Genomic DNA, 142,998 nt, shown 5'->3' with positions numbered 1-142,998 from the left:
CACACACAAGCGCAGCTTGTCGATGTATCCTTAAGGCAATCTGCTCGTTCCACATATCAACCTAGTAATTCTCCCTCTGAACTACCTCTAACTTGTTTACATCACCTTGAAATTAGGTGACCAACACAGCGCACTATTCCAAATGTGATCTCACCAATACCCTATATACTGAAGCATAACATCCTTATTTTTTATATCCAATTCCTCTCAATAATGGTTAGCAAGCCATTTCACTGTGTATTCACTTGCTGTACTTGCAGTACATCTTTTAGTGACTCATGCACTAGATTCAAATTCTGCAGTTCTCTCCTTAAATGAATCAACTTTTTTTCTATGTAGTGTTTGGTGTTGCATTCTTCCAACTTGGTGTGAATAATGTCAGACAGGGTCTGCTAATTTCATATATGATTGTTTATTTTAAAGGTCTCATCAATTTGGCTTTGTTGCACTTCCTGGGCTGCGTTTTCTTGTTGGTCATTAAAGACAAATCAAAGAGCATATGAGTAAATGCTGATCAAATGGAAAATGATTGCTCCATGTGTTCAAACAAGTGTTTAAAAGAAAAACTAACTGGAGCGTCTTTTATGACTTTAGGACACTCTAAACTGCTTAATAGCTAATTACAGCAGTGAACAAATTTCAGAAATACTTGATGCAGGCAAGATGGCTGTTAGTTTGGCAAGACAAGGTCCCATAAGCACCAGTACGATCAACGAGCAGGTAATTTGTTTTTAGCAATATTGACTTAAGGATAAATGTCAATCAGGACATTTGAAAAAAATTTCCAAGATCGCTCTTTCAAAAATGCTGTAAGAGTTTTAACATATATCTGGTTGGCATGGATGGGTTGGACCGAAGGGTCTGTTTCCATGCTGTATATCTCTAAGACTATTTATTTTTAACTTATTTCACTCATGGGATGTAGGCATCACTAGTTGGGCCAACATTTATTACCCATCCCAAATTGCTTCTTGAGAAGATGGTGGTGAGCTTCCACCTTGAGCAGTTGCACTCCGTGTGGTGTTGGTGATGTTAGAGGGTGTATGTACCAGGGGTGTAAACCAGCAATGATGAAGGAACAAGACTTCCAAGTCACAATAGAGTGTGACCTGTATTCCATTCTCACACTGAAGATGACAGCTTTGAAAGTGTAAATTTTCAAAAAAACATTCATGGGATGTGATTGCTGTTGCTAAGGCTAGCCTCTACTGTCCACCCTTTATTGCCCTGGAACACCATCATCTTGAACCACTTTAGGCCAAAGTTGCACTGGAAAATAACTTGGTTTTTGTTGCATATAAGTTCTCACTTAATGTCGATGTTTTTGAAATTTGTTTTTCTGTATACCCACATCAATTGCAGCAGTAACTGGTAGATTGCCTAATTTTTTAATAACTTGTGTCTCAATTTGTGGGGGAGTGGCACGGTGGCTCAGTGCTTAGCATGCTGCCTCAGCACCAGGGACCCGGGTTTGATTCCAGCTTCGGGCGACTGTCTGTGTGGAGTTTGTACATTCTCCCTGTTTCTGAGTGGGTTTCCTCCGGATGCTCCGGTTTCCTCCCACAGTCCAAAGATGTGCAGGTCAGGTGAATTGACCATGCTAAATTGTCCATAGTGTTAGGTGCATTAGTCAGGGGGTAAATATAGGTTAGGGGAATGGGTCTGGGTGGGTTACTTCTCGGAGGGTTGAAGGGCCTATTTCCATACTGTGGGTAATCTAGTCTAATCATTTAGATCTTACTGTAACTTCATGTCCCATGCTAAAAGTTATGTTTAATGCCTTCTTCAAAGTATCAGAATGCATTGCAATGGAAGACCAAAATTGAGCAGCCTTGCACTACTTCTGCAGTCTGATTTTAAGCATTTTTTCCCTGTTTGCAGGCTAGGCATTCCTGATGACAATGCTGATTTAATAACAAGCCTTAACTGGGATTAGATTGTTCCACTGACGCTTCACTAACTCTCGTGAATAAACTAAAATTCTCATTGTCTGTAAATTGTTACATCTGATAAATCTGACAGCTGATGAGAGAAAAATGCTGTGTTTATTTCTAATAGTCTGGCACTCCTATTTTGTATATAGTCCTAGTGCCTGTACGGGTAGGCCAGTTTTCCCCAGCTAGATGTTTATGATCCTCATGTTTGGACCTGTCAGTAGCAACCAGCCGGAGAAAAATCTGCAGCCTCTGTACAAGTATTGGTTTGATTACATGGGCAATTTAAAAACCTGTAAAAGGCCAATCTGGGATTTATTTTATTTGTTCCTTCATCATGGCGCTGACTTTCCAAAGCATCTTGTAGGATAAGTTGACAAATGCTCTTTAGAGCAGTGACCAAATGTACAAGGCCAAGTAATACAGACAGAAATGGAACATCTGTCACACAAGAATAGGCTATTCTCTGCATGCTGCTTCTCCCACAGTCTCATTCATCAGCATTCCATTCCTTTCTTCTTCTAATCCATCTTTCTCCCTGTCCTTGTTTTTGAGGGTTGGGGCCATGGACTTCTATAGTCCATTTTTTATAAGCAAAGTTTGTCATTGCTGTTCAGGAAATTGTTCTCATCATCTACCATCAGGAGTATTGGAAGGATTTTCAGGCTGGTGATCTTCCCATGTGGCCATGTTGTGAACATAGCTTCTACAGCCAACAAATCCCCCCTAGTGTGGGCCTCAAACCCAGCTTTTGGTCCAGAGGTAAGGATGCTACCCCTCCTCCATGTACTTATCTAATTTCCTATTTAATACATCTATGGTGTGGGGCATGCACTTCATTTATGATCACATATTGCTTCAGTTGTTACAGGGGTTTACTGGTTTGGCTCTTCTGTAGCCTTCTAATGGATTAGTCATATTAGCTTTGACAAATTCAGAGTCGGTCTGTGATCTCTGCATCTTGTTATTCATGTTTAATTTGAGTTATGGAACATTATCTGGTACCATTCAAGTCAGAACTGTAACATTTTTTGTATGATATAGAGGCTGATTGAGCTATTCTTTGCTATCTGCTAGGGTCATATTAATTCTTTGTGTCATCCTCTCATCAAAACACACTACTCCAGTGGTTTCACTTGGGTTTGTTCAACATGTTTAATGTTTCAGGTTAAAATTAATTGAACATGGCTGAAGCTTTTTGTCAGCATATCCATGGCCAAATCTCTAATGCCTTAGCCAGTCAGAGTTGACCTGCCAACTAACCAGAGCCCATTTTTCCCCACAGTATAAGTTGTGATTATTTGAAATTTGGCATTCTTGCATTTATCCTGATGAATGGAAAAGAAAACTTCAGCAATATCATCTCTCTTCAGCAAGATTCAACCTCTTATACTTCAAAGCAAGTGTTTAAAATTAACTGTTGTGAGCTATTTGTTATCTATCAACTGGGTTATGTAATTAATTGGATTATTGTCAAAACGCAATGTATTGAATAAAGATGCAATAACAGGTGAATACAAACAGTAATATAGACTTAAATGTCACAAGGAGACATAAGGAGAAAAGGGAAAAAAAATTCTCTGCAGAGATTGGCTTTCTGAAGAACAAAAGATTGGCTAATGGGTTATTCTTGAAGGCAAAATGATAGAGCAAAGGATGTCCTGGAGACTATTCTTCTGATGTTCTGCAACTTGTGGTCAAGTCCCTAATCATACATCGTTGTTTCTGAAGACTTGCAGGCACAGCTTGCTCAGCAAATGCAAACTGGAGATGTTATTCAATCACTTTCAAAAGACCAACTAGATTTCACCCTGAACTCCATAGAAGGATGGTCTGCTCAGAAATGAGAGAGAGAAAAACTGGGTAGCTTGTTCTGAACAAGTTTCTCTGAAACTAGGCCAGATAAATCAAGCCATTCACTTTAAGAAAGTCCAACAGGTGGCTACAGGAAAGCAAGGAGTTATCAGTAGTCATGTAATTTGCAGGAAGTCTTTTTAAAATATCACTGAAAATATCTACTGTGAACTTTCAGTGACCTAGTTGAGAGAAACTACTCCAGGTATTTTTAATATTAACGTTAATACTTCAAATGAATCGGTTTTCCACAATCCTTAAGTCCTTCAAGCAATATTAAACTCCTGAGGCAGCTTGCCACCTTGGTGGGTTGGGAGGAGGTGGCATTCCCTTGATTACAATCACTGCCTGACTAAGGAACTAGACATCAGACAAGAGGAAGTTACTTCCCTTCTCTTCCAACTCTTCTGTTTAGGGTTCAGTGCAGGAATATATACTAAAAAGGCAATTTGCCTGGCCACGCTATCTCCTTCCCAAATGCCAGTCATGCAGTAAGGAGTTCCAAGTTGTAAGAGATTGTAGAGTAAGAAGGTTGTATCTTGGACTGTTGGGCAAAATGCAGAGCAATTTTGATTTTGAGCAAAGTAAGCTGGCCCACCTAATAATGAATCAAAGTTGCATAGAACATTACAGCGCAGTACAGGCCCTTCAGCCCTTGATGTTGCACCGACCTGTGGAACCAATCTGAAGCCCATCCAACCTACCCTATTCCATTATCATCCATATGTTTATCCAATGACTATTTAAATGCCCTTAAAGTTGGTGAGTTCCATGCCCCTACTACTCTGAGTAAAGAAACTACCTCTGACATCTGTCCTATATCTGTCACCCCTCCATTTAAAACTATGTCCCCTCGTGCGAGCTATCACCAGCCAAGGAAGAAGGCTCTCACTATCCATCCTATCTAATCCTCTGATCTTGTATGTCTCTATTAAGTCACCTCTCAACCTCCTCCTCTCTAACAAAAACAGCCTCAAGTCTCCCAGCCTTTCACCATAAGACCTTCCCTCCATACCAGACAACATCCTGGTAAATCTCCTCTGCACCCTTTCCAAATCTTCCTCATCCTTCCTATAATGCAGCAACCAGAACTGTATGCAATACTCCAAGTGTGGCCGCACCAGAGATTTGTACAGCTGCAGCATGACCTCATGGCTCTGAAACTCAATCCCTGCACCAATAAAAGCTAACACGGTGTATGCCGCCTTAACCACCCTATCAACCTGGGTGGCAACTTTCAGGGATCTGTGTACGTGGGCACCGAGATCTCGCTGCTCATCCACACTACAAAGAATCTTAGCATGAGCCCAGTATTCTGTATTCCTGTTACTTCTTCCAAAGTTAATCACCTCTCACTTTTCTGCATTAAACTCCATTTGCCACCTCTCAGCCCAGCTCTGCAGCTTATCTATGTCCCTCTGTAACCTGCAAGAGTCTTCAGCACTGTCCACAACTCCACTGACTTCAGTGTCATTCACAAATTTACTAATTGCTCCTTCGCTGCCCTCATCCAGGTCATTTGTAAAAATGACAAACAGTGGTGGCCCCAAAACAGATCCTTGTGGTACCCCACTAGTAACTGAACTCCAGGATGAGCATTTCCCATCAACCATCACCCTGTCTTCTTTCAGCTAGCCAATTTCTGATCTGAACTGTGAAATGATCTTCAATCCCATGCCTCTGTATTTTCTGCAATAGCCTACCATGGGGAACCTTATCAAGTGCCTTACTGAAATCCATATACGCCACATCAACCGCTTTACCCTCATCCACCTGTTTGGTCAACTTCTCAAAGAACTCAATAAGGTTTGTGAGGCACGACTTACCTTTCACAAAACTGTGTTGACTATCCCTAATCAAATTATTCCTTACTGGGAACGAAAATCACTTTAATGATTCAGACAAGACTTGCCTTATCTGGTGTTAACTGTGTTTGAAGAGTGTCCAGACCAGCTCATTACCGTTTCAATTGTACTCTTTCAATTGCAAGGAGAGAAAGAGCTGTTTGAGGTAACTCAGTAAAATTAAGGCACTTGGGCACTTAGGGCAGTGACTAACATGGCTAAATCTGAGAATGTACCTGCAGCAGACTTGTACAGTTATGCACAAGTTTACAGGTTCAGAATGACATGCTTGGAACACTAGTTACAATGTGATGAGATTTTTATCTACATACTCAGCACATTTTCCACAGGACCCCTCAAAAATAACTATACTCTCAGGGTGTGGAAGATACAATTCATTGGAAGAGAAAAGCTGACTCTCACAGACATAATCCATTATTTGATATTGCATAAATGAACATTTTGACAGTTTAACGTTGCTCTGTTTAGTGAGAATTAATACTGTTGTGGAATTAATCCTTGTCTTGGGCTGATCGACCTGCCAGCTCACTTTGTGCTGAGCTGGTGTCTGCTAATCTCTGTAAAATCCCACTCAGCCTCAGTGCAGTTTTTGGACAGCCTGTAAGGAAAAAAAAGAATTGTTTGTCTGTCTCATCATTAATGCTGCATTCAGGAATTTTATTTTGCCTCCGGCTGGTTTCAGCATCTCTGGTACCAAGAGGTTCTGCCTGCAGTTCAAGTGAATGTGCTCACTTTCTAAAATAAAATGTTTTGTAAGAATAATAAAATTCAGCAGGCTTAGCTTTTGTTTTCACAGGGAACATATTGTATGTAGTCATTTACTTTCTGGTCAAAGCTAACCATTAAGAGTTGGGGAAACTAATCACGCTGTGCTATAACTTTTATGTAGAGGCAAACATGGCCATGATTCTAAAATTGAATGAAGTTCCAGGTCAGAGTCATAAAGTTGAAAAGAATGTAAGGTGAGTTGTTGCTAGTTCTGACTAGGATTTTGGAACTCACCAACAATCATGGCCAAATTTAAAGGAATAAAAGACTTGTATTTTGTGTACAGTCATAGAGGTGTACAGCACATAAACAGACCCTTCTGTCTAACTTGTCCATGCAGGCCAGATATCCTAAATAATTTTAGTCCCATTGTCATGTCTTTCACAACTCCCAGGTGTTCTATACTTCATTGCTAAAGAAGTTTGTTTCTTGAAGTTGTCACTGTTATAATGTAGAAATCTTGGCAGTTAATTTGTGCAAGATCTCACAAATATAAATACGTTAAATGGTCAGATCATGGTTTTTTAAAAAGTTTTGACGACTGTTCCTATTTTTATTACTTACACTGTCTTTGCTCTGGATATATTTTGCTTTATTTTTAATAATTCCTTTTTCTTTTAAGGTTTATGGATTTTAGTCCAACTGTTCTGAAGTTTACATAAGCAGTGAAAGGTCTCCCTGCGTAGGACAAATCTAGGTGCAAATGAGAGCGATCAAGTCGAAGGATGCGAAACAGTTTTGACAAATATGTTGTTGTATGTAATTCTACAGCACAACACTGGTCTTCCAATTAAGACAAATTAAGCAATAATGACCCTTCCTTTACAGTCCTGAGAGGGGTCAGCTCTGCTATCAAACTCTCTACCTTCCAAACATGCATGCTTTGCATTTTCATAGAATCCCTACAGGGTAGATAGAGGCCATTTGATCCATCAAGTCTGCACCAACTCTCCAAGCATTTCCACCCATATCCACCCCCACCCCCCAAATTCTTGTAACTTTGTATTTCCTGTGGCTAATCCACCTAGCCTACACGTCCCTCGACACTACTGGGCAATGTAGTGTGACCAATCCACCTAACCTGCATATCTTTGGACTGTGGGATTGTGATAATACTATGACATTTAAGAGGTGCGTTTTGGAATAATAAAAGCAGCCTGAATGGGTAGGGTCAGGCTCCCACAGAACTAGGGTTTTTAGTTTTAGCTTTCTGCAGGTGCTAGGGTCTTGAAGCTGGGTGTGAAAGCTCGTATTCCTCTCTCTGTTACAGCTAAAATCTGGCATTCTCTTCCTGCTGCTCGAATTGCAAGTGAGACAACCTGTTTTACTGAATTTGCCTTTGCCAAGTGAGTGTTTATGTGATGTTATTATACTGGAACAGTTAAATAGCAGTAGTTAATAGATATATGAATTTGTTAAGCATTTTGACAGTTACAATTAAGCCAGTTGTTTTCTTTTATTTCTGTTTTGTCTGTATTTTAACTGTAGTGTAAAAATAAAGTGTGTTTTGTTTCAAATCCGGTAGTTTCATCAATCAAATTGCACTCTGAACACAACGCTTTTACACTTGTAAAATAAGAAAAAGGTGGAGTCTAGACTACCTTTGGAATGTATTTTGAGTAGGTTTGGTCTGGTCCATAACGGGATAAACTGAAGCAATTTGCAAAAACCCACGCAGACCCAGGGAGAACATGCAACTCTACAGAGATAGTCACCTGAGGCTGGAATCAAACCCATGCAGTTGGCACTGTGAGGCAATAGTACTAACCATTGATTCTGTTGATTGAAACTCCCTTTAGGCCTTCCTCTTCTGGATTTCAGAGAAGCCTCATCCACCTAAAATACAGTCTGTCAACGCAAAGATTGCCCTGCTCCAAATTGGGCATAACCCGAAATGGGGTAAGCAGTGAGAATTGCCATTGCTGTTGTGGGCATTGATAGAGGCTCAGCTCCTCAGTGACATCACTCAAACTATACACTAGCAATTGTGTCTCTCCAGTGGAGTGAGATGTCTGGTCCTTTGTGGATATTTTCTAATCAACCTGTTTAGAAATGTTATTACATATCTTTGGAACAGGTGGGACTTGAACCCTGGCCTTCAGGTAAGAACATGACCAACAGAGCTTGTGGTGCAGTGGTATTTTGTAGAGTATGACTAATTATTTATGTAAGAGTGTGGTGCTGGAAGAGCACAGCAGGTCAGGCAGCATCCAAGGAGCAGGAAAATCGCCGTTTCGGGCAAAAGGCCTTCATCAGGAATTCCTGGTGCAGGGTTTTTGTCCAAAACAACATCAATTTTCCTGCTCCTTGGATGCTGCCTGACCTGCTGTGCTCTTCCAGCACCACACTCTCAATTCTAATCTCCAGCATCTGCAGTCCTCACTTTCGCCCAATTATTTACTTACCTGAGTGAACCACAAATTTGGAGATAGGGAGGAACTAGTGGTTTTAATTTCAAGTTTTCGCATGCATGTTTGAAACTGCAGCAGAGATTCCCAGCAACAGCAGGATAATATCTCAATTGAATGACCCCATCAGTTAGACTTGTATATGTGGTATAGAAAGTGATTTATAAGCAGTGCATCATCAACACTACACAGAGTAGATTAATGCCATAAAGATGTAACATCACTAACAAAATGGTTTATGTTTAATTGGCATCCTAGGATCCTTGTGCAGTAGCAATGTCCCTATCTCTGAGCCAGGAGGCCCAGATTCAACCCCCACCTACTCCAGAGGTATGTAATCACATCCCTGAAGCACTTGATTATAAAATATATTAACTAGCAGTCCTGTGTATCACAACCCTTGTTTATGTAATACAGTTTGCAACAGCCTTAATATATCTCTTTATTTTTGCATTGAGTTGAGAGTCAAGGCCACTAGAAACCATAACGTTGAATTTCAGAAATGGCATTGTTGGTTTCTGGAGTGTCATTATTGGTGGTGTGAGCTATATTACAGTAAAAAGGGTGTTGAGACTTTGCGGTAATTAAACACAAATCCCAACAGTATGTTGTGTGAACATGGGTTTTATTTCCTCGGTGTACTATTGTTGGGCACCAGTTGAAGTACTTGCAAAATTGCTGCATGAGCATGATGGAATTTTTGGCTCCCCGGAGTTGCAGAAAGGATACCTTTCTCTTTAATCTCAATTTTACAGTGTAATCAGCAATCAGGCTCAGTTGGTTTGCAATGCAGAGTGACACCAGCAATATGAGTTCAAATCCTGCACTGGCTGAGGTTACCACGAATGACTGTCCTTCTCAATCTCACCCCTCACCTGAGGTGTGGTGACCCTCATGTTATACCATCACCAGTTGTCTCTTTAATGGGAGAGCAGCCCTATGGTCTGGTAAGACTAAAGTCACTTTACCTGCAGATGCAGAGACATATCTGACTTTGATCTTGCTGCACAAAAATGTCTTATGTGGGAGAGTGAGTCAGAGAACCTGTAGAAATTAAAATATTTGAGAATAAAACACAGTGACAGTCTCAACAAGAGAGAACCTGGGTCCAGGGCTTTTGTTCAAGGGAGGATGTGAGTATAAAGTACAGTTAGTAAGTTTGCAGATGACACCAAAATTGGAGGTGTAGTGGACAGCGAAGAAGGTTGCCTCGGATTACAATGGGAGATTGATCAGATGGGCCAATGAGCTGAGGAGTGGCCGATGGAGTTTAATTTAGATAAATGTAAGGTGCTGCATTTTGGGAAAGCAAATCAGGGCAGGTTCAGAAAAGATTTACAAGCATGTTGCCAGGGTTGGAGGATTTGAGCTATAGAGTGGGGTTGAACAGGCTGGGGCTGTTTTTCCTGGAGGTCGGAGGCTGAGGGGTGACCTTATAGCGGTTTACAAAATCATAAGGGGCATGGATAGGATAAATAGACAAGGTCTTTTCCCCAGAGTAGGGTAGTCCAAAACTAGAGGGCATAGGTTTAGGGTGAGAGGGGAAAGATATAAAAGGGACCTAAGGGGCAACTTTTTCACACAGAGGGTGGTACATTTATGGAATGAGCTGTCAGAGGATGTGGTGGAGGCTGGTACAATTACATCATTTAAAAGGCATCTGGATGGGTATATGAATAGGAAAGGTTTGGAGGGATATGGGCTGGGTGCTAGCAGGTGGGACTAGATTGGGTTGGGATATCTGGTCAGCATGGACATGTTGGACCGAAGGGTCTGTTTCCATGCTGTACATCTCTATGACTCTATAAGCAGATGTTCACTTCCAGAGGGAAGTCTAGTTATTTTGTTAAAGTCATATTTGATTGATTGCAGTCAGCAATCTCCCAGCATGGCTCTTAGGCCAATGTAGTAGCTTGAAATTGCTTGCAATGAGCTTCAATCAGAGAGATGGCTAGTTCGCAGTCAGGCTGTGACCTTAACTAAGGTGGGACTAATTCTTCGTCGAAGAGTGTGGTGCTGGAAAAGCACAGCCGGTCACGCAGCATCCGAGGAGCAGGAGAATTAAAGTTTTGAGCGTAAGCCCTTCAAGAACCATTCCTAATAAAGGGCTTATGCCCAAAACATCGATTCTCCAGCTCCTTGGATGCTGCCTGACTGGCTGTGCTTTTCCAGCACCACACTCTTTGACTCTGATCTCCAGCATCTGCGGTCCATACTTTCTCCTGGGACTAATTCTTGTCTCACTCGGAGCAAGCTCACTGAAACACATCTGAATTTCGGCTGAAAAAAACTGAGAATGCTGGAGAAGTCGGGCATAACCGCATATGTGGTGAGAGAAGTGGTTAATGTTTCATTCAAAGATTTGGTTCAGTTCGAACGAAAAGTCATATTGAACTTGAGACATCAGTTATGATTTCTCTCTCCATAGACCTACTGAGTTTCTCCAGCATTCCCTGAGTTTGTTTCAAATTTCCAGTAACCACCGTATTTTGCTTTTATCAACATTTCAGTTCCTCTATGTTCCAAAACGTTGTGTCCCTACTTTGAGAGAGAGAGAGAGAAAGAGAAACAGTGGCCATCACTGTTTTTGCTGTCAACACAAAACGTTGATGAAGTGCTGATGTTAGCAAGCTGCTTTCACCTCATTATTTCCACATGAGGAGGAATTTGTGCAGAATTTGGTGGGAGTGTCGGTGCTGGAGAGTCCTTTGACATTAATCTGTATAGTTTACGGCAATTGAGGTTTAGCAATAAATTACAAATATTGTCAATCGCATTCAGGGAGTTGAATTCTACATCACACGAGGAGCAGAACAAACACAGGACTTTATTAGAGTATCCTTTCAAAAACAAACTGTCATTTAAAAACCAGCCAGGCAGCAAGGTGAAGATTAAGCTGAGACAGAGTGTGGGAAGGTGATAAAGCAAGGGAGTTGGGGAAGACAGCACCATACGTTGAACAGTTGGTGAGTAAGTTTTTATATATAATGTCTTGGTTTTCAAGTGTGTTAATCAATGTCCCCATTGTCATGCATGACGGTATAAACCTTGTTTACTCTAGAGCAACTCTGTGAACATTGTGTCAAATTTATGCTCCCTCACTTTTAGTGGAAGTCTTAGACAAGGGATGAACTTCATTTTTATGGTGACAGTTTTGGTAAATTCCCTTCTCTCACTTCTTTACTCCTGGACATCCCTCAGAGTTTCAAACCTTCTCCATATCAAGTAAGTTAGCACTTGGTAGAAGCAAGACTTGCATTTCTATAGCGCCTTTCAGTGCTTCAGAACATTCCACTGCATTTTATAGCACAAGGACTGCTTTCTGAAGCAATGTCGCTGTTGTAAAGCAGGAAACGTGTCAACCAATTTGTGCACAGCAAGATTCCACAAACTCTACTGTGATCAAGTGGCTGGTCCATTTTCTTTTAAAGTGGTGTGGAGTGAGGGATATCATTCAGCACACCAGGCAGGATATCTTGCTCTTCTTTGAAACACCGGCCATGGAATCTTTATTATGTCCATGTGAGGGTGGCTGGGGCCTCTGTTTAATGGCTCCTCCAAAAGCAACCCCCGTCCTGGGGGTTGCTTTTGCACTGGGAGTGTAAGCCTCGTTTATGTGTTCATGTCTCTGAGGTGAAGCTAGAACCATGAACTTCTGACTCCAGTGGGAGTGCTCCCCACTCTGTCACAGCTGTCATGTGTTGTACAAATCTGGAATTTAGCTCATGCTTTCTGCTTCCACTCCTGAATCCTGTCCATTGTATTTGGAGAACCCACTCCTCTGAAGCTTTGAGGATTGGAATTGCTGTTGGATAAAAATGAACTTCAGTAAATGTGGAGTAAATGTAGAAAGCAATGTGCTATTAGGCAAATGTTTCTCTCTTTGCTATTGATGCATTTTTCTTCCCTTTGAAGGTGAAAATTAAAAGAGTAAATGAACTCTGAAATGAGGAATTACGGCAACTATGACTCTCTGGGTAAATATGGAACCTTTCATGGGAGATCCACGTAAGCACCAATTAATCATTTTGTCCATCTTGTAAAGGATGAGCACAAGGGATATGCCTGATTGATGTTGTTTCTCTAATCAGTGCCATTTCCTTAAAGTTAGCATTTAAGTTCCAGTTCTGTCATGAGGCTGAAACAATAATTTTAGAAGGGAGATTTGCATTAACGTGTCGGAGACAGCTCCATATATCATGCAAGTGGCATATTTTTAGTTCTGACTGAATCTGAACCTGCGTCATCTGTCCTTGGTTCGCCAACCTTCATGCTAGCTATATATAGGACTCTTGGAGGTCACACAATAGTCATTCACCTGGCAGACCCAGCTAAAGCTGTCCTTGTTGTATGTACCCACTATATAAATAGCAAATTCATTTGCTCCCTGAATGGTTTACATACGTACCATGAAGATAAACGGAAAATTAGATTGGATATGAAGCCATGACTGTCAAAATAAAGGGGCAAATTAAACAACTAATTAATTTGATGTGGTGTGGCATCAATCAAATTGAAATTTGAACGCCTGAGCAATGCAGACCAGTCTGTCTTTCTCAGCCACAGAATGCTCTGTGGAGTTACATGTCACAACATTAATAATAGAAATCCAGTATCAAAGTTTAATTTGCACAGAATATGCAGCAACAGCATCTTACAAAGCAGAGATTCTCCTCGTGACCTAGATATTGTGATAGAAATGGCCAGCATTCACTGCCATTGCTCCACTTGAGCTGATGGCAACTTGTGGAATCCACACACACAAATCTAAAGTTGCTGTTGGTCAGATGACCACAGTCTCCATTGCAAACATGATTTGACAACAAGATCAGTGGTATTCACTTCAGTGTAAGAACCTGTTTCAAAGTTTCAGTTTATTGATCAAGAATGAACTGATTTTTTAAAGGATACATATAATTTACTACAAAATACCGTCACTAGCCCTAAAAAAAGCTGATTTTACATTTTTTGAGGAATGTCAAATTTATACATCATATAAAGATCCATCCATTTAAAGATAGCTTGTCTTTATTTTAGCCTCCATTTGTTCCAATCATCATTTATTTTATGCAAAAATTTAAATTAAGTGTGAAGGAATTCGGAGCAAATATATAAGTCTGAGTGGCTCCCTGCTGCTAGCTGGCATCACTGTTGCGGTACACCAAGAAGGAAATATTTTTCCTCCGCTTTTCTCCCTTCTCTTTCCCAGGAGCTCTTCAAGTGGGACTTTGAGTAATAAAGGGCAGGGTTATCTGGTACCTGCTGTCAGTGTGCTGCTCTTGTCAGCAATAGAATCCATTCTTAGCAAGCTCCTCTCACAGGGGAAGGCAGAATCCCAACTTCCCAAAAGAGGGAATTACATGGGTGTTATGTGTCTCCTGGTAAATGGAGCCACTGAGGCCATTTTACACATAGAAACATGGAAAATAGGAGCAGGAGTAGGCCATTCGGCCCTTTAACTCTGCTCCCCCATTCGATATGATCATAGCTGATCATCCAACTCAGTCCCCTGTTCCTGCTTGCTTCCCCACAGCTCACCACTCTCTGGGTAAAAATATTTCTCCTCATAGAATCCCGACAGTGTGGAAGCAGGCCATTTGGCCCATCAAATCCACACCAACCCTCTGGAGAGCATCCCACCCAGACCCACCCCCTCCCCTGTTTTCCCATGGCTAATCCACCTAACCTGCACATCCCTGGACACTATGGTCAATTTAGCATGGCCAAACCATCCTAACCTGTGCATCTTTGGACTGTGGGACGTAACCAGAGCACCCAGCAGAAACCCATGCAGACATGAGGAGAATGTGCAAACTGCACACAGACAGTCGCCCAAGGCTGGAATTGAACCCGGGTCCCGGTGCTGTGAGGCAGCAGTGCTAACCACTGAGCCCCATCTTAATCCTAAATGATCTATTCTGTATCCTTACACTGTGGCCCCTTGTTCTGGACTCTCCAGTCATGAGGAACCTCCTTCTTGTGTTCACTCTGTCTAGTCCTGTTAGAATATTATAGATTTCTATGAGATTCCCACTGTGCAATTTTTCTAAATGCCAGCAAATATAATCCTAACTGATCCAGTCTTTCTTCATACATCAGTCCTGCCATCCCAGGAATCACTCTGGTAAAACCTTTTTTTTTTACAGGCGTGGTCTCACCAAGGCCCTGTACAATTGCAGCAAGACACCCCTACTCCTCTTGCTATGAAGGCCAACATACACTTGCCTTCTTCACCACCTGTTGTACTTACATGTTTACCTTCAGCGACTGGTGTACAAGGATATTTAGGTCTTGACCCATCTCCTCCTTTCCCAATCTATCACCATTTGGATAATAATCTGCCTTCCTGATATTGCAACCAAAGTGGATAACCTCATATTTACCCACATTTCACTTTGTCTACCTTGCATTTACCCACTCAACTTATCCAAGTCACACTGAAGCATCTCTGCATCCTCCTCACAGCTCACCCTCCCACTCAACTTTGTGTCATCTGCAAACTTGCAGATATTACATTTAATTCCTTCATCTAAATCATGAATGTATGCTATAACTAGCTGGAGTCCCAGCACTGAACCCTGCGGTACCCCATTAGTCACTGGCTGCCACTCAGAACAACATCTGTTTATTCCTATTCTTTGTTTCTGACTGCCAACCAGTTCCCTATCCACGTCAGTAGACGACCCCCAATTCCATGTACTTTAATTTTACACGCTGACCTCCGATGTAGGACCACATCGAAAGCCTTCTGAAACTCTAAGTAAAACACATCCATTGGTTCCCCTTATCAACTTCACTAGATACACCCTTAAAAAACAAATTCTGCAGATTTGTCAAGTATGATTTCCCTTTCATAATTCTATGTTGACTCTGTCTGATCCTGTCATTATTTTCCAAGTGCTCTGCTATTGTTATGAAGTTGAAGGCGTGTACTGTACCTTTAAGAGAGAGTGAAACCTGGCAAACACCTGTCATGCCAATCGGTTTAAATTATGCCTCATGATACTAAAACCCAACTGAATTTGAATCTTACTGTTTTGACATCGAACTGATGAGACGATCCTATGTTTGGGGTATAAAAGGCAGACATTTTGGACAGTTAGCCAGAAAAGAGCACCACCTGCCAAAGGTGGATCCATGCAGACTGTGGTCCTTCTCTCCATTTATCAGAGCAACAGTACACATGTACAATGTGTAAAAACCCATCGCAAAACTCAGGCCTTTCACCTTCTGAGCATGTTGTTGAGAGGCAATTGAAGCTTGGGTCAGTGGAATCAGAGAAAGTAAAAGAAACTGAATAGTCTGAAAAGCAGAGAAAGGATGTTGAACCAGAAAAACAATGGAATGAAAGTGTCACTGGAGACCCATTTCAGAAACAGGATTGTTCCATTGAAACTACTAGTAGTAGTGTGGAAACAGCAATTCAAAGACAACAAACGTCTGATGTTGGCACGAAGGAGCAGGTGGAATCTCAATCTCTTGTTTCTTCAGAGGAAGGTGGGGTTGAAGACTTAACTACAGTGAAAGAGTTTGAAAGTGAGAAACCTGATGAAGGATTCCATTCTTCTCCAAATAGAGAGCTTTGTCAGACTTCTGAAACTGGAGTAGGTGCTCCACATTCTGAGAGTATTAAAAGTGGAGTAATCACTTCAGTGGAACCTTTGTCTGCAGGAAAAGAATTGCCAGAACATCTCAGTTTGGATCCAGCACACCAGTTGGAAGATTTTATACAGGAGAAGGAAGTAAAAATGGAGAGCTCGGTTTCTCTGTTAGACCAGGTAGAGCCAGTTCTTCCTGCAGAGATGGGTGTCAGTCCCACTGGTTCCATCTCAGAAGAATTGAAACCCCACTGCCTTGTCTCACGCCCTGACCTGATGGACTCCGCTAGTAACTCTGCCGAAGCACAATTAGACTCTGCCACCTCTGTTTCGATCAAGCAGGAGACTAACCAAATCCAAACAGACAAAACTGAGCTCTGTGACATTCCTGCTGATTCAAGCTGTAGCTTCGTGGAGAGGGGTGAAGTTTCTGATATAGTCTCGGATGAAATGGAGACCAGGGATAATCCTATTGAAATGGAAGTTAATGATATTGTGACCCCAATGGATGCAGTAGAGTAATAGAGATGTACAGCATGGAAACAGACTCTTCGGTCCAACCTGTCCATGCCGACCAGATATCCCAACCCAATCTAGTCCCATCTTCCAGTACCCGGCCCATATCCCTTCCTATTCATATACCCATCCAACTGCCTCTTAAATGTTGCAATTGTACCAGCCTCCACCACTTCCTCTGGTAGCTCATTCCATACACGTACCACCCTCTGCGTGAAAAAGTTGCCCTTTAGGTCTCTTTTATGTCTTTCCCGAGCAAGATGCTCAAATGGAGGTGCAGGATATTGGGAGCACAGACCCTGTCAGTAACATGTTCATTAAATCCGAGATAGTTGAGGAAATATCGAATCAAAGTCAAACTGACTCGAACAGCACCTGCTTAGAACCAGATTATCCAGTTACTTTGGACCGTGATCCCAGTCTGGCTACTCTGGATGTTTGCATGACCGTAGCAGATGATGTTTCTCCAAAGGTGGAAGAAGAAGCTGAAAAGTCCAATTCAGACCTCCGGTTAACAGAAACTGAAGATTCCCTCCCAGCTGACTCTGGAATGATGAAGAGTGAATCTGGCAAGCCTGCTATAATGAAGAGGCGCATTTCACCAGGTCGCCCTTGAGTCAAACAGATAAACAAGGAAGAAAGGCGTATTTCTTTTTTGTTTTTGGATGAGGGCAATCACATTTGAAGTCTATGTCTGGCATCTTGGAGTCGCTGGAATCTACAGGAGTGGATACATCTCCAAGTAGAGATGATGATGACAAAACACAATGGTTCTCTTCTCTTCACTGAAGACAAATTTATTCTCCGACAGGATATGTGTGTGGTCTGTGGGAGGTTTGGACGAGGGGTAGGGGGACAGCTGTTGGCTGTTCAATGTGGGGAGTGCTACCATCTATACTGTGTCAATTGTAAAATGACAAAAGTTATGTTGAGCAAAGGGTAGCGTTGCTTGGAATGTATCGTATGTGATGCATGTGGAAAAGCTTCTGATCCTGCTCATTTATTGTTATGAGATGACTGTGAAGTAAGTTACCACACATATTACCTGGATGCACCATTGCAAACTGTTCCAAAGGGTGGGCGGAAATGCAGGTGGTGTGTTTGCAGTGTGGTGCCACAACATCTGGTTTTCACTGTGAGCGACAGAATAACTACACTCACTGTGCACCTTGTGACAGCCTTGTTACTTGTCCTAGCAGCAATGAAGATTATGAAGAAGATCTTCTCATATAGTGTCACGACTGTGACCGGTGGGTCCACACCATCTGTGAAAATCTCTTCACAGAAGATGAAGTGAAACAAGCGGCAGATGAGGGCTTTGATTGTACTACATATGAGCCCTTTATTCATCCAGTTGTTCGAAGTGAGTCCTCCGTCATTGCACCTGTCTTCAAAGTCAAAGATCCAGAGCCACGGTTTTATAATCACGACGGCGTATGGCTGACAGAGTCGGGCATGTCACAGTTCCGAAGTCTTATACTTTCTCCTCTGCACAAAAAAGGACCAAAGCCCAAACTAAAGAACAAACCTCCGACACCATGCAGTGAGCCAATGATGGTTAGTGTAAATGGCTCATCTGTAGAAATAAAGAAAGGAGGAGGTGAAGGGGACGAGGAAAAGGTTGCCATGGAACCAGGGGAATGTGATGTAAAATTCGATGCACCTGTCAGCCAGGAGCAAGAGGTGTGCCCAGTGAATGATCCTGTAAAAGCAAGTGAAGAAACTGAGGAAGGGAAGAGGAAGCCATACAGACTTGGAATAGGTGGATTTATGGTCCATCGGAGGCAATCCCGGACGAGCCCCCGAACTGAACCCTTCTGCTAATTAAATCAAACACACAGGCTCACCTTGCCTTGTAATCTGTTAAAGTATGAGTGTCAGAGAACTACCTAAATTCCACTATTTAACAAAAAAAAACAATTTTATTCCTTAACTCTAAAAGTGAACATTAAACAACAACTACTTACAACTCTAAGCCTTCTTTCTCTTAAAGGTTCGTTATCTACCTCCCACTCTATAATAATATTATGAACCAATAAAGCCCTTATTAAATTTACAGCAACTCAATTTTCAAAAGCCAGACAGCGGCTGTCATCTCTGGTGTTGATCTTCCTCTGTTTGTACATCTCCCTGGGACAGCTTCAAGGATAAAGATTTTTCATACGAAAAAGGTATCTTTGACAGAGTGTGTTTTCGGGCAGTCTATCTGACAATGGCAAGTGCTGCTCATTTCTGGCTAACTGTCCAAAATGCCTGCTTTTTATACCCGAAACATCAGATCATCTCATCATTATGTCATCAAAACAGTAAAATTCAAATTTGATTGGGTTTTAGTATCCTGAGGCATAATTTAAACTGATTGGTTAAATTTAAACTGCTGTGAAAACAACTGGTATCTAAAATGTTACATCTTTCAATTTTCCAGCACACTCTGTGACATGACAGGTGTTTGCCAGCTTTCTCTCTCTCTTAAAGGTACAGTACACATCTTCAACTTCATAACACCTTTAATTTTTTTATAATTGACTCTAGCATTTTCCTCACTACCAATATCAGGGCAACCAATGTATAATTGTGTTTTCTTTCCACCTCCTTTTTGAAATAGTGAGTTTTCATGAACTACCCTCCAATCATATGAACTAATTCAGAGTCTATAGAATCTTGAGAGGTGACCACCAATACATTCACTATTTCTAGAGTCTTTCAGTGCACTGGATGTAGATTATCAAATCCTGCGGATTCATCAGCCTTTAATCCCATTGATTTCCTCAACACCATTTCCCAACTAGTACTGATTTCCTTCACTTCCTCTCTCACTAGACCCTGTGTTCCCCAACACTTTTTAGGATGTTATTTGTGTCTTCCTTTGTGAAGACAGAGCCAAATTATGTATTTAATTGGTCTGTTATCTCTTTGTTCTCCACTCTAAACCTTCCCCTGTTTCTGACTGGAAGGGACCGATATTTGTTTTAACTAATCTCTTGCTTTACACATACCTTTAGAAACTTTTACAATGAGTTCTTATATTCCCCACAAGCTTACTGTCACACTCCATTTCCCCCCTCTTAATCAATTCTTTTCTCCTCCTTTGCTGAAATCTGTACTGCTCAGGTCTGTTACTTTATTGGCCAATTCATATACCATTTCCTTGGATTCAATACAATTCCCTAATTTCCCTTGTTAACTATGTTTGGACCACCTTTCCCACTTTATTTTTGTGCCAGGCAGGAATGAACAATTGTTGCAGTTCCTCCATGCGCTCTTTAAGTGTTTGCCATTGCATATCCAGCTTGTCTCTAATTTCCTCTTTAACGTCTTCCCTACCATTGCCAATACAGTTTGTGCACCTAAATACAGCCCCTTTTATTTTCTGCCCCTTGGCGTTTCTAAGCTCTACCTATACAGTTTCCATTTCACTGGAGCTAACATCTAGGGATATTCAGTTGTCAAGATGGACAGACAAAAGGAAAAGGAGATGGGGTAACATCGCTGGTTAAAGAGGAAAGTAACGCAATAGTGAGGAAGGATGTTAGCTACACCAAGGAGCACAAAATAACAGGGGTTGTATATAGACACACAAACTGTATTGGCAATGTTAGGGAAGACATTAAAGAGGAAATTAGAGACTAGCAATAAAAGTACAGCTGTAATTATGGGTAACTTTAATTTGCATGTAGTTTGGGCAAATCAAGTCTGTAACAATGCCGTAGAGGATGATTTTCTGCACTGTGTATGAGATGGTTTACTGGATTAATATGCTGCAAACCCAGTAAGAAAACAGGCCATCATAGACAGGGTATTGTGTGATGAGAAAAAACTAATTGGCAATCTTCCCTTGGGGAAGAGTGATCATTACACGATAAATTTCTTCATTAAGATGCAGAGTGATGTAGTTAACTCTGAGACTCAGGCCCTGAATTGAAATAAAGGAGACTGCAATGGCTTGATGCATTAGCTGGCTCTAAAAACAATGGGAAATGTTACTTAAAGGGATGATGGTAAAAATGCAATCGCAAACACTTAAAGTGCGCACGGAGGAACTGCAACAATTATTCATGTATTCATCCTTTTGTTCAAGGCAAAGGTGGCTTATTCTTTACATGTATTTAAGGCTGAGATTGATAATTTTTTTTGATTTTCATCAATGTCAAGAGATTATGGAGGCAGACAGAAAAGTGGAGCTGAGACTACAGCCATGATTTTAGTAAGTGATGGAGCAGGTTCAAATGGCTGAATGATCCAAGGTCCTCTGTTCCTTGGCCCCATCACATGTAGAGACTTGTGATAAACAATGAAGACACTGTCAGCCTTAGGAATCTTTTGTCTTGAAGCATCTATTTAATAAATTTGCATTTTATTTACTTCACCAAAAGGAAAAATGTTGATTTATTCTCACTTACAGTTATCGGGGGAATCCTGTGATACCACCTGCGGCCTCAGCGAGAGACGTCAACTCCAGGAAACCGAAGGAGCCGAGGCCACATATTTTGCAGGATTCCACCAACCGTGGGGCAGTGCAGCCCAGAGGTGAATATGGGGAGGCATGGACTCACTGGTGGGAAGCAGCACCAGTCAGAGAGACAAAGGCTTCCAAGCAAGAGGGGCACTGGGACAGAGAAGACTGGGAAATGTGGGAGTCAAAGGATCATCTGGAGATGCACCATAAGAGGAAGCAAGAATGTAGAAACCTGGGCAGAGAGTGGAACTCCCCAGAGCAAGTCAAAAGGTCACCGGGAAATCAGCCAAAACCATCCAGATGTCCTCTGCCTCTGCTCTATGACCCAATCTATGAGGAATGGGAGCACCTCTATAGAAGGGGTTTGCCACAATGGCCTTCTGTCAACCAACCCGCTGATGACAGACAAGTCGAAATATATCAATTTTATAAAGAGCAGTCTACAAGAGACCTCTCGTCACACAAAGAGGCTTTCAAAGTATCGAACCACAAACTGAGAGATCCATCAGAAATGGCAATGTCACTTGCCCCCAGTAGATTGGGAGAGAAAGGTTACAAAGACCGTCCCCTGAAACCTCCAAGTTATGAGATGTACTTGCAGATGAAAATACAAGCACAACAAGAAAGGAAGACTGCAGAGTTTGAGAAGAGCCAGAGAGGCCAGGTGATTGATCGACAGGTAAACAGCTTTGCAGAGCAGAAAGAGCTGCCTCCCTCTATCTGCCAGCAGCTGTTCAGCAGAGAGAGAAGACATCAGGGCATAGGTAATGTTTGTGGGTCTAATGTGCCACCAACCTTTCAAGCCAGTAATTATCAGGAGTTAGATGGGGAAAAAGACAGAAGATATCCTCCAGTTTCAGAAGTTGGATTTAATCTCCCATTGGATTGCTTTTGGAGAGCAATTCCTGATGGACAGAATTGGTTGGAAGTTGGTAGAAATGAGAAAATGGGCCAAGTGAATCAAAAGAGAAAATGTATTGACGCTGAATGCTTTGGAGAACAGCTGCTTGCTCGCACCAATCCTGCCAGTTGGTATGCTGCAGATAAGGATGTATGTTCTGGAGTGGTACCACACTTCAGAGAGATCGACCTCCCATTATACCCCACTCCCAGAGGAAGCACCAAAGAAAAATATAAGCAATCTAGTTTGAAACATGAAGGAATGAAAGTGCAAACTCCACAGGTTGAATTGGAAACTTGGCCCAGAGAAAAGGATGTGGGGAACAGAATGAAGGGTGAAGTTCTCAGAAGCAAAAGGGGTGAAGTAGTCTTCTGTCTCGTCTCCAGAGCCAATAGTTGTCAGTCAGCTCAAGACACTCAATCACATACACTCCCCAAAGTTGGCAAGGATTCTAATGTTCCAAGTTGGATCAATGAGCTTGAACCAACTCTCCTGACCCGGCAGGATGGGAACTTTTACAAAGGGAGGAGTGAACATGAAGTTTCAAAGTCTGCCAATGCGGAGGTAGTAAAAGCTCTGGATGCTGTGGAAGGTTATGTCAACCCAATCAGATTGCAGTCTTGCTTGGATGGGCCAAAATATACAAGCATCTACTGTGATAGTGAGAATCCCAGAGCCCTGAACATGACTTGTGATCCAAGGGATGGTCTCCATTTCACAACCAGTCACAGGCAGGGGCCTTCGTCCCCAAGGCAGCTGCTGTCTTTTGATGCTGGAGAGGAGCTTAGGAGTTACAGAAACCCTGATATCTCGTCAAGCAGAGAGGCCTGGGGGTTTCAGCACAGGGGAGCTGACAATTCCTTAAATCACCTGCAGGTGACCAGGCAAGAAGCTGGTATACAGTGGCACAGAGCGCACCTGAGAAATGAAGTGGGGCAAATTGCTCTGTCTCCCAATAAGAGGAACAGACTGGACCGCTCAACTGCCTGGCACCTCATGCAACATGTTGAGGCACCTAGAAGGAGAGTAGCCTGGGCCAATAGAGAAGATGTACAGAGAGAGAGAAAACTTCCTGAATGGAAAGAGCCAATGGACTCTGCTCTGAAGACAGGACAGCTGATCAGACAGAGAGCAGAGAGAGAGAGCCCAGATCAGAACGGGCTATTTCTTATTGATGCCAGCTCTGCGATTGTTAAGGTGCAATATATTTCTTCGCCAGAGCCAGAACGAGTGAGATTTTCATCACCCATTCAAGTTGAAGATTCATTTAAACGTGCTACACTCCCTGATAGCAGCATGGGCAGTAACTTGAATGCAGAGAGGCAAGAATTCAGTGACACTGTGAAATCCCCACTTAAAAATATCAGCACCAGTGACCATTCCTTTGGGGCTCATGTATCAGATTTTATTAGTAGCAGCGATTGGCAATATAGTAAAAAGATTCTGGAGGAAAGTGGAGCCCTGTTCCCACCTCCCAGGATGAAGGAGAGCATAAAGGAAAGGAGCATCCGCATATTGGGTCTGCCTAGGATAGAGCCAGATTCAGTGGAAGTACAGGCCAGGGAGAGTGAGCCAGAGGCCAAGGAGAACGGGGCAGTTGCCAATGAAGTGAGTGAGCAGAAAGAGCCTCAGACAGAGAGCAAACCAGAGCCACGGTCTGGTGATGACACGGTGGACCATTCCGAGATAGTACAGGATTGTATTGGATCGGAAACTGTGGAACCAGCAACTGCTGAGAGGCTGCAGCCTCCCGCTGCTGCTCACGCTTCATCGCTGCTTGAGGTTATGTGCAGTGTGCCTCAGACAGGGGCCAGTGAGGAGAAATCCAGCCAGCTCGAAATCCCACATGGACCCCCATCCCCGTTCCCTGAGGGTCACGGCTCCAGCAGCGGAATTGAGGGCGATTCCGGGCACGCAGCTCCTCGGGAGCTTGGCAAACCGAATCCAGCAGTCGAGGAGTTGCAGGGTAAGGTGCTGCGATCAATTTTAAAGCTCCGCCGCCACATGGCTCCTGACTCGGAGTCGGATGATGAAGAACAGGAACGCCTCCTAGCGTCCGCAGTAATAACTGGCGGCAGGGCAGCAACGAGCCAGCCGCTTGCAGAGGGAGGGGCTGGCGATAGTGTTGGCAGAGAGCGAACCTCTTCCGGAGTCGCGAGTCGACAGCGGAGCAGGGAGCCGCAGGGAGTGGCAAACACAGCATCAGCGACTCAGTGCTGGCGAGACGCCAATGAGGCGCTATCTCTGTCGGAGAGCGTTGTGCCGGAACGGTTGGAGGAACAAGCTGAAAGTCAAACGAGAGCTGACGATGCCACAAATACTGCCCTCCGAGAGCCGCCTCGTGGCGCGCGAAGCCCGGAACATGTGAGCACCGCAGCGTGTGGTACTCTGGTTTTAGGGTAGTTCACTGCCACCAATTCTCCTTTCTCTAGATATTTTCTACCTGTTCAGACATTTTATTACACAACTCTGGCTCAGTTGGGACTTGAACCGAGGCCTCTTGGCTCTTGGCTCAGACACTACCACTGCACCAGAAGAGCCTGTTAAATCATTAGCCTGCGTCTCTAGATTTCTAGTCCAGTGATGTTACCAGTACACCACTATCCCCCCCCCAACCTACTTTTTCTGCTCAGTCTACGGCTTGTTTAATTTTCAGTGAAAGAGGATAGACCATTAGTTATTCAAAACAGAATCGCATGATAACAATAGGCACAATTTACATTACCTTAGTAGATAGAATTACCAAGGACTCTTGAGAACTGTGGAGAAGACATCTGCTCCCTTCTGCAACTAGGCAGATCTCAGCTGTCTCCTCCTAAAGACCATATAACATTGGCTGGAGCTCAATGTAATGTGAACAATAATTCCTTCATAAGCAGTACTATATACAGCTCAAATTTGAACGAAGGGGTCTTGAAGTTACTTTTAAAAACCTACAGTTATGCGATTGAATGATGTTCATACCATGCAGGTGACAGACAATAACGACTTCCAACAGGAGATAACCTAACCTTTGCATTTTGCCCTCAATGGCATTACTTCACTTAATAGCCCCACTACCAACATTCTGGGAATTATCACTGACCAGAAATTGAACTGGAATAGCCATATAAATACTGTAGCTGCAAGAACAGGTCAGGGGTTAGGAAGCCTGCAGTGAGTAACTCACCTGGCTCCCCAAAGCCTGTCCACAATCTACAAGGCACAAGTCAGAAGTGTGATGGAATACTCCCACTTGTCTCAATGAATGCAGCTCCAACAGTACTCAAGATGCTTGACACCATCTAGGACAAAGCAGCACATTTGATTGGCACCACATCCATAAATATCAAGTTCCTCCACCATCAACACTCACTAACAGCAGTATGTACCATCTACAAGATGCACTGCAAAAATTCACCAAAGATCCTTACACAGCACCTTCCAAACCCATGATCACTTCCATCTAGAAGGACAAGGGCAGCAGGTACTTGAGAACACCACCACCTGTATGTTCCCTTCCAAGCCACTCACCACCCCAACTTAGAAATATATTGTTGGATCAAAATCGTTCCTAATGGCATTATAGATCTGCTTGCAGCACATGGACTGCAGTGATTCAAGAAGGCAGCTCAGCACCAATTTCGCAGCAGCAGGATTGACAGGCTGAGAATCTTATCTGTCCTCAGCCTAACAGGGATTTGGGTGAGCGGGAGTGTGCACATTTCTAACTCATTAATAGCAATTGTTAATGTTGTGGTTAATTGTTGAACAGGTAAAAATGATGCAAAAAGCAGTGGCTACATTCACTCAGAGATGCAGAAGAATTGGAAATTCAAGTACAGTATCAGTACCATAGCTGAAAAAAACAGGCCTTTTATTTATTGGGACAAAGGATGAGTTAAAGTACTGCAAGTGTAAGTTTTGTTTCACTGGCTGAACATGTACATTCACAGAATGAAGCTGCTCTGAAGTTAAATGTATGTCAGTCTGTACAGTGACTCCCATTGTAAATAATTCTGTACGATGCATTTTTGGGAAACATGATTCAAAGTATTGATGCACATTAATCATTTTGAGTCTCATTTGTTACATAATTTCACATACGATATATATACACATTTAGAAGCTCTCACTCACTGTACAATGATGGTCATTGAAATATATAGTTTCAGTAACAAAATAGATGTGCATTGAATATTTCAGTATGAATTGCATGAGTTCAAGTCAGTGTAAATTAAATCACAGTAATTATGGTAAGAAACACACAATGTTGCATTGTGCAGTATCTCTCTCGCTCTTTCTTTCACATATGGGAACACAATCTCATTCCCACGCACACTCACATGCACATACACACTCACCCTCTCTCCCACTCCTTCCCTCTGACACAGTCTTTCTCACTTCCACACACATACATTATGTACTGAATTACACACATTAAGTTTACATGGTATATATGGAAAAAGTAATTTTAACAGAGGCAAATTGCAACTTCTATAAGTTTAGATGAGCTGGGGCAAAACCATCTTTCCTTTTATAATGTCTAGGGGGTTGGTGTAGCACCTGTACAGAGTTTGTTGTTAATAAGTATTTCAGTTGACAAAAGTTCCTGGGCTCAAGTGAACAATAGCACACTTTTAAAAAAGAGAAATTGTAAGATTTAAACTTTATGACAACTGAAATTAAGGTACATTTTCCCCCAATAAAGCACATTATTCTGAAGTGCCTGCTACATTCCTGCAGTCTGGTGATCGTTTGAGATCCTGCATGCTCAGAGTTAATCTAGTGAGTAAAATAGGCCAAGTGCAATGTAAAGGCAGCTACTGGTTTTGGTTCCTGTGCTGAGTACATACTGCTAAAAACAAGGGATGTAACAAAATAAAGATATTAATATAACATTTGCAGAAGCATGATTAACCAATTTATCCAATTGCAGTTTTGCTTTTTAAACTTTTGGTAACAATGACTCCAGCACAGAGTATGTGAGAAGCCTCTGTTTTTTAATGATCATGTTTTCTAAGTCCCATCACTGATACCCAAGAAGATTGAAACTAGTCGGCTATGATTCTTGGTATGCACATCTGAAGACAACATTTGAATCGGTTTTTGCCAGCAACCTAAACTCAGAGTTTAGATTCACTATTTTTAAGCCCTCTCTCTTTCTGAATTTTGATACATTGTTGGAAAGTTGCTAAGACTGAGAATGCACCAGAAAAACAGTTTTAGGAGAAAGTAAACAGAACTTGCTTAATTTAAAACATTGAAAATTAGGCATGATCTCTTCAAAACGTTCCAAGTAATATTTCAGAAAGAAAGATACATTAAAAGACATTACTTACATGTGACAATGTAAGCTTTAAACAATCTCAAACTTCCAATGTTATCTTTATAGTTTGTAACATATTATAAATGCTTACATCTCTTTTAGCTTCTGCTTGCTCAAGTCCTGTTCTAGAGTACAGGTTTGGAGTGCAAGTCTGGCACTTAGCATAGTTAAGCAGAGCTGTCAGGTAAGTACAGTTGGCAAAGAGGCAGACAAGAAAATACTAACTGGAATGTAAAGTCACATACTAAACAAGTGGACATTAAAGGTGAAAAAAAAGCTGTACTCCATTTTACATGCAGAGATTTATTTAAGTGAGGAGCATCATTTTATGTATCTATTAAGCTGTCATTAGTAAGGACCACTGACAAATATATCTCCAGATTCTTGGTAACAGTAACAGCCATTCTGATAACGAACAGTTTGCGAAGCATTTGCTGTGAGGAATCTGTATGAAGCAATTCAAACCACTTGAGCTTTGAGCTCCATTTGAAGATACTAGCTGAAACCTCGAAATAATTAAAACTGATGAGGATAGAGAGACTGCATATTCTTGTTATTGTCAATCAATTATTTTTGAGGCTATAGTAGTAATGTGAGATTTTGCATGCTGTAAAGCTAAGTCTGAAATTGACTTGTGTCTTAAATTTGCTTGATTATTAACACAATCTTTCCTGAAGCATTTCAAATTCATGTAGACTAAATTTCTGGATTATCACACTGATGTGATATTTCAGTATATGTAAAGCAGAGCAAGTTAAGGGGCTGTATAGATTTAAATGGTGCTGAGTGTTTGTGTTGATAAAATGGTTCACTCACGCCTGATGAGGAAGGTGAAAGAGACAACTAGTGTTTTTCCCATGACTCAATGGATAAATGCTTCACTTGGTACAATATCTGAAGATGCTGGGGTTTCATTCTCTATCCGTATCACATTAGTTGCCCTTGTTAGGGACCAGGCCAGACCCCCTCAAAACCGTTCAAGAAAGTAGCCCAGATTCTAACTTGGCTACTTATTTTAAGCAGGTATAATGTGGACATTCCAGGAGGGATGCAGCTGGTCAAACCACTTAGCTTTAAACAAAACAGGATTTATTTATAAGATTACCGAATGAAACAAACAAAAGACAACAGAATACCGAATAACTTAACCTGTCTGAAAAACCAACAGATTATCCCAACTTAGTGATGCTGTTCCAAATACTTGCAACAATCCCCATAAATCCCTTGGCACAAAAGGTAACATCAAACACAGGGACTTACAGGAGAAAGGTCAGAGAGAGAGGGAGGGTCAGCCTGGACATGCTTTTCATGGGTCCAGCAGCTTCACATCTGCCTGACTGCTTTCAGTGAATAGCCAGACCAAACCAAACCAGTGAAAAGCTGAGTGGGAGAGCCGGCCACTCTCCTTTCATTGTAGAAGTGTTTTTTAAAATTTAAAAGCCTTTTGTCTGAGGCAGTATCTATTAGCTATAATCAAACTGGCCCTAAAACCCTTCAAACTTAGACTTTTTGGAGACTGTGTCTTTTATGACCTATAAGACCATAAGACATAGGAGTGGAAGTAAGGCCATTCGGCCCATCGAGTCCACTCCGCCATTCAATCATGGCTGATGCGCATTTCAGCTCCACTTGCCAGCGTTCTCCCCGTAGCCCTTAATTCCTCTAGACAACAAGAACCTATCAATCTCGGCCTTGAAGACATTTAGCGTCCCGGCTTCCACTGCACTCCGTGGCAATGAATTCCACAGGCCCACCACTCTCTGGCTGAAGAAATGTCTCCGCATTTCCGTTCTGAAATGACCCCCTCTAATTCTAAGGCTGTGTCCACGGGTCCTAGTCTCCTCGCCTAACAGAAACAATTTTCTAGCATCCACCTTTTCAAAGCCATGTATTATTTTGTACGTCTCTATTAGATCTCCCCTTAATCTTCTAAACTCCAACGAATACAATCCCAGTATCCTCAGCCGTTCCTCATATGCTAGACCTGTCATTCCAGGGATCATCCGTGTGAATCTCCGCTGGACACGTTCCAGTGCCAGTATGTCCTTCCTGAGGTGTGGGGACCAAAACTGGACACAGTACTCCAAATGGGGCCTAACCAGAGCTTTATAAAGTCTTAGTAGTACATCTCTGCTTTTATATTCCAACCCTCTTGAGATAAGAGACAACATTGCATTCGCTTTCTTAATCACAGACTCAACCTGCATGTTTACCTTTAGAGAATCCTCGACTAGCACTCCCAGATCCCTTTGTGCTTTGGCTTTATTAAGTTTCTCACCATTTAGAAAGTAGTCCATTCCTATATTCTTTTTGCCAAAGTGCAAGACCTCGCACTTGCTCACGTTAAATTCCATCAGCCATTTCCTGGACCACTCTCCCAACCTGTCTAGATCCTTCTGTAGCCTCCCCATTTCCTCAGTACTACCTGCCTGTCTACCTAACTTTGTATCATCGGCAAACTTCGCTAGAATGCCCCCGGTTCCCTCATCCAAATCATTAATATATAATGCGAACAGCTGTGGCCCCAGCACCGAACCCTGCGGGACACCGCTCGTCACCGGCTGCCATTCTGAAAAAGAACCTTTTATCCCAACTCTCTGCCTTCTGTTAGATAGCCAATCCTCAATCCATCCCAGCAGCTCACCTCGAACACCATGGGCCCTCACCTTGCTCAGACCTCTTGAATAAAAAACCAAGAACAACATAACCTTGTTAAAGGAGCAACAACATCACACCGCCCCCCTTTAAAAAAACTCCATCAGTATCCAAAGATGGTTTCATTTTAAAATGCCTTAATCTTAAATTGTTAGTACCCTACAACACACATATACATTACATTAGCTATAAACATGCAATCTACATTCTGTTTCAGTCTGTTTTACTCCTGCCACTGAACACCTCCGTTTCTCATTCACATCTCGACAATGTATTGATAATCACGTTTTCACATCCTGCCACGTTCACAATTTTCAAATTGAATGGCTGTAACAACAAGCTCCATTTAAAGACTGTGGAATTTTTGTCGTTAAATTTCTCCACAAACCTCGATGGGTTATGCTTAATGTATATGATTGTCTCAGATACGTTACAGGTAACATAAACATCGAAATGTAAATGCCAACACCAAGCTCAAAGTCTCCTCAACTGTCAAATATTTCCACTGATGAGTGTTCTATTTCCTGGAGAAATACCCAATCGGTCTTTCAATCTTCTCGTCATTTCCCTGTAAGAGCACAGCACCGACACTCACATCACTTGCATCGATAGCCACCTTGAGTGGCTTTGTGTAATTAGGTGTGGCTAATACTGGGGCAGTGGTGAACACAGCTTTCAGTCTGTCAAATGCCTTCTGACAGTCCGCTGTCCACTGAAATCTCTTGCCTTTCTTTAGCAATGCAGTGAGTGGAGCAGCCACACTGCTAAAATTTGGTACCAAATTCTGATAAAATCCACTCAATCCCAGGAACCGTATACGGCTCTTTTTGTAGATGGTACAGGAAACTCCCCAATTGCCTTTGTTTTTACATCCCCTGGGGCCATTTGTCCATGTCCAATAACATGGCCCGCAAAGGGGACTTGGGCTTTGGCAAATTCACTTTTAGCCAGGTTTATCACCAAGCCTGCATTCCAAAGTTGATCAAACATGTGTTGGACATTTTGAACAACTTGAGGATAGACAAGTCCCCCGGGCCTGACGGGATATATCCTAGGATTATGTGGGAAGCAAGAGAGGAAATTGCAGTACCGTTGGCAATGATCTTCTCGTCTTCACTGGCAACTGGGGTGGTACCAGGGGACTGGAGAGTAGCGAATGTTGTGCCCCTGTTCAAAAAAGGGAATAGGGATAACCCCGGGAATTACAGGCCAGTTAGTCTTAATTCTGTGGTAGGCAAAGTAATGGAAAGGGTACTGAGGGATAGGATTTACGAGTATCTGGAAAGACACTGCTTGATTAGGGACAGCCAGCACGGATTTGTGAAGGGTAGGTCTTGCCTTACAAGTCTTATTGAATTCTTCGAGAAGGTGACCAAGCATGTGGATGAGGGTAGAGCAGTGGATGTAGTGTACATGGATTTTAGTAAGGCATTTGATAAGGTTCCCCATGGTAGGCTTATGCGGAAAGTCAGGAGGCATGGGATAGAGGGAAATTTGGCCAATTGGATAGAAAACTGACTAACCGGTCGAAGTCAGAGAGTGGTGCTAGATGGTAAATATTCAGCATGGAGTCCAGTTACAAGTGGAGTTCCGCAGGGATCAGTTCTGGGTCCTCTGCTGTTTGTAATTTTTATTAATGACTTAGAGGAGGGAGTCGAAGGGTGGGTCAGTAAATTTGCAGATGATACAAAGATAGGTGGAGTTGTGGACAGTGAGGAGGGCTGTTGTCGGCTGCAGAGGGACTTAGATAGGATGCAGAGCTGGGCTGAGGAGTGGCAGATGGAGTTCAACCCTGCCAAGTGTGAGGTTGTCCATTTTGGAAGAACAAATAAGAATGCGGAATACAGGGTTAATGGTAGGGTTCTTGGTCAGGTGGAGGAACAGAGGGATCTTGGGGTCTATGTACATAGATCTTTGAAGGTTGCCACTCAGGTGGATAGAGTTTGTAAGAAGGCCTATGGAGTATTATCGTTCATTAGCAGAGGGATTGAATTCAAGAGTCGTGAGGTGATGTTGCAGCTGTACAGGACTTTGGTTAGGCCACATTTGGAGTACTGTGTGCAGTTCTGGTCGCCTCACTTTAGGAAAGATGTGGAAGCTTTGGAGAGGGTGCAGAGAAGATTTACCAGGATGTTGCCTGGAATGGAGAGTAGGTCGTACGAGGATAGGTTGAGAGTTCTCGGCCTTTTCTCGTTGGAACGGCGAAGGATGAGGGGTGACTTGATAGAGGTTTATAAGATGATCAGAGGAATAGATAGAGTAGACAGTCAGAAACTTTTTCCCCGGGTACAACAGAGTGTTACAAGGGGACATAAATTTAAGGTGAAGGGTGGAAGGTATAGGGGAGATGTCAGGGGTGGGTTCTTTACCCAGAGAGTGGTGGGGGCATGGAATGCGCTGCCCGAGGGAGTGGTAGAGTCAGATTCATTGGCGACCTTTAAGCGGCATTTGGATAGGTACATGGATGGGTGCTTAATCTAGGATAGAAGTTCGGCACAACATCATGGGCCGAAGGGCCTGTTCTGTGCTGTATTGTTCTATGTTCTATGTTCTAAGTCTGATAACTGTTGCAAATGTTCTTTCCACGTGTGACCAAAAATCACCAGGTTGTTTATATTTACATACACGACATGATTGGATAATCCAGTTGGTCTCTGTTATGTCACTGGTGCATTTTTCATACAAAATAGCATGACTTTAAACTGATACAGTCCATTAGGTGTTACAAAAGCCAAACTGGCTTTGCTCTTTTGGACAAAGGTACCTGCCAGTATCCTTCGAGCAAGTCCAAATTAGAAATATAAGTTTCTTGTCCCACCTTCTCAACACAATCTTCCAAAGGCAGAATCAGATATACATCAGTCTTTGTAACTGCATTGACTTTGCAATTGTCCACACATAACCATTGGGTACCATTTGGTGGAAGTGGTCAGCACGTAGTGTCCTTGAGACCCTTCGGGAAAAGGAGAGGGTGGATCCTGTCGAGCGGTTCCCTGAGCAGACTGTCAAAGCCATTTGGCAGAATGCCTCATCGCCAGAACTTTCCAACAAGCACAAAGACATGGCTTGGCTGGTGGTGAGAAGGGCTCTGCCTGTGAGATCCTTCATGCACGCCCGGACTCTCTGCCGCACCGCACGCTGCCCTCGAAGTGGCTGCGGGGGGGAACGAGACTGTCACACACCTCCTTCTGGAATGTGCCTATGCAGAGGAAGTCTGGAGAGGAATGCAGTGGTGCTTGTCGAGGTTCATCCCGAGCAGCGCCGTGACGCGGGACTCCGTGCTCTACGGCCTGTTCCCCGCGACGAACATCAACTGTGCCTGGAGGATCATCAACTCTGTGAAGGACGCTCTCTGGTCTGTCCGAAACCTGTTGATCTTCCAGCTGAAGGAGTTGACCCTGACTGAGTGTTGCAGACTGGCACATTCCAAGGTCCAAGACTACGTGTTGAGGGACGCGCTGAAGCTTGGGGCAGCTGCCGCCAAGGCGCGGTGGGGAAAGACCACCGTGTAAGATCGGCCTGCCTAAAGAAGAACAGGGGGCCCATGCGGACGTTTTCTGGGCTCTGCTGATGCCTCAGCCAAATATATGCATAAGATTGAGAAATGCACAGACCTGTATATAGCAATGATAAATTCTGATCTGTGTTTGTAAATGTTGACATATGTATGGCATGACCAAATGTACAGACCATCAAATCATTTTATGAATAAAGTATATTTTTGAAAAAAAAATTTGGCACCATTACTATGGGCAAGCTCCAGTCACCATAATTTGCTTGGATTATGTTGTCTTGGAGCATGCGTTCAATCTCCTTGTGAACCTGTGCCAACATTAGAGTGTTATACCTATAAGGATGTTGCTTAATCGGAACAGCATCTCCTATTTCTACACCGTCCATAATTAGGTTAGTACTTCACAGCTTATTTCCACATATCTCCCCTTGTGATAGTAATTACTCTGTCAGGTAATTTTGACTTTCCTCCAGAAGGTAACTCAATAATTTATCCCAATTTTTGACAACTTCCTCATTGTCCAATTTAATTTGAGGAATGTCCAATTCAGAATCCTCTGAATTTGGTTCTTCCCTCTGTGTTGTAACGAACAACACAATCTCCTTTGGCTTTCATTCCCTGTCAAAATACCTTTTGAGCATATTCTGTGAGACACACTCTGTGAGATTTCTTTCTGTCTGGAGTCCTTATCAAATAGTTCGCCTCACTCAATTTCCTTTCAACTTGATAAGGTCCACTAAACCTTGCTTTTAAATGTTCACCTGTGACTGGAAGTAACACTAACGCCTTATCCTTGATAGCAAAATTGCGAGTTTTTGATTTCTTGTCTGTTCCTGTTTCATTGTATACTGTGATACTTTTAAATGCTGTCTAGCCAACTCCCTCATGCTATGTAATCGTTCCTTCAAATTTGATATCTAGTCCAAATATGTGGTCTCTGAATTCTGACTGACCAATTTCTCCTTAATCAAGTTTAGCAGTCCTCTCACTTCATGCCCCAAAACTAATTCAAATGGGCTAAATTTGGTCGATTCATTTGGTACATCTCTGATTGCAAAAAGCACAAATAGAATTCCCTTATCCCAATCATCTGGATAGTCTTGACTATAAGCCCTCAATATGGTCTTTAATGTCTCATGTCACCTTCCTAGCACTCCTGCGACTCTAGATGGTATGCAGTAGATTTGAATTGTTTTATTTCTAAGCTACCCTTAACTTCCTTGAACAATTTCAATGTGAAGTTTGACCCTTGATCTGATTGTATCTCTATGGGTAATCCGTATCTAGTGAAAAATTTGAATAATTCCTCTGCAATGCTGTGATATTGTGTAATGGAACGGCCTCTGGAAATCTAATTGATACATCCATTACTGTTAACAAATACTGATTCCCACTTTTTGTTTTAGGAGGGGTCCTACGCAATCAATTAAGATGCTTATAAAATGTTCCTCAAATGCAGGAATAGGTATTAAAGGTGTGGGTTTTATTACTGCCTGTGTGTTTCCAATTACCTGACATGTATGACATGTCTGGCAAAATTCAACTACATCCTTGTGCAGTCCAGGCCAGGAAAAATGTTTTTGTATGTTAACTTGAGTTTTTCTCACTCTTAAATGATCTCCTAATAGTAGTTCATGCACCACCTGCAACACATTCGTTCTATAACCCACTAACAATATGACTTGATGAACTTCTCATCTGCCTGAATATGTGATGATCTCCATTTTCTCATTAAGACATCATTTTTAAGATAATAACATTCAGGGATACATTTGGATTCTTTTTCTGTGTATGCCTTTTGCTGCAATTGCTTTAAATTTTCATCTTTCTGCTGTAACTCAGTTATTTAGTTAAAGATTTCTGCTTTGTCATCTATCTGCTCCTGGTTGTGTCAACCACCTGATCAGACAGGGTCTCTGCTAATGTCACTTCAACTTTCTTATCTGTACTCTTTGATTTCTCCTGTTTCAACTGGTGACTTTGTGACCTCATTACCACACAGTCAGGAAAAATCCCAGGATATTCTTCCTGTAATACTTCATTTGCCTGAGTTTTCAACACAATAGGCAGCACTCCTACCTGTGAACCAGCTATATCATTAACAAGGACAAATTGTATTCCTGGAGCTGAGCTGAGAGTTCGTCCAGTACTTCTACCATGACTTTTCCACTCTTCCCTGGACACTCTAACCTCACTCTACATAACTGAGCGCTTCTTGTCTCACCATGAATTCCCATTACTATCACTCTTTCTGGAAATAGTCCTTCAGAGGGACATATTGTCTCATCTTTCAACATCACAGATTGAGAGGATCCTGTATTTCTTAATATTGTAACCTCTTTACCTGCTGTTCCTGGCCTATGTGAGCAAACTGTACCTTTGCAGGTATAGTGTATGGTTTAAGAAGATCCGGCACTTCCTCCTTAACCAACTCCCTGACCAGGTCATACGTTCTGGTGCAGCTTTCTAGCCTACACTGTGCTTTCTGTTACCACTCCAACAAAATTCACTGGCTTATCCTGTTTCCTATATCTGGCTTCTTGGGTTTTTCCTGATCCACCAACACTGTGATTTCATGTGGCCGACTTCATTGCTGTGAAAACACCGGAGCTTTTTAACTTCTCTTTCCCCTTCAAGGGTTTCCTTTTTACCCTGTGGTAAGTTATTCTCATGATCTTCACCGAGATCTACCTTTCCCTTTCCACGTGAGGATTTCTCTTTTCCCCAATTTCTATCCCTCACAGACTGAAATTGATTTTGGAAGCCAAACTTTGATTTATGGACCAACTCATAACCATCAGCCATTTCAGCTGCCAGTCTTGCCATTTTAACTCTCTGCTCTTCCACATGAGTTCTCACTACTTCAGAAAGTGAATTTTTGAACTCTTGTCGAAGTGCCAATTTCTGAAGTTCAAACTCCCTCTCTTTCTTCCTTTCCTCTCTCTTCTCTCTTTGTTCTGCTAAAGCAATTCATTCTTTTTCTCCGTCCTCTGCTTTTAATCATAATTCAAACTGTTTCACTTGTGTTGCCCTTTCCTTGTCTTTTGCCTGTTACCCAAGCTGCTTCATTTTCAATTGAATTTTAGCCATCTCTAATGGTGCTTCCAGCAAATTTAAATGCTGAGCTATTGTGGTAATGATCTCTCCTTTCCTCACAGAAGGAGGCAGCTCCAGCTTGTCTGCTAATTCCAGCAGCTTGGCCTTAATCACTTTTTGTAAAACCCCCAAAGTCACTTCTTCCACCCTCAGAAAACTCTTGGTGACTGAAAGAGCCACTGTTATCCCAAGCACTGTTTAAACCAACTGAATTCAACACCCGGAACAAACCACTTAGCTGCCTTCGAGTCCAACAACCCGAATCCCAATTTGGAACTACAGAACAAATCCTGCAAGGAGCTCTCAATCTGTTATGGACCAGGCCAGACCCCCTCGAAACATTTCAAGAAAGTAGCGCAGACCCTTTGCTCGATGTTTTAAGCAGGTGTAGCATGGAATCAAATTGGCCCTTAAAACCCTTCAAACTTAGACTTTTCGGAGTCTGTGTCTTTTATGACCTCTTGAATAAAAAAAACCAAGAACAACATAATCTTATTAAAGGAGCACCATCATCACACCCTGAATCAGGGTTGCAGTAAAGACTGTACAATTGATGTACTCTCTTTGAACTAGGCAGGTGACAAATCATTCTAGATCCGGGTAACTATCCATTGACTATTGTTGGGAACTGTACACATGAACATGAAGGGAATATGAGGATCCCACTGCTTTCTAGCACCCTCTCAGTGACCATTCGTTTCTTTAACTTGGTTGTGTGTAGTTGACACTCCATCCTACAAACTTTGTACTCCACTGAACTACTCCAAAAGTGGTGGTCAGTGGGGGGGGGGGGGGGGGGGGGGGGGGGGGGGGTGAGAGTGTGGCCAGCTCCATGAGAGGTTGTGAGCTAATGGTTTGGGGTTTCAGACTCCAAGGCAGCACCCTGGAGCTTTGAGTGAGTTTGATTAGATTAGATTCCCTACATAATGGAAACAGGCCCTTCTAATGCACTAATACACCATGGGCAATTTAGCATGGACAATTCACCTGACCTGCACATCTTTGGATTGTGGGAGGAAATTGGAGCACCCAGAGGAAACTCACGCAGACACGTGGAATGTGCAAACTCTAAACAGACAGTCGCCCGAGGCTGAAATCGAACCTGGGTGCCTGGTGCTGTGAGGCAGCAGTGCTAACCACTGAACAACTACATTCCCATTCTCACAGATAGACCTCAGTTCTCACACACTTCTGCCCTCACAGTTTTCACATCAAAGGTCATGACATATTTTAAGCATCAAATTAGAGTCACGGGGAAAAGTTTCTGAACTACTCATACATGTAAAGATAATTTCATATAACAATAATTTTCTCCCCAAAATATCTCGTAGTGTCCATTTGTTGACATCACCAATCAGATGGTAATAGAATTCCTGGGGCTGAAAGATTAGAAAACATTGGAAAGCAATCATTTCATATTCTAACCTAGAACTGGCAATTTATAAGCAGTCGAAGCACTTTGGAATATCCTGAGGTAATGAAAGGGGCCATCTGTATGCAAGTGTTGTTAAAAGAGTCAGGATAACTCGACAAGAAGGGGGAATGGGATATGCAATTCAACAGAATGTAGCTTCTTAAAAATAATTTTACTCAAAAGAATGATGGAGACAGGACTGGGCCGTCTAGTTAGAATTAGCTGTAACAAGTTGTTGCTGACATAATTAGTGCTAAAATTTAAATTCAATGACGTTGATTTTATTGAACAGCATTCACATAGTGTAATAAAGCACAAAAAGCCATTCAGCTTGCTGTGCAGGCTCTTTGGTGGAGCTATACAATTAGTCCTATTCTGTTCTTGCATCATAAGTCTTCAAGTACCTGTGTGTATTTCGTTCCTTTTGAGTCTCCCATTGAATTTTTTTTCCTTTCACTCAGTGCATTCCAGATCACAAAATATTGTGTTTCAAAAAAAAGGCTTTAGTCCATGTTCCCCTCTGCAACTTTTGCCAACTGACTTCAATCTGTGTTCTCTGGCTATTGATCCTTCTGGGACTGGAAACAGTTTCTCCTCATTTACACTATCCAAACCTTTCATAGTTAAAAATCACACAACACCAGGTTATAGTCCAACAGGTTTATTTGGAAGCACTAACGTTCAGACCACTGCTCCTTCATCAGGTGGTGACAAACCTTTCATGGTTTTGAACATTTCTGACATTTCTTTTTCCACTCCGAGGAGAACAGCTCCAATCTTGCAGACAGAAGGGGTGGCACAGTAATTTAGTAGTTAGCACTGCTGCCTCATAGTGCCAGGGACTTGGGTTTGATTCCACCCTCAGATGACTGTCTGTGTGGTGTTTGCATGTTCTCCCTGTGTCTGCGTGGGTTTCCTCTGGGTGCTCTGATTTCCTCCCACAGTCCAAAGATGTGTAGGTGAGGTGAATTGGCCATGCTAAATTGCCCATAGCGTTAGGTGCATTAGTCAGGGGCAAAATGTAGGGGCGGAGGGTTGGTGTGGACTTGTTGGGCCGAAGGGCCTGTTTCCATACTGTAGGGATTTTTTAAAAAGACAGCATTTGAGGTAGTCGCCATCCTGGAGGCATTTTTCTGGTTGGGAGGAGGAGGTGATTGAAAGCACTTAGGCTCCCGAATAAGTTGTCGGAAAGGGTTTAATGTTGTAAGAGTTCCAACAGATGGCGGTGTTGCACTGTTCAGCCACAAGCAGCAAAGAATTGATTTCTATTGCCATATAGTGGTAGAATGAGAACTACAGTCATTGCCAGATTTGTGGATGTGTTTTTATTGCTAATTGTGTAAAGCAGAAGGATTAATTTTGTAAATAATAAAATTACTAAAAAGTATATATTTTTTGCAGATTATTGCTCTTCTATTGAGAAGTAGACTTTTGAATTAGGCTACAGGTCTTGACTTAAATGAATGAAAACAGGCCCTTGAGGATGATCTCTGTTCTGATGATCTCTTCCTGGGATCTGATTCCTCAGGAGAGGCTTTATGCCACCGTGGTAGTATCCCTACCTCTGAGCTAGAAGGTCCAGGTTCAAGTTCTACCAAGAGGTGTGGCACAACACACAGAATCCCTACATGTGGTAGCAGGTCATTTGGCTCATCGAGTCCACTAGCAGAAAGTGAGGCCTGAAGGGCTTATGTCCAAAACGTCGACTCTCCTGCTCCTTGGATGCTGCCTGACCTGCTGTGCTTTTCCAGCACCACACTCTCGACTCGTCGATTCCACACCAACCCTCCGAAGAGCATCCCACCCAGAACCACACTCCTACTCTATTCCTGTGACTCTGCATCTCCTATGGCTAATCCACCTAGCCTACACATCCCTGGACATTATTGGCAATTTAACATGGCCAATCCACCTAAACTGCGCATCTTTGGACTGTGGGAGGAAACCCATGAAGACACAGGGAGAACGTGCAAACTCCCATCACAGTCATCCGAGGGTGGAATCAAACCTGAGTCCCTGGCATTGTGAGGCAGCAGTGCTGACCACTGAGCTACTGTGTCACTTAGTGCCTCCAGATAGAAATAGGTGATTCCTTAGGTAAGTCCTCCTGAACCTCATGCAAGAAGCTGTCCTTCCTATGTGTATTTAACCTGAAAGGTCAGATTCCAGAATTGCACTGGATTCAGAAGCTTCAATCATTGGGAGCATATTCTAGGAGTTTGGCATCATCCAATGGCAGGACTTTGATGCAGTGTGGGGCTATGGCCATACCTGCTTTGTCAAGCAGGAGGCAATATTCAGAACAATGTTTGTCTGTCTGCTTCACATCTCAGTCTCATGTCCAGAGTAATTATTGGAGCCTTGGTTCTTTGTAAATGCAAATCAACTGTTCCTGCTGGTTCGGAAGTCTGGGACAAGGGGTCAGAGTCTTTAAAACTTAGAGCCAGACCTATCAGAAGTGGAATTAGGAAACATTTCCACACTCTAATCAAAAGTGGTTGCAGTTTGGAACTCTTACACAAATAGCAATTGATGCTGGATCAATTGTCGGTTTTAAACCTGAGATTTTTGCTGACTAAATGTATGAATAGACATGGGATGAAGATGAGTTTGTGGAGTCAGGTTGCAGATCGGCCACAATCTCCCGGAACAGTGAAACAGGCCTGGGCTAAATGACTGCCTCCTGTTCCTTGGCTGTCCATTTAGTTAAAGGATGTTAGGTGATAACATTACATTAAATTATTACAAAAAAAACACAAAAAAAGCTGGAGAAACTCAGCAGGTCTGGCAGCATCTGTGCAGAGAGAGCAGAGTCAAAGTTTCAGGTCCAGTGACCTTTCTTCAGAATAGAAGAGCTTCTCTAAACTTTTCCAGCTATTTCTGTTTACATTTCAGATTTCCTGCATCTGCAGTTATTTGTTTTTGTTTTTGTTTTGCATTATTCTCTGACTTAAGCTGAGTATTCACAGCATTCAGGCTTTTGAATAGTTTGATGAGCCTGATTTAGAAGCTATTAAGGAACAGTTCTCTCAGTATTTCCTCTACAGCATTTTTAGAAAGCACACAAATACATTTAGTATAGGGCAATGGAGTACATTGGGGTGGTCATTGCCTTACATAGGTGGGTTACTTAGTAACTTTAGCTTCACTATTAATGAGCTGCCACAGCTAGCTCCTATTCATGGGATTCTTTTCAACACTCCTGCTGTTAGGGTCACTCCACTTGACTGATCTAATGAAAGTAAATTGTAGCCAGCAGTGCTCTTGGGTAGAGTTTTTAGACCCATGGTGCACACGTTAGAAGCAAATGACTCTGAAAATTGTCAGGTGCCATGTTTAAAGAGCAATGCTCAGGGAAAGGACGCAAGAAAGGAATTGACGCAGTGTTAATGAACCCATTGACATCTGTATTTTTCTTGTGTTGTGTAGAGCTTTTAACGAACACATCTTGCACAATAATAAGGATTTTAAAGCTGAGATCAGAACTATTCAGGCCACAGTAACCACAAGCATCTTCTGACCTTAAGTGATGTCCAAATAGTCTGCCAGACAGAGCCCTGTAGACTTATTGAACTGAGATGTAGCAATTGTTAGTTTGTACTTTAAAGGTAATTCATTTTCATACTTGATAAATATGTGGTCCAAATTACAGCTTTTTATACTCCGTCATCTTGGCTCTCCTTCTCCTCTTGCCTGTCAGCCCGGTCAAAATAGAGTAACAGTTTTCCAATGCACCCTTTTCCCCTCAGTGGTTAAGTGACAGATGCTGCGGAATATTTGCTCATTGCTCTATGCTTGGTCAAGCTGCCAAACCTTCATCTTCTGGAACCGGAATAGTTTCCGTCTGCAAAAGGGGCGTAGAGTGAATTATTCAGAAGAAGCAAGCAAATGACCTGGGCCAGCCACTCATTACTCTTTCAAAATGGGTTTTGCCTCGTCTGCTGGAAGTGCTGCCATCTGCTGGGATGCAGCTCATAGGCGAGCGATGAGACCAACTACTGTACACCATCCCTACCACCACAGCAAACTTGTCCAATACATGGTCAATTCTTGGGTACAGTTCACCAGTTTGACCTCTCCATTGAGAGAGAGGGCAGGTATTTTGAAAAGCAGAATTAGAATGGAAACAAGTTAATACTTCAGGAACCACTGCATCTTTCATAGAACATTCTACTCGTCATAATGTTTGAAAAGAAGTGCGAGGAAAATGAGTAGGCTATTGAGTCCCTTGCTTACATACTATTCAATATGACTGTGGCTGACCTACCTCACCTTATCCATTGAATTCTTACAGTATGGAAACAGGCCATTCAGCTGAATGAGTCCACATCGACCCTCCGAACAGCATCCCACCCAGACCCATCCTCCTACCTTTTCCCTGTAGCCCTGCAACTCCAATGGCCAACACACCCAACCGACACATCCCTGAACACTATGGATAATTTAACATGGCCAATCCACCTAACGTGCACATCTTTAGACTCTGGGAGGAAACCCACGCAGACACAGGGAGAATGTGCTCACTCCATACAGATAGTCGCCCGAGTGTGGAATTGAACCTGGTCCTTGGCAGCAATGCTAACATCATAGCTGTTTGTGGGAGCTTCCCGTGCATAGATTACTGCTGTGGTTTCTACACTATAATAGTAAATTTAAAAGTACTTCACTGGCTGTAGTGTACTTTAAGCTGGGGAAAAATATTGCAATTATAATTGCTCAGTCTGATTGCATTTACACTTGATAGACACAGAGTTGTACTTCCCACCAGCGTGGGGGAGGGGCTGACCAGATAAGCCATAAAAAGCTACATCACTTTTGTTCTTCCCCTCCTTCTAAACCTCTGAACCTCTGAGGTCAATTGATAGTCTACAATTGCCCTGGCTGAGTAACAGCTTGGTGCAGCCTTAAGTGCGTTCTAGCTAATCTGAGAAATATTGCACATGTAGGGCAGCTATAGGTCAACTAACACAAAGAGCTGTTATTGTGATGGCCTCATGGTATTATTGCTGGACTGTCAATCCAGAGATTAAAAATGTGTTGCTGGAAAAGCACAGCAGATCAGGCAGCATCAAAGGAACAGGAGAATCGACGTTTCAGCATAAGCCCTTCTTCAGGAATGTTAATCCAGAGACCCAGGTAATGTTCTGGGGATCCAGGTTCGAATCCTGCCACGGCAGATGGGTGGAGTTTGAATTCAATACAAATCTAGAATTCAAATTCTAATAATAACCGTCAATCCGTTGCCAATTGTTGGAAAAATCCATCTGGTTCACTAATGTCCTTTATGGAAGGAAACTGCATCCTTACCTGGTCTGGACTACATGTGACTCCAGACCCACAGCAATGTGGTTTACCCTTAACTGCCTTCTGGGCAATTAAGGACAGGCATTAAATGCTGGCCCAGCCAGAGAACCCTCATCCTGTGAATCAATATAAAAAAAAGACACATAACCACAAGGGTAGGCTGATCTCTTACACTGAATTCTGTGGGTTGAATGTTTACCAGAATATAAATTCCTGTGGCTGAAACTCCCTGAAATTTAAGCACCTCCCCACCCCTGCCCACTTAGTAGAAAAATTATGATTTTTTTTCCTCCCAAAAATATACTTCGCTCAAAATTTATAAATGTACATTGCATGGTCACTCAAAGTTGACTTGGACATAAGATGCAAATAACATCAGTTTCTTCCAATACTGTATGTTAATACAATGACAATTTGTATTGATAAGTTTTTATATATCAACTACACAATTCCAAGGGTTTCACTCAATTACTAGCCCCATGGTGCACTTTGGCTAAAAGGCCTTAGTCAGATTCTTTTCCCCAGTGCGCCTTTGCAGTTGCTGCCTGAGTCCTACACCTGGAACATGCCAGAAAAATGAGGAAATACCTCTTAAGAAAGCATGAGCTGAGAAATTAGAATTCTTCCCCTCTTGGACTTACTATCCTCTTTGGTCTGACAGGAATGGATGGACTGAATGGTCTTTGTCTATGCTGGATCATTCTACAATTTTTCTGTTACAAATGAAACATTCAGAGACCTGTTTGAACAAATGCTTCCAGAAGTCAGCAATAAAGGAATGGCACCATGGCTAAGTGATTGCTGCCATTAGAAGGTTGTGGGTTTAAATCCTACTCCATGCCACCAGTTGTAGTGTTACGACAAGCTGTTTTTCTTTTAACTCAAGCAAACCTCTCGTGACTTTATTTGTGGTAAGATGGATAATCTATTGTTCTCAGGTAAGGTTTAATACAGCAAGATAAGTTAATCTGCTAAACTAAAACTGTGGACACCCAGAAGGCTATGGGCTGAATTGCTGTGTCTGTCTGATGTCAATTAGAGGTAAATTGCTCTGAAATAGATCTGAGGTCAGCTAAAGACAAATTGCTCCAAAACACATCCTGAGGTCAGTCAGAGACAAATGGCTCTGAAATACATTCTGAGGTCAGTTAGAGGCAAATTGTTCTGAAACAGATATTCAGGTCAGTTAGAAGCAAATTGCTCCAAAACTGATCTGAAGACAGTTCGAGGTAAATTGCTCCAAAACATGTCATGACGTCAGAGGAGAGGCTTTATGATTTCAACTGGAACTTTAAGACAACTTTGTGGTGTTGCTCTGAAGGCACATGCAACCAATCTGTAAAGATGGCAGAATTCCTTCCCTTAAGGGATATTAGTGAAGCAAATGGGTAGTTCCAATGGTTTTTTTAAAGCTATCTTTTAATTCCAGTGTTGGGACGTAATCCCACATCCCCAGAGCACTTGCTGGGGCCTACTGGATTATCAAGCTAGTAATAATGCCACTAGTCCTTCACCTTTGGGACAGCTTCCTGATGAAGGAGCAGCGGTTTGAAAGCTAGTGCTTCCAAATAAACCTGTTGGATTATTACCTGTTGTTGTGTGATTTTTATCTAACCTATGTGGGGAAAGTTAAGATTATTTTCTTATGAACAAAGCTCCAATAACATTATTGAAGAACGACAAAGATTAATTGAGAGGAGTTCAAAACAATTTTACTTTCCAAATAGCAAATGACTTTTTGAATGCTTTTCCAGTACAGCTATATCCAAGAAGTAGTTAAATTAAAAGAAAGCTGCAGATGACAGAAGAGAATCGATTTTATACACAATGTTCCTCAATTCGTTCCCAGCAAAAATTAATGTTTATCCCTGCATCTACAAATTAATAACAAGTTTCACATTGGATGCTTTCCAGTTGCTTACAGTGGCCAATATTTGTTGTGGAAATCTGTGTTTTATTTTAATTTCTCCCTTCACCAGAGTGCATGGTTCTCTTGAAGTTCATCTTAAACCTCTTCCACTGCTTAATCTCATAAAGGAACTGTTATAACTGCACAATAACATAAAAACTGGAGTAGGGGGAAGCCATTCAGCCCTTCAAGCCTGCTCTGCCATTTAATAAGATCATAGCTGATCTTCTTCTTCAACTCCACTTTCCTTGCCTGTCTGAATATTCCTTGATTCCCTGAGAAAGAAAACATTTATTGAATATGACTATACAGCCACAATCCTGTAGTTCTGAGAATTTGAATGACTTTCATAACTCTCTAAGTGAAGAAATTTCTCATCCCAGTCCAGAATCACCATCCTGTTATCCTGAGACTGTGCCCTCGTGGTCTAGATTCCCCAGCCAGGTGGAGAACAATGTCTCATTCTTGAACTCACAAAGCTTCCTTCACTTTAAGTTTTCATGAGATCCAGAGAATATAGGCTCATTCCACTTTATCACTCCTCAAAGGGCAACTCTCTCAAAGGTGAGTCACCCTTTATTGTTTTTTGGAAATTTTAATTGAAACTCTAGTCAATTTTTGTCATTTGCCTGTGTATTTTAGCCCATGTGTGACATCTTCAATTGACTTAACAATTGGAATTCAATTATGAAAGTGCACTGTCAATTAAGTCTTAGTTTAGGACTTTTAAAGTAGGTGTTATTTGAACATGTTGCAGAATATATTCGAACATGAATGGAAGCATTGTCTCAAAGGGTAAACATACTCAGGATGATATGCTCCTAAGTCTCACAGGTAAAAAGGTCCCAAACCCAGTCTTCTGCCTGTCTTGATTTCAGCTGATGTAGTGCTTGTTGTTATACCTCAGGTGTCCTGGTTAGAGAGGGGAAAGCTGGAAAGTTGAATAGGGAAGATTTGGTTCCAGCTTTATGTTCCTGTTTGCAATGTGAGAAAGGCAGAAGTGCAGTGTTTCAACTGAGGATAGGATTGGGCTTGGCTCTCAGTTAATGCCCAATGATGAATGACCACTGGATAAGGTTGTAAAGGTCAAAGGCCACCTGACCTCAGCATCAGGAACTGCATTTGGAAGGGGGGGGGAGAGAGAAAAACCAAGGACAGTAATTAACTGAATGGGAGATAGATTTTCTTTTTGTGTGTTTAAAAAGGAGAAGAATGCCATTGTTGGAAAAGGGACCAAGTTTCAACTTTTACCAGTGAGTATTGCATGTCGCCTAAAGCTCAAATGTTGTGGCTTTCATCCTAGCTCCAAGCTTGCTTCCTCCCCTCATGCTACCAGTGAGTTATTCAATTTTTCAGACAAAGCATCTTATTAGTATCCACGTTCAAGGAGACCGTGTTTTCAGTTATTTCAGTCAGCACCATACCATCTTGGAATTGGAGATTACAATGTGTAAATAACTTAGCTGATTTGCTGCATTACCACCAGACCCTGGACGAGGTTCCCCAATTTGTTACACTTTTGGACAGCATACCCCAAACTATAAAACTCCTGGGTGAGGCACCCCTTCTTCAGTCACTCACCTCTCCCAACTTGGTTACAGTAAGGTTAATTCCAAAAGGATCCACTTCCTTGTGGATACCTTTCTTCCAGACTCAAATGAACTTGTTTTAAATGAAGCCAATTTTGGGGCTAGGTTATGGCCTAGTGGTATTATCGCTGAACTATTAACCCAGAGACCCAGATAATGTTCTGGTTTCAATCTCACCATGGCAGATAGTGGAATCTGAATTCAATATTGGAATTAAGAGTCTAATGATGACAATGAAATCATTGTCAATTATCAGGAAAAAAATCCATCTGGCTTGCTAATGTCCTCTAGGGAAAGAAGTCCAGCGTACAGGCAACTACAGATCCACAGCAATGTGGGTGACTCTTAACTGTTCTCTGGGCAATTAGGAATGAGCAATAAATGTTTGTCCAGCCAGTGACACTCACATCCCATGAATGAATTAACAAAGGAAAATAGAGTTAATTAATTACTAAATGTGAGAAGAATTGGTATTGCAATGCACATACACATGGATTACAAAGAAGAGGCCAATAAAGAAAGGTAAGTGTTTAAAAAAATGTTGATTGGTCTCAATTGTTTGTGCACAGCTAATAGTTGAACATTGCAACCACTGCAGTGGATGTTACCAATAGCATTGGCAGTTGAACAAAACATTTTTGAGATTCTTGGCTTTGTAGGCTGATTCAAGTTCCTTTATCCTGAATCCTGTTCAAATCAGTTTAAAGTATTGGAAGTGAAAGGGTCTTTATCTGCAACACAGCGGTGACTTGGGTAAAGTTAACCAACTGTAACTTTCACAGCAGGTTAACACTTGAATCTAGCCTGGTACACATGACAACATTCAGTCCCACTAGTTCACTCCAGTAGAGTTGAAACTGGCTTTTTAACCCTGATGTTTGTGTATTTTTCAAAGAGAAAAATACAAATTGTGTATGTTGTTTAGGAATAATCCACAGAGGTTGGCTTGCTATTCAACAGCAAGTCGTTAGACCCTCATTACATCTGTAGTCACAAGAGATGACAGTCCAGTCTGTTTGAAGTTTCTTTGACACCTTTGTCACATCCCATTAGTCTCAAACAGAAGATTTTTACACCTGCAGTTTTTGTCTCTGTAGCAGTCCTCTTTAAAAACAACACATTTTAGAATTAAAAGACTAAAAATATTCACACTGTACTTTGACTTTCTGACCCATGGTCAGGACAGGTGTGAAGCTAGTACAATTATAGCCATTTTCACATTGATCCAAACAACATGTTTTGATTCATTCATGGGATGTGGGCATCTCTAGCTATGCAAGTATTTGTTGTCTGTCCCTAACTTCCCCTTAAGACGGTGGTAGTGAATTGTCTTCCTGAACGGCTGCAGGCTATGTGGTGTAGATACATCCACAGTGTTAATAGGGAGATTTGATCCAGTGACAGTGAAGAAACAACAATTTATTTTCAAGTCAGGATGGACTTAGTTTGGAGGGGCGCTTGCAGATGGCATTGTTTCCATGTATTTGAAGTCACAAATTTAAAACTATCCAAACTCAGCTATAACATCACTTCAGGTGGAGAGCAGGCCTTTCTTATTTTGCTATGCTTCGTATCTGATCTATTTATTGACCTCTGCTTTCTAAAGCTGTACTTTAAAGTATCATCATCACACAAGCTCAGACAGTGCATTGGCATGACTCTTGGATCAAGGGCAGGGTAAAATAATGGTAATGTGATTGGATGAGTAATCCAGATACCTGAACTTGAGACACAACTTCAAATCCTATCATGGCAACTAGCGAATTTGAATTCAATTAATTAACCAAGACAAAAAAAAGCTTGTACCAGATTGTTGTTAAAAACTAATCTGGATCACTAATGCCTTTCTGGGGAGGAAATCTACTGTCTTTACCTGGTCTGGCCTACATGTGACTCGAGCCACAAAGCAATGTCATTAACACTTAGCTGTCTCTCCACTGCCCTAGTAAGTCATTCCATTGTATTGAACCACTACAGTAAAAATGTGTCCCTACCCTATGTGGACTGCAGTCACCCTTGAGGAAAATTCAAATGTGCAATAAAGGCTAGCCTTAACGGTGACATGATACTATGGCTTTAAGAGGTGTGTTTTGTCCTGGTTTTTTTTTGAAGAGAGGTTTTAAGACTGATGTATCAAACTGTCTATCTGAATTCGATAAAGTAAACAGCTTATGAGACCTTGGGTTTTTCTTTAAAGTTGGAACAAAAGAAGTAGCCTGAAAGGGTGGGATCAAACTCCCCCAGAGCCAGGATTTTCAGTTTTAGTTTTTCAGTGTCAGTTTCTGCTGGGGTCTTGAAGCTGGGTTTGGAAGCTTCACTATATCTCTCCCTGCTATTCTCTATCTCTCTCTGAATTTTGTCTTGATATTTTTTACTCCTCGACTGGAGAATTGCCCGTGAGACAATGTATTTTACTGAATTTGCCTTTGCCAAGGATGTGTTTATGGGATGTTACTACATTAAACAAGTTACTGTTTAATAATTAAATAATCCATAATTCTGTTAAGTTTTCCAATAGAGTTAATTATTCAAATTTCTTTCTTTTGTATATTTAACTATAGTGTATGAATAAAGTACTTTATTGCTTCATATTTGGTAGTTTGACCAATTAATTTGCACCCAGCATGCAACACCTGGCACTTTCTTTTAAAATAAGATATATTTAGGGTCATCTTAATATATTTTGAGGGTTTGGTCTGGTCCATAACACCATGAAGGAACAAAAAGGGAAGTGCTGCAACAACATTTTGAATGTCAGCACCATAGAAAATTAAACATGTTTTCTACTATGTTAAAACCACCTCTTAAACATTCAGATGGCTGATAAGGTCAGAAATTAATCTTTCTGCTCCTCAAAAACTGTTCCTTAATAAAAGACTGAACCACTGGTCAACTTGTGACAGAAATTAGCAAGCTGTACCGATTTGCCATGCAGTGAGATCATCTGTCACAGCCAGCTGCAAAACCACAGCACAAATATGAAATTCAGGAACATGTCCCTTGACTTGAAGCATGTGCTGGAACCAAACCGCGCAGTTAGACCTCAATAACTAGTTTTAACTGGTTTTAATTTGTACCCCTGTATTTTATTTCACAAAATAAATTGTTACTTTTGCTAGTTTTCAACTCTGAACAGACATAGGCCAACAAAATTTGTCTGAAAATACATAAATGTTTTACTAAATGCCATTAAATGTTGATGATTCTGGAGTGGGTTTGGCCCTTCATGCAGCAGCCATCTATTATGGTGGGGCACAGGGGATTTTCATTTTTTGCATAACTTGCACCAATGCTGAATAACTTCCAGTCCCCAGTGCGATTTGCAGTAGATGGAACATGATGCTGATACATCAGATTCAGTGAGTTTTTCATTATTAGTAGCTATTTGTGCACTTTTGTCCTGTAGTGTCCCCATACAATTTAATTTGGGCATGCAAGTACAGTATATTTAAGTCCAAAATAAACATGGAAAACTGGGACGAATGCAAAAATACTGAAACTGCACAAAGATTAATCAGTTTTTGAAAGGGAAAGATTGACTATTAGCTGAAACAGGAATTTTATTAACATTTGTTTAAATCAGTGTCCTGAATTCCTCACCCAAACTTTTAACATATCACTTTTTCACATTCTGTGTCCGCATGGGTTTTCTCTGGTTGCTCTAGTTTCTTCCCACAGTCCAAAGATGTGCAGGTTAAATGGACTGACCATGCTAAATTGCCCCGTAGTGTCCAGGGATATGCAGGCTAGGTGTATTGGCCACAGGAAATGCAGGGTTACAGGGATGGGATAGGAGGGTGGGTGTGGGTGAGATGCTGTTTGGAGACTCAGTGTGGATGTGATGGGCCAAATGGCATCAATCTTTGTGCCATGCATTTATCTGTATAATCTTGTTGACCCTGTGCTAATCTGCTCATGGCTCAGGTAATAATCCAGAGATTATTACCTTTTTTGGTTCTGCTTTTCAATTTAGCCCTTAGCTGCTCATATTCTCTCAGCAGAACCTTTTTCTTCTTTCTACCCACATTACTAGTATCTACATGGGCCACAATAACTCTTCCCCCTCCCACTCCAAGTTCCTCTGCAGCCCAGATGAGGAATCCTGAACCCAGGCTCCAGGCAGGCAACACAGCCTTTAGGACTCTTGATCCCGACCAGAGAACAGTACCTACTACCATGACCATACTATCCCCAATTACAACTATATTTCTCTTTTCTCCCCCCTCTTGAATGGCTTCCTGTACCATTGTGCTATGGTCAGATTGCTCATCCTCCCTTTGGCCTCCATTCTCATCCACACAGAGAGCAAGAATCTCAAATCTGTTAGACAGGCTCGAGGGCTGAGGCTCTTTTAGCACTACCTCCTGCATCCTTCCACCTGGATTGCTCATATTCACATCGTCCTGACTCTGATCAAATTCGCGGTAGTTAATGTAAGGGGTGTGACTGCCTCCTGAACCAAAGCATCCAGGTAACTCTCCCCCTCCCTGATGTGACACAGTATTTGAAGTTCAGACTCAAATTCATCACCTCCAGAGTTCAAGCAACCAACACTTATCACAGATGTGGTCACCATAAACCACAGTGGAGTCTACTAGCTCCCACGTCATACAGTTATAACACATTGCCTGGCCCAGCACCTCTATCTTAATTACTTAGTCCCTAACTTGATTTTTTAAAAAAGTCCTGGTCTTTCAATTTGTAACCTGTAAGTATTTCCCCTATTTACCTTTAAGCTGAAAGTAACCGAAAAATATATAATCAAATTAGTAGCTATCACCAACCAATGAACTTGATTTACCTGTGATCTCACTCTTTTGTGCTGGACCCCTGATCCTGAGCTTCAAATTATCCTATTTTAAAAAAAACCTTATTACCGATGAGCCAAAAAACAAGCAAAGAGCATCTCTTACCCTCTGCACTTAATTCCCACGCTTTCTCTCACTCTGGATGTGATCTCCTTGTTGACCTTGCGAAGCTTACCCATGTAAGTGGTTCCATGGAAGAGGAATTCTTTTACTGCTCTCTCTTCAATGCCTTTGCATCCTTCCTAAAGTGTCATGCTCAGAACTGGTCACAATACTAGATGGAAAGGAGTTCCAGGAATTTGACCCAGTGATGCTGAAGGAATAGTGATGTCATAGAGATGTACAGCATGGAAACAGCATGGTCCAACCCGTCCAGGCCGACCAGATATCCCAATCCAATCTAGCCCCACCTGCCAGCACCTGGCCCATTTCCCTCCAAACCCTTCCTATTCATATACCCATCCAAATGCCTTTTAAGTGTTGCAATTGTACCAGCCTTGTATTTCTAAGTCGGGATGGTGAGTGGCTTGGAGGGGAACTTTAAGGTAGTGGTGTTCCCATGGATCTGCTGATCTTGTCCTTCCAGATGGAAGCAGTTCTGTGTTTGTAAGGTGCTGTCTAAGGAGGCTTGGTGAATTTCTGCAGTGCATCTCGCAGATGGTTCACATTGTTGCAACTGTGCATTGCTGGTGGAGGGACTGAATGTTTGTGGATGTGGTGCCAATCAAGTGGGCTGCTATGTTCTGGATTGTGACAAGCTTCTTGAGTGTTGTTGGAGCTGCCCCCATCCAGACAAGTAACCAGTATTTCATCACACTCCTAACTTGTGCCTTGACAGACAAGCATTGGGGAGTCAGGAGGTGAGTTACAGTGTAGGATTCTGACCTGCTGTTGTGGCCACTGTGTTTATGTGGCTAGTCCAGTTCAGATTCTGTCAATGGTAACATTCAGGATGTTGATAGTGGGGAATTCAGTGATGGTAACGCCATTGAATGTCAAAGGGGTGATGATTAGATTGTCTCTTATTGAAGATAGTCATCACCTCCCATTTGTGTGGTATGAATGTTACTTGCCACTTTTCAGCACAAGCCTGGATATTGTCCCAGATCTAGTTGCGTTTGGATATGTACTGTTTCAGTATCTGAGGAGTTGCGAATTGTACTGGACATTGTGCAATCATCGGTGAACATACCACTTCTGACCTTTTTTTTAAACACTCCTGTTCTTTTTTCTTCCCCCCCACACTAACACCTAAATGTGGTAGTGCTTATATATCCCCCAGCACCCATGTTGTGTGCATGTGTGAGACGCAGTGAAAGACACAAGGTGACTTCTGACCTTATAACGGTGAGAAGGTCACTAATGGAGCAATTGAAGATGGTTGGGCTAAGTACAGTATCCTGTAGAACTCCTGTGGAGATGTTCTGGAGCCGAGATGAGGTAGACAGGGTGGTTAAGATGGCATTTGGCACACTTGCCTTCATTGCTCATTGCTCTGAGCAAAAGAGTTGGGATGTCATGTTGAGGTTGTACAGGACATTGGTAAGGCCTCTTCTGGAGTACTGTCTGCAGTTCTGGTCGTCCTGTTATAAGAAGAATATTATTAAAGTGGAAAGGGTTCAGAAAAGATTATCCAGGATGTTGTCAGGAGTGGAGGGTTTGAGTTATAAAAATAGGCTGGGACATTTTTCAGTGGAGAGTAGGAGGTTATGGGGTGACCTTATACAGGTTTATAAAATCACGAGGAACATAGATAAGGTGAATAGCAAAGGTCTTTTCCCCAAGGTGGAGGAGTTCAAAATGAGGGGGCATATTTTTAAGGCGAGAGGAGAAAAATTTAAAAGGACAGAGGGGCAACTTTTTTTTAAAACAGAGAGTGGTTAGTGTATGGAATGAGCTGCCAGAGAAAGTGCTGGATACACGTACAGTTACAATGCTTAGAAGACATATTGATACGTACATGAAGGAGGGATATGGACCAAACGCAGGCAGGTGGGACTAGTTTATTTTGAGACTATGGTCAATAGTGACTAGTTGGACTGAAGGGTCTGTTTCTATGCTGAATGGCTCTCTGACCTCCAACAGCCACAACCATCTTCCTATGTGCCAGGTAAACCTCCAATCAGCAGAGAGTTTGCCCTTGATACCCATTAATACCACATGGCTCCTTGATGCCTTTTGCATCAAGGGCTGTCACTCTCACCTCAACAGGAGAGATGTTGATAAATATTGCAAGACTCCACTGATGTAGGATTTAACATGACCTTTTTAGTTGGACAGACCGTACCTATCAAGATTTTACTTCTGCCACCAGGCTACTAACGAGAATCATTTTCTCCAAATCACATGATCTTACATCACTTCTGAATGACAATCTCTCATTCACTCTTCATGCTTCGAAAATGAGGCATGTTGTTGGGAGAAAAGAGAAAGGATTACATTTTCACTCTGGCCTGGGAATGTTTCATATTAACAATTTCAATACTGTAACTGTCCAGTGCAATCCATTCCACTAGACTACCCAGGTGTGAAGACGAAAACGTGGCTAAAATGACAGTGTTGTATTTAACACATCATTGGAGTGCAAAATCCGCATTGAAACAAATCTGAAATATTTACCATTGACTCAACTTCATGTCTAGTCCAGATACAGCACAATGGCCCCAACAGCATGGAGCGGAGCTGAGGGTTTGAGGCAAATTCAGCAGAGTAGCAGACCGTAAATGAAACAGTGATAGTAATTACTGGAATGAATTTCAACTCCATCTCCATGCATTTTAGGTGCATTAGTTTCCTACTTGGAGGGAATAGTAAGGAAATGTGGGCGGCACTGCTACCTCACAGCGCCAGAGACACCGGTTCAATTCCCGCCTCAGGCAATTATCTGTGTGGAGTTTGCACATTCGCCCAGTGTCTGCATGGGTTTCCTCCGGGTGCTCTAGTTTCCTCCCATAGTCTAAAAATGTGCAGGTTAGGTGAATTGGCCATGCTAAATTGCCCGTAGTGTTAGGTGTAGGGGAATGGGTCTGGGTGGGTTGATCTTCGGAGGGTCGGTGTGGACTTGTTGGGCCGAAGGGCCTATTTCCGCACTGTAAGTAATCTAATCTAATCTAATCTAATCTAATTTAATCATAAAGGAATCTCACTCAAAAAGAGCACAGAAGCACTTTGAAAGAATGGCATAGGCTTGGTGGCAAAAGTGAGTACTGCAGATGCTGGAGAATAGAGTCGAGAGTGTGGAGCTGGAAAAGCACGGAAGGTCAGGCAGCATCCGAGAAACAGGAAAATTGACATTTCAAGCATACGCCCTTCATCGGGAATGAGGCTTGTGGACCAAGGGGACTGAGAGATAAATGGGAGAGGGGTGGGGAAGGTAGCTGAGAGTGCAATAGGTAGATGGAGGTGGAGGTAAAGGCGATAGGTTGGAGAGGAGGGTGAAGCGAATAGGTGGGAAGGAAGATGGATAGGTAGGCCAGATCATAAGGGTAGTGCTGAGCTGGAAGGTTGGAACTGGGATAAGGTGGGGGAGAGGAAATAAGGAAACTGGTGAAGTCCACATTGATAGCATGGGGTTGGAGGGTCCCGAGGCAAAAGATGAGGCGTTCTTCCTCCAGGCTTCGGGTGGTTAGGGAGTGGTGATGGAGGCGGCCCAGGACCTGCATGTCCTTGGCGGAGTGAGAGGGGAGTTGAAGTGTTCAGCTGCGGAACGGTGGGGTTGGTTTCTGCAGGTGTCCCAGAGATTTCTCTGAAGTGCTCTGAGAGTAGGCATCCTGTCTCCACAATATAGAGGAGACCGCATCGGGAGCAACGGATACAGTAAATGACATGTGGAAGTGCAGGTGAAACTTTGATGGGTGTGGAAGGCTCCTTTGGAGCCTTGGACGGAGGTGAGGGGGAGGTGTGGGCGCAGGCCTACCCAAGCCCTCCACCAAGACTTTTGTTTCCCTGGCCCCAACACCTCATCTTCACCATGGACATCCAGTCCCTATACACCTCCATCCGCCATGACCAGGGTCTCCAAGCCCTCCGTTCCTTCCTCTCCTAACATCCCTACAAGCACCCTTCCACTGACACTAATTCATTTGGTTGAACTGGTCCTCACCCTCAATAATTTCTCTTTGAATCTTCCCACTTCCTCCAGATGAAAGGGGTAGCCATGGGCACCCGCATGGGCCCCAGCTATGTCTGTCTCTTTGTCGGCTATGTGGAATTGTCTGTCTTCCATAGTTACACCGGTACAATTCTCCACCTTTTCCTCTGCTACATTGATGACTGCATAGGCGCCATCTTGTGCTCCCAGGAGGAGGTTGAGCAGTTCATCAACTTCACCAACACATTCCACCCCGACCTTAAATTCACCTGGACCATTTCAGACACCTCCCTCCCCTTCCTGGACCTCTCCATCACGATCAATGGTGACCGACACTGACATCTTCTACAAACCCCCCGACTCCCACACCTCCTCCCACCCTGCTTCCTGTAAAAATGCTATCCCTTATTCTCAATTCCTCCACCTATACCGCATCTGCTCCCAGGAGGTCCACTTTCAACACAGAACACACCAGACGGCCTCCTTCTTTAAAGACTGCAATTTCCCTTCCCATATGGTTGATGATCCCTCCAGCGCATCTCATCAACTTTCCACACTACCGCCCTCGAACCCCACCCCTCCAACCGCAACAAGGACAGAACCCCCCGTCCTCAACTCCCACTCCACCAACCTGTAAGTACATCGCATAATTCTCCGCCATGTCTGCCACCTACAAACAGACTCCACCACCAGAGATCTATTTCCCTCCCCACTCCTATCCGCTTTCCGTAAAGACCATTCCCTCCACGACTACCTCATCAGGTCCACGACTACCTCATCAGGTCCACGCCTCCCCACCCTCCTCCCCCTGCCACCACAGGAATTGCAAAACCTGCGACCACATCTCCCCCCTTACCTCCATCCAAGGCCCCAAAGGAGCCTTCCACAACCATCAAAGTTTCACCTGCACTGTCACACATCATTTACTGTATCTGTTGCTCCTCTACATTGGGGAGACTGGACGCTTTCTAGCAGAGTGCTTTAGGGAACATTTCTGGGACACCTGCACCAACCAACCCCACCACCCTGTGGCTGAACACTTCAACTCCCCTTCCCACTCTGCCGAGGACATGGAGGTCCTGGGCCTCCTCTACTACCGCTCCCTCACCACCCGACGCCGGAGGAAGAACGCCTCATCTTCTGCTCGGGACCCTCCAACCCAGGGCATCAATGTGGACTTCACCAGTTTCCTCATTTCCCCTTCCCACACCTTACCTCAGTTCCAACCTTCCAGCTCAGCACTGTCCACATGACCTGTCCTACCTATCCATCTTCCTTCCCATCTATCCGCTCCACTCCCATCTCTGACCTATCACCTTTACGCCCACCTCCATCCACCTACTGCACTCTCAGCTATCTTCCCCCTTCCAGCCCCACCCCTATCCCATTTATTTCTCAGCCCCTCAGCTCGCAAGCCTCATTCCTGATCCTTGAATGGTGTGCTTTTTCAGCGCCACACTATCGACCCATAGACTCGGTGGGCCAAATGACCCTTTTATTTACCACAGTATAGTACTCTTAAAAGTTGGAGGACCACACTTCTGTTTTTTTTAAAAGCCAGATTCTGCCAGCGCAGTTTCTCTTTGTTCACCCTGCAATCTACCCTGTTCTCGCGCCATTTAGCTTTCTTCCCATTTTGACCATGGATTTGTCGGTTAAGGCACTTTTCTGCTATAGAATTGAGGTGGTGTACTGCTTACCAGGGTTTGTTCTCAGTCATTCCTGAGAGGTAGTTTGTTTGAGTTATCGGAAAACCTGGACCATTGAGAAACCTGCCAATTTTCCCGCCAAACAGTGAAAGAAGTGCGATCAGAAAACCGAAGTGTCACGTGAACAATCTCTGGCGGCTCGCGTGACACTTCTAGATCACAACTGGTTCCTAATCACGATTTCGTCTGCATTTTACTGTGCGTGGTAGGTTTGCAGCTTTGTTAACTCGTTGTCCTCAGTTTGCCAGCAAACTTGGAGAAAAAAAAGGGTTAGCTCCTGAACAATCAATCTTTCTCCAATAGTTCATAATTAACTTGTAGATTATTATCATATTGGTGCAACCTTTTAGATAACTTCTTATCATTTTGTTACCTCCTAATCCGTCAAATATGCGTTGTACACATGCAAACTGAGAGTGTAAATCTGAAATCGGCAAAATAGAGCTGTGAGTTTGTTCCAATTTTAGCTTGGGTGCTATGTCTTTCACTCACAAATAACTCAAATTCTCTCTGTACAACAAATACTACAACACTTGCTGTGATTTTTAAAAATTGTATGTTAAAGCTTAGTTCTTTCAGGGAAATGGGTCAATTGAATCATTTGACTGACATACAAATCTCAAGATCATAAAATAATTAAAAGATAAAGGTTATTGGTCCAGTTTTGCTAATGTATTTAAAAAGACATCACAGTCTCCTCAGACTTGCCTAATGTTCAACTATTACTTCAAAGTTTTTGATTTTACATTGCTACCAGGAATGCTATTCCACATATTTGCTATTCTTCTTATGAAGACAAATTTCATTAATTCTGACATCTCACTAATTTAGCCATTTTAAAAAATGATTTCTTCATGGGGTATGGGCATTGCTGGTAGGGCCAGGCTTTGTCCATTCCTAAACATGTTTGAGAAGGTGGTGATGAGCTGCAGTCCTCAGGGTGTATGTAGACCCACAGTGCTGTTCAGGCGGGAGTTCTGAGATTTTGACCCAGGGATACTGAAAGAACGGCGATATATTTCCAAGTTGGCATAGGGTGTGTCTTGGAGGGGAATTCACAGGTGGTTGTGTTATCATGCATCTGCTGTTCTTGTCCTTCTAGGTGGTGGCGGTCACAAGCTTGGAAAGTGCTGCCACAGGAGGCTTGCTGATGATACACATTCCTGCTAGAGTGCATTAGTGGATGGATGGGGCGTCAATCAAGTAGGCTGCTTTGTCCTGATGGTATCAAGTTTCTTGAGTGTTGTTGGAGCTGCACTCGTCCAGGCAAGTAGAGAGTATTCCATCATACCCCAGACTTGTGCCTTGTACATGGTTTTGGGGAGTCAGGACGTTATTTACTTGCTGCCTCTAGTAGTGAGTTACTAGCCTCTGACCTGGTCTTGCATCCACTACATTTGCATGGCTGTTCCAGTTGAGTTTCTGGTCAGGGGTAACCTTGGGGTGTTGATAGTGGGGGATTCAGAAATGATAATGCCATTGAATATCAAGGGGCAGTGGTTAGATTGTTTCTTATTGGAGATGGTCATTATCGAGCCACTTGTTTTTGTAGTCATTCTGACTCAGGCAGTACAAGTGCAATTTCTGTTCAGTAGTAAGTCCCAGGATGTTGATGTGAGATCATCTTTGAGTCGCCTCTTTTCGAAGTGGGAAAACTTAAGCTTCTCTTGTCTTTTCTCACAACCTACATCTTTGACTCTGAGGATCTGTCTTGTAGCAATGCCTGCTGTATTTGAGTGCTTCCCTTGTGTTTTGATGATCAGAACTGGACACAGTACTCAAAGTGCAGTCTATGCAGTGTAAACATTACTTCTCGTGGTGTATGTTCTTCTGTTTTGATGCTGTAGCTTGTTTTGTTCATTGATCACGTGGAATCTTCTGATATGCATGGATCTTTTTTTCCATTTTGGTAATATTCATGATTTGATATTGCATTGTATTTACTTCCTAAATGCTTTGTACTTGTCCATGTTCAATTTCATCCTGTTCCCCTATATATTTTATCTGAAAAATTTAGGAAGTCCCTGATTGTCTCATCTCTGCATGTATATTCTTTGGAATCATCTATGACACTCAGGCAATCTGTATTGACTTTCTGAATTTATGTTGCTAATGTAAATTAGAACTAGGACAGACCCCAACGGGAAATACAGAACAGCCCACTGACCACTCCTAACATCACATTCCCTTAAATACTTGCTGCTTCCTCCCATTCAGCCAATTTCCTTGTCCATTCCTAGCCTTTGCCAGGAATTCCCACTACTTTAAGCTGAAAACTTTTGTCAGATATTTTATCAAATTATTTTTAGGAGTCCCAGGTACTTTTCTATTTTAGTTTGCTTGCAGGATGTCGGTATCACTGGCTAGGCCATCATTTATTGCCCATCCGTAATTGACCAGAGCACAGTTCAACATCGACCACATTGCTGTGGGTCTAGAATCACAGGCTAGACCAGGTAAGGATGGTACATTTCCTTCCCACTAGGACACTAGTGAACCAGATGGATATTTAAAATGATTGACAGTTACATGGTTACCATTGACTAGCTTTTAATTCCAGAGTTTTATTCAGCTCATAGTTCATTGTGGTCTGATTCAAACTCATCCCAAGAACAGTAGCCTGGAGTTCTGGATTGCTAGTAACATTGCCACTAACCCACCACCTCCCCATATGGTACACCATATCCTATGGCTCTCCATTGTCTATTTGACATGTCATAAGTTCAAGTCAGAGATAATCGCTTTTTGGATCCATGTTGGTTGCTACTTGATAATCTGACATAGAAGCAACTCTCAAATGTGCTTCCAATAAACAGCTTTAGTTCTTCATGCAGTATTGTTGGGAAGCTATCACTGCATGGCTCCATTCTCATCTGTTTGAAAATGCTCACCACACTGGCTTCCTTGCAACTAGTAAACCACCTCCACTTTCTTTAACATCTTCACAACAATGTATCAGTACTTTGCAAGTCTGACACTATGTCCCTCTCAGTGAGTTTGAGACATCCCTTCTATCCTTCACAATTTATTTGTTTTGAGCCTTTTAGTCCATTAAACATCTTACGCCAATGTTGTTAATCCTACTTTTTCAAGTGTGGGTGATGTTTTACTCCCTACTTAGCAGAAGTGTCTAATTAATAAGTCCATCATTTTCTGCTTATCCTTGGTTTTATCCTCTTTATATCCATTAGGAATCTTTCTTGAACTACATTCGTATTGGAAATGTTTCTAGGTTTTTTTTGTACCTATACAGCATTGTCCCTATTTGACCAACCTTTAAACATGTTTCTGACTTTTTATATTCATCCCAGAACTCATTTGAACATTCCTAATCATAGGACCTGTATTTTTCCATATTTTTTTGATCTATTTCTGGTCACACTTGTTTCATTGATGCTTATTGATCTAGATGTGTGTAAGTCCTCCATGCTCAAAAACATAGTTTTATGTTTTGAGATTGGGTTTGAAATGTAGTTTGTCATAATGATGAAACATGGCACCCAGCTTGCATACAGCAAGCTTCCACAAACAGCAGTGATGATAAGATACTTTTGTTCATGTTGATTATGGGATAAATATTGGTCAGGGCACTGGGGAGAATTTACTTACTTTTCTTCAAAATAGTGCTATGCCCTCCTGAGAGGGCATACAAGGCATCAGTTTAATGTTTTGTCCCAAAAGATGACACCTCCAACAGTGCAATACATCCATCAGGATGGTATTAGAGTGCCAGTCTTGATTGTCATGCTTAAGCCCTAGAATGGGACTTGAACCCATAACCTTCTGACTCTGAGGAAAGAGCTGACATACTGGGTGAAGAACAAGGAAGCCTTTTCTTGATTCCTAATAAACTAGAAACAAATCATTAGGAGCAGGTGTAGAACATTTGGCCCACCAAGCCTGCTCCATCATTCAACTTTATCAAGGCTGATAATGGGCTTGAACTGTACCTTCCTACCTATTTCCTATATCCTTTGATTCTGTAGGAGACCAAAAGCTCTTTGTCCCAGCTTTGGGTATGTTCAATGGTGGAATATCCACAACCCTTTGCGGTAGAGAATTTCAAAGACTCTCAAACCTCTGAGTGAAAAAAATTCTTCTCATCTCAATCCCAAATGATTAGCACCTTATCCTGAGACAGTGCTTCCCCCACCCTGATTCCCCAGCCAGAAGGTTATAACCTCTTGGTATCAACTCTATCAAGACCCTTCACAACCTTGTACGTTTCAATGAAATCATCATACATTCTTCTAAACGCCACGTAACAGACCCAATTTACTCAACTTAGCAGCACAAGACAAATCTCTGATCTCAAGAATCAATCAATTGAACCCAAATCTAGGTAGGATGTGTGGATGCCAGTGCTCACAGGATTGAACTCAATTGTGATACCCTCAGCATAATTTACATAGATTTCCACATCTGAAACAGACCATTCAGTTCAACTGATTTATGTCAGTGTTTATGCTCCAATGGGACTCCTCCCACTTGCTTTATCTAAACCTGCCAAGCATAATTGTCTCTTCTTCCTCGTGTTTAACTAGCTTTCCATTAAAGATATGGGTGGGCTCACGAATGATCTTGTGGGTGATGAAACATGAAGCTGACTGTGACCTAGGTGACTGCTTTCAAGAACATGGTCAGGAGATGAGAGAAAAGTTTTAGGAAAGAATTTATACACAAATACGTTCTAACACCTGGAGTACCATAGAATGATACAACACAAAATTAGCCCATTTGGTCCACTTGTGCTGGCTTTTTGTAGGAACAATCTAAATAGTTCCATTCGATGCAGTTTTCCCACAACACTGCACAAGTTTTCTTTTTGTAGCTATAGGCTGTTCTGTTATAACGTGCGTTTCGTCAATGCAAATTTACTGTAACACAATTGACAAATTGGAGATGCTGTTTCTACAGTGTGAACTGTGTTGGTGGTGCTGGGGAAAAATAAGCACTACCGCAGTTAGGCGGTAGTGTGGGGGATTTAAAAAAAAAATGAACTGTGTTGGTTGTAATGTGATTATGACACCAGCACTTTAAGCATAGTTTCTAAAGCGCCATTTTTCGATAATGTGGGGTTGCATAAGAACGTAACTATTGTGTTATCGAAGAACTGACTGTATCTAACCCACTGTTAAGTGTTAATATTGAATTTGCTTTTAGGCAACACCTTCCAGATCATAATAACTCAGTGTAAATACAAAACTTGAAAAGAAATTTCCCTCAGCCTCCCCTCTGGTTCTTTAGCTAATCATCTGAGATACCGGTGTCCCTCAATTACTGATGTAATTGCCAGCAGTAGTTTTTGCAGAAGTTTGTAAATGAATCTGTGTTGCTGTTCACTTCCCTTGGATTTTGGCATCTGCAATGCATGTTCACCAGTGAGAGGGATGATATGTGTATAGAAATCAGGTAAAAGGTATGTAATTTAAAGAAATGAGCAAAGACAGAAGAGATTCTGAGTAGTCTGGCAGACTTAAATGCAAATAAATATCCGGGGCAGCTGAAATGCATCCCACATTGTTGAGTGAGGCAAGGGAGGAGACAGGGGCATTTGCAAAAATATTCAATTCCTGTCTGGCTGCAGGAGAGGCACCGGAGGACTGGAGGACAGCCAATATGGTACCGTTATTCAAGAACAGAGCAAGGGATAAATCAGGAAACTATAGGTCAGTTGGTCTAACCTCAGTGGTGGGAATCTATTGGAAGCAATTTGGAAGGACAGAATCTATCTGCATTTGGCAAGGCAATGATTAGGCAAGAACAGTCAGCATGATTTTGTTCAGGCAAGGTTATGTCTGACCAACTTGATTGAAATTTTTTTAAAGAGTTGACCAGGTGTGTAGATGAGGGCAATGCTTTTGATGTAGTTTACTTGGACTTCATAAAGGCTTTTGATAAGGTCCCACATGGAAGACTGGTAGCAAAGGTAAGTGCCTGTGCGATCCAAGGGAATTTGGCAAATTAGATCCACAATTGGCTGAGTGGCAGAAAGCAGTGGGTGATGGTTGAGGGGTGTTTTTCCAACTGGAAATCTGTGTTCAGTAGGGTCCCTTCGGGATCAGTGATGGGGCCCTTGCTATTTGTAGGTTATATAAATAGTTTAGACTTGAATGTAGGAGGGTTGATAAGTTCACAGATGATACAAAATTTGAGGGGTGGTAAACAGTGAGGAGGATATCCTTTACCAACAAGAGGTTAAAGACTGGCTGGTCAGATGTGCTGATCAGTGGCAAATAATATTCAATCTGATAAGTGTGAGGTAATGTGCTTGGGCAGGACAAAGAAGGTAAGGGAATGCATGATGAATAGTAAGACCCTGGGAAGCACCAAGGATCACCAGGCACAAGCAACAGTGGGGGCAGGTAGACAGTGGTTAAGAAGCCATAGAGTCAAGAGCAGGGAGGTGATGTTGCAACTGTTTTTAAAAAAATGGTTAGGCCACAGCTAAAATATTGTGTGCAGTTCTGGAATCTACATTATAGGAGGGATGTGATAGCACTGGAGAGGGTGCAGGGTGTAGATTTATCAGGATGTTGCCTGAGCTGGAGAGTTTCAGTGATGAAGAGAGTTTGGATAGACTGGGGTTATTTTCCTTCAAGTGGAGGAGATTGAGGGAAGTCATGATTTGAGATGCATAACATTATTAGGGGCATAGGTATGACAGACCAGAAGAAATGGTTCCCCATGATGGAGCAATTAGGGCGGCACGGTGACTCAATGGTTAGCACTGCTGCCTCTCAGCGCCAGGAACCCAGGTTCAATTTTTACCTCTGGCAACTGTCTGTGTGGAGTTTGCACGTTCTCCCCATGTCTGTGTGGGTTTCCTACGTGTGCTCTGGTTCCTCCCACAATCCAAAGATGTGCAGGTTAGGTGAATTGGCCATGCTAAATTGCCCATAGTGTTAGGTGCATTAGTCAGGAGTAAATATAAGGTAGGGGAATGGGTCTGGGTGGGTTACTCTTTGGAGGGTTGGTGTGGACCTGTTGGGCTGAATGGCCTGTTTCCATACTGGAGGGAATCTAACCTAATCTACTCTAACCAGGAGCATTGATTTAATGTAAGGGGCAGGAGGTTGAAAGGGAATGTGAAGAAAAACATTTTCATCCAGAGAGTGAGAAGATAGAACTCACTACTTGTAAGGGTGGTAGAAACTCTCTCAACATTTAAGAAGTACTTAGCATTGTATGCAACTAGGAGAAAGTGAGGACTGCAGATGCTAGTTGAGTGTGTGGATCCTTCTCAGGATGAAGAACAGCAGAGGTCCTTTTACCAGTCTAGGAGAGTGTGGCCCTGAGCTGGGGCAGGGCTGACAGGGAGATTAGATAGCAACACATGGCTGTGAGCGTGGAGCGGAGGATCTGGAGGGAGAACCGTTTCTGGAGACTTTTGATTTGCTGTAGGAAGTGGTAGTCCTGCTCGGTTCCAAATTGCGATGCTCTGCATGTAGTCTGGTGTCATGGGGGATGAGTCGATTGAGTAGGCAGGTGCTGAAGTCATTATTCACGCAACTATTACAGCCACCACTACCACCATAAATGATGTCACGTCTACTTCCGGCGCCGAGCTCACCGCCGTACCGCTTCTGCAAACGCTGCTGGTAGTTCCGCCTCTGCAATCGCCACCAGAGCTATGCCTCCACGATCACTGCCAGAGCTAGGGCCTCCACGAGCACCGCCAATACCTCTACCTCTACCTCCATGATCACTGCCAGAACTACGGCCTCCGCAAACATCACTGATACCTTCGCCTCTGCAATTGCTGCCTGCCACATCACCTCTGCCCCTGTGGTTGCCAATGCTCCTTCCACCCCCACTGAAATCACTGACCAGAAAACCAATGACGACCATGCCGTCCCCACTGCAACTGCCGAGAGCACCACTTCCATGACCGCCGCCAAGAGCATCACTTCCACCCCTGCAGTTGCAGCCGAACATGCTACCTCCGTCCCTGAGAGCGCCACCATTGATGTCACTTACTGAATCGCTGCTGACGATGTCCCCTTCACAGCCACTGTTGCTGAGGGTACTGCTTTCATGAACGCCATCAAAAACGTCACTTCCGCCCCTGTGGTTGCTACCGAACATACCATTTCTGTCCCCATGACCACCACTGTTCATGTCACTTCCTCCAGTGATGTCACCTATGATGTCACTAACAATCACATGATCACCTGCACTCCAAAAACTGTCTCCAGTTCTACACCAAGCCCTAGCCTTGTCGTGTTTTTACCAGACCGCCCCCTTGCTGACGATGAATGATCAGTCAACAGTAAAGGTCTCACCTTCATCCCAGTACACACCCGGATCAACGAATTCCGTACGTGTTGCGACATTTAACTTTTCTTCCATCTCCTCCACCTTTGTGATTACTCCTCCAATTGTGACTCCCATCCACCCTCCAAAGACCCCTTCTCCCATCTTCAACATACTCCATTCTCTTGGATACCCTGCTGGCCTCTTACCCCCCCTCAACCTCTTTATCTTCAACTGCTATTGTGACATTGATCACATAAACCTGTCCACCCTCCTCACCTACTCCAGTCTCTCACCCTTTCCATGCACAGCCCTCCACTCCAACCCCAACCTCACCATCAAAACAGCAGACACTGACTTCTGCCTCGCCGAAGCCAGACATCAACTCACTGACACCTCCTCCTACTGCCCCCTCAGCCACGACCCCACCTCTCATCACCAAACCATCATCTCCCAAACCATTGACAACCTCATCACCTCAGGGGATCTCCTATCCACAGCCCCCAACCTCATAGTTTCCCAACCCTGCACCACCTGATTCTACCTGTTACTCAAAGTCCACAAATCTGACTGCCCTGGTTGACTTATTGTCTCTGCCTCTTCTTCCCCATTGAATTCACCTCCTTAGACCTCAACTCCATCCTGTCCCCCTTGGTCCAGGAACTCCCCACATATGTTCAGGACACTACCCTACACCACCTCCATGACTTTCGATTCCCCGACGCCCAGCACCTCAACATCACCATGGACATCCAGTCCCTATACACATTCATCCCTCATGGGACAAGCCCTCCATTTCTTCCCCTCCCACTGAACAAACCAGTTCCCCTCTGCTGACACTCATTCGAATGGCAGAACTGGTCCTCACCCTCAATAACTTCTCCTTCAAATCCTCCCATTTCCATCAGACCAGAGGGGTAGCCATGGGCACCATCATCTGCCCCAGCTATGCCTGTCTCTTTGGGTAGTGCAACAGTCCATCTTCGGTAGTTACACTGGCACCTCCCCCCACCTTTTCCTCCACTACCTCAATGACTGTATCAGCGCTGCCTCGTGCTCCCACGAGGTGGTCAAATGATTTCTCAACTTCACCAATACCTTCCACCCTGACCTCAAGTTCACCTCCCTCCCATTCCTGGACCTTTCCATCTTCAGCGACCAACTCAACACCAATGTCTACTTCAAACTCCTGACTCCCACAGCTATCTGGACTACACTTTTTCTCACTCCTCCTCCTGTAAAAATGCTATCCCTTACTCGCAATTCCTCTGCCGTATCTGGTCCCAAAAGGACCAATTCCATTCCAGCGCATCCTAGATGGCCTACTACTTCAAGGACCGCAATTTCCCCTCCCACATGATCAACAATGCCCTCCAGCGCATCTCCTCCTCTTCCTGAACCTCTGCCCTCAAACCCCACCCCTCCAATCACAACAAGGATAGAACCCCCCTGGTCCTAACCTTCCACCCCACCCCACTAAACTCCAGATACATCACATCATCCTCCGCCACTTCTGCCACATACAGTCAGACTCCTCCACCAGGGATATATTTACCTCCCCAACCCTATCTGCATCCCGCAGAGAGTATTCCTTCCGTGACTCCCCTGTTAGGTCTGTTGCTCTACCCCCACCCCTACCTCCATCACCACCTTCCAAGGCCCCAAAGGATATTTTCACATCCGGCAGAGATTTTCCTGCACATCCACCCACCTCATCTACTGCATCCATTGCTCTCGATGTGGTTTCCTCTACATCAGGGAGACAGGACACCAACTCACAAAGCGTTTCAGGGAACATTTCTGGAACAAATGCACCAATCAACTCCACTGACCTGTGGCTGACCACTTCAACTCCCCCCTCCTATTTCTCCAAGGACATGCAAGTCTTGGGGCTCCTCCACTGCCAAATCAAAGCCACCCAACACATGGCGGAAGAATGCCTCATCTTCCGCCTTGGGACCCATTCATCCACATGGCATCAACATCGAGTTCACTAGTTTCCAAATCTCCCCTACCTCCACATCATTCCAGATCTAACCCTCCAACTCAGCACCGCTGTCTTGACCTGTCCTACCTGTCCATCTTCCTTCCCACCTATCTGCTCCACCCCACCCACCAACCTATCACAATTACTCCCTACCTGCATTCACCTTTTGCCTTTCCACCTGCCTCCCCTCCCCCCACCCTGCCTCCCCAATTTATCTCTCATCCCCCTTCCACATTACTGATGAAGAGCTTGTGTCCGAAACATTGACTCTCGTGCTCCTCGGATGCTGCCTGACTGACCTGCTGTGCTTTTCCAGTGCCACCCTTTTCGACTCTTAGCCTTATATGCCTTGGTATCACAAGTATACATCTATGGGCCAAGTGCTAGAAAATAGGATTTGGTTAATTAGGTGGTTGTTTTTGACTTGTATGGATGTGATGGACTGAATGGCCCTTCTCTGTGCTGATCTCTCTGTCTCTATTTTGAATATACCGCCAAGATGATTTTTTTTTTCTGTTGGCAAAGCTGCAGAAGTATTAGCACTGCTGCCTCACAGCGCCAGGGACCTGGGTTCGATTCCTGCCTCGGGCAACTGACTGTGTGGAGTTTGCACATTCTCCCCGTGTCTGCATGGGTTTCCTCCGGGTGCTCCGGTTTCTTCCCACAATCCAAAGATGTGCAGGTCTGGTGAATTGGCCATGCCAAATTACCCATAGTGATAGATGCGTTAGTTGGGGTAAATATAGGCTAGGGGAATGGGTCTGGCTGGTTTACTCGTCAGTGTGGACTAGTTGGGCCGAAGGGCTTGTTTCCATACTGTAGGGAATGTAATCTAAAAAATACTCCAATGGTAGTATAATTAGCACTCAATCCTGTAGGCAGTTATTATTCAGGTTTTTAAAACTATTGAGCATTGGTTCATTGTCTGTACTTTATGGGAGTGAACACACACAATACAGAGTACAGTTATAAAACAAGTTAAGGAAGTCTCCAAATGTTCACTCTGAAAGTCATTATCATCTTTATTTAGCAATTTTTAAAAAGAAATTGCAACTCCCTGTTTGTGGAATTGGGAACATTGAGATTAATTAAAATCTTCTGTGCTTTTTTGGACCTTCTAAAATTGCTCCCCAGCCACCGTTTTGCTTGTGTTGAATAGTACCATCATAACAGTGAACGCCTCGCCGTCTGGCTGAGGAATTGTCCGATGAAACACATCTGTTATGAGTTTTCCATCTCTATAAAACTCATCAGAATTGTGCAGTAAAAAAGTGAATTGTTTCGTTACCACTTCCTGTTTACAGCTGGAAATTAACTTGCTTGCTCAGCTTTGTCTTGCTGCAGAAATTCAAGGGCCCATTGGGTCACGCAAGTGTTGGATGCCCTTTTCTGAAGGTTGCCTTGAATGGCTGGTGATGAATTATCATTTTTGTCTCGGAGGTTGATTGATACTGCAACATCATACAATAAGACTGGGAGTCAAGAATGTGGTGCTGGAAAAGCACAGCAGGTCAGGCAGCATCCGAGGAGCAGGTAAATCAATATTTCAAGCATCAGCCTCTCATCAGGAATAAGGCTTGTGGCCCAAGGGGGCTGAGAGATAAATGGGAGGGGAGTGGGGCTGGAGGGAAGGTAGCTGAGAGTGCGCTAGGGTAAATAAAGGTGGGGGCGAAGGTGACAGAAGAAACCATTCCCTCTGCGACTCTCCTGTTCGGTCCATGACCCCCACCAACCCACCCTCCCGGCACCTTTATCTGCCACCGCAAGAAGTGTGAAACCTATACCCACATCTCCCCCCTCACCTCCATCCAAGGCCCCAAAGGATCCTTCCACATCTGACAGAGATTTACCTGCACTTCCACACACGTCATCTACTTGTGTCGGTTGCTCCCGATGTGGTCTCGTCTACATAGGGGAGACAGGACACAAACTTGCAGAATGTTTCAGAGGACATCTCTGGGACACACGCACTAAACAACCCCACTGCCCTGCAACCGAACACTTTAACTTCCCCTCCCACTCCACCAAGGACATGCAAGTCCTGGGCATCCTCTACTGCCAAACCCTAACCACCCAACGCCTGGAGGAGAAACATCTCATCTTCCGCCTTGGGGCCCTCCAACCACACTGGATCAATGTGGATTTCACCAGTTTCCTCATTTCCCTTCCCCTTACCTAATCCCAGATCCAACCTTCCAACTCGGTACCGCCCTCATGACCTATCCCATCTGTCCATCTTCTTTCCCGCCTATTCGTTCCACCCTCCTTTCTGACCTATCACCTTCACCCCCACCTTCATCCACCTATCGCTTTCCCAGCTACCTTCCCCCCCCCCCCCCCAGCCCCACCCCCTCTGCCATTTATCTCTCAGACCCCCTGGGCCACAAGCCTCATTCCTGGTGAATGGCATATGCTTGAAATATCGATTCTCCTGCTCCTCAGATGCTGCCTGACCTGCTGTGCTTTTCCTGCACCACACTCTTCGACTCTGATCTCCACTTTTCTGCGGTCCTCACTTTCTCCTAATAAGCCTGGGAGCACTAACACTCTGGACAGTGGGAGAGAGAAAATGCATCTGAAGTTGTCATTGTTTTTAGAAGTTTTTTCTTAGAGCATCACCGTGCAGTACAGACCCTTTGGCCCTCGATGTTGCGCCGACCTGTGAAACCAATCTGAAGCCCATCTAACTTATACTTTTTCATTATCATCCATATGTTTATCCAATGATCATTTAAATGCCCTTAAAGTTGGCAAGTCTGCTACTGTTGCAGGCAGGGCAACACACACTGTTTCATGCACTTAATACTCTCTGAGTAAAGAACCTATCTCTGACATTTGTCCTATATCTGTCACCCCTCAATTTAAAGCCATGTCCCCTCATGCTAGCCATCACCATCAGAGGAAAAAGGCTCTCACTGTCCACCCTATCTAATCCTCTGATCATCTTGTGTGTCTTTATTACGTCACCTCACAACCTTCTTCTCTCTAACAAAAACAGCCTCAAGTCCTTCAGCCTTTTGTCAGAAGACCTTCCCTCCATACCAGGCAACATCCTGGTAAAATCTCTTCTGCACCCTGTCCAATGCTTCCTCATCCTTCCTATAATGCGGTGACCAGAACTGTACACAATACTCCAAGTGTGGCCGCACTAGAGTTTTGTACAGCTGCAGCATGACCTCATGGCTCTGAAACTCAATCCCTCGACCAATAAAACCTAACACACTGTACTCCTCCTTAACAACCTTGGGTGGCAACTTTCAGGCATCTATGCATATGGACACCAAGACGTCTCTGCTCATCTACACTACCAAGAGTCTTACCATGAGCCCAATGCTGTGTATTCCTGTTACTCCTGCCACAGTGAATCACCTCACATTTTTCTGCATTAAATTCCATTTGCCACCTCTCAGCCCAGCTCTGCAGCTTATCTATGTCCCTCCGTAACTTGTAACAACCTTCTGCATTGTCCACAACTCCACCAACCTTAGTGTCATCCACAAATTTACTAACTCATCCTCCTACTCTCTCATCCAGGTCATTTATAAAATGATAAACAGCACTGGCCCCAAAACAGATCCTTGCGATACACCACTAGTAACTAAACTCCATACTTTACCCGTGTCCACCTGTTTGGTCACCTTCGCAAAGAACTCAATAAGGCTTGTGAGGCATGACCTACCCTTCACAAAACTATCCCTAAACAAATTATCCCTTTCTAGATCATTATAAATCCTATCTCTTATAACCTTTTCCAACACTTTACCCACAACCGAAGTAAGACTCACTGGTCTATAATTTCCAGGGTTGTATCTACTCCCCTTCTTGAAGATGGGGACATTAGCTATCCTCCAGTCTTCTGGCACTATTCCTATAGACAATGATGACATAAAGATCAAAGCTAAAGGCTCTGCAATCTCCAGAGAATCCTAGGATAAATCCCATCTGGCCCAGAGGACATTTCTATTTTCACACTTTCCAGAATTGCTAACACCTCCTCCTTATGAACCTCAATCCTGTCTAGTCTAGTAGCCTGTATGTTGGTATTCTCCTCAACAACATTGTGTTTTTCCTGTGTGAAATCTGACGAAAAATATTCATTTAGCACCTCTTCTATCTCCTTGGACTCCACTCACAACTTCCCACTACTGCCCTTGACCGGCCCTGATCTTACTCTAGTCATTCTTTTATTCCTGACATACCTATAGAAAGCTTTAGGGTTTTCCTTGATCCTACCTGTCAAAGACTCCTTATGTCCCCTCCTGACTCTTATTCGCTCTCTTTCGGTCCTTCCTGGCTAACCTGTATCTCTCAAGTGCCCTAGTTGAACCTTCATGTCTCATCTTTACATAAGCCTCCTCCTTCCTCTTCACAAGAGATTCAACTTCTTTAGTAAACTACAGTTCCCTCGCTCGCTCAACCACTTGCTCCCTGCCTGACCGGTACATACTTATCAGGAACATGCAGTAGTTGTTCCTTGAACAAGCTCCACATTTCAATTGTGCCCACCCCCTGCAGTTTCCTTCCCCATCCTATGCTTCCTAAATCTTGCCTAATTGCATCATAATTGCCTTTCCCCCAGCTATAACTCTTGCCCTGTGGTACACACCTGCCCCTTTCCATCGCTAAAGTAAACATAACCGAATTGTGGTCACTATCACTAAAGTGCTCACCTACTTCCAAATCTAACACCTGGCCAGGTTCATTACCAGTACTGAATCCAATGTTGCCTCGCCTCTTGTTGGCCTATCTACATACTGTGACAAGAAACTCTCCTGCACACATTGGACAAAAACGGACCCATCTAAAGTTTTCGAACTATAGCGCTTCCAGTCAATATTTGGAAAGTTAAAGTACCCCATACCAACTACCCTGTTACTTTTGTTCCTATCCATAGTCATCTTTTCCAGAGCTGTAGAGGAAAGGATTGCACTTTTCAGAGGCCTATAGAAAACTCCCATCAGGGTGACCTCTCCTTTCCTGTTTCTAACCTCAGCCCATACTACTTCAGTAGGCGAGTCCTCATCAAATGTCCTTTCTGCCACTGTAATACTGTCCTTGACTAACAATGCCACACCTCCCCCTCTTTTACCACCTTCCCTGTTCTTACTGAAACATCTAAACCCCAGAACCTGCAACAACCATTCCTGCCCCTGCTCTATTCCATGTATCCGGAATGGCCACAACATCGAAGTCCCAGGTACCAACCCATGCTGCAAGTTCACCCATCTTATTCCGGATGCTCCTGGCGATGAAGTAGGTACACTTGAAACCACCTTCCTGCCTGCCGGTATACTCTTGCGACTTTGAAACCTTATTTATGACCTCACTACTCTCAACCTCCTGTACACTGGAGCTACAATTCAGGTTCCTATCCCCCTGCTGAATTAGTTTAAACCCTCCCGAAGAGGATTAGCAAATTTCTTCCCCCCCCCCCCAAGATATTGGTACCTCTCCGGTTCTGGTGTAGACCATCCCATTTGTAGAGGTCCCACCAACCCCAAAACGAGCTCCAATTATCCAGATATCTGAATCCCTCCCTCCTGTACCATCCCTGTAGCCACATGTTCAACTGCTCTCTCTCCCTATTCCTTGCCTCACTAGCACGTGGCACTGATAACAAACAAGAGTTAGCAACTCTGTTTGTTCTAGCTCTAAGCTTCCACCTTAGCTCCCTGAATTTCAGCCTTCCATCCCCATCCCTTTTCCTACCTATGCTGTTTGTGCCTCTGTGGACCACGACTTGGGACTGCTCCCCCTTCCTCTTAAGGATCCTAAATACACGATCTGAGGCAACACACCAACCGTGAGTCTCTCGTTCCCACAGAATTCCTATCTGTCACCCTAATTATGGAGATTCCACCATACAATTCTTTAGAATATTAGCGGAATGCATGAAAGTAAAAGGGAGGACTGCTGGTAGATCTAGGATTCTAAAATTGGTGTGACAATACTATGGCTTGAAGAGATTTATTTTGCCCTTTTTGTTTTTAATAAAGAAAGATTGAGGCAGAGGTGAAGAATGGTCTGCTCAAAGTCAATACAGTAAACAGCTTGTGAGGCCTTGGTTTTTTTTTACAAGTTGGAACAATAGAAGTAGCCTGAAAGGGTGGGATCAAGCGCCCACAGAAGAAGAATTTTTAGTTTTAGTTTTCTGCAATTGCTGGGATCTTAAAGCTGGATGTGAAGCTCTTATTCCTCTCTCTGTTACAGCTAAAAACTGGAGTTCTCTTTCTGCTGCAAGAATTGCAATTGAGATAACCTGTTTTATTGAATTTGCCTTAGCCAAGGGTGTGTTTATGTGATGTTACTATATTGGAACAGTTAATTGGTAGTAATTAATATATATATAATATATATGATTTTGTTAAGCATTTTGATAGCGTTAGAGTTAAGCCAATTCTTTTCTTTGATTTTGATTGTGTCTGTATTTTAACTGTAGTGTAAAAATTATGTTTTGCTTAACACAGAGTAGTTTGACCAATTGAATTGCATCTGGAACACAACATCCTACACTTTTAAGATAAGAAAAAGTTATGGTCTAGGCTATTTTAATATATTTTGAGGGGATTTGGTCTGGTCCATAACATTGGTCCAACATCAGAGCATCAAATCAACCCCAATATTTAGTGCAGTAATGAGAGTAAGTCCTTTGCGTGTCTTATGATGTGGTTTTCCTGTACCTCACTGGGGAAGTGGTAATATGTCACTGCAGTAATGATCTAGGACCCCAGGATAGTGTTCTCGGGATGTTTGTTTGAATTACACCATGGCAAATGGTGAATTTTAGGTTGAGTACAAATCAAAACTCTAGAATTGACCTACTGGCAACTATTATTGTCAATTGTCATAAAATATCATCTGTTTCACTAATGTCATTTAGAAAATCTGTGGTCCTTACATAGTTTGGCTTACATGTGGCTCCGAACCCACAGCAATGTGGTTGACTCTAAATTGCACTTGAGCAAGTAGGAACAGGCAATATATCCTGGCCTGGCCAACAACACTCACAATCCCATAAACATAAAAGAAATAAACTTTATTTTACTATGTTCAGAGCTTATTCTTCTGTGACACCTATTTCTGTACTAATTTGGAGAGAGAATACACATGAATCGATGTAACACTTGGGAGGACTATTGAAAGCTTGTCTTTATATCCTGGTTAGCCAACTGCATCGTTTTCAATATTGAAAGGATTTGTGTCCTGAATGGCTCACATACACTTGCGCTTTGCTGCTAGGCCAACAGCAGAATAGACAATAGGTGCAGGAGTAGGCCATTCTGCCCTTTGAGCCTGCACCACCATTCAATATGATTATGGCTGATCATCCTTAATCAGTATCCTGTTCCTGCCTTATCTCCATAACCCTTGATTCCACTATCCTCGAGAGCTCTATCCAACTCTTTCTTAAATGAATCCAGAGACTGGGCCTCCACTGCCTCTGGGGCAGAGCATTCCACACAGCCACCACTCTCTGGGTGAAGAAGTTTCTCCTCATCTCTGTCCTAAATGGTCTACCCAGTATTTTTAAGCTGTGTCCTTTGGTTCGGCACTCACCCATCAGCGGAAACATGTTTCCAGCCTCCAGAGTGTCCAATCCTTTAATAATCTTATATGTCTCAATCAGATCCCCTTTCAGTCTTCTAAACTCAAGGGTGTACAAGTCCAGTCGCTCCAGTCTTTCAGCGTAAGGTAGTCCCACCATTCCAGGAATTGACCTCGTGAATTTACGCTGCACTCCCTAAATAGCCAGAATGTCTTTCCTCAAGTTTGGAAACCAGAACTGCACACAATACTCCAGGTATGGTCTCACCAGGGCCCTGTACAGCTGCAGAAGAACCTCTTTGCTTCTATACTCAATTCCTCTTGTTATAAAACCCAGCCAGCATGCTATTAGCCTTCTTCACTACCTGCTGTACCTGCATGCTTACCTTCATTGACTGGTGTACAAGAACACCCAGATCTTTTTGTACTGCCCCTTTACCTAAATTGATTCCATTTAGGTAGTAATCTGCCTTCCTGTTCTTGCCACCAAAGTGGATAACCATACATTTATCCACATTAAACTGCATCTGCCATGCATCTGACCACTCACCCAACTTGTCCAGGTCACCCTCTAATCTCCTAACATCCTCCTCGCATTTCACCCTGCCACCCAGCTTAGTATCATCAGCAAATTTGATAATGTTATTACTAATACCATCTTCTATATCATTAGTATATATTGTAAAAAGCTGCGGTCCCAGCACTGATCCCTGCAGTACCCCACTGGTCACTGCCTGCCATTCCGAAATGGAGCCGTTTATCACTACTCTTTGTTTCCTGTCAGCCAACCAACTTTCAATCCAAGTTAGTACTTTGCCCCCAATATCATGCGCCCTAATTTTGCTCACTAACCTCCTATGTGGGACTTTTATCAAAAGCTTTCTGGAAGTCCAGGTACACTACATCTACTGGATCTCCCTTGTCTATCTTCAGAGTTACATCCTCAACAAATTCCAGAAGATTAGTCAAGCATGATTCCCTCTTCATAAATCCATGCTGACTCTGTCCTATCCTGTTACTACTATCCAGATATGTCGTAATTTCATCCTTTATAATAGACTCCAGCATCTTTCTCACCACTGAGGTCAGACTAACTGGTCTATAATTTCCTGCTTTCTCTCTCCCACCTTTCTTAAAAAGTGGTACAACATTAGCCACCCTCCAATCCACAGGAACTGATCCCGAATCTATCGGACTCTGGAAAATAATCACCAACGCATCCACGATTTCTCGAGCCACCTCCTTCAGTACCCTGGGATGTAGACCATCAGGCCCCGGGGACTTATCAACCTTCAGACCTAACAGCCTCAACAACACCAATTCCTGGCAAATATAAATTCCCTTAAGTTCAGGTCCTTCAGCCACTGTTACCTCAGGGAGATTGCTTTGTGTCTTCCCCAGTGAACACAGATCTGAAGTACCAATTCAATTCTTCTGCCATTTCTTTGTTCCCCGTAATATATTCCCCTGTTTCTGTCTTCAAGGGCCCAATTTTAGTCTTAACCATTTTTTTGCCTTTCACATACCTAAATAAGCTTTACTATCCTCCTTTATATTTTTGGCCAGTTTACTTTCGTACCTCATTTTTTCTCTGCGTATTTCCTTCTTAGTAATCCTCTGTTGTTCTTTAAAAGCTTCCCAGTCCTTCGTTTTCCCACTTATCTTTGCTATGTTATACTTTTTCTCTTTTAACTTTATACGTTTCTTAACTTCCCTCGTCAGCCATGGCCACCCATGCCTCCTCCTAGGATCTTTCTTCCTTTTTGGAATGAACTGATCCTGCATCTTCTGCATTATACACAGAAATATCTGCCATTGCTCCTCCACTGTCATCCCTGCTAAGGTATTGCACCATTGAACGTTGGCCAGCTACTCCCTCATAGCTCAATAGTTCCCTTTATTCAACAGAAATATTGTCACTTCCGACTGTACCCTCTCCCTCTCAAATTGCAGATTGATGCTTATTGTATTATGGTCACTACTTCCCATGGCTCCTTCACTTCGAGGTCCCTGATCAATACCAGATCCAGAATTGCCTTTTCCCTGGTAGGCTCCAGCACCAGCTCTTCTAAGAATCCATCTCAGAGGCACTCCATAAAGTCTCTTTCTTGAGGTCCAATACCATCCTGATTCTCCCAGTCTACCTGCATGTTGAAATCTCCCATAACAACTGTAGTAACATCTTTGCGACAGGCCAATTTCAGCTCCTGATTCAACTGACATCCGACATCCAGACTACTGTTTGGGGGCCTGTAGATAACTTCCAAGAGGGTCTTTTTACCCTTAGAATTTCTCAGCTCTATCCATACTGACTCTACATCCCCTGATTCTAGGTCCCCCTGTGCAAGGGACTGAATATCATCCATTACCAACATGGCCACCTCACCTCCTCTGCCCGTCAGTCTGTCCTTACAATAGCGCGTGTAGCCTTGAATATTCATTTCCCAGGCCCTGTCCACTTGAAGCCACGTCTCAGTTATCCCCACAATATCGTATCTTCCAATTTCCAAAAGAGCCTCAAGCTCATCCATCTTATTTCTAATGCTTCATGCATTCATATATAGTATTTTTACTTTATTACTGCCCTCACCCTTCCCATCAACCCCTATTTCACTCAACCTTACAGCAAGATCCCTTTTTGAGTTTTCTGCTTCATTGATATAGTTGTCTTTCGTTTCTTCTCTTGTTCTAACTTCCCCTTCAATTTCCTCCTTAAACATCCAGTTTGTCCCCTCCCCCCCGCTACTTAGTTTAAATGTAGCTGTGTTGCAGCAGCAAACCTGCCTGCCAGAATGCTGGTCCCTAACCTATGAAGGTGCAAACCGTCTCTCTTGTATAATTTATGCTTACCACAAAACATACCCCAGTGATCCAAGAATTTAAATCCTTGCTTCCTGCACCAGTTCCCCAGCCACACGTTCAAGTCCATTATCTCCCTGTTTCTGGTCTCACCAGCCCGAGGAACTGGAAGCAAACCAGAGATAACCACCTTGGACGTCCTGCTTTTCAGCCTTCTTCCTAGTTCTCCAAAGTCCCGCTGTAGTATGCTTCCCGACATCATTTGTGCCGACATGTACCAACACCTCTGGCTCTTCACCTTCGTCCTTGAGGATTTCCTGCACTCTGTCCGTGATGTCTTTAACCCTGGCACCAGGAAGGCAACACACCATCCTTAAGTCCCGCCTGCTGCCACAAAAACCCCGGTCAGTTCCTCTCACTATGGAGTCCCCAATTACCATGGCTCTGTGTGATGTCCAACTCTTCTGCTCTGCCTCCACGCTAACTTTTGATTGACAGACCTGGCTGCCTCGTGGACTGGCAGTGTCATCTGTCTTGACTGTCTCAAAAAGATTCAACTTGTTCCTGACAGGTACTTCCCCTGGGGTCTCTTGCACCTGTCTCCTCTCTGTCTTACTCATTGTCTGCTCTCTTCTGGTATGGCTGGTGTAATAACCTCGCTGAAGGTCTTGTCCAGAAAGATCTCGTTCTCTCGGATGAGCCTAAAGTCCTCGAGTTCTTTCATCAGTGCTGCAATATGCTCTGTCAGTAGCTGAACGTGCACACACTTTCAACACTTATACGAGCCAGACACACCAGAGTCGTTGACCTCCCACATCAAGCACGTAGCACACTGAACCAGCTTGGCAGTCATGTCTTCACCCTCTTCAACTGTGGCGTAATCACTTCACTCAACCTCCTTGTCAAAGACTCCTGAGCTAAAGCCTCACTCTTCAGTCCACAGGAACTTCCTTGGACCCTCTTTTTGGAGCAAGTCTGTGGACTTTTAATTTAGGTTAGAGGAGGAGGGTGGGAGGCCCTACTTTGTAGGACCTGGAGTCTAGAACACAACCACTCAAATAACAATCACTTACCTTCCCGACCGGCTTTGCGCTCCGACTTCACTTCCGCCCAGCTCTCACCACTCTCTGCTGCAAAAAGAAGGTGTGGATGTCAGCAGAGGATCAGTGAGGGTCAAACCAACAGTCATGTTCTCAGACTGTTATCCCAGGGTCAACTCACAGGTCAAATGGGAATGGCTGGAACAAGGCAGAAAGAGAAACAGAGTGATTATGTGACAGTGCATGGACAATTTCAAACTCTTCTCTCCTTTGCCTGAATCTATAATTGTTGCCTTCTCCACATTCCTAACATCAATCTACTAATCAATAGTGAATCAGATAATTGAACTGGGGATGTGGAGCTGAGGAGTTGTTTTTAATGCAGTGAATTGTTATGATCAAGATTGCGCCTCCTGAAGGGGTGGTTGAAGCATTTTCAATCATAACTTTCAAAATGGAATCTGTTAAATAATTTTGAAGGGGTACCTTACCCTGCGATGGGGAAAAGGCAGGGGAGTGGAATGAATTAGATAGCCCTTTCAAAGAGCTGGCACAGATACAATAGGTTAAATGCCCACCTTTTATTTTTTTTAATTCAAGGGCTCGTAGAAGGATAGAACCTGGGCAGTGTTGGTGTTCCTTGTGAAATACGTCACTGTTCTCGATTGCCCAAATTGCGCACAGATCAGCAGCCATTCTTCCCAGGACAGAGTTCATCTTATCACATGTGCTGAAGAAAACTAAGGCTGCTGAAACTCAGTCCTGATAGAGTTACAAGATTAATTCTCAAGATTTTAAATTGTAAGGATGGGAATGATTTCACCATGTAACTCCAAGCTTTAATTGAACAAAAAATGCAGTAAATACCAAAGGTGTCCACCTTGTTTCTTCTAATGGTATCTTACTCAAGTTGTAATTCTTGAGTCTAGATAGAGTTACTTGACTATGTGGAGAGTCTCGCTGACACTTAAGGGAGGCTGCTGTCAAATGCAATAAACCCATCACCACCTCAGTTGTGAACTTGGAGCTTTCTTTGGTCTGGTTACCTCCATGACATGGTTAATGAGGCCATGTAACCCTGGGCCACAAGGGAAGTTGCCCCACCAAGCATTGTACAGACAGTAGGAAGAGAGTGGGGAATCTACCGAGAATAGGAGATAATGATGCTGGAGAGTCAGAGTCAATAACGTATGGCGCTGGAAAAAGCACAGCAGGTCAGGCAACATCCGAGGAGCAGGAGAGTCGACGTTTTGGGCAGGATCTGATAAAGGGTTCTGCCCAAAATGTGGATTTTCCTGCTCCTTGGATACCACCTGACCTGCTGTGCTTTTTTCAGTGCCACACCTAATCCACTGAGAATTCCAAGTTACCCTCTGAAGTGATACTTCACGGCCACCTCCGAATGTCCATCTCAGAGATTTTCAAATGGACCCATAGGAGAGTGGTGAACCTTTGGAATTCTACACTCCAGAGAGATGTGGAGGCTTAGTTGCTGAGTATTCAAGACTGAGATTAATAGATTTCCAGAGATATGGGGACATGGAGTTAAAGTAGAAAATCAACCTGATCTAACTGGTAGAATAGGCTTGAGGGGCTGAGTACCCTCCTCCTACTCCTATTATGCTCAGTTCTTCACTTGGTTTCTGTGATTGAGAATCATTACATGAGATCTTAGCCCTTGCTGGAGCCAATGAATTGCCACAGGCTGTTGTTACCTGAAACAGAGGGTGCTGGAGATACTCAGCAGCATCTGTGGAGAGACCAACACAGTTAACATTTCTTACCGGACTTGAAATATTAACTCTGTTTCACGCTGCACAGATGCTGCCAGGTCTGCTGAGTTTCTCCAGAATTCTGTTTGTTTTGGACTTCCAGTATCCACAGTATTTTACTTCTATTCAATAAACCAAAGTTTGTGAGCGTCTTTCTTTAAATATTATTAATCTATTTCAGAGCTGAGGGATATAATAGTCATTTCTTTGGCAGTGTTTTTAATTATTATAATAAAGTTAACTGATGTTACCGTAAACTCTTTTTCTGAAGTGATAGTGATCAGGGCAGCTTGCCCCTCATTTTTGCGACGGACATCTGCTAGTACGCTGCTAGTCAGTATTCATTAATCTGTGGATCTGCCTAATTTTGGAAGCTACTGCGTATCCGACTCCATGACATGTGTGACCCATGTGCTTTTTGGATGCCTCTGTGTTCATGTACACAATAGTTATCCATACACAGATCTGCTTGCATCAGCTCTCGGCCTTGGGGAGCAGAACACACAGCTCTAAAACATTGCTCTTTTCTGACCTTCGATAACTCGACCACATAGACTCCTTACCATTTTGGGGCGTCACTCCACAGCTAGTTTCAGAGTCCACAGGTCTGAAAGGACAACTGGATGACAGTCTTTCTAACAGGAGAGTTGAAATTCAGTCATTTACTTTCCCAAGACAGGGAACTCTGACCGAATCTGCATCTATGATTTGATTTCTTTCTTAAATTGTGAAGCCATCTTAGGGCTCAACGGCCACAAGACAAGAACCCCCTCAACTTCCAGAGGCTCTGATTGACATGCAGCACTTTCCTGTTCATCTGGTATTGAGGTACCAGCTGGGAGAAGTATCAGAGGTCATGTTTCAGAGAATATACTTGCACATGTTTCCCCAAAGGAAACAGCAGTAGACACAGTCCCAGAAATTTGCAGGACAAAGTTGACTCAATGAGATCACTCCCCACTTGGGGATTTAACTGGCCTGTAAAATCAAGCCGAGTTAAACCAGCATCCAATGTGATCAGTTTCGCTACCAGGCAGTTCCAATTCAAATGGTCTCCTGCATTTGGAGGAGAAATTTGAATGACTGTGTGTGCAGCCTGGGAGCAAATTTCACCAGGTGAAATAAATGGCAGATTTATAACGTTGGGCCATTAACAGAAGAGACTGAAGACATACATTGAGGTGATGGAGGACAAGACTATTAAAATGGCAGAGATAAGACGCTAGGCGAAAGTGAGGACTCGCAGATTAGAGTCTAGAGTGTGGTGCTGGAAAAGCGCAGCAGGTTAAGCAGCATCTGAGAAGTAGGACAATAGATGTTTCGGGCATAAACCCTTCATCAGGAATCAGATAGGACACTGCCTGACATGCAAACCTCTCCAACCAAGGAAAGGTTTGTGTATTATGGCTTGTTTATCATTGTTCCAGATTTTCTTGCCAACCAGGTCAGCTTTTCCCTTCTGTGGTCTTCGATGACAGCACCTTATTCTCAGACAGTGTTTTACAACAGGCAGCAGATAGTAATCATTTTCAAAGTGCTGTTTTAATGATAGTAGAGGATGTCACTTAATAGATTCAGGCCACTTCAGCGCCTGCTTGAGTTTGCTAACTCTGATGCTGACACACATATCTTGTTGCATTTTCATTCCACTGGTAGCCTGCAGAGCAATCGTGAGCTATAACTCAATAGAATAGCATTGACTTCCAAGTGCAGCACCTTGAACTGTTTGAGAGGCCTGCCTGATAGCGTCCAAACAGCACACAAACAGAGCCTTTGGTCCAATTCGTCCATTCTAACCAAACTTCCCAAACTAACTTCATCTCACTTGTTTGCGTTTGGCCTCTAAACCTTTCCTCTTCATGTACCTCCAAATGTCATAGAGTCATAGAGATGTACAGCATGGAAACAGACCCTTCGGTCCAACCCGTCTATGCTGACCAGATATCCCAACTCAATCTAGTCCCACCTGTCAGCACCCGGCCCATATCTCTCCAAACCCTTCCTATTCATATACCCATCCAAATGCCTCTTAAATGTTACAATTGTACCAGCCTCCACCACATCCTCTGGCAGCTCATTCCATACATGTACCACCCTCTGCGTGAAAAAGTTGCCCCTTAGGTCTCTTTTATATCTTTCCCCTCTCACCCTAAACCTGTGCCCTCTAGTTCTGGACTCCCCAACCCCAGGGAAAAGACTTTGCCTATTTACCCTATCCATGCCCCTCATAATTTTGTAAACCTCTATAAGGTCACCCCTCAGCCTCCGACGCTCCAGGGAAAACAGCCCCAGCCTGTTCAGCCTCTCCCTGTAGCTCGGATGCTCCAACCCTGGTAACATCCTTGTAAATCTTTTCTGAACCCTTTCAAGTTTTACAACATCTTTCCGATAGGAAGGAGACCAGAATTGCACGCAATATTCCAACAGTGGCCTTACCAATGTCCTGTACAGCCGCAACATGACCCCCCCCCAACTCCTGTACTCAATACTCTGACCAATGTCTTTTGAATGTTGTAACTGTATCTCCATCTACAACTTGCTCTGGCAGTTTATTCCACATATGATCCACCCTCTGTGTAAGAAAATTATCCCTCAGTCCTTTTTAACTCTTTCTCCTCTCACCTTAAAACTATGCCCTCTAGTTTTGAACTCCCCTACCCTGGGGAAAAGACCTTGGCTATTCACCCTATCCATGGCTCTCATGATTTTATAAACCTCTGCCAGGTCACCCCTCAGCCTACCACACCAGTGGAAAATTTCACAGCCTATGCAGCCCCCCTCATAACTTAAATCCTCCAGTCCTGGCAACATCCCTGTAAATCCTCCCCGAGCCCTCCCCAATTTAACAACATCCTTTCCACAGCAGAGCTAGCAGAACTCTACAAAGCAGCCCCACCAACACCCTGCACATCTGCTCAATGGTCTGAGCAATGACGGTAAGTATGCCAAACAACCCTGTCTACCTGTGATGGGGTTCTGCTTCAGGTTGATGACCTGTGACTGTGGGGTTCCACAGGGGTCAGTGCTGAGTTCAAAACTGTTTACAATATATATTAATGACTTGGAGGAAGGCAGAGAATGTACTGTTGCCAAATTTGCAAATGCCACTACAAGGGCAGGTTGTGAGACGCATACAAACAGTTTACAGAGAGATTTTGATAGGTAAAGTGGGCAAAAAAGTTGTCAAATGGGGTATAATGTGAGAAATCACAAAGTTGTACATTTTGGAAAGAAGAACAAAAGAACAGAATATTATTTGAATAGAGAGAAACTACAGAAAGCTGCAATACAAAGGGACGTTGGGATACTTGTGTACAAAACACAGAAAGCTAGCACACAGTTTCATCAGGTAATCAGGAAGGCAATGGAATATTGGTCCTTATTTCATAGGAGTACAAGAGTAGGGAAGCCTTACTGCAACTGCACAAGGTGCTGGGGAGACTATATCTGGAGTACCTTGAGCAGTTTTGGCCCCCCTACCTAAAGATCATTTCACTTGAGGCTGTTGAGAGAATATTCACCAGGATATGCCCTGGTATGGAGAGATTGTCTTAAGAGCAAAAGATCAACAGGTGGGGACTCCACCCACTGGACACCAGAAAAATGAGGCAATCTCACTGACACACACAGAATTCGTAAGGGGTTTGACAGGGTAAATGCTGAAAGGATGCCCACCCCCATGGGAGAGTCTAGGACCAGAGGGCATCATCTCAAAACAAAGGGGTACCAATTTAGGACTGAAATGAGGGGAAATTTCTTCTCTGAGTGTTGGGAGCCTTTGGAACTCCTTGCCACAGAGAACTGTGGGGCAGAGTCCTTGTGTAGATTTAAATCTGAGATAGATAGATTGATTCTTGGCCAGTAGGGGAATCAAGGGTTATAGGGAGGAAGAGTAGAAAAGTGAATGTGAGGCATGCCAGACCAACCATGATCCCACCGAAAGTAGAACAGACTTGATCGGCAAAACAGCCCACTCCTGCTCCTACCTTCCATTGCCAGTTGTCCTTGTTCAAAAATAAGGGGTCACCTGTTTAAAACAAACATGAGGGAATACTTTTCCTGCCAGAGGGTTGGGAATCTTTCTTCCTCAAAAGGCCAGGAGATGGAGAACCTTTAAGTATTTTTAAGGTAGAGATAGGTAGATTACTGATGACCAAGGGAATGAAAGATGATTGGGGTATGTGCAAGAATATAGAGTTGAGTTTAAAAATCAGATCAACCGTGAGCTTCTAGAATAGAATAGTAAGCTTGAAGGGGCATGTGACCTTTTGTAATGTCCCTATGTTCCAGTCTTTCCAATAAAGGGAAACATCCTCGCTGTGTTATTTAAGCGTTCACTGACTGGGCCGTCATTATTTTCCCTTGCCCTCGAGAGCATGGTGGCAAGTCGCCCTTCCCAAACTGCCACCCTATGTGGTGCAGGGACACCCTGCACTGCGCTGTGAGGGGGGAGCCCCAGGGTCCTGACACTGAAGGAACAGCCTATACACTTCCATGTCAAGATGAGTTCACAGGGGCAGCAATGATAACAGTTCTTTGGCCTCTTCAAGTAGAAAGGAAGTACAAGTGGAAAGTATTGGGAGAGTGGTGCTGAAAAAGCACAGCAGGTCAGGCAGCATCCGAGGAGCAGGAAAATCGACGTTACGAGCATAAGCCCTTCATCAGGAATGATACTACAAGTGGAAAGTATGAATGGTGATGCTAGTATGTACAAGAATGAGCTACAAATTTGGCTTCTCCATCAGTTATCTGACACAGTGACCCTGAGAAAGATCCACTTGCTGAGAAGCTTAATGCTTTGATGGCATTTGCAGCCAAGGCACAAGCTTTCTCAGCGTTAAGGTGACTTGTTCTGAAGCACTTGCTTAACTTGCACATTGCTTTTAGAGTGACAGGTCAGTACAGTCTGGCCTGTAAACCTGGTTCTCCAAACATTATTACTGTAAATAAACCCTGTGTTGCTGACACTGAGGGGTGTGCCGTTAGAAATTTACCGAAACTTCAAGAGTCTGAGTGTGCAGATTAGGACTGTATCTGTCAAGTATTTATCTTCATGGCAAAGTGTGCACTAAATATTGCTTTATTTAAATAAATTAGACTTAACTAAATCTTTGTTCTTTTAGCAATGTTGGATCCCAGAGACCTACAAGCACATGCATGTCCAGCATTCCTGGGCTACAAATGAGGGGGATGCATTCTTGTGTTATTTAGGGGCAGGTATCTCCTACACCCAAAGTCATTGAAAGTTTTGGTGAATAGAATCCAGATCCCACTCAATTCCATATTCACACTCCAAGTGTCAGCAGTAGTACTATTCTCGCTTCGAAGCCATAAGGTCCGGAATTGAAGCCACATTCCTAATACACACTTGATCTAGGCTGACACTCTTTGTGCCAGTACTGAGTTCTACTCTGAGGTGGAGTTGGTCCCACGATACCAGTGTCCTCTCTCTCGTATTAGGTTTATGTAAATCCTGTGGATCTCATTAAAGCAGAACAGGGAATATTTATTCCCCAACCAGTTAAGGGCCTCAATTGGTAGTAGAGTTAGAAACCTGACCATGGAAAATCCCACCCAGTCCTTAATTCAGTCAGAGATGGGAGGATGGCAGGGTTTGGGTGCTGTAAGTGACACAGAAACATATAAAATAGAAGCAGGAGTAAGCCATTTGGCCCTTTGAGCCTGCTGCACAATTCAGTAAAGTTGTGGCTGATCATCCAACTTAGTCCCCTGTTCCCACTTCCTCCCCATACCTTTTGATCCCTTGGCTCCAAGAACCATATCTAACCCCTTCTTAAAAACAATGTTTTGGCCTCAACCACTTTCTATGGCAGTGCATTCCACAGGCTCACCATTCTCTGGGTGAAGACATTCCTCCTCATTTCAGTCCTAAGTGGCCTACCCCTTATCCTTAAATTGTGATCCCTGGTTCTGGACTCCCTGGTCAATGGGAACATCTCATTGTGTTTACCCTATCTGATCCTGTTAGAATTTTATAGATTTCTATAAGATAATGTCCAGTTTTGGTCGGTTATAGGAAGGATGTCATTAAGCTGGAGAGGGTTCAGAAGAGATTTACCAGGATATTGTTGGGTGTGGAAGGTTTGAGTTATAAAGGCTGGATAGGCTGGGACTTTTTTTCAGTGGAGCGTAGGAGGTTGAGACGTGACCTTTATAGAAGTTTATAAAATGATGAGGGGGTGTAGATAGAGTTAATGGTAGTTGTCGTTTGCCTAGGATGGGGGATTTCAAGACTAGGGGACACGTTTTTAAGGTGAGAGGAGAGAGATTTAAAAAAGATATGAGGGGCAATTTTTTTACAGAGGGTGGTTCGCATGTGGAATGAACTTTCTGAGGAAGTGGTGGATGTGGGTACAATTGCAATGTTTAAAAGACATTTGGATAAGTACATGATTAGGAAAGGTTTGGAGAGATATAGGCCAGGAGCAGGCAGGTGGGACTAGTTTAGTTTGGGATTATGTTTGGCAAGGACTGGTTGGACCAAAAGGTCTGTTTCTATGCTGTATGACTATGAGAAACTATAATGGTGACTTTATCAATGGTGGTTGTCAATTTTAGAAACAACCTCTGGTGATTTCATAGACTGTTGGAAAAACAGCACTGGAAATCTTTTTAGCCAATGGTAAGCCAGCTCTCGTGACCTTCCTGGCTTTTTTGGATAATTACAAAGTTGTAGTGATTGTGGTAATAGAAAAATGCACATTTGCTGACTCACCAATTGAAGCCTATCATTGTTGAATTTTGTCTGCAGAAGGCATTCAAAATGAGTCCTTCAAAAATAAGCACACAAGCTATTCCCGAGTCACAAATCTTAGTGGGTGAAGAGTGCTATCAAGGTCATGGCTCCTTTCTCCCCCCAACCCCTGCAAAATTAAGTGTTTTTAACCCACCAACAAAAATGTGTTTCATTAGGTTCCTTCCTCTTCTCAAACATCAGAAAAGTCTTTGCTTTAATTTAACTTATTCATAAGATGCAGGTGTTGCTGATAAGGCCAGCATACTCATCCCTAATATTTTTGCTCTTAAAAAGTGGTGGTGAGCTGCCTCATTGAACTGCTACAGTTATATTTGCTGTAGGTACTCTGTGCTGTCACAGCAGAAGTTCCAGGATTTTGACCCAGTGACACCGAAGAAACTGCAAAATATTTCCAAGTCTGGATGGTGAGACTCTTCTCGTAGGAGAGATTGAGGAGATTGGGCCTGTATTGTCTGGCGTTTAGAAGAATGAGGCAATCTCATAGTAATTAACAACATCTTTAAAAGGGACAGACTGAGGAGATGTAGCAAGGATGTGGTGTCTAGAAACTGGAGACAGTCTCTGAGTAAAAGGCAAGCCATCTAGGACTCAGCTGAGAAGGAACATAGCTCAGACAGTGGTGAATTGTTTGAATTCTTGACTCCAAAAGGCTGTTGAACCTGAGTCATGAACTAAGCTCAAGACAGAGACCAATAGATTTCTGGAGCAGAATCTTACTTTTTTTGGCTAAATAAGAATTGCATGGGTATTTTAGAGAATTTATTATTAGATTTTACCAAACTTGCCTCATTAACTACTACACCTCCCATGGCATCTCTCACATATGACTGTCCCTGCCTTACCATGCGCTATTCATGGAACAATTTACCACTCAGCGGATACCTGCCGAAAGGCCAGCATCCCTTATGCCTGCTGCTCCTTGAAAAGTGTGCTGTGCATCCAGACACGCCTGTCAGCCTGAAGCTGCCCTGCACAGTTCCTGACATTTTTCTCCACTGTGGCAGATGGGGAAATTGGTGCTCTGCTTTATGGACAGGGACCTAAAGGTCCAGCTGGACAGAGTGGTGCAGATGCAGGATGACCTGTTCCAGGCAGTAGAGGACACCAGATCATGCCAGCCTGGTCTGAGGTTGCCACCTGGGCCAGTGCAGTCTCAGACATCTGGAGGAATCTCTAGCACTGTAGGAAGAAGGTCAAAGACCTTCCCCACTCCACCAGTTTAAGTACCACCATCTTCTCTCTGATATCTCACACTCACATGGATTGGTTGGACTGAAAGGCTTGTTCTATACGTTTATTCAAAAGTCCTATAATATCACTTTCTGTCATCATCCAATCATATGCATCTGAAATTATTCCAATTATGTTTAGCCTACCACATAGAGTCATAGAGATATACAGTACAGAAACAGACCTTTCGGTCCAACACATCCACGCTGACCAGATATCCTAAGTTCATCTAGTCCCATTTTCCAGCACTGGGCCCATATCCCTCTAAGTCATTCCTATTCATATACCCATCCAGGTGCCTTCTAAATGTTGTAACCATATCATCCTCCACCACGTCTTCTAGCAGCTCATTTCATACACGCACCACTCTCTGCATGAAAGCATTGCCCCTTACGTTCCTTTTAAATCCTCCCCCTCTCACTTTAAACTTATGCCCTCTAGTTCTGGACTCCCCACCCCAGGGAAAAGACCTTGTCTATTTACCCTATCCATGCCCCTTATGATTTTGTAAACCTCTATAAGGTCACCCCTCAGCCTCCGACGCTCCGGGGAAAACAGCTCCAGCCTGTTCAGCCTCTCCCTATAGCTCAAACCCTCCAACCCTGGCAACATCCTTGTAAATCTTATCTGAACCCTTTCAAGTTTCACAACATCCTCACCTGACTGTGTTTTATGGCTAAGCTGTTTAAATACTGTTTGCAGGCAGTTGGAATTTGTTTTATTTTTTCTCAGGAACACACTTACTGTAGCACCAGGCAGCTCAGCGTCAGTCCCCTGAACTGAGTAGATTCTAAATCCCTTGTTTATACATTTTTTTTCCTTTTTTGTTTCTTTTCTTTTTATATTTTTTCTCTCCGTACCCCTCACTACCACCTAACTGCGGTAGTGCTTCTATTTTCCCCAGCACCCATGTTGTGTGTGTGCAGGTGTGAGACGCAGTGAAAGACAACAGGTGATTAAATCTTTATTCAATTTCCACCACCAGGAAGAAAGGAAACACCCGAGTGGCCAGTGACAAGCAGTGCCCTTCACATCAAAGGGCAGTACTGTGTGATCTAACAGTGAAGGGGAGGGTAGGGATTAAATCAAAATAAAGTTGGAGAGGGAAATAAAGCACTCCACTCCCTGTGGTGCCCCACCTGTTCCTGAACAGCTCAAGGGTGTTGGTAGATACCGTGTGCTCCTTCTGCAGAGACACCCAGGCTCGGCCATAGCCTTGGAAGAGGGACAGGCAATCGGCCTTAACGACCCACTCCATGGCCCGCTGCCTGGATCGCTTTATGGCCAGTTTGGTCAGGCCCAGGAGCAGACCCACGAGGAGGTCCTCTGATCTGCCCTCCCCCCCTCCACACAGGGTGCACAAAGATCAGGAGCGTAGGACTGAAGTGCAACCAGAAACAAAGAAGAAAGTTTTTAAGAAAATCAAAGAGGGAGTGCAAGTGCCCACACCCTATATATATATATGGTCCACGGACTCCACAGCACCACAGAACAAGCAGTCAGGCTGGGAGTCCATGAACCACCGCAATCTGCGGTTGCAGGAAACTGCCACATGCAGCACCCTCCACCCCAGATCCCCGAGAGAAAGAGGGAGGACTCCCGCGTAGAGAGCCCTGGAATTTGTTTTATTTCAGTTGAAAGAAGTCTGCCGAAGAACTCCCTGTTTCTGAAACATCCTTGTGAATCTAGTGCAAAATCTGATTGTCAACTTAAAGACCAACTGGAAGAATTGTCATTGTTGTGTTTCCCAAGCAACATGCATGTGCTCAGACCTCGGAGACAACAGTCATACCTGAGCACTAGATCAATAGCCATCTGAACATACCACACCTTATCCTACCTGTTTCTTTCAAGAGCTAACCACTATTGGCCAAACGTGTTTTATTTCACAAAATGAGTATGATAAATGTGTTCATCTTCCATTACCTGCTGTACTTGTGTTCATAGTACAGAATTGTATTTTCATGTGTGTTAACCAAATCTGCATTTTGTGTGGGAATAAGTTTTGATTTATAATCGTTTTGTGCTTATTAAAGAAGTCATTTTTATTTTCGTCTAATGTAAATAAAGCATCCAGCTGGCAACATCAGGAATGGAGTAAAACAAATTTAAGTTTTGACCCAGGCCAGAAATGGCTATCACAAGGGGGCATAATTTTATGGTGAGTGCAGGAAGGTTTAGGGGACAAAAGAACTGCAGCAGATGTCGTCAAGCTGTTAAAATCGAGAAAGGTTTGATTATCATGTTTCTTTTACTCCCATTGTTATCTGCTGTAATGCATTTTCCTGTGTTTGCATCTTGCTGCTGCAGGTATGAAATGTACAACAACAACAAAAGAGGTCTGATATGTGTATACATGTATAAATTGCACAACAATTTACCAGAGAATCAAATTCACATAGTAATTTACAATTGGGTGCAATAGGGGAAGGAAGTGGTTGGTGTGTGTTGCAATGTTATATGTAAGAAAACAAATGTGTTCACACCATTGGTCACTGAAGCAAAAAAAGTTCTGTTCTCTCATTATATAACTGCTTGAGCTCAAGTAGATCACATGTTTTAAACATGATTTGAGACAGTTTGACAGTGTTGTGAAGATTGGGATGTTGCACAGTAATCATACTCCTTAGCATTTTGGAAATCAGACTTATCATGGAACAGCCTTCTTTTAATTATTAAATGAATGGTTTTTATTGTCAGATGTATTTTGCTGTGAGAAATACAATCAAATACAGTGAAAAGCTTTCATGCATCAACACAATACAGCACCATTTTGATAGCTTCAGAATGAGAAAAATGAGAATATGGTTTGAGGAGACATCCCTCTGCACCAGAGTTCTGAGCCGTTCAGAACAACTTCCATCTACGCCCGACCCAACTAACGTCGCAGTCGCTGTTCTCGGGCACCATCTTTTGCCACTGGGCCAATTCACCTCCGCCACTGCCTGCGGCCCACCTCTGTAACCATGATGCTCTTCTCACACTACCACCACCAGTGCCAGACCCAACCAACGAAGTCACCGATCCTCAGGCACTAGCTTTTGCTGCTAGGCCTACCCCACTGACATTGCCTCAAGGCTCAGTCTTCCTGGGGTAACTCGCTGTTGCAGATGCCATCTGAACTGTTTAGTGAGTGAAGTAAAAGAAAAGAAAGAGGGGAAAAAAGAAATGAAAAGTAGAAGTATGGGGATAAAATGGGAGATTATATTTGTTATTTTCTAAAAAGGGAGCACACCGTGAATCATGTACCTGGTAATACATTGAGTCGAGATAATGACCTAAACCAGAAGAGGACAAGCAGCTTGGCCATGTCCTCTTATTTCCTGCACCCCAAATCTCTTTCTTACGTAATTGTTGACATTAATCTAGTGCCACTCTTGTATCATTATTTGTTTCAGATTTCAGCCTTGAGTATATGTAGCAAGTTTTCTGCTGTTAAGTTTAAAGAATCTATGCCAAAAACAGCTAGATTAACACTTGTCGCAACTCGACCACTCAAACAAGTCCGGACTTTGAATGTAGATTTCAATGTCATGCAAATTGGTGTTAAAGACAGTTCAGAGCTTATTTTGAAAGTGCTGTTTCCGTCCAGGTACTTGTACCTCTAGTCCTTGCAAACTCTCTGTAGTAGGAAGAAAGGAAAGTTTGTCACTATTTTTAGAATAGGCTTGTATCAGGTTCGTATCAGCCCCATTTAATTCCGATTGTAGAGTTGACAGAAAATTGCATTTAGAGGAGTTTTGTCTTCAGGCTAGCAATCTTGTGCAGCCATTTAAAAAAAAATCCAAAGAAAGCACAGCAAATTCAAACATGTTTTACCAATAACACTCCCCCAGCCCCCTTTTCAGGTCTCTGAATATGTGCTGGTAATGCAGACATGCCAATGCACATGACATTGCGAAATACCGTTACAAATTCCACCTAACACACAATTTTATTTTGTGTTATCTTCAGCAGCATGAGCCATAAAAAAGACTTGCATCTTTCACAGCCACTGGATATCTCAATGCTCTTTACAGCCAATAAAGTACTCTTTGAACAAGTGTAGTCAATGTTAAAATGTAGGAAACAGCAGCTAATTTGTGGACAGCAATCTCCCAGAAACAATAATATGATAATTGTCAGGTAATTTCATTTTGTGATGTTGGTTAAGGGATAAATTTTAGTAATGACACTAGGGAGAAATTCCTTGCTCTTTTAACTTAGTGCTCCAGGATCTTATGTTCATGGAGTGGGCTGATTTGTTTAACACCTTAGCTGAAAGGCAGCACCTCCAACAGTTCCACGCCACCTCGGTACTACACTGGAGTATCAGCCCCAATCTTTGTGCTCAAGCCTTGGAGTGAGACTTAAATCAACTCCCTTCAGACTCAGAGACAATTGTTCCCAGCTGACACATCCAGATCTTGGGGTTGACCTTCGCCCACCAGACAATAGGGCTGTTGCAACGAACTGCCCACATCTTCAGCATGGGAAAAACTGGGGATAAATCAGTCAGGTGGTCGGGGGGGGGCGGGGGGAGTTGTAAATGACAGGTACATGCAAGTAAGTGTGTACACCATAGATGACATCAATTGCAATAGCCAACAGTTGCAAACTCCTGGTAAAATTCACTGCTTAACATTGAGGGTGGCACTGAGGGATTGATGGGCTTGTAACAGTTGTTGATTGATGCCAAACTCAATACGGGATCAGAAAATCAAGATGTAATTTTTTTTACTCGTAATACTGGGACATCACGCTCATGGCAGAGCATAATATTTTGTAGTTGTGTTGTGCTCTGAAGATTTCCTCTGCATAACATCAAACTCCATTTAAATTTGGCTATTTTAGCATTGCTATCCAATAGTGAGTTGGTGGCAGGCAATGGCGGTGGCATATCCATTTGAGAATGTTCCTCAGAAGCACTTTGGAACATTTTCACAGTGTTAGAAAGGTTTTTATACAAGCACAGGTTATTGTTTTGCTGCTGATTGCTTGGTCTGCTCAAAAGTTGGATTTGGTGAAAACCAAAACAGTCATTTGTTCTAGACTCAGATCAGTTCTGTAGCAAGTACTCTGATCAATGAACCTTCTCATACACAGGTGCACAGCCTGACATGGTAATGCAATGGTGGAATCCCAAACTCTAATCAGAAAAAAAACATTGGACTCTCCCTACTCAGTAACCATGGTAATGAGAATACCGGCTTTTTGTATTTTAAAAAAATACTTTCTGGTTCACTAATGCTCTTCAGGAAAGCAAATCTGCTGTCTTTACACAGTCTGGTCTGCATGTGACTCCAGACCTACAGAAGTTTGGTTGACTCTTAACTGCCCTCTTTAAAAAGAATGGCTAAGCAAGCCACCCTGTCCTATCAAACTGCAACATTTTAAGAAAAGAAAAATTCTGTTGGCATAACTACACCAAATGGACTGCAGTAGTCAAGCAAATAACTCATCACTACCTTGTCAAGGACAATAGGAATGAGTGACCCAGCCAGCAATACTCCCAACCCAACACCAAATAAGTGAAAAGAACAACAGTAAATTTGTTAGCCAATCAATAGATAAGCTATCCAATGGCTTATTGTCTGAGCTGGGTTACATTAATTCAGCCAGAGTCAACTCTTGGCCTCCGACCCCTTCAGCTTGGGAAGTGATCGACGATAGGGTCCCTGCTGTATCCTGAGTGTGCAGTTACACACAAAGCGGGAGTAAGATTCTGTGCTTGGGTGCAGTCATTCCCATTTGTTCCACATAGTTTGTTCTTCTGTCAAGATTTGTAGTGCAGCCAAAAGGGAGGGGTGCTAAAGTGAGGCCTGTGACCTCCATTTCAGTCAGCATTCTTGGGACATAAAATTTAGAGGCGAGAAGCTTGTTTTTAAAATTAGAGACTTTAAATTTTAGTGTCCAGTAACATCTAATTGAGACCTTGCTCAAGTTAAAGCAGTCCCATTTATCATTGTTATGCATTGTATTATATCGGATTAGCTGTGTTTAACAGGCTGCATCATCACTCCTCTAGGGGGAATGTTGGAGGCATGTAGTCTGATTTTGATTAATTTGACGCACAAATAACTGATTGATTGCACAACACTGTCTGAGGCAGACTCCATTAGTAGTGAATCAGGGCCTGCCTGAAATAATGTACAGATTCCACATTCTCTCAATTGTAGCACCCCACCCCCTCACCCACCAGGTTGCCTGCGGTCACCTCATGTCACAGGGGAGGATATGGGACTGTGGGAAAGATCGACATTCCCTCTTTCCAAATGCCTGACCACATTTTCACTTGCAGAGTGTCTTTTACAACCAAGCTGGAATAATCCACGGAAGCAATTTAGCCGCACTAGAGGCAAAATGTCAATGGCAACGTGGTTATTGTTTCTCTGCAAGGCCCTTTAGCCACTTGTAATTAACTCTCTCAGCCCATTTTAATGGCAAGAGAACAGCTTACCTTGTATGTCCCAGCCCCACTGCTTCCCTGCACATCACTCTGCATTCTAACGCTCCTGAGATACCCAGCCATAGCAACCATGGCAGGGCCATTGCTAATCCCCAGGCACCGCACATTTTTGAACCAGTGCGCACCTACTTTCTGTTAAAAGACTCGCAGCTTAAATGCACGACAAATAGCCAGTGGAAACAATCAAGACAATTCTGCACAGCCACGGGTGTCTAATGCAAATCTTCACGGGTAGGATGTGCGGCATTTCAGGCTTAATGAATTGTCCATCACTGCTTTCAGCTCCAGCTCAGGGCCTGAATTAATCTAGCAGGCTCAGCAGGAAGTCAGACACTAAGTCGCTATTTATTACACATCCATTGTAACTAATTGATGTAATTAACACTGATTCCAATCCTTACAAACAATAGCTTATTCAGAGAGGAGCTGCCACGCAGTGCTATCCCATCCACTCAAATGACTTCACTAGAATAGACTCCCCTCCGTGGACAAATTTATCCCAGTGTCTGATGGGATTGCCTGGAATTTCCCATCATCCTTTCTGACATGTCCTCTTTCTCCTCTTTTTGCTCTTGAATTAGATTAACCCATTGTGCCCTCTATATTCTACCCCCTACACACGCGTATATATATATATATATATTATATATACACACACACAATTAAACAATGCATTTATGGTCATGAAGTGTGATTTATGAAGAGCGACACAATTAGCCACTGTCGATGGTAGATTGATGCTGATGAGCATTCTATTTCTGAGGGAATGTGTTGTTCAAATTATGCAAGCAAATGCCCAAACACAGTTAAAATGCCTGTTCCCTAACTGTTCCTCAGTTGCTTCTGGAAGAGTATTATGAATTTTGCTCTCTTGACTTGGTGTATGAGGAATTTGTGGCACAGTGGATAGCATCCCTGTACCTCTGAGCCAGAAGTTCTGGATTAGAGCCCCACACTAGCACTTGTTGGCCTGGAAAGTGCATTTCTATTGTGGCCAAACATGTTGATTGTCAGCTCGTAAATCCTCTCAATATGCAGGCAGTAAGAGGAAGAGAGCCTCCTGGTTGGCCATCTTGCACACTGAAATGGCACACCACTGCAGTATTTGCCCATATGCTTAGATGGAAGTCTCACAAATGGAAATCCATAAAACAAGGAGGGGAGAAATGACAGACATAGTTGCTTTGTGGAAGTAGATTTTGTTTCAAATAATGTTTGGCTTCTGGAAAAGTGTAACTTGAGCTTTATTGCCAAATCAAAGATTTGAGTTTCTTCAGTGAATGAAGTAGACAGTTGAAGGGTATGATATCCACAGGTTTGCTCCTATCATCTGCCACAACCTTGGTACTTTCTTCCAAGTCAGAAGGTGGTGCTTGTATGGAATAAGCTGCTAGTGGAAGTGGTGGAGGCTAGTACAATTGCAACATTTAAAAGGTATTCAGATGGGTATATGAATAGGAAGGGTTTGGATATGGACCGGGTGCTGGCAGGTGGGACTAGATTGGGTTGTGATATCTGGTCGGCATGGACAAGTTGGACCAAAGGGTCTCTTTCCGTGCTGTACATCTCTATGACTCTAAGTCCTCTCATGTTTAAATTCTTCTTCATGTCTAGAAGAATTCCAGCAGGAGTTTGGGGATCTGTGACTGATAGGGGGTTGGAACAATAAATCCTAAAACATCCAACTTTTCCAATAAGGTCTCCCTATTTCCCGTTGATGAAGTCCCCCTGTATTTGGACTGAATGCACAGGGAGTATGGCGTCAGCATTCATTGGCTGTCAGTTGAAAGATGAAACAACCAGTCACTATTAAAAACCTGCTGCTGACTGCTAATAGAATAGAATCATAGAACAGGTACTGCACAGAAAGAAACTAATTGAACTGTTGAGCCCACACCAGAACAGTCAAGCCAGTCCTATTCCCCTGCCTTCTCTCCACAGCTCTACGGCTTTCTCTCTCCAGATGCTTATTAATTCTCTTTTGAAAGCCATTATTGAACCTGCCTCTACCATACACTCTCAGGCTATGTATTCCAGATCCTAACCTCTCACTGCATAAAACTTCTGTCACTGTTGCTTCTTTTGCCAATCACCTTAAAACAGTGTCCTCTCATTCTCTGGGCACAGTTTCTGTCTATCTATTCTGTCCAGCCCCCTCATGATTTTGAGCACCTCAATCAAGACTCCTCTCAACCTTCTCTTCTCCAAGGAGAACAGCTCCAGATCCGCCATTCCATTCCTGACATAGCCATTCTCTCAGATCTTTTCAGTGCCATCTCTAAAGCCTTCACATCCTTCCTAAAGTGCCTAGAATTAGATACAATCCTCCATTTAAGGCTAAGCCAGGAATTTATAAGCATTTGCCATAACTTGCTTGATTTCTACACTCTACCTCTATTTAAAAGCTCTGGATCCCAAATGTTCTATATCCTTCAAGAGGAATTCAGAGGGCAATCATCTTTGATTAGAGTTTGAAATGCAAGAGCTTTGTGTATTTTCATGTAAACTCCTGTGCTAAACACCTTAGCAGCCAGCTTTGAGGATGAGGGAGGTGCACCAAAGGGACAAATTCCATAAAATTTCACTCTTGTTGGGAAATGATCACTTGACAAATAAATGCCATGTTCCAGACTATCTTCACCTGGAAATGAAGTTGGAAAGAGCTCTCTGACACATTCACAGTCTCGTGATCAATGCAGTACATTAGCAGACAAACTACTCTTCCATCATATAAGGTGCAGCCCAAGTTGAGCTATTTGCTCCATGTGGAAGCCTCCTCTGAAGTCTTGGGTTGAACAATAGAACAAGTTGACCTGAGAGCTTCAAAAGAAAATATAGGTGTTAGACAAGGAGTTGGGATGTCATGTGACAGCTGTACAAGACTTTGAATTGAATTAGCTTTATTGTCACATACTCATATGAATACAGTGAAAAGTTTACAAGTCACCATTAATGGTACCATCTTGGGTACAAAGGTATAAATTCTTGAGTACAAATTTTTGGGTTTGAGTTCTATGGATAGGCTGGGACTTTTTTTTTTAACCTGGAGAGTTGGAAAAAATCTTAGAAAAATAAATAAAGAAAAAGTCCTGCATTACAAACCTTCAGAAGTCATAGTTATAAATGAGAAAAATAAAGAAATAAAATTTCAGAATAATAGTCCTTCCATGATAATATAATCAAGGAAAAGTAAAGAATATAAGACAAATTCCACTTAGTCCATTTCACAGTTCTGGGCCTGGGGGCTCACTCCCCCGTTGGAATCCTGGGCTGACCTACTATGATGCTGAAGGAAACGCCACATGGAGCCACAGACTGACTGAAGCTGCCACAAGGAGATCCAGACCAACGCCGCTGTAAACAGCTGCCAAAAGGAGTCCCAGGCTGGTCCAGACCAACCATACCGCTGCAAAGATGCTGCAGAAGCCTCCAGGAAAACCCAGACCATTGGAACCCTGGGCTTGGACCCTCCTTGTTTTTAACAGCTGCTGAAGCAGTCTAGTCGAAGGAACCACCAGAATACAGCCACAAGGAACTCCCCTACCATTGACAAGGTCACATTTTGAGGACTGCGTACAATTCTGGTTGCCCAGCTGTATGAAGAATGGTATTAACCTGGAAAAGGATGCAATAAAGATTTACAAGGATGTTACCGGGACTGGAGAGTTTGAGGTCTATGGATAGGCTGGGACATTTTTCCCTGAAGAGTAAGAAGCTGAGGGGTGACCTTATAGAGGTTTATAAAGTCATGAGGGGCATGGATTGGGTGAATAGCCAAAGTCTTTTCTCAGGGCTTAGGTTTAAGGTGAAAGGGTCAAGATTTAAAAGGGACCTGAGGGGCAGCATTTTCACACAAAGGGTGGTGTGTGTATGAAACGGGCTGCCAGAGGAAGTGGTAGAGGTGGGTACAATTACAACATTTAAAAGATATTTGGACAGGTGCATGGATAGAAAAGGTTTAGAGGGATATGGGCCAAATGCAGGCAAATGGGATTATTTCAGTTTAGGAAACCTGGTTGGCATGGATAGGCTGAGCTGAAGTGTCTGTTTCTGTGCTGTATGACTCTATCACTCTATGAAATGGACCATATAAAGGCTTGGTATGAACTCACGATAAATAAATTTTTTTAAAAATTTCTCAAAATCACACAATTGTTTTAGCACACAAGGAGGCTATTTGGCCCACTGAAGGTAAACTGGCTCCTTGAATAAGCAAATCACTTGGTGATTCTGCCTTCTCCCCACAACCCTGTGCATTGTTCCTTTCCAGAGAGCAATTCCCTTTGAATGCTTTGATTGAACCTGCCTCTACCACACTCTCAGGCAGCATATTCCAGATTTAACAACTCACCATGTGAGAAAGTTTTTCCTTATATTACTTTTGTTTCTTTTGCCAATTACTTTAAATTTGTGCCCTTACATTCTCAATCTTTTTATGAATAGGAATGGTTTCTACTTATTCACTTTGTCCAGACCCTTCATGGTTTCTCGTTGAAACATGTATTTTTAGGTCAAGGATTGAAATGGTCAAAAAGTGATATAATGTAATAAAAATGGAGCAATTCTGATTGAATATATGGACTAGGCTCCCACCTTCATGTCAGATGGCTGGAGGGGTAAACTTAAAGACTTGTAATTTTGCAGTTGACCCATTGCACAGTGGCAACAAATGGACCCTCCTGCCCACTCAATGCTAATCTTTGCTTGCTTACTTCCCAAGTATCTTGGGATGTTTCCCTATGTTGAAGGCAGTGTTGGTTACTGTTAGTAGCTGCTAATCCAGAGGTTTAGCCCCACTCTTGGTCTCTCTACTGAAACCTCCTATGCCTGGAAGGCATAGTCTGTGCATTCAGGCCTTGTTTGAATAAAACTTTGAATAGCATGCAGCATTTGGTGATGGCTGTGTCCTTCCTGAGTTGTTCATACTGTAATGCTGCAGGGTTCTGGCTGTTCCCCAGGATGTTGGATATTTAAAGCAGCAGATGGTATGTTTGCTGGGACAGCATCTTGATGATCTTCCAAGTGGGAAGGTCATAGCAGCTCAACAGGGCATGTGATTTTTCTCTGTATTGTCTGAGTTTGTTGATGAAATCCATTTGGCCATTCAGGCTTGCATCATATTACTGTGGCTACTAACACTCTACCTACTGTACTTCCAGAGTGGCATCTCTTCCTATTCATAGAAACCTGGAGATTTGCATGAGAAGCATTCTTGGGTTCCATCACCTGGGCCCTGTCCTGTTCTTCTGATGAAGTTCAGAGTTTTGTGTTCTCTCTTTCATAACATTTAATAGATCAAGCTGCAATGAATATAATATTTAAAACGTTGAACATTTGTTTTCCTATTTGTTTTGGATAATTTGAAAGAGTCCTCCCATGGGACAGATAACCACTTACTAGGAAGTTGTGCAGATAACACTTCTATAGACGACACTCTTTCTCTCTCTGAAGCTAACAGTGCTCATTATTTAGTCAAGTTATATTTGAAACTCCATCCTGTCCCATGACTGTTCAACTGTGGGACTTAACCCATCATCAATCAATGGCTTTTGCAGTGGAGAGAAGCAGCAAAATAAAATCACAGTCTATCGTTCAATGAATTCTTTTTCTTACTCTGTTTTTTACACAGTACAAGTTATTCAAAATGACAATTAATCTTGTTCCAGAGCTGTGTGATATGAACTACATTTCTAAAAGAGTTGTAGACAGATACTTCAGTCATTTAATTAGTCAGTGTCCACATGTAGCAAAATCTGGACAACATCCAGGCTATCGAGTAACAAATGACATTTGCACCACACAAATAGCAGGCAGTTACCAATGTTAAATAAACGTGGCCCCTTGTTGTTCAATGACATTGCTATCACTGAATCCCCCATTCTTGGGGCAAGGGTTTACCATTGATCAGAAACTCAACTGGATCAAGTATGTGCAGTACATACTATGCGTACAAGAACAGGTCAGAATCTGAAAGTTCTGTGGTGAATAATTCACTGCATAATGGAAAATTGTAGTTCTTAGTAAGGGATTTGATATGCTGTAGTTGTTTTCTTTGGAATAGAGGTGCTCGAGGGAAGACCAAATTGTAGAATATTGGGCCCTGGATGGAGTGGATAGGAAGGGCCCACTTCCCTTAACGGGGTAATAACTAGCCTGCATAGATGTACAGTTATTAGTGAAAGATTAAGAGAGGCATTGAGGAGAACGTTTGTCACCCACAGTGTGTAGGTGTCTGGAACTCACTGCCTGAAAGGACGGCAGAGGTAGAAAACCTGATCACATCGCTGCACCCTACAGGGCTACTGATTCAAAGCTGAAAGGTACAATTTGGCAGGAATTCACTTTATCAGCCTGGACTAACATGATGTGCCATAGGACCTGGATTTTCCAATGCCCAGGCAGTCACTTCTGCAGCATAGATGGGAGTTGTGTATCAGGACCCTGTAGAATCTTTGATGTTGCAGACTCCAAGGGAACTAATGATTGATGATTTCCCTATGCCTGAAACCTTCCAAAAGTATATATTCAAATCTGACAATTTAAAAACCTGATTTAACTCCTGGTTAACTATTAAACTGACCCCCTCACCCAACATACCTTGCACACCTCCCGATTACACCTCCCCAACAACTTTCATTCCCTGGTCCCTGACCCAACCCACCACCACCAAACTTGATGTGCCCCATCTCCACAAAAGGAGAGCCACCCACCACCACCACCACCACCAACCAAAACACTTCAAATCCCCACCTGCCCAACCATTGCCACCACCGGAAGCCCACAACAGCTCACCAGTGCCCCCACCCAGGGACCCGACATCACACCCCTGCTCCAAGACTTAAGATCGCCCTCTTACCTCCCCACCCCCCCCCCCACACCTTCCCACCTTGTGGGACTGGACACTGCCCCCTCCCCTACCCCAGACTGATTTCCCCCACTCACCCCAACCTAGCCTAATCACTTAATCACTTAACTGGCATCCTTCACACACAGCCTCATTCAGGACATATCCTGAGCGAGGGACCCTAGGCCAGCTTACAACAAAACCCCGAAACAAAGCTAAGCCTCGGCCAAGTGGATAAAATGTCCTTCAGGATCTGGGCTGGGAAGCCATTGTAGTTATTGCCAGTATGCGGATTCAAGGCAGCAAAGGAGACCTAAGAGGCCTGACCTGAGTCAAATAACTCATAGGCCAGTTTCCAGGAGAGTGCACACCCTGGAAAGCCCACCTACATCTGGTCTGGAACAGTTAAATTGCTTAGTGACATTCAAATCTGAACCAATCAAAATAAACATCTGGTTAAATGGTCACTCAGCTCTAATGGAGGTTGATACCATCGCAACTGTATCAGTGATCGCAGAACCAGTCTTGAACAAAATTCACTCTGGACTCCAACCTTATGTTTGCACAGCACCTTGGTCAGACTGAGAACATGTACCGGGGAACCTTTACAGATTAAGGCTACAACTTCGGTTCCAGTCTCTCCTGAGAAGCAGTTGCTGCAATTCCCACTGATTGTAGTAAAAGGCTCGGGCCCAAGCTTGATGGGGTGGAATTGGTTGAGAAAGATTCATCTTGATTGGCCCAACATTTTCCAATTAGAAAATGGCTGCCCGAGTGAGGTCCTAATTAAATACCCGGAGGTTTTTTTAAGGAAAGTCATGGGACGATCAAAGGCACCAAGGCCATCTTGCATATTGACCAGGAAGCAATTCCATGATTCTGCAAGGCCTGTCCAGTGCCATTTGCCTTATGGGCAAAAGTAGAGCCAGAAATCAGGAGGCTTGAAAACAAAATCATCACCCATCCAGTTTGTGGAATGCGTAGCAGTAGTTATGCCGATTTTGAAGCCCAATAGGTTGGTACACCTTTGTGGGTATTTTAAACAAATGGTAAATGACTTCTAACAGCTGGATAATACCCCAATCCCTTGCGTAGAGAACTTGTACACAAAGTTGGTGGCAGAAGGAGAGGGGAACAGTGAGAAACTGTAATGACCTCTTCAGGAGACAGACATGAACTGCAACCGACAGGGTACCCTTTGTTGTCCAGTACTTCCCAGGAGCCGAAAAACTACGCCATGTTCTTCACAGCCTACAGCACATTATCAATGAGGATGAGCACCTCACCAAGACCTTCCCCAAGTCTCCACTTCTCGTCTTTAAACAGCCACCAAAGCTCAAACAGATCATTGTCCGTAGCAAACTGCCCCGCTTTCAGGACATCATCATACAACCATGTCACGGCAGACACCGCCACACATATCAGAGTGTCTACACGTATACCATCATTACGCGTGGGGACTCCTCCCATCATGTATGTGGCAGGTACTCATGCGACTCAGCCAATGTTGCCTATCTCATATGGTGCAGGCAAGGATGTCCTGAGGCATGGTACATTGGCGAGATCAAGTAGAGGCTATGGCAACAAATGAATGGACACCGCACAACAGTCAACAGACAGGAGTGTTCCCTCCCAATCGGGGAACACTTCAGCGGTCTGGGACATTCGACCTTGGACCTTCGGGTGACTGTCCTCCAAGGCGGACTTTGGGACAGGCAACAATGAAAAGTGGCCAAGCAGAGGCTGATAGCCAAGTTCAGTACCCATGGGGATGGCCTCAACCAGGACCTTGGGTTCATGTCACACTACGGGTGACCCCACTGCAACACACGCAACACACACACACACTCTCTCTCTCTCTCTCTCTCTCTCTCTCTCTCTCTCTCTCTCTCTCTCTCTCATGCATAAGCTCTCTCTCATATGCTCGCATGTATGCACCCACACTCTCTCTCACAGACTTATACCCCTTTACACTCGCACACATACACACACTCTCTCACAAACACTCATAAGGTCCCCCACACACCCACGTACAAGTTTGTGGGGTGAATTTGTACTTGCTGAATTGCATTTTATTTTGCTCAAAAACTACATGAATCCATGTAAGATTCTGTAAATCCATTTTTTAGATTAGAATCAGTCTGACCATTGCGGCACAGACAGCCTCACAGGGATTTAACATCTTCAATACATTATCTGGGCCGACATGACACCAATTGTTAAAGTTCACTTGAGAATGTAACTTTTAAGTGTTCTGCGATTTACATATGAAAGAACTGGAACCAACATGTTCATTCTAAAAGATGAGAGATTTAACAAATAATCCGGGTCTTTTTCAATATATAATTTCAGTTACATCACACTGTAAACTTTTGCTATAAATTCTGTGTCTTACGATCTTATACTCCACCACCACCTGATGAAGGAGGAGCGCTCTGAAAGCTAGCACTTCCAAATAAACCTGTTGGACTATAACCTGGTGTTGTGTGATTTTTAACTAAATCCTTCTAATGAAGGCAAATGTTCTTTAAACAGTTTTATGTGTACATGATCACAGGATTACAAAGGAATGAGATCCTAATATTTATTAGAGTTAAGGCCTCCACCACACGCATGATATTAAGGGCGGCATGGTGACTCAGTGGTTAGCGCTGCTGCCTCACAGCACCAAGGGACCCAGGTTCGATTCCAGCCTCAGGCGACTGTGTGGAGTTTGCACATTCTTCCTGTGTCTGTGTGGGTTTCCTCCGGGTGCTCCTGTTTCCTCCCACAGTCCAAAGATGTGCGGGTTAGGTAGATTGGCCAGGCTAAATTGCCCATAGTGTTAGGTGCATTAGTTAGAGGGAAAGGGGTCTGGGTGAGTTACTCTTCAGAAAGTCAGTGTGGACTTGTTGGGCCAAAGGGCCTGTTTCCACACTGTAGGGAATCTAATCTAATATTCATAATCTACCTGATATTCACCTCTTCAAAGATCAACCTCCCTCAGTATTAAATGCTACCAAGATGCTTTTCCTCAGACCTGTATCAGAATCCTTGTTCTAACTGAGGTGAAAACAAAGTAGTTTTGGTTTAGATATTGGGCTGATCTTGATTCAAACACATGGAACTCAGAGCCAGATTCAAACATTGCAATGAAAGTTGATGGTAAAAGTGGAAGCTCGACTCCTGTCTACCAATTTTGTTGGTTGGGCTTTTGTTTGTATCTCTTGTTGTGGAGGAGGCTGCCATTTGACAAGAAGTTGGAACGTTCCCTGACCAAACCAGTCCAACTAGGATTCGGCTTAAATGTTTGTGCCTTTTTTAAGGAATGATGAGTTAAGATTGTTGCCAAAGTTTAATATAGCTCATATTCAGTCATCTAGGTAAAAGCTAAATGGTTAAGAATTGAGCCCATCCCAAGTCTTCTTGATTCATCTCTTCTGTAGGCTTCAACACTCTGTATCTCAGCTAAGCCCAAAAAGAAATTTGCCTGGTTAGTGCTGTGGCAATATCACCACTTGTCATGATCTCTCAACCTACTCCTGGGGGCTTTAATGGATGCGAAAGCAATAACAACTAAATTTGGATGACTATCAAGTATGATAATTTTATCCATAAAAGGTTGTTGTGGTCCAACCCTTTCCTCAATGGAAGCAACAGTCCACTTTGCTACAGGACTGAGATTGTCTATAAAGCACCCATCTCACAATAAAATGACTTGTCTGTGGATGGGAAACATATGCCACATGTGACACATCATTAGATTCCTGAGTGTGGTTTCTGGTAACTGCAGAGATGATAACTGCTCTGGGAAATTTGTCAGAAGCATTACGAAATGAAACAAATCAAGAGGGTCATAGAAAGCACCCAAAAGTAAAGATTTTGTAGGTCTTCATTTTATAGAATAATAATTATGAGACTCAATTATAGACTCAGTAATTCAATAGATATCATTGTGATAGGTTTGCTGTTTTCTGTGCAAACATTTTTTTCAAATGTATCTTTAATTCAGCAGAATTGCCCTGCAGCACATGTGGTTGGATTGTTGAGTCATGGTTGCATATGATAAGATGTTAAACGTATCATTATGGGGTGCCCGCATTTTCCATCATAATCATAACACACATCTGGTCTGACTTAGTGGCAAGCATGGGGAAATGTTAATTCGTCACAATAACTGTACATTATCCATGAGGTGAGGTTTACCGGTGTGGTCTAATTAATATCAAGGTGAGGAAATGAGCCTGGCCGTTAGTCATCATTAATTTTTGTAGAATCAGAGTTGCTGCACCTGTGCTATACCAATTTGGAGCAAAAGTACTGTGAGTGACACAGGTCTTGTCAATATATATGAGATCACATCCACCTCTGAAGCATGTGCTGGGAGATGTTGATGTTATTTGATCTTATAACCCAGTGAAATGACAGTTAATGACCGTTGTAATGGCACTGAAACTGATAGAAACCTTGGGAGCCTGTATGCACATGGATTAATGCAGAAATCCAGAAGCTGTTATCAATGAGTCTGTGATCCTCCATAGAGTGCGCTGGAGATATTCCTACAGACTGCAACTTTCATTACAAAAGTGATTTACAAGAATTTGAATGTGATTTGTCTGGGTGTTTTTCTTCTCAAAAAAAAATCCTGGGATAAAGTTACATCTTTTTTAGATGAGGTGCAACTGGGTTTTTAGTCATGTACCAACTTCATAAATCGGTAGTCTGAAAAACTTATTGAATGTTTGCACAATGTTAACTTTCTCAACAATGATTAAAAATTCCAAACTTTTAAAAATGAAATTTGTTCTTTCAGAGGCCAGTTTAGCTTAAGTTTAGCTCTTATAATATTGATCTGAAAACTTAAATTCTAAGTGAAGGTTTTTTAAGTGCCTTTAGCATTTATGTTTTGCCATCTGTGAGAATACTTTAATCTGATTGATCAACTTGCTGCTTGATGACATAACTGCTGCTGTGCTTCAAGACATTGCCATTGAAATAACTCCCCAGAGGCCAGTATCCTGTTACCAAGTCACCCTTTATCTACAGGTGGAAAGACTTTGACACTGATCTAACTCCCTCCAAAGCCAGCTATCAGAGTGAACAGAACCTCTGACCCTCCTGTTTATTTTTTTGTTGTTTTTTTTTATATAAGGGGAGGGTAGGGGTTTTTTAGATTTATTTTTTTCTTCTTTTTCTTTTTTAGTGCCCTTAACCACCTGGTTATACTTCTTTTCTCTTTTTTTTTTTAACCCACACTACCGCCTAACTGCGGTAGTGCTTATTTTTTCCCAGCACCCATGGTGTGTGTGCGCAGGTGTGAGAGACAGTGAAAGACACAAAGTGCACAAATCTTTATTCAATTTCCACCACCAGGAAACCCTCCTGTTTATATCTGTCAGCCAAGGTTCCCTGATTTGACCAGGTTAACAGCCTCAATCAGGGAACTCATATTCTATGAATTTCCCCCTGGCTGACCTCGTTACAATCACTACAGTCATGATTTGGCACCCAATTTGAACTGGCTTTGGAAAAGGAGTAATTGCCACCACAGAGGTTGTTAGAGCTTTGTGGGAATCTTTCTTGCTTAGCTACTGACCTCAAAATCTAGACTATTCTATCTCATTGAGATGCAAATAGCGTTTGTGCATATCTATTCCATTATCCTTGGAATTACACTAGTTTAGCTGACGTTAAGTTAATCTGAGGCAGATCTGAGTGAGGAAAATATCACAATGGTGCTATGATGGTTAAAGCAAAAACTGGTATGAAACCACTGGCTATTTAGCATATATAATTGAGGACGGTGGACATTAATTAGGGATTTGCTGTGCACCAATAAATACAAGCGGATTTAAACTGGGGTTGGTAGGTTAGGACATTTATGTTTATATTATGAATGTCTATTAATAACGGCTTATAAAAGTGTGTAAAGATTTGCTCCAGTTCTATCTTTTGCTATCAAGTGCTTTCAAATTGAACATTGAACACTTGATCTCCTGCAATATTTTATGTCTCCTCTACCCACCCCCTATTCTCGCATTGCTGTGTTGCACCCTAGACTTCCCTGCAAATGTTGGGCACGAAAAGGGATCGATACAGCAATTATTTTTAACATCATGCCCGACAGTCTCAATGGATGACACATCTTATCCCATCAAAAATAATTTCTGGCCAAATTTTTTAAGTTTTCAGTGAAATGCATAGTATTCAAATTAACCAGATAATTAACCACTGCTGCCCCACACAACCAAGGCCTCTGGTTCGATTTCAGCCTCGGGTGACTGTCTGTGTGGAGTTTGTGTATTCTCCCCATGTCAGCGTGGGTTTCCTCCCACAATCCAAAGATGTGTCAGTTAGGTGAATTGGCCATGCTAAATTGCGCAGTGTTAGGTGCATTAGTCAGAGGGAAAGGGGTCTGGATGGGTTACTCTTCGGAGGGTCAGTGTGGACTTGTTGGGCCAAATGTCCTGTTTCCATACTGTAGGGAATCTAATCTAATATAACTGAGCTGGAGAAAAGAGCGTAAAATCACAAGCCTTAAATAACATTTGAAAAGGAAAGGATTTATTATTTCTTATGGGATAGTTATGTGGAATTAATTCTATTTACTAAATCCAAACCTTCAAGGCAGATTAAAAATTCAGTATTGGGAGATTTTTAAAAATTGAGAATTAAAGACAGGAAAGAACTCACTTTATTTTCCAGTGATCAGCACTCAAACAGATAGTCATTGATCAGGGCCTCGGCTGAATTGACTGCTCTGGTTACAAAGTCAGGGTCAGTACCAAACTCTTCATGAAGATTCTTGAATCAGTAAGGTCTTTATATTAGGAGTGAAGGAATCATTTAATATTTAAGACTCCATGTTCTTATGGACCAGACTAGACCAAACCCCTTCAAAATATATTAAGAAGGTAGCCTACGCCTTATCTTTTTCTTATTTTAAAGATAAATGTGAGGATCTGTGAAGGGGGGTGATAAACCACCCCGTGTTTACCATGGAGCAAGGCCCACATCGGGAGAGCCAGCAGTATCCATTTTAAAGCAACAGTATTCATTCTAAAATAGGAGCTGCCAGCCCGACCACATGATCGGGAGAAGGGGGGCCCAAAGACAGATCCGAATACACACCGGACCAGACACTAGTCAGGACTCCAGACAATGGTCATGACTCACAGATCGAAACCCACCTTATAATCTCGTCAAGGTTCCAACTGACACACACCCATAACCTGATCATGCAAAACAGTCCTACACAAAAGGCAAACACCAAACGAACAGGATGAATCTAACAGACACCTTGGAAGTAACAAAGGGGGGTGCTAGCCTCCAGCCCTCACAGAGAGACAAGCAGATAGCACCCGGACCCATTTACGTAAAGATAAACAGCACACCTTTTGTGTATGCTGCCGACTCTCCGAGGACGGCAGGAAGCTTGACATTCACACATACTCCAGCCATGATTGCCACCATTCACACTCATTCATACCCAATCTCCTACACCCTGACTCATGAAGTATATAACTTGTAACATCGCGCGGGGAACGGGAGAGCGATCGAGATTCGGACCTCGGTTGGTCTCCGCCGGCGTTAAACACTTTAATAAATTATCGATTGTCGAACCTTAGGCTTGGACTGAGGTCATTTCATCCGCGTTAACAATTGGGGGCTCGTCCGGGATGACGACGGCTGCTGGATCTCTGCGAAGGCTCTGGGTGAGTATCTTTACTCTTTTACCTCTCCCGTAAAAGTTCCCCAGAGCCCCGCAAGGGACTCCGCTGCCGGCCGTTATCCGAACCTGTGAACAGAGTGGGTCTGGCAGTCAGGTAACAATAGAGTACTCTGTAAGAGTGTGTGTGTGTGTGTGTGTGTGTGCGCGTGTGTGAGTGATCCTCCGCGGGTGGGCGATTGGGATCGCGAAGCACTGGTAAAGGTGTGCATGAGACCGTTTTGATTTTCGTTTACTGTCATTTATTGTTGACGTGCTCTAGTAACTGATGGACTGAATTTCCCTTGACCGACGACTTTAGGCACGAGACCCCGACAGATTGACCCCCCTGTGTAAAACACCGACAAACAAAGCCTTCCTGGATAACGTCTGCAGTGGGTGTTTTGGGGATCCCATTGTACGTTGAGCCCAGTTTTTATTTTGGCGCCATTCCTTGAGTCCGCGGTAGGGTCTGGAAGGCCTACGTGTGCGACAAGATGGGAAGTCCTCCAAACCAGCCCAACGAGCGGAGCCTCTGGGCCAAGCTTTCGCCCATTGCCTCCACAGTCCTGGGTGGTGGCCTCTGTGGGATTAGCGCGGAGAGGTCTGAGTTCACGCCCCACCCCGGCACACGGGCCCCCAATTCACGCCCGGTGCCGGCGGGTACACACAGCCGCTGAACTTCAGACGGTGAGAGAAAGACTCACGGGGTTTTTTTTTAGGTTGCGCGCCCTGGTACAGGCCCGCGCCGCGCCCTATTTATTTCATTTATGGTTTTTTTAGTGGTCTGCGCTCACGCCGTTTCCCCCCTTGCACACGGGCCCCTGGTTCACGCCCGGTGTTCGCTGGGCACGCATGGTCGTTGCGCGTTAGGCAGTGAGAGTGAGACTCACAGTAACCTGGGGTCGCGCGATCGAGTATAGACACGCGTCCCGTTTGTACCTAACCCACACCTGACTTCGTTGACCCGGGGGCTAGGGTCCGATTTCAGGGAGTGGGCTCCCCGACTGGGAGGTGAATAAGTTAGCACCAGTTAAATCTCTTGCGCTCCCACACTGGTAGTGTTGTTATTTCTAAGTCTTCTTTCCATTAAACCCGCTGCGCCCCTCCCCCAACATGGCTGGCTGCACAGCAGGCGATTTAGAATGGGGGCCAGAAAGCTCCCTTACTCGTTTCATAGCCGATGAGAATAAAAAGGTCATCAAGGCTATGCTCCGATTGGGCTGGCGGCCCGCCGACCCGCTGGATGCCCAGCAGGAGTCGTGGGTCCGCCAGAAAAGGGATAGATACGAGAAAGCCTGCATCCTTGTGCTTCAGGCACATGTTAGGCTCACTAGCAAGGTCCAACTATACGTGCAAGATAAGCAGAAACAGGCCTCAGAACACATCGAAGCCCAGGCGCTTGCCAACCGTATGATCCTACCGACATTATCTGAGCCTCCAAGCGCCCCGCCGTCCCCCACCTGGGACTGGGAGGGGCTCGTGGACAATACAGGACCCCGGGAATCACACGCGAGCCTAGCTCGCGCCGCCCTGGTTAAAGTTGAATATACCCCCGGGGATGGGGAGAAGGGGAGACCAGCGTCCCAAACCCACAACCCCTGCCTTAAAATGACATACGTCTCCTTAACCCCGGGTGATACCATGAAACTTCTGGACAGGCTCCCCACCCTCAAGCCTCGCCACAATAACGCTGAATTTTGGCAGAGGCTTAGGGAGATGCAGATCTGCCACAATCTCCACAATAGGGACGTGGCTGGTCTGGTCCGGACCAAACTCCCAGAGAACCTGTGGTCCAGGCTCCGACCTGTGCACCAGATTGGGTCCTGGTGCACTGACCTCAGCGACAGCCGTCGCAAACAGGAGGCCGCCCTTGCGGACTTTAAGGCCGATGTCAGCGAGGCTCTCGGCCACACGCCGGTCGACTGGAACGCCATTGTGGCCGTCACCCAGAAACCCGGCGAGGGTGCTCAGGAATATGGGGCCCGTAAGTTCGAGGCCTTCCAGGCGCATAGCGGGATCCCTGATGCTGACTGGCAGAACCCCGCATTTATCCAACTATATAAGGACGGGTTAGGCCCCACACACCAGGCTGTCCTCTGGACAGGCCTGGTACCCTACGTCTCTTTCACGGAGCTCGAGAATTGGGCCATGTCCCTTGCTAACCAAGCCCCGGCCACCGTTGCGGCACTGTCAACACCCGGGCCGCTCGTTTGCTACCGCTGCAGACAGACGGGTCACTACAAGTCTAACTGCCCGCTCTCCTTCCGACGCCCCGGAGTCCTCGACTTGGGAGGGGGCAGCTCCGGCCAGGGCAGGGACAGCCCGGGTCAGCACCGGGGCCGTTCCCCACTGCAGCATGCCCACCGTCGGCGCCCCTCACACCACAGCGAACAAGGAACCCCCAAGCAGGGAACCAACGGCGACACACGGCCGCAGAAACCCCATGAACCCCGCAGCCCTAGCCCGAAGCCTTCCCCCCGACTGGGACCAGCTCAGTCGTGGACAGCTGCTTGAGCTTTTACAGCTACTCGCCCGGCGTAAGGACTGAGTAGCGTCGGCCCCTGCCGAGGGAGCCGACCCCCGTATCTGGGTTCCTGCATCGCTTGGGGGCCGCCGATGCAACATTTTGATAGATACGGGGGCGTCAGTCTCCCTCACCGACCTCGACCTCCCTTCCACCCATCACTCCATTTCCATCATGGGGGTGGGGGGAAGCTCGGTTGTGGCCCGACGTAGTGAGGCCACCCTTCTGGAGATCGATGACATTCTACTCCCCGTCCACTTCTGGTTTGCCCGAACTCGGAAGGGACAATCCTGGGCATTGACCTGCTGGGCGAACTGGGAGCGGTGGTGGACGCGTTCCACCGGCGCCTCCTATGGACGTCCCGCAAATCCCTTAAGAGCGCCCTTGAGGGTAGATGGGTCCCCACTAGATTGGTCGCTGCACTCGCACCCTGCGTCCCTATCACCCGGGACTGGACTGGAGACGGCGCCTTCGGAACAGTCTGCCAGTTGGTCCCGGAGGTCTGGGCCACAAGCAAGCAGGACTGCGGCCTTGTCCGTTCCCCTCCCGAGCGGATACTCGGACCTGTACACCCCCCGCACCGATAGTACCCGATCAAACCCGAGGCGCTGCGCGCCATGGAGACCATTGTGGCCAAACTCACCAGCCGCGGTGTCTTGCGACCCGCAGTGTCCACTACCAACTCCCCCATATGGCCAGTCCGTAAGCCGGATGGGAGCTATCGGCTCACCATCGATTATACGGTACTCAACCGGGTCACACCCAAAGATCACCCCATTGTTGCCAGCCCGTCCACCATCTTTAACGGCCTAGAGCCTTCCCACCAGATCTTTACGGTCCTGGACGTGGCAAACGGCTTCTGGTCCATCCCGCTGCACCGTGACTCTCAGGACAAGTTTGCCTTCACGCCGTGAGACAGGCAATACATATGGACCTGGCTGCCACAAGGATTTCACAACAGCCCCAACATTTTCCACAGGGTCATGAGTCGGACCCTCGAGGAATGCGACCTATCCCCCTACTCTAGCACCCTCTTACAGTACGTGGACGACCTCCTGATCGCGTCCACAGACGCGCGCTCCCACCTGGGAGCCCTGATCACCGTCCTGCGCACCCTCGCCCGGGCAGGTTTTAGAATCAGCCCCACAAAGGCCCAGGTTGGCCTGGCCACAGTCCGATACCTGGGCCACGACATTAGCCAGGGTAGCAGGACCCTGCCTCCCGATTGTGAGTCGGCCATCGCCGACATGCCACGGCCGGACACGGTCAGGGGTTGCCGCCGCGTCATGGGCCTTTTCAACTACTGCCGCGCCTTCATAGCACATTTCGCCACCATCGCTGAGCCCATCCAGCGCCTGGTGAAGGGGGATAGGCCCGGGGTGGAGAGGGTGGAGTGAGGCCCTGAGCAAGACGATGCCTACTCCAAGCTAAAAGCCCATCTCCTCAGTGCCCCGGCCCTGCGCCTTCCCGACCTCTCTAAGCCCTTTCACGTCTTTTATAGCCTGGAAGGGGGGTTCTATAGCGCCGTGGTCACCCAACTCTCCGGGGACCGCATGAAGCCCATAGGGTACTACTCTACTAAGGAGTCCCCGGTCGTGAGGGGGATGCACCGCTGCGTGGCTGCACTTGACTGCGCCGCGTGGGCAGTCCGGGTGTGCGAGCCAGTCACCATGTCCGGTCAGATCATCCTGCACACCGGACGCACTATAGTGGAGCTCCTCAATACGGGACGCCTCCGAACCGTCTCTGACGCCCGTAGGGCAATCTGGGAGGCAGTCCTCCTCCCCTGGGACCAATCCATTAGAATAGTTAGGGACACGGGAATGAACCCCGCGGACGGGATTATAACTGTAGGGGAACCCCACCACTGCCAGGCCGTCATGGATTCGGCTGAGGAGGACTACGTTGCCGATAGTCCTATCTCGGACCCCGACCTGGTCCTATACGTTGACGGCTCACGCCGGTTGGTTGAGGGGTCCTACCAGACGGGTTGGGCAGTGGTCGACGACAAGGGGGCCACCCGAGAACAGGGGACATTAGACGGCGATACCTCAGCCCAAGTCGCGGAGCTGGTCGCCCTCACGGCAGCGCTCCGCATGGGAGCGGACAAGCGGGTGAATATTTTCACCGACAGCCAGTACACCTTTGGGGTAGTCCATGACGACATGACAGCATGGAGCCGCCGAGGTTTTGTCACGGCCGGCGGCGGCCAGATAAAACACGAGAACACAGTCCGTGACTTAGTGGCGGCAGCGCGCCTTCCCCTGCTCGCGGCCGTTGTAAAAATCAAGGCGCACCAGCGGGCCACCACCGCTGAACAGTTAGGGAACCATTGGGCCGACCAGGCTGCCAAAGCCGCCACAGGTGCCCCTCTACCCCCTGTACGCGCTGCGTCTGTGAATGAAGTCCGGGACGTCAACGTCCTGGAAGTCCAGAATGGCGCTCAGCCCGAGGAAAGGGAGGACTGGAGGGCAAGGGGCGCGATCCCCGACCCCGATGGGGTATGGCGCCGCAACGGCAAGGTAGTGGCCCTGCAGCAATCAGAACAACCCTGATACAACTACATCACGAGCCCGACCACGCAGGTCGGGAGGGGACCCTCGCGAGGCTGCAGACCGACTGGTGGTGGCCCGGACTTGGCCGCGACGTGGCCAAGCACTGCCGCCGGTGCGTTGTCTGCGCCCAACATAACCCAGGGAGGCCCTTGCGCATTCCTATGGCCCACCAATCACGGCCCAAGGGGCCCTGGGAGAACCTCTAGGTCGACTTCACAGGACCCTTGCCCGCCAGCCGCGGCAAGAAGTACTGCCTGGTCATAGTCGACCACTTCACACGCTGGGTAGAGGCTTTCCCGACACGGGACTGTACATCAGCCACTGTGGCCAGAATCCTGGCATTCGACATCTTTCCGCGATGGGGGGTCCCCCTCCAGATTGACTCAGACCAGGGAATACATTTCACGGGACGCGCGATGAAACTGGCCTGCTGCCTCCTGGGTATCAGGCAGCGCTTCCATGTCCCCTTCCACCCCCAGAGTTCAGACATGGTCGAACGCATGAACCGGACCCTCAAAGTGGCGATCACGAAAGTGATCGCTGAGACCGGTCAGGGCTGGGTGGACGTCCTGCCCTGCATTCTGATGCGCCTCAGAGCCACCCCAGGCTGTTCCACTGGCCTCACTCCCTTCGAACTCATGACGGGCAGGGCCATGCGACTACCTGAGACCGTCATCGAAGGGGGTGAGGACATGGCCCCACTTAGGGATAGGATGGCCCATTACATCAGACAGCTAGACTCGCAGTTGCGGGCCCTCAGACAGACCGCCCGCGATCAACAGGACATCAGGGACCAAACGAAACAGCAGCAACAACCGCCTCCCCAACCCCTCCCGGGCGTTGGGGACAAAGTCCTGGTCCGGGCCACCCCCGACCGGCCCGGCTTCGCCCCTCGGTAGCTGGGGCCGCACGAGATCATTCTCACCAGCAACACCTGCACCTGCATCGATATGAAGGGGAAGGGCAGGTGGAAACATTGGTCCCAACTTAAACCTTTCCCCCAGGGCCCGACTGGACGGACGACAAAGACTTAGTCTGTGGTCCCCGTCCCTAACCACACGGGGCCAATGTGTGGAGTGGCCGGAACATCGGCCCAGCCACCTGACTGGCAGCCACCACCGACTTATTCCCCTCGCACTCCCCCGACACGCCTGACGAGATTTTAACATTTTCTCCCCTGACAGCAACAGTGGTCCGGGGGAGGGGGCCGCAGAACACATGTACGTTTACTGATCATACACCCTGACGAGGGTGTCTCTCTCTCTCTCTCTCTCTCTCTCTCTCTCTCTCTCTCTCTCTCTCTCTCTCTCTCTCTCTCTCTCTCTCTCTCTCTCCCTTTCGTTTTTCTTTCACAGATCATGTCCCACCGGTGCATTGTCCTCCACCTCCTCCTCTTCACCAGAGGACTTGTACCCTATTCCTCCGGAGCTTCAGACAACTTCTACCGCCATGGCGTTGCCTTCAACTCATCCAGTGCCATCTGCATCCCTGCGAGGGATAAGCCTGACGAGGTCAACACATTTTTCAACGCCTGGCTGGAGGTCCTCCCGGACATACAGACAATCTGCCTACTCTGCACGTTGGAACGCAACCCACGACCAACCTGCCTACGGACGTGCAGAGGCTATGGACCTGGGGGGGTGCACGTTCGGAACGATGTGCGCTATGCCAGACGACCTCACTTTGGCCCCGGCCTTCGACGCGTTCGCGATGCGGGACCTGTCCGTTTGCGGTTACTATGAACCGACCAATGCCGCCGTGATTTCTCTGTATTTGTGTTCCTCGGCTCCCCCAACCACACCAACAACAACCACACCACTCCCGAGATACTACCATGCCCCTCTCTGAGGCCGGGGCCCGCGGGGGGACTGGTATTATGGGAGGAGGGGGATGTCCTTTATGATAATGTCCGACACGAGGTCGTGCCCGTGCTGGTCAATCTATCGGGCATCCGGTACCGGAATATTGCACAGCACAGGTACGCAGCCTATACACCATGATGGGAACAGAGGTGATAGAGAGGGCTATAGATGCCATGGGGGCAACCCACTTTCGAACCGACATACACAACACACAACGACACAGACGGGACATTATCAGTGATGCCCTCACAGGACTCAACACAGGAACATCCGTGGTAAACTCCTTAGATATCCAGGGCCTTAACGAGAAAATCGAACAGCTAAAAGGGGTGATGAGAGACCTGTTAGCGAGATCCCTCACATACCAGGCAGAACAGGCATTTCTGGGGGAAGAGGGAGCACACCTTCAGCTCGACAGCATTGCAGTCCTGGAGACACATGCCCACACCATCAACCGCCTTATTGATCGGGAAAGGGAAAATACGGCTCACATTCAGGAGGGGCAGCTGTGCCATGCGTATGGCCTGTGGATGGTAGCCCAGATCCGACACAACCTGGATCAGATACAAAGGGGGGAGGTGCCCGACTGGATCGATAGCACCAAACTGGCCTCACTCGCAGGACGCTCCGGGACACTTGATAGCTGGACCCTGAAGGGTATGACCAGAGTATACCCGGTGATTCCCGACTGTGAGGTCAGTGAGGCAACGGGAGTCGGGATGGTCCTCCTGATCCCAGTGGTCACCCCGGGGTCTGGGCCATTTCCCCTGTTCCACATCGAAAACATTGGAGTAATACGGGAAAACGCCTCCCTCAAATATATTTTGGCACACGACACAGCCATCTCCCGAGATGGCGCAGTGTACGCGGTGCCGCTTGCAGGCTGCAAACAGCGAGGGGCAATCACAATCTGCCCCCACCCCTTACGGCGGAGTGAAATAGCGGAATGCGGGTTCAACCGTACACAGGGCTGCACCCTTGAGATCGAACCCACGGGCCCCCACTTCACTAGGGCGGGGTATGGTGGCAGGGGACAATATTGTGTCTCTACCCCTGGAACGTCCTTCTGGTTCAACGGACTGCAATGCCCGATTCCCCAGCACGAGTTCTACTTCACCCCTAGGGGCCCAGTGACGATTGGACAAGCCCATATCTCGGAGGTCCGACGTCGGGAGCCCAAGTCTATACAGGCCGCCGACGAATTCAGGAACACCCTTAGGGAGTACCAGGAGCCCGAACAAGCCCCCATCCCACATTTGGCTGAGGTCTTGCGGGAACTTAGGACACGGGTGGGACACTCAGTAAAGCTATACAATCAATTACAAGCCCATATCAAAGACCTAGAGGAGGATGCAGAGACAGCTCTGCAGGACCAGGGCTGGGCCCAGAGGGTTTGGAACTGGGACCTGAATGTCAACATACACCCCTGGGTCAGAGTCATCTCCCATGCCATCGTGGGGGTACAGTTACTGCTAGCTCTGGCCTGGCTCCTGGTGGCATGTCACTCATGCTGCCAACATAAGAAACGAAAGGCCAGAAAGGCCATGCTCCACGCCATGGACTCCTGGCGAGCAATCAGACACCACGAGCTCACGGGGCTCGAACTAATGTAACCATCTCCCGGGACTATCCAAAGGCCCCATGACTGCAGCATGACGGCCGGCGGAATGTACCGGGCAGGGTAACAGCTTTTAAGATGTCGGCTTCGGGGGTGTGGATGTGGCCAACCCCTTGCCGAAAGGGGGGACTGAAGGGGGGTGATAAACCGTCCCGTGTTTACCATGGAGCAAGGCCCACATCGGGAGAGCCAGCAGTATCTATTTTAAAGCAACAGTATTCATTCTAAAACAGCAGCTGCCAGCCCGACCATATGATCGGGAGAAGGGGGGCCCAAAGACAGATCCGAATACACACCGGACCAGACACTAGTCAGGACTCCAGACAATGGTCATGACTCACAGATCGAAACCCACTTTATAATCTCGTCAAGGTTCCAACTGACACACACCCATAACCTGATCATGCAAAACAGTCCTACACAAAAGGCAAACACCAAACGAACAGGATGAACCTAACAGACACCTTGGAAGTAACAAAGGGGGGTGCTAGCCTCCAGCCCTCACAGAGAGACAAGCAGATAGCACCCGCACCCATTTACGTAAAGATAAACAGCACACCTTTTGTGTATGCTGCCGACTCTCCGAGGACGGCAGGAAGCTTGACATTCACACATACTCCAGCCATGATTGCCACCATTCACACTCATTCATACCCAATCTCCTACACCCTGACTCATGAAGTATATAACTTGTAACATCGCGCGGGGAACGGGAGAGCGATCGAGATTCGGACCTCGGTTGGTCTCCACCGGCGTTAAACACTTTAATAAATTACCGATTGTCAAACCGCACTCTGGGCTCGGACTGAGATCATTTCATCCGTGCTAACAATCTGTATTCCAGATGTAATTCAGTTGGTCAAACTATTCAACGTTAAGTAAAATAGAATTTATTCAAACACTATAGTCAACAAAAGAAAGAGGAACTTGGAATAACTTAACTCTATTGGAAAACTTAACAGAATAATAGATCGTTTCACTACTAAACAGTAACTGTTCCAATATAGTAACATCCCATAAACACATCCTTAGCAAAAGGGAAATTTCAAAAGCAGATTGTCTGACGTGCAGTTCTCCAATCCAGGAGAAAAGAACATCAAAAGACGATTTGGAGAAAAACCTCAGAGAGAGAGAGAGAGAGGATGTAGCAGGGGGAGAGATTCACTTCCTTCCAATCCTGCTGAGATCCCAGCACCAAATGCTGAAAACTAACTAAATGTCCTGGATCTGAGAGAGCTTGACCACACCCACTCAGGCTGCTTCTATTGTTCCAACCTTTAAAAATAAACCCAAGGCCTCATAAATTGTTTATCTTCTCACAGACTGCTCATCACTTGTCCCCTAGTCTCTCTCAAAATGAAACAAGCCAAAATGCACTTCTTAAAGCCCCAACATCATCACAACACTGTGAATTGCTTTATACATTTGTAATTCAATGGCTGTGGTTTAAAGTTCAATCTAGAAATTTGTAGGTTAGCACCAGAAATTGACAAATTGGCATAAAACTCCAGCTGGTTGATTAATGTTCTTCGGACTAAGTAATCTGACATCCCTAATCAGTCTGGGCCTCCAAGCAACCTCAGTCCCACATGGTGGAATCCTAGTGTCTTCAGGGCAACCAGAGATGGACAACAAAAGTGCTGTTGTTTGAAATAGCTTAAATCCTCTTTTTTTTAAGAGCTCGAAATGAGTCCTGTGGTTTCCAACTGTGGCTTGTAATTGGAATGGGATGGGGTGCAGGGGACATGCAGAGATGGAGGGGACGAAAGTTCATCCTCATGGCTCCAGATGCACGCACATTGGAGTAAAGGACTAAATTACACCCCACTTAAAATAAGGGAGAGTTGCTTTTGTTTTCTAAATTCCCTGTTTGCTGCATTAAAGGCTCTTTTGGAACTCATCTGTGTTTGTGGTTTAAACTGGAAATTCTAAGCCTGGGTGGCAGTTACTACTGACCCACCCAACACACATATGTCTATACTTTTGGGAAGCCATTACTGCCTGTATGATGCTCAGCAGAAACTGAGAGCGATCCAGCAACAATTGGCAAAAGATATTAACCTGTCCAGAGTTCTCCATTCGCCACCCACCCCAACCAGTTCTTTGCGCAGACATACATAAAGTCTGAACACAGCAGTCAAACTGCTCATTTCTTACATCCACTATAATATGGGTTTTGAGTTTTGGTGAGCTTTATCTTACCTCGGCACACCAGCATATATAATGCATTTCATCAGGTCATTTCACTAAACCATTTCACAAAGTTGGTATGTTGGACTCATACTTGACAAGCAAATGTTTTCAATTTGAACCATGTTTTTCACATAAGACAATGTTTTCTTCTGTAATTAATTATGTAGGGGATAAATTGCCCCTTTATAGGTCCAACAGACTCTCCATCTCATCAAATGGAAGGATTTTTGCGTATTGGGTCAGTGTATTTTTTCTCTCTCTGCAACATTAATCAATACCAGAAACTGAAATAAATTAATATAATGTAACTCATGCATTAGGCATGGAACATGGGTCTGGTACTGATTAAATCTAGCAGGTCCAGCCACCAACTCTGAAGTGATGAGCTTCAACAATTTAGACATTCAACTTAGTGCTAATTTTTTCCATAAAAATCTAGTTAGAAATAATAATATGAACTCTCTGGCAAACAATCTATTCTGTAATTTATAACATATTGAAGTATATGTCACATTAATATATATGATACTGAGATTTTTTAAAAATTCACTCATGGGATATGCCTGGGCCAGCATTTATTGCCCATCCATAGTTGCCTTTGCAAAAGTGGTTCTGAGCTGCCATCTTGAACCACTGCGGTCCATGTGGTGTAGGGAGACTCACTGTTAAGCGAGAGTTCCAAGATTTTGATCCAATAACAATGAAGGAATGGCAATATCTTTCCAAGACACTATGGTGAGTGGCTTAGAGGGGAACTTTCAGGTAGTGGTGATCCCATGAATCTGCTGCCTTTGTCCTTCAAGATGGAAATGGTTGTGGGTTTATAACTGTCTAAGGACCTTTGGTGTATTTCTGCAGTGCATCTTGTAGATAGTCCACACTGCTAATACTGAGCGATGGTGGTGGATGGAGTGGATGCTTGTGGATGTCTCAGTCAAATAGGCTGCTTTGTCCTGGATTGTGTTAAGCTTCTTGAGTGTTGTTGGGGCTGCACTCATCCAGGCAAATGAGGAATATTGCATCACACTCCTGATTTGTGCTTTGTTGATGGTGGACAAGCTTTAAGGAGTCAGGAGGTGAGTTACTTGCTGCAGTATTCCTAGCCTCTGACGTGTTGTTGTACCCACTCTATTTATGTGGTTGATCCCATTGAGTTTCCTGTCAATGATAACCCCTTGGGGTTGGTTATAATCCCTACAGAATCATAGAATTCCTACAGTGTGGAGACATGTCCTTTGGCCCAACAAGTTGACACCGGCCCTCTGAAGAGTATTCCACCCAAATCCATTTCCTGAATTCTACATTTATCCCTGAATACTATGAACAATCACAGCCAATTCATCTGGCCTGCATATCTTTGGACTGTGGGAGGAAACCGGAGTACCTGGAGGAAACCCATGCAGACACGGGGAGAATGTGCAAACTCCACACAGACAATCGCCCGAGGCTGGAATCAAACTCAGGTCCCTGGTGCTGTCAGACAGCAGTGCCAACCACTGAGCCACCTTTGTGGAGAATTCCATGATAGTAATGCCATTCATTCAATGTTCAGGAACAGTGATTAGACTATCTTTTTGGAAATAGTCATTACCTAGCATTTGTGTGCTGTAAATGTTTCTTGCCATTTTTCAGCCCAAACCTGGATAGTGCAAATGTTTTGCTGCATTTGAACGTGGACTGCTTCAGCATCTGAGGAGTCATGAATGGTTCTGTACATTGTGCAATATTCCCACTTTTGACAGAGGGAAGGTTGATGAAGCAGCTGAAGATGGTTGGGCCTTGGACACTACTCTGAGAACCTCCTGCAGAGATGTCCTGGAGTTGTGATGACTGACCTCCAACAACCACAACCATCTTCCCATGTGCTAGGCATGACTCCAACCAACAGAGAATTTTCCCTGTGATTCCCATTGACTCCAGTTTACTAGGGCTCCTTGATGCCACACTTGGTTAAATGCAGCCTTGATGTCAAAGGGTCAACTCTTACCTCTTCTCTGGAATTCAGCTCTTTTGTCCATGTTTGAACCAAGGCTGTCGTGAGATCAGGAACAGAGTCGTCCTGGCAGAACCCAAATTGGGCATCACTGAGCAGATTATTGCTGAGCAGGTGCTGCTTGATAGTACTGTGGATGACACCTTCCATCACTTTACTGATGATCAAGAGTAGACTGATGTGGCAGTAATTGGCTAAGTTGGATTTGTCCTGCTTTTTATGTACAGGACATACCTGGGCAACTTTCCACATCGTCAGTGTTGTAACTGTACTGGAAGAGCTAGGCGAAGGGAGCGACAAGTTCTGGAGCACAAGTTTTCAGTACTATTGCTAGAATGTTGTCAGGGCCCATAGCCTTTGCAGTTCCAGTGACTCTTTGATATTAGATGGAGTGATTTGAATTCACTGAAGGCTGGTATCTGTAATGCTGGGGATCACTAGAGGAGGCCGAGGTAGATCATCCACTTGGGGCTTCTGGCTGAGGATTGCTGCCAATGCTTCGGTCTTGTCTTTTGCTCTGATGTGCTAGACTCTTCCATCATTGAGGATGTAGATACTTGTGGAGCCTCCTCCTCCAGTGAGTTGTTTAATTGTCCACCATCATTCACAACTGGATGTGGCAGAACTGCATAGCTTAGATCTAACCCATTAGTTGTGGAATCACTTAGCTCTGTCTGTCATTTACTGCTTATTACTGTTAGCCACGTAAGTGGTCTTCTTTTGTAGTTTCACCAGGTTGACACCTCATCTTCAGGTATGCCTGGCTGCTGCTCCTGGTATGCCCTCCTACACTCTCCATTGAACCAAAGTTGATCCCCTGGCTTGATGGTAATGGTTGAGTGGAGGATATGCCAGGCCATGAGGTTGCAGATTATGCTGGAGTACAGTTCTGCTGCTGTTGATGGCCCACAGCACCTCATGGATGCCCAGTCTTGAGTTGTTCAATCTGTTCGAATTCTGCCCCATTTAGCTCAGTGATAGTGCCACACAATGTCAGGTGTTCTTATTGTGAAGGTGAGCCTTCATCTCCACAAGTGGGCGCTCTTACTGATACTGTCATGGCAGATTGATGAGGGTGAGTTTGAGTATGTTTTCTCCCTCATGTTGGTTTCTTCACTACCTGCTGCAGACCTAGCATGGCAGCAATATCCTTTACTGCTGCTGCTGAGCCACTCTTTGTGGTGGACATTGAAATCTCCCATCCAGTGTATATCCTTTCCACCCTCAGCACTTCTCCCACGTGTTGTTCAATATGGAAGGGTAGTGATTCATCAGTTGAGGGAGCTGGTGCATGGTAATCAGCAGGGGTTTCTTTGCACATGTTTGATCTGGTGCCATGAGACTTCATGGTGTCCAGAGTCCATGTGAGGACCCTTAGGGCAACTCCCTCCCAAATATATATCACTGTGTCGCCACCTCTGCTGTGGTCTGTCCAGCTGGTGGGATGGGACATATCTCCAGGGATGGTGATGGTGGTTTCATACTCAAGAATCATGCAATGTTAGGCTTGACTCATCTGTGAGACACCTCTCTCAATGGGGAGCACTCGCTTCACATGTTAGAAGGGCTATTTTTGCTATTGTCATTTCTTGTGCCTAGGTCAATGCCTGGTAGTTTCATTTCAGTTTTGAGACTTTCTAGTGGTTATTCCAGTTTGTTTGCTAGGCCATTTCAGAGGGCAATTAAGAGTCAACTATCTTGCTGTGGGTTTGGATTCACCTGTAGGGAAGACCAGGTAAGGATGGTAGTGAACCAACTGTGTTTTTCTGACACTTGACAGTGGTGTCATGAGACTCTTAATTCCAGATGCTTATTGAATTCAAATTCCACCATTTGCCATGCAGGATTTGAGCCTATGTCTCTAGATTAATAGACCCAGCAATAATACCACAAGGCCATCATCTCCCCCATTACACCATGTTACCTATGGAGTGCCAAATCTTACTCAAGCTATTTACAAAGACATTGATATTTTCAATATTGATTACCTGATGTGTCAGGAATATTGCCTTTCTATTCTATTGATTAGTGTCAAAAGTAGTTGTGAAAATGACCATGGTCATTCATTCTTTGATGTGATTATCTACACAGGATTGTGCTCAGGTTTGATACCCAAATGGGTTGAGTTTTTGCCTTCTATGTTTAGGTCATTCTGTTGTAACGCATGTTTCGTCAACGCGAATTCACTGTAAAGTGATTGATGAATTAAGGCCACTGTTTCTGCAGCATGAACTTTTGAAACGTGTGCTGGCTGTAACGCAATTACATCGACAACACTTTAAGCGCTGTTTCTAAAGCATGGTTTTTCTATAACATGGGGTTGCACAAGAACGGAACCATTATGTTACGGAAGAACTGACTGTACTGGGTCGGAAAATTCCTTCAAAATGTTATTAGTAGTGCTGTGTCAGATATGGCTCAGTTAGTGGCACTTCTGCCTCCAAGTCAGAATGTTGTGGGTTCAAGTTTCACTCCAGAGATTCAAGTTGAAAAATTAATGCAGCTTCTGCTCAGAGGATACTGCACACTGTCATAGGTGCTGCTTTTCAAATGAGGCATTAAATTAAGGCCACACTCCCATTCCTAAAAGGACTCCCACTGCACTTTGTGGAAGCAGGAATTCTGCCTCATGTGCTGACAACATTTATTCCTCAATCAACACCTTAAGAACAGATTATTTGGCTATGATCTTATTGCTGCTTGTGGGAATTACTGTGCACATTCCAACAGTTTGCTAAAGAAGAAGTTTTTCACTGGTTGTAAAGAACTTTAGGACCTCATATGGTGCCTTAAGAATGCAAGTCTTTGTTTAAGTCTGTTACATAACATGTGAAAGTAAAGACAACACAGACTGGTGTCTAGTTTATTGTTTTGAAGTATCTATCTACTCTAAAGCTATATGAATGGCAATTCTACTGGGATTGCTAGGATAATTTGATTATATTTAGGAAAGATTTTCATGTATGGCGTTGACAAAACTGACAACAGCATCTCCTATGGGAGATAAGATTAATCAATACTGCATCAATCTGGACAAATTTTCTTTCAGTCCTCTCTGTCTTTGTTGTGATATCAATGAAGTATGTGGCAGCACATGAATGAATTATCTACCTTGTTTCTCAGAATTGAAAAGGTCCGCTAACACAACACATGGTGACATCAGGTGCACACATGTTAAACCCGATGTTTGGTACACTCTCGAATTATTACGACTACTCTCTGCTCCTGCAAATAATGTAACTTCTTCACAGATATCTGTAGCCTCGTACAGGCTGAAGTGTTGACTATCTTCAATCATCGCCTCTCTTGTCTTGTTCAGAAGTTTCAGCCAGATGCCAATTTGCTTTATTGATGCAGCTATAATTTTATTTTGCAGATGATGCCTCCGAGGGACATTGTAATAAATATAAGATAGACTTCCATTTCTACAGTGCTTTTCCTGACCAGCACATGTCGCTAAGCAGTTCACAGTTAATGAAGTACTTTTTGAAGTGTAATCAGTGTTGCAATGCAGGAAATTTGCTTTTCTGTGCTCAGCAAGTTCTCACTTTTTAGACATCATAAAAGAAATGTGAATTCAAGGCTAATTTTGTTCATTTGTTTGACAAGATTGAACAAGACCTTCAAAGACCTTCAAACAAGCTCTTCCAATATCATGGTTAGGTTGAGTTGCTCTTATTGAAATGCATGTTCTTCCTCGCTTATTATACCCTCTGCAGATGCTTCCCTTGCTTTTTCTGAGACAAACATTTGAGAAATTAAATGGTCTTTTATTTGGCGCTATAAGTGGCCCCTTATCAAGCTTACAAAATTGCAAATGCTCCAGGGGTTGGGAGGAGTGGATCTCCCGGATGTCAGAAGATATCGGCTGAGCTCCCTTCTATCTTTTGAGAGTGATTGGGCCTGTGAGGACTCAGCGTCGATGTGGTTGGACATTGAGGCCTCCCAGGCAGAGTGTCCTCTTATTAACCTGTTGTTTCTGGACAAAATGAGGATAGTTGCAGAACACTGCTGCAATCCAATAGTTATTAACACTGTCAAAGCGTGAAGGGCAATGAGACAGATGGAGGGTAATATGTCTAAAACATCTTTCCATACTCCCATAGTCGGTGTACCACATTTCTGGCCAGGAACAGTGGATCCTGGGTTTATGTCCTGGGCGGATAGGGGTGTTTCTTGTTTGGGTGACCTGTTTGAAGATGAAACATTAATGTCATTTGATCAAATAACTCGTAAGTAAGGATTATCGAGTCAGGGCCTCTTCCGTATTTTTCAGATCAGAGATTTTATCCGAAAGGAGACCATGCTTTTGACTGAGTGTTATAGATCTGATACAGAAAAGAGGGTGCTTCAGGCTAGGATCACTCTTTCAGTGAGTACTGTCTATCATTTGTTGGGGGGAGGTTCCTCGGGTGACATTGAGCGATTACGGGAGGTCTGGGAGAGAGAGGTAGGGGTGGAGATCACTCCTGAAACATGGGAGGACATTTGTAAGAACGTGAGGTAGAGTTTGATATGTAACAGGACCCCTGCTATGCAGTTAAAGATTCTTCATTGGGCTCATCTGGTCCCAGATGGTCTTGCAAAATTTAAGCAAGGAGCATCTTCAATGTGCCCCAAATGTAAAATAAATATAGGTACCCTCACACCCATCGTTTGTGATCTTGCCACAGGCTCTGTGTATACTGGAGTGCTGTAGCAGGAATAATAGAGAGGGTCTTGGGGACCGAAGTCAAGGTGGACCCCGTCTCTCTTCTCCTGGGTTTGCCGAATTTATCTCCCTTACAGCAATTGCCATAATCTTGAAATCAAGATAGAATCCATTTTCTGAGCTTGTGCTCAAGATACAGCAGTACATGGGAGAAGGCTTTTTAGCATCCTCACTTTTTGTGCGAGGAAGGATATTCTGATGTGCTGGGTGTCTGAGAATCCCCCCAGCTCTGTCGGGGTGGCATGAATTAATTATGGAACACATTCCTTTGGACTTCCTTAGAAATATGGTGCACCAGAAAACGGACAATTTTTATAAGACATGGCAGCCCTTTTTGAATTATTTGGAAGCAACTCTGTCTGCCATTTTAATTAAGGCTTTTGTCTAGCCACAGTGGTTTGGTTTAATAAGCCTAATGTCCTGAGAGGAAGAATTTCGATCAAATGTGGGTTGAGAGCTATGGTCTTGTTACGCTGAACAGTGTTATTTATTTATTTATTTATTGATGTGTAATGAGTGTAGTTGTGAGTTCTTTTGTAGTGTAGCGTAGTAGTTGTTTTATTGTTTATTGTTGTTATAATATACATATTTTTGTAACTTTATAATTTTAGAAGTTTTTCAATACAAATATCTTTAAAAAAATGTTTGAGTTATTTGAATTTGCAAAATGTTCCCTGAACCTCATCTGCCTTCTTTTGCAAATGAAAAGACTATTTTTCTGAACAAACAGGACTTCTGCTCATTTGTGAAGAAAAATGCTTCATATTTACAATCTTGAAAGGAACTCAGTCCACCCCAGTCCAACACTGGCACCTCCACATCATGGCTACCATCAACACCATCAACTGCTGACTCAAAGCGGAGAGGATCTCCAAGAAGATCGCGCATATCGACACAGCTATGAAGTTTCTGCAGAAATGCAAGAAAGCACAAAGATCCCAAAAGGACTCCGAATCATGAACGCACTCAAGTCAACCTACAACACAGACTACGCTGACAGACTTTGCCATCACAGCTCTCGCAAACTCCTCAATCATCTCGTACACCAACTCTACAGCAATTGCCATAATCTTGAAATCAAGATAGAATCCATTTTCTGAGCTTGTGCTCAAGATACAGCAGTACAGTTGCGAGACACTACCAAGCAGACAAGGTGACAGAACTACACCATGTACATGCACACCAAGAACAAGAAGCTGGAGAAACTTGGCATCACCACCAGCAGTAACCGAGCCTCCCCGGCACCACAGTTGAAAATGGTACCATCACGGGGAAATCAATTGTCAACTTATCAGACCACACCCTTCAACTGGAATACATTGAGCCAAGGGCTCAATTTCTGCCCCACCACCAAAATGGACCTCATTGGTCTTATGGCAGACACTGAGGAATTCATCAGACGTATGAGACTCTGAGAATTCTTCCAAGATACTTTTTGTCATTTAAATAAATGATTTGGATGCGAGCATAAGAGGTACAGTTAGTAAATTTGCAGATGACACCAAAATTGGAGGTGTAGTGGACAGCGAAGAGAATTACCTCAGATTACAACAGGATCTGGACCAGATGGGCCAATGGGCTGAGAAGTGGCAGATGGAGTTTAATTCAGGTAAATGCAAGGTGCTGCATTTTGGGAAAGCAAATCTTAGCAGGACTTTTACACGTAATGGTATGGTCCTAGGGAGTGTTTCTGAACAAAGAGACCTTGGAGTTCAGATTCATAGCTCCTTGAAAGTGGAGTCACAGGTAGGTAGGATAGTGAAGAAGGCGTTTAGTATGCTTTCCTTTATTGGTCAGAGTATTGAGTACAGGAGTTGGGAGATCATGTTGCAGCTGTACAGGACATTGGTTAGGCCACTGTTGGAATATTGCGTGCAATTCTGGTCTCCTTCCTATCGGAAAGATGTTGTAAAACCTGAAAGGGTTCAGAAAAGATTTACAAGGATGTTACCAGGGTTGGAGGATTTGAGCTACAGGGAGAGGCTGAACAAGCTGGGGCTGTTTTCCCTGGAGCGTTGGAGGCTGAGAGGTGACCTTATAGAGGTTTACAAAATTATGACAGGCATGGATAGGGTAAATAGGCAAAGTCTTTTCCCTGGGGTCGGGGAGTCCAGAACTAGAGGGCATAGGTTTAGGGTGAGAGGGGAAAGATATAAAAGAGACCTAAGGGGCAACTTTTTCACGCAGAGGGTGGTACATGTATGGAATGAGCTGCCAGAGGAAGTGGTGGAGGCTGGTACAATTGCAACATTTAAGAAGCATCTGGATGGGTATCTGAATAGGAAGGGTTTGGAGGGATATGGGCCAGGTGCTGGCAGGTGAGACTAGATTGGGTTGGGATATCTGGTCGGCATGGATGGGCTGGACCGAAGAGTCTGTTTCCATGCTGTACATCTCTATGACTCTATGTCAGCAGCAAGCCCAATGAGACAACCGATGAACCAGAACAGTCTTCAGAGAGATCCATAGTGGAGCGACCAAAGAAGGAGTTGATGAGCTGCTGCCCTGCGCTTGACACGTATGCTCAAACCATCAGGAAATGTGTAAATGCCAGATTCATGAGCCGCACCCACAAGGTAGAGCCAAACGTCACCCAATCATAACACAACACCATCTGTGCTCTCAAAATCAATTGCAGCATTGTCATCAAACCTACAGACAAAGGAGGAGACATCGTCATTCAGAATATAACAGATTACTGCAAGGAAGTGTACCCACAACTGAACAACCAGGAATAATACAGGCAACTACCGGCCAATCCAACCAAAGAACACACCTGTGAACTAAACAGATTGATCCAGACCTTTGATCCAGTCCTTCAGAGTACCCTACACACTCTCATCCCACATACCTCTCACATAGGGGACTTTTACTGCCTTCCGAAGATACACAAAGCCAACACACCAGGATGTCCCATCCTACCAGGCAATGGGACCCTGTGTGAGAACCTCTCTGGCTATGTCGAGGGCATCTTGAAACCCATTGTACAGGGGACCCCCAGCTTCTGTCGCGACACTACAGATTTCTTACAGAAACACAGCACCAACGGGCCAGTCGAACCGGGAGTATTCCTCATCACAATGGATGTTCCAGCACTCTACACATATCCCACGATGATAGCATCACTGCAACTGCCTCAGTACTCAATGCCAACAACTGCCAATCTCCGAGCACCGTCCTACAACTCATCTGCTTCATCATCGACCACAACATCTTCACCTTTGACAACCAGTTCTTCATCTAGACACGTGGAACAGCCATGGGTACCACATTTGCATCCCAATATGCCAACATTTTCATGCACAGGTTCGAACAAGCCATCTTTTCTGCACAGGGCCTCCAAGCAACACTAAACACCAGATATATTGATGACATTTTCTTCCTTTGGTTCCATGGCGAGGAGTCACTGAAACAACTACACAGTGATAGCAACAAATTTCATCCCACTATCAGACTTACTACGGACTATTCTTTAGAATCAGTCTCATTCTTGGACACACGCACCTCAATTAAGGATGGACACCTCAGTACCTCACTTTACCGCAAGCCCATGATTCTGCACCCGAAACATATTAAAATGCTATCCCATATGGACAAGCCCTACGCATACACTGGACCTGTTCAGATGAGGAGGAATGCGACAGACACCTGAAGGAGAAGGTGCTGAAGGATACCCTCATAAGAACAGGATACGATGCCCAATTCATCAATTGCCACAGCATGCCACAGCGAGAAACCGTAATGACCTCCTCAGGAGACAGAGACAGGATATAACCAATAGGGTACCCTTCACTGTCCAGTACTTCCCGGGAGCAGAGAAACTATGCCATGTTCTTCGCAGTCTGCAACACGTTATCGATGAGGATGAGCACCTTGCCTACACTTCCACTTCTCGCCTTTACACAACCGCCAAGCAGACCATTGTTCGCAACAAACTGCCCAACCTTCAGGACAGCATCGACCACAACACCATACAACCCTGTCATGGCAACCTTTGCAAGATGTGTCAGAGTGTCGACATGGATACTGTCTTTCCACATGGGGTCACCACCCACCATGTACTTGGCAAGTACTCATGTGACTTGGCCAACGTTGTCTATCTCATACACTGCAGGAAGGATGCCCTGAGGCATGGTACATTGGCAAGACCAAGCAAATGCTACAACAATGGACGAATGGACACTGTGTAACAATCACCAAACAGGAATGTTACCTCCCAGTCAGGGAACACTTCAGTGGTCAAGGACATTTGGCCTCGGATCTTCGCGTGACCATCCTCCAAGGCAGACTTCAGGATACGCAACAATGCAGAGTCACTGAGCAGAGTCATGATAGCTAAGTTCGATACCCATGAGGATGGCCTCAACCGCGATCTTGGGTTTATGTCATACTACAGGTGACCCCAGTACGCTACACACATGATCACACAGACCCTCTCTCATAGACATGCTCTCTCAGACACACACACACAACCCCACACTCTCACTCACACCTCTCACAGGCATATACTCCATCTCTCTCTCTCTCTCTCTCTCAAAAAGCACACAACCTGCAGGCAGTCAGTCCATGTGACATTTTATAAATTCCTACTTTGGAAGTGGAACCTATCTGACTCAAGAATGGAATACAGACAGACTCTAACCTCACACCTTTAATGCATTGTCTGAGCTGAGATGTCACCTTTTCTTAATAAAACCTTAAGCTATCTCAGGAATGTGACTTGAAAGAAGTTCTGGGACTTGCATATTAATTAATTGAAACCTGCAATCCATTCTAAGTGATTTTACAGCAATCTAGGCTTGTTCAATACGTCACATCAGTTGTATGACACTTTGATCTTTTACTATAAATTCTGTGCCCTATGGTCCTGCTCTACTAGCTACCACTCCGAAAGGTAGTGCTTCTAATTAGATTACTTATAGTGTGGAAACAGGCCCTTCGGCCCAACAAGTCCACACCAACCCACCGAGACCCATCCCCTACATTTACCCCTTCACCTAACACTACGGGCAATTTAGCATGGCCAATTCACCTAACCTGCACATTTTTGGACTTTGGGAGGAAACCAGAGCACCCGGAGGAAACCCACGCAGACACGGGGAGAATGTGCAAACTCCACACAGCAGGAATTGAACCTGGGTCTCTAGCACTGTAAGGCAGCAGTGCTAACCACTGTGCCACAGTGCCGCCCCCAAACCTGTTGGACTATAACCTGTGTGATTTTTTAACTTCATCCACCCCAGTCGAACACTGGCACCTCCACTCATGAAAGGAACTAAATAATGGAAATATTAAATGATGGTAACCTGACACCATATATTGTCAATAGTGAGATTTGAAGGCCTACAATCCAATTAAGCCTTTATATATGCATAAAGCGTGGCATCGGTAATCTCCACTCTCCTGTGTGAAGTTTTTTTGCAAATCAACATATATTGGCTTTCCATTGTTCACTTAGGATATAACATCCACAAAACAAGTAAACTTGTTTTCTCACTTGTTTCCCTTCTGAACTGTATTATCGATCATTAGACATAATATTCTCCCTGAATTTTTGCCTGGTGATGCATGCCATTGTATTACCAATTGTTTACATAAGTAAGATGAATCAGGAGTTTTGAGGTTACTATTTGCTTCTTTGTTTTAACTATGTGTTAAGATTTTTACAATCGAATAGTTTTCCAGCATTTCATAACTCTTGCATATCACAAATCTCACCCATTATCTCGCAGTGTCCTACGACAGATACCATCTGCTCTTGGGGATTTGGTCAACTCTTTAAGCTCATCCAGAGGCTTCATCTTGTTTATTTAGAACCTAGAACAGGACAGCACAGTTCAGGCCCTTTGGCCCTCAATGTTGTGCCGACCTTTTATCCTCCTCTAAGATCAGATAACCACATACCCTTCTTTGTATTATCATCCATGTGCCTATCCAAGAGTCACCCAAATGCCCTAATGTATCTAACTCTACTACCACCGCTGGCAGTGCATTCCACACACCCACTACTCTGTGTAAAGAACCTACCCCTGACATCTCACCTAAACCTTCCTCCAATCACCTTAAAATTAAGCCCCCTCATGATAGCCATTTCCGCCCTTGGAAAAAGTCTCTGACTGTCCAGTCTATCTATGCCTGTCATCATCTTGTACACCTCTACCAAGTCACCTCTCATCCTTCTTCACTCCAATGAGAAAAGCCCCAGTTCCCTCAACCTTACTTCACAATATGTGCCCTCCAGTCCAGGCAGCATCCTGGTACATCTCCACTGCACCCTCTCGAAAACTTGCACATCTTTCCTATATTGAGGCGACCAGAACTGAACATAATATTCCAAGTGTGGTCTAACCAGGGCTCTATAGAGCTGCAGCATAACCTCGTGGCTCTTAAACTCAATTACCCTGCTAATGAAAGCCAACACACCATATGCCTTCTTAACAACCCTATCAACTTGGATGACAACTTTGAGGGATCTATGGAGATGGACCCCAAGATCCCTCTGTTCCTCCACACTGACAAGAATCTTGCCTTTAACCCTGTAATCTGCTTTCAAATTTGACCTTCCAAAGTGAATGACTTCACACTTTTCCAGCTTGAATTCCATCTGCCACTATCAGCCCAGTTCTGCATCCTCTCAATGTCCCGTTGCAACCTTCAATGGCCCTCCACACTATCCACCACTCCATCAACCTTCATGTCATTGGCAAACTTACTAACCCACCCTTCCTTTTCCTCATCCAAGTCATTTATAAAAAACAGCAGAGGTCCCAGAACTGATCCCTGTGGAACACCACTGGTCCATAAATGTACTTGCATTATATGTATGAGTAGAAGGCATGGTATAATTTTGTAAGTAAATCCTTAAAGGCAGAAATCATTGAGTATGTTGACTTGTGATAATTTTATTAGGGATACAGAAACGTAATTGTTATTTTACATCAATTGGTGACTATTGAACTGTTGGATTTGTCAGTGTTAGAAGTGCAAATCCCTTTAAGGCTGAAACAAATCAACTCTAGAATGAACTGAGAGCAGGACTTTGTGTCTTTCTGTACGGCATGTTGGCGATTCCTCTATAGGCTGTTGCTTCTTCTCCTTTACCTATTACCAGGACATGCCCTGACATTTTGTTTTACTGCCATGTGGTGAGGTTCCCTAGTGGAAGGCTTTTTACACAGGAGTCCTCCCGCTTCCATTGAAGATCTGGGGTGGAAAATGTTGCACACAGCAGTTCCATGTAATAGTAGGCTGAGGTGGGTCATGTACTCCAAGCCCAACTGTTTATTTTGCAGGACTGTCGTGTTTGTGGACCATACATATGTTGGTTGTAGAAGGTTACACCCCCGTTTAATTATTTAAGGAACCTTTTGTTCTTCGTTTTGTTGCAGTTCAGCCTCACACTCCTGATCTTTGGGCACCCAGTGCAGAGAGTTGTGGGCAAATCACAGAACTTCTTTGTGAGCCTCCTCCCAGGGCTGGCTAAAGTGGCCATCAATGGGTTTAGGCAGTGGGCCATGAAGGGGGTCATAGTTCCTGACTGCCTGCCCCTCTTCTGCAACTATGTTTGTGCCTGGGTGTCCTTGGAGAGGGACCACCTGGTGTCCACCAGTGACCCTGAGGCTTTCAGATAGAGCTGGGCATTGCAGTTACTGCTGTACCAACGAATCTCTAAAGGCAATGGCAGTTTCTATTTTGATTTAGTCCTTCCCTTGTTTCTGATCTTTTTTGATTTCTGTTATTGTTACACTGCCTCTAGTGGTCAGTGTTTGTTATTAGTTAATTGGGAAATTGGATAACTTGGCAGTGGGTTTTAAAATTATATGAAAGAGCTGAGAGCCAGGCAATAGAGGGGGTTGTAATTTCTGACTACCTACCTTTATTCCATGGTTACTGTCATGCCTGGGTGTCAATGGAGAGGGAGCGAGTAGTAGGGTCAATCAGTCCCCTTAAAGCTTTCAGAGAGAGAGAGAGAGAGAGAGAGGTGGGCATCATCAGGGTTGGGATGCATTATTTCCTCCACTGACTTCATTTTAATTTCGCCCCCTCCCTTGTTTTCCATCCCTTTTACCTTTTTGTTGTTTTGACGCTGTCGTTGGGAGACAGTTCTTGTTGATTGGTTCATATGGTGGGGGATTTTAAAATTTTAAAACAGAGATGGGTTCTTTCCTGCCTCTCTTCTGCAGCTTCTGCTCAGCAGTCCTTGGAGAGGGTGCATGTGGTTTCCACCAGTACCTTTGAAGCTTCTAGAGAGAGGTGGACTCTGTAGGGGCTAGGTTGCATTATTGCCTCCACCAACAACATTTAGATTTAGTCCCCTCCTGTGTTTTCTCCTGTTTTGTCTTATTATATCTAGCAATGCAGTTACAAACAACTAAATATTTTTCTTCCCCATCACTCAATCTTTATTAACCACCACTAGTAAATCACCCATGTTTCCAATTGAAAACTTTATTTGCAAAGCCTATTGAAAGCAATGCAAACCATCAAAGGTGAGGTCGAGGTAAGGAGAGAGGGAAGGGGCTAAATAAAAAGGGAGTTGAAAGGGGAGACATGACCCCCCGTAGTGTCCACCTCTCTCTAAAGGCATTGAGAGTTGGTGGACACCATGTGCTCCCTCTCCAGTGATACCCAGGCATGAATGTAGTCATGGGAGAAGGGCAGACAGTAACAGCCCTCCTGGTTTCTTTTATTGTTGTTATTGTTACGCTGCCCCTAGTGGGCAGTGTTTGTTGTAATTTCTTATTTGGGTATTTTGTTTACTAAAATAGTGGTTTTCTAAAATAGTGGTTCTTCCCCAGTGGAGAATTGGTTTCAAGACAAGGAAAGGGAAAGGTCCTTAACAAGGTCCTAAAGGGAAAGATGGTATTTGTGTTACACCATTGGTTTACAGTAAAATATTTCTAGATCAGAAAGTTTCTTTCTGCCGAATTCAACAAATGGACATCGATCTGTTAAACAGGATGGTTGTAAAAACCCATCTGGTTCAATAATATTCCTTAGGGAAGGAAATTCTATCATCCTTATCTGGCTTAGCCTGCATTTCCCTTAGCTGGTTTGGCCTGCTCGTGGCTCCAGATTCCCAGCAATGTGCTTGACTTTTAACTGGAATGGCCTAGCAAGCCACTCAGTTTTATTTAAGGCAGCTCACCACCACCTTCTCAAGGGCAATTAGAGGTGGAAAAATTAATACTGGCCTTGCTACTCATGCCTACAATTTGTGAATGAAAAAAAAATGGTCTCTGCTCATCCTGAATTCCATCCACATTCAGGGTCCCATGTTGGTCCTGACTGTGTCCCCTTTTTATGTAGGGGAGCTCATCTGCAAAGTATTGGGAAGTTTCAACAAACCACAGAAAATTAGATCAAACAGGGAAGCAAGGAAATAGCAAAGGATGGAACAGAGAACTGAAGGAATGAATCCATTCCACCTGCTTTGCCCTCAGCTTGCTGAGACACAGAAAATAATTTGCAGTTGACTGACCTGTCTTCTGCTAATTGCTATTATCATCCTGAAGTAGTTTGAGCTAATCTAGTCTCTTTGCCTAACTTGCACTGGAGCTGTTAAATAAAATTTTATACATGAGACTATTTGCTGCTGACATATTTTCGACTGAACATTACTGGTTCCTTGCCAAACCTGTCTCCCATCATTGCCGTGTGTCCTGCTTCCCATCCCATGATTGAGAAGTCTTGGCTCCATGCGTAGCGGACTCACCTTTGAGTCAAAAGTTCATGATCTTAACCCCTACCCCTGAAACTTGAGTACTTTGTCTAGGCTGACACTCCAGGAACAGTACAGAAGGAGTGCTGCACTGTTAGTAATTCTGCCTTTCAAGGCAAGGCATTCATCAGTGAAATGATGGAAGGTGTCACCAGCGGTGCTATCAAGCAGCACCTGTTCAGCAACAACAGTGACGTCCAGTTTGGGTTCCACTAGGGCCACTCAGCTCCTGACCTCATTACAGTCTTGGTTCAAACATGGACAAAAGATCTGAGTTCCAGAGGGGAGAGTGACAGTCCTTGACATCAAGGCCACATTTGACTGAGTGTGGCATCATGGAGCATTTGCAAAACTGTAATCAATGGGTATTGGGGACAAACTCTTCGCTAGTTAGAGTATAGGAAGACGTATAGGAAGACGGCCATGGTTGTTGGAGGTCAGTCATCTCAGCTCCAAGACAACTGCAGGAGTTCCTCATGGTAGTGTTCTAGGCCCAATCATCTTTAGCTGCTTCATCAATGATGGTCCTTCCATCATAAGGTCAGAAATGGGGATGTTCGCCAATGACTGCATAAATGTTCAGCACTATTCGCAATTCTTCAGATACTGAAGGAGTCCATGTTCAAATGCAGCAAGACCTGGACAATATCCAGACTTAGGCTGACAGGTAACACTCGCACCACACAAATGCCAGGCAATGATCATATCCAAGAACAATCTAATGACCACCGCTTGACATTCAATGGTGTTACCATCACTGAACCCCCCACTATCAACATCCTGGGGGGGGTTACCATTATCTAGAAACTCACCCTTTAAATATAGTAGCTACAAGAGCAGGTCAGAGGTGAGTAGTTCATCTCCTTACTCACCAAATCCTGTCCATCATCTACAAGGTTCAAGTCAGGAGTGTGATGGAATACTCCCCACTTGCTGGATTGGTACAGCTCCAATAACACTCAAAGTTTACACTATCAGGACAAAATAGCCCACTTGATTGGCACCACATCCACAAGCATCCTTCCACCACTGACACTCGGTATCTGCAGTGTGTACTATCTACAAGATGCACTGTAGAAATTCACCAAAGATCCTCAGACAGCACCTTCCAAACCCACAACCATTTCCATCTAGAAAGACAAGGGCAGCAGATACATGGGAACACCACCACCTTCAAGTTGCCCTCCAAGCCACTCACCATCCTGGTTGGAAATATATCACCATTCCATCACTGGGTCAAAACCCTGGAATTTCCTCCCTAAGGGCATTGTGGGTCAACCCCCAGCAGGTGGACTACAGCGATTTAAGAAGGCAGCTCACTCCCACCTTGTCAGGGGCTTCTGGGATGAGCAATAAATGCTGGCCAGCCAGTGATGCCCACATTCCACAAATGAATATTAAAAATTAAGCCAAGGTACCGTAAAAGATCCTACAACCCTATTTGAAGAAGAGTAGGAATGGACTTGGCCAACATTGATCCCTGAGCTAAAACTATCAAAAACAGATTATTAGGGCATTTATCTCTTTGTTCTTTGTGGGACCTTGCTGTCTGCAAATTGGCTGGCTCATTAGTGTGGACACAAAAATAGGCTGTTCAGCCCCTCAAAGCCTGTACGTCATCATGTTTCATTTCCAGACAGATGTGTCTGATCCTTCATTCTTAGGATTCCTCTAAAATCTTTGATTCTGATAGTAACTTTTTATGTTGCCTTCAAGTTGTGTTTCTGAATTTACCCACAGTCCAGTGTGCTCTTTTTACTGTTTTGTTCTCCTGGTCGATCTTTCTTTCTTCTTCAAAATGTCACTCAAACCCTAAAAGAGAAAGGTAATCCCTTTTTAATATGCTAATTACCACCCAATTATCTTTACATCAGTACTTTCCAAGATTATAGAAACTGCCATTGCCTTTAGAGATCCGTTGGTACGGCAGGGCCTGGGGTGATCACCATCACCCTTGATAATGTTGTTGTGATTTGATTTTGATAAATTTTCGTTCCAGTTCTGTAAGTTTCCATTGATCATTTGATTTTGTTTCGTTTACACTGCCCCACCAGGGGTTGTCCAACCTGCCTGAAGTTTTGTTTTAAAGGGTAGAAACTGCCATTAATTCTTAGGTTATCCATCAGGTTGAATGCTCTGGTTGTCATCTAAGTTAACTCCTCAAGATACTGTCCAACATCGAATAAGACTGATGGAAACCCTGAGGTCGTTCCATACAACAAAGCTGATACTGTCACAAAAAGTCATCTCTTGTTGATGACACAAACATTTGATTTGTCTGATTTGATCATGATGAATTGAACACAGCTGAAAGGTGTTTTTAAAGCTTTATCTGTTTATCTCTAAGACCTGTTGAGTTAATTTGAACCTGCTTATTCTATCATTTTAGTACACAGATACCTGGGGACTTGGGTCAGTCACACAGCCACATACATGGATAGAGGTGGCTTGGAGATATGGCTACAAGCATAGACACATAGGTATATACAATGCAAACAGGCACACAAGGGGAGCTCTGACACTTGCAGTAAATAAAGTACACAAATTTAAAGAATTAAACACGAATTACAATGGGAAAATAAATGTTTATTACAATTTGATTCACTATAAAATGGTTTTTAAACAAACAAGTCAATGAAGCAACCAAAGAAACAAGTTTGAACATAAGACCTTTCAACCTGTGCTATAGAACTGCTCCTACTCAGTTCATTAATAAATATTTTATTTACAAATTGTTCCAGAAATATTCCAGTGCACAATATTTACAAAAGAGAAGATACAATTCAAAAGATAAGAATCACTACAAAAATCTTTGATTTTCGCTAGACATTCTTTGTACATTTGGTAACTAGTTTGCTTTGTGATTATTGTATTATATATTTCTGATATTATAAACACTTGTTAGTTATGTAAGGGGAAAACTAGGATTTATCAAAAGACTTAGGACTGAAAATCTTTCCTCTTCCACTATTAGATAACTGTAGCTTATTTCCACTTAGTATAGCATTTTAATGAATAACCAGAAGATCACTTGAGTCCCCATTCAAAGTAAATTAGGGAAAACTTGGATCATTGGTTTTTCCAAGTAATACAAGAGAATTAGATGAAGAAAGAGGATATCTTCTGTCTTAAAGGGGAAGTAAATTATGAAGTGATGCCCTTCCTGTCAATGCACAACTTTTTTTCATCTACTGTGCTTCTGTACTTAGATGATTCAAAACCCTGTGGTCAGCAGGATGCAAAGAACTCTGGTATGGGAAGAAAATCCCCATGAATCTTCTACCCATTTATTAATTGCATGCTTTGCCCATATTTTAATTACCTTAGAAAGGAACGAGTCCACAGTACCTGCTTCCCCCAGCAAAAAAAAAGGAATTGTGACTTTGCCTCTAGTTCAGATCACTTTATAGTTGTGCTAATTTATATGGTTAAGATCTGGGAAAGTACCACTTAATTTTCCCTTCTTGCAGTCAGAGGTGCATGTTAACCAGCATGAAGACTTACGTAAACCCACCTCCCTTAGCCATGAATGTCTTTGTATTAATTGACGTTAAAAATTGAGTCACATACAGCTGCCAGAAGCTTATATGTCCAATGTAAGAAAACCAAGTCCTTCCAACAGGACTCCTGGATATTGCAAAATTATGGAATTAAAGAAAAGTGAAGATTTTTTTAAAAATAAAGTGATAGCATGCCGCACGTAAATAAAACTTAGTGGTGAACAGGCTGTGAATTCTTGGGGGGGAAACATTCACTTCTGTCAGAGTTTATCCTAAATGCAGATAGATTTACTCTGCCAGTGCGCTGTATGTACTCCAAGTACACTTCCTCATCCAAGAGTTTTGTGTCTGCAGACCTGCTTTATGATGTAGTATGTGGTATGCCTGTATACTGTTCTCAATATTGTCCAATGTTCTTCCCTTTGGGATACAGTCTATCTGCTATCTCTGTGCTGTTCCCTCAGTTGTATAATGCTTACATCCCTTCTAAAGTTATCAGAGTTTCCACTCAGTGCTGCTGATCTTATACAGGTGCAATTTGCCCAAAATCACCATTTCTGCACCAACTCTGCGAATAAGGATTTCACTTCGTGTCATTCTCTTACTTCTCCCCTAAGAACTAGAGTCTAATTCCCTTTGGCATTTCCTTTCAATTGGATCTGCATCCATCATGCTCACAGGCAGCGCATCCCATACGCCACACTCTGAATGATTATGCTGCTTTTGTCAATTAATTTAAATCTCTGCCCTCTCTTGTTCTCGATCCTTTCGAGACTGGGGACAGTTCATTCCCCCCACCCCCATCCTGCTCTGTCGACATCTAATTTTAATCGGTGTAGCTCGATCAAAAGCTTGCGGAATTTTGATAACAAATTGCTTCAGCGAACGTTCCTGTGCTTTTGCGCCAATGTAAAAATCATTGCATTAGAAGCTAGCCACAGCTCCGAAACTGGCCATAGTCCCATGCTGAATTAATCAGCACTGCGAGTTTCTGCTAATTGTGGTCATTTGCAGGCCATTGTGAAAATTCTAAACTTACTTTGGTTCCTTTAGCCTCAAGCACACAAGTAAGCACATCTCAAAAGCTTTCAGTTATAACTTCTGTTTCAATTTCCTCAAACTGACTATTGCACCCAAGATGTCGAGCAAATGGTTTATTTATTTTGAAAAGTAATTTTCCAGTCGTTCAAAATCAGACTGTTCAGGTTGACAGTGCGATTAACTTGCTGTCTTTTTTGCCATAAATTCATTTTCAGTTGCATTAATTAAAATGCACTCCTCTTAAATAGTTCAAGGTTAAATTGAAACAGCAGATTTTTGTTTAAAATGATGTGTTAAAACGTTGGCTAATTGCGCTAGTTCGTGGCAGATTTTAACATTTAGCGATCTGCGAATGGGTTTGAGCAGTAACTCAGGAAAAGGAGCACTTTGCAAACGGGCGTAATGTTAGGCGCAGTTTGTGCGTGGATTACTGATTTGTGCTCAAAGCAGAAACTCGACCCCCTATGAACCTTGAAATTCAAAACCAGGTAAGGTTTGCGACAGAAGTGGGGAGGGGGGTTAAACTGGGACTTCAGTTTTGATGTCTGGGGCAAAGTATGAAAGCTGATTTCAGAAATTGTGGGGTGCATAAGTAAGTAGAACACTTACTTTTTAAAAAAAATAATCAGACTTTTGGTGTCTTTTGTTTTGGAATTATCTTTGCAGTCCAGTCAATAGTATTGAGACTTCCCCTTTTTTCTTCAATAATATGAAAGCAGGAGCAAGAGAAGACCAGTCAGGCCCCTTTAATATGCTCCGCCATTCAATTGTGATTCGTGTCCTAATTATTTTATCGAGATTGCTTTCACTCATTTATTTAAGTTCCCCATGCTGCTATCTGCGCCCCTGTCATCGACTAAACCAGCAGGGGTATTCACCCAGACACCACAGCACCTTCGATGGTGTATGCGCTTGTTTCTTTGCGACCGAAAGAGGTTCCTCACTCTTTAGAACATGTGGGGCACATTTCCAAATAAATTATACGTTTAACATAGATACCTTTGCACAACGCTTTCCTTTTCAGGAAAGATCCGGGTGTTTATGGCACCCTCCGGTCCCTGAGTGGTTTTGTTTTGTCCTTTACAGAGCTTATCGAGAACAAACCCTTTTGTCCCACACATTCTGTAAAGAGCGTCAATGCGTTTGGCATGGCCGAGTGCAAAGTTCTTGTTCAACTCGCACACTCGATTGTTGT

At 44.0% G+C, this 142,998-nt stretch overlaps 2 protein-coding genes across 4 annotated transcripts; both read left to right on the top strand.

Annotated features, from left to right (window-relative positions):
- The first annotated feature begins 11,541 nt into the window (after positions 1 to 11,541).
- LOC140471077 (uncharacterized) lies at positions 11,542 to 27,019 on the top strand. The gene is made up of 4 exons (XM_072566923.1): positions 11,542 to 11,795; positions 12,745 to 12,837; positions 21,346 to 24,664; positions 26,055 to 27,019. Exons 2-4 carry the CDS (start codon positions 12,764 to 12,766, stop codon positions 26,136 to 26,138), a joined length of 3,477 nt encoding a protein of 1,158 aa, XP_072423024.1. The 5' UTR covers positions 11,542 to 11,795; positions 12,745 to 12,763; the 3' UTR covers positions 26,139 to 27,019.
- A 30,736-nt stretch (positions 27,020 to 57,755) lies between these two features.
- On the top strand, positions 57,756 to 119,412 carry LOC140471315 (uncharacterized). Of its 3 annotated transcripts, none has more exons than XM_072567314.1 (4): positions 57,756 to 57,894; positions 58,799 to 58,962; positions 110,003 to 110,200; positions 116,520 to 119,412. In XM_072567314.1, exon 4 carries the CDS (start codon positions 117,161 to 117,163, stop codon positions 118,637 to 118,639), a length of 1,479 nt encoding a protein of 492 aa, XP_072423415.1. In that variant the 5' UTR covers positions 57,756 to 57,894; positions 58,799 to 58,962; positions 110,003 to 110,200; positions 116,520 to 117,160; the 3' UTR covers positions 118,640 to 119,412. The 3 variants fall into 3 exon arrangements, with proteins under 3 accessions (XP_072423415.1, XP_072423414.1, XP_072423413.1); XM_072567313.1 differs by having other exon boundaries at positions 57,756 to 57,901; positions 110,003 to 110,089; XM_072567312.1 differs by having other exon boundaries at positions 57,756 to 57,901.
- Positions 119,413 to 142,998: the final 23,586 nt, after the last annotated feature.

Source organism: Chiloscyllium punctatum, chromosome X (assembly GCF_047496795.1).
Source record: "Chiloscyllium punctatum isolate Juve2018m chromosome X, sChiPun1.3, whole genome shotgun sequence".
In the NCBI taxonomy this organism is placed as follows: domain Eukaryota; kingdom Metazoa; phylum Chordata; class Chondrichthyes; order Orectolobiformes; family Hemiscylliidae; genus Chiloscyllium; species Chiloscyllium punctatum.
The sequence above is the reverse complement of the archived record's forward strand: the minus strand, read 5'-3'. Positions and strand labels throughout refer to the sequence as shown.

Excerpts from the sequence above, each read along its gene's own strand:
- LOC140471077 (XM_072566923.1), top strand. The coding sequence starts at position 12,764 with ATGAACTCTGAAATGAGGAATTACGGCAACTATGACTCTCTGGGTAAA. Across the intron at positions 12,838-21,345 it reads ACCTTTCATGGGAGATCCAC|TTATCGGGGGAATCCTGTGA; the intron begins GTAAGCACCAAT and ends TCTCACTTACAG. Across the intron at positions 24,665-26,054 it reads GCGCGCGAAGCCCGGAACAT|GTAAAAATGATGCAAAAAGC; the intron begins GTGAGCACCGCA and ends ATTGTTGAACAG.
- LOC140471315 (XM_072567314.1), top strand. The coding sequence starts at position 117,161 with ATGATGGGAACAGAGGTGATAGAGAGGGCTATAGATGCCATGGGGGCA.